Source organism: Hyalella azteca, unplaced genomic scaffold (genome assembly GCF_000764305.2).
Source record: "Hyalella azteca isolate HAZT.00-mixed unplaced genomic scaffold, Hazt_2.0.2 contig8191, whole genome shotgun sequence".
NCBI classification, from domain to species: domain Eukaryota; kingdom Metazoa; phylum Arthropoda; class Malacostraca; order Amphipoda; family Hyalellidae; genus Hyalella; species Hyalella azteca.
Genome location: NW_025938290.1, coordinates 25,007 through 133,703, shown reverse-complemented (window position 1 = coordinate 133,703; position 108,697 = coordinate 25,007). Strand labels below are relative to the sequence as shown.

Here is a 108,697-nt window from a genome sequence, read left to right as displayed (position 1 = left end):
TCAGTTTTTTCGTTGCTTCACGAGCATTTCAGTAAGCGTTTAGTTATTGTTTTGATTTAAATGGTGTCAAGTTTTATGTTAACTCTAAAGAGATGAGAGAAAGTGTATTCGTATGTAGTTATTGTTTTATTTTATTTTTAAATACTGTGAATATTTGACATTCATGTTACTTATAATTTAGTTTTGGTTAATCCTGGTTCTCACCTGTTCGTTTCATGAATTTGTAAGCGGCGAAATGCGCTCTAGGATCGAAGGGATAAGGTCCTTTACGGAACGACTGGATGGGCCAGTCCACATCGTAGTTGTGAGGAGGTGAGTAGCGAGCTGATGCGATCGCTACGAGTGCCAGTGCCTAGGGTGAAGCATTTTTGAGTCACATGACACTTCTTAACTCATCAGAGAATTTTATTTTCCTATTTTTAATCCAAAGGTATAAGCTGCCGACAGATCATGATTCTTTATAGTTATTCGTTGGTCTGATGCCGATGAAAATTTATTTTTTAAATGATAAACTGATAACCAATTCAGTGAGTTGCACGGAAATTGAATCACAAACTTGGAACAAAACGATAACTTCTGATCATGTCTAGCAGGTTATTCCTATAACATTTTTTCTGTTGTGTTATGGGGTGGTCTAGCGGTCAAGATTATCTAGATACGAGCAGTGAGTAGCGTGATTGGAAGGAGAATTTAGGTGTGAAATATTCAAGTATTTTGCCACATAATTTTTTTTACTGAACCTCGTTGACGTATTAAATTTCAGGTCGCTTAATTCAACCAGTCCCTAGAACGCCATCAAATTTTTTGAACTAATGTTTTCTTTCCTAATCGAATCTCATGATGAAATGCAGCCAATTCAAGTGTAATTTACCCGTCTCGAAATTTTTGAAAGCGAATAACGGCTTTAATGCGTCTACAATTTTTAACTGACTTTAGGAGTACATTGTCCGAGTAAAATAATTATATACTTAAAAAAATTACTTTTTAAAGACAACACTTCTAAAGAATCTAGTGTCTCCAATTTTATAGATGTACAATGAATTTCTCATTTTATTATCGCATATTAAAAAAATTAATTTTCACTATTTTTAATGTATAAAATTTTGTTTCAAAATTACTTATTTTGTCAATTGATTCATGCATTGCCTCCGACTTCACACTAGTGTGCAAAATTTCAGATCCATTGGACAGGTGAAAGTGTGTCAAATGTCAGTTATTAGATTAGTAGCTGACAAAATTATATTTTCAATTTCTTTAATATTGAAAAAATTAGTTTTTTAAATAATTTATTTTATTATTTGATTCATGCATTGTCTTTTTATCATTGTTTTGATAAAATTCATTTTTTATCATTGTTTTGCACACTTTACGCAAGGATGCAAAATTCCAGATTGATAGGATAAGTAGCAGTGTGTTAAATTTCGATTATAAGATTTGTATTAGACAGACAACCAAGAAGTGAAGTTAAAGAGAAGTGTTGTAATAAAAACTGGCATTGAACGCGATCGTGTCCATTTGCAGATGTGAATCAATCAACATAAGCTTAATTTACACATTTTCTGGTGAAAATTGGATTTTTCTAATGTTTTTACGTCGACTTAATCACATATTTTCAATTGAAACAAAATTGACATTTGAGGCAAACCTTTTGTTATTAATCCAGAAAATGATCGCCAGTTTCTGACACAAAAATATGCCGTTATGCGTTTCGTATAGCTACCGCAAATCGGCAATGACGCATCAACGAACTTTGATGGCCTAGGATCCGCACTTGCACATCAACGCACGTTCATGTATCATTTCTAATAACTATATTATCTAAGGGGACGATAGAGCTACTGTTGAGTACCGCACCGGGTCTTCTGTGATGGAAAGATGCAGCCTCAAATGTTTGGTTGTGGCAGTTGGCTCGGCTTCTACTTAGAAATCCTGGTAAAGCTTAGACGCAGCACGCGCTTAAAGTTTCAGTTCGATAAATTTATTCGGGATCTTGAAGTAGCACCTCGAAAGTAGCACTTTAATTGGCTGCTCTTGTACCTAGAATTCACGTCATCGGTTACGGTTCAATCATTGTTGATCCTCTTCTTCGGAGTTTGACAATTGGACGGTTATAAATAGCTGCGGTGAATAGATTAGAAGCATACTATCGTGGTGAAACTTTTATAGCGATAGCTACCCGTGGTACTCTTACCTTCTTTAAACCATGACGTCACCTGAGTAAACGATGTTGTGAGTTCGTATCCAGTTGACACCGTTGAAACCTATGCAATAGGTTTTGCATTCCTTAGGCAATTTGTAGGTCTTATTTTGGTCAAAATCGTATTAATGAAGTTTTTGTACTGAAGATGGAGCTGGACTCCGATAAGTTTTCACTGCAGACAAAATGCGTTTTTTTTTTTGGCGTTTACATTGATTTCAATGCTTAGTTCATATGACAAGTTGCAGCAAATCCGTCATTTGCTAATCTAAAGGAGAATTGACTTTGCATATAAATTTTAAAACAACACGCACTTTATACTATGACAATTTGGAATTTATGCAGAATTTGTCACAAATTTTTATAAAACATCGAACGAGTATAAATTCATTGACCAAACCTTCATTACTGCATTTCTTCTAACAATATAATTAATGCTCTGTGAGTCCGACTGAGGAAAGTCTAATTCTCAACTCGAATTTTTTGTAGAAGGCCGTAGACTGATTTTCAGATAGATAAAACAAAGAATAAATTTTCATCTAAATGCATTACCTAAATATTAATCGAAAAGAGGTCTAAATAGTTTCCACGTTGATTAAAATGATTGGATGTGCTATACTGATTTTTTAAATTGTGCTCTAAATTCATGTTAAGAAAAGAGCACTTTTTGCTGTGATGGTGCCCTCATTTTGATGGTGACTTCGAATCTTAATTCCGCACCAAAGGATGGGCAACTCAGACGTCGTCCACCGCGGGAGCGCAGCCGTGGGTAACAAAATTGACTCGTAAACAGGCCCCGGGTCTAACGCCAACCATCAGCATGCAATGTCTACACATAGCCTCAGATCAATGAGCTGTGGGTAACTCCGGCTAACAGTAAATCCGCTTTGCACAAAACAGCCACTGCTTCACAGCGCCGGAACACAACTGGCCGGGGCGCAACAGGCCCTACCGCAACAGAGGCGCAGCCTCGTAGGTTAGGTTCGGTTCGGTTACGTTAGGAGTAGCCTGTTGCGGTAGGGCCTGTTGCGCTCCGGCCTGTGACTGAACTGCGCTGTTGTGGTGGGCGCTTTGTGTCAAAAGCCGTGAAAATGCCCGGCTGCCTTACGCTCGGGAAGATATATGAATCGCACTGTGGACTTGGGCTATGCTGACCTCTAGCGATCCACCCGTCCACCGCATGTCTCTATAAATAGAATTAGCGGAGCCTCACATACACGACATTCACCAGACACAAACGTTCAGTCACATGCAGGCTATATCAATCATGCAGGTCATTTTTTCGTCACAAGAAAACTATCATTGATTCGCCACATGCGACCGATCACTTGTTCGCCAGATGCAACCGATCACTTATTCACCACATGTACACGATTAATTATTCGCCATCACATACGATCAATTATTCGCCACGGACAAGCGATCACTTATTCGCCACATGCACACGATTAATTATTCGCCATACACATAAGATCAATTATTCGCCACGCGCGAGTGATCACTTATTCGCCACATGCACATGATTAGTTATTCGCCACATATATACGATCGACTATTCGCCTCCTGCAAACGATCAATTATTCGCCGCAATCGATCAATCATTCAACTATTCGCCAATCAATCAACTATTCGCCATATACAAACGTACACGTATAACTCTCATTAAATGTGCTATACTGATTTTTAAAAATGTGTTCTAAATTCATGTAAAGAAAAGAGCACTTTTTGCCCTCATGTGATGTGCCCTCATTTTGATGGTGACTTCGAATCTTAATTCCGCACCAAAGGATGGGCAACTCAGACGTCGTCCACCGCATGTAGATTGGGTCTCTACAAACAAAATTAGCGGAGCCACACATACACGACATACATACGACAATCACCAGATGCAAACGATCAGTCACATGCAGGTTATATCAATCATACAGGTCATTTTTTTCGTCACAAGAAAGCGATCGCTTATCCGCCACATGCGATCGATCATTTATTCGCCACATGCAACCGATAACTTATTCGCCACATGCACACGATCAATCTTTCGCCATACACATACGATCAATTATTCGCCACGTTTGAGTGATCAATTATTCGCCACGTGCACATGATTAGTTATTCGCCATTTATATAAGATCGACTATTCGCCTCCTGCAAACGATCAATTATTCGCCGCAATCGATCAATTCGTCAACTATTCGCCACATACAAACGTACACGTATAACGATCATTTATCCGTCACTCAGGAACGACCGCAAAAATGCCCCGGGAAAACTGATAACCCAGTCTGCTTTTCTTACAAGTTTAACTATGATTACACGAGTCTGAAAATTGTTTTTATTTCTGAAAGGGCGACTGTTTTTTTTTCACTGATTTCATTTTGGGTCAGGGAATTAATGCATTAATTTGAATTGAACTCTCATTTTACATTTTATTAAATGTCTATAGCACCTCACTTCCCACCACAATGTCGCTGAATTTTTTTTTATAATTTTTAACGACGTCAATATTTTAAGCTTTCCGTTTCCATGTTATGCGATTTATAAAGCGTGGAAGTGCACATCCAGCACTAGTATTAGTGGGTATCAAAATTTGTTAGAAACAAGAAAATAGCTAAATATTTTTAATCATAAAGTGTTAGACAATAATTTACTATCGACGTTCATGAAATAAAATCACGCAGGAAAACAGCGAATAACATCACCATTGCCTGCCTATTATTTGTTAGCGTGAAGTTTTTACTAGAAAATTATAGCAGAAGTATTTCAGTTATTTTGATTTTGCCGCTGTTGAAATGCATTTTTTCGAACGATATTGCCAATCATTATTCATTAAAATTGAGTCCCAGCAATCATTAGACGTCGACTCAACGTCATTAGACATTACGACGTAATCAACCAGCAATCGACGATGTTACAGCGTTAGTGGCGCGGTGGAGCGGATCTGCCTAACTGGAGCGCTCCTCTTGTACAGACCGAGGAAGAATATTGTAAATATATATAATATAATACATTGGGAGCTTCAAATTAACGAATTTAGCAAGGCAAATTTGATACCGGTGACATTTTAATTGCTATTTTTGGCTTAGAATATTAAACTGATAAAATATGAGCCATTAAATTAATATTAAAATACGAGTCTGCAAAATTTCAGATAGATTGGACAGCTAGAAGGGTGTTAAATATTGATTATAAGATTTGTAGCAGACAAAATTATTTTTTCAGTTTTTTTAATATTAAAAAAAATTCTATTTATAAAATTATTTATTTTGTCATTTGATTCATGCATTGTCTCCAACTTTAAACAACTGTGCAAAATTTTAGATCGATGGGATAAGTAGAAGTGTGCTAAATTTTGATTAGAAGATTTGTAGCAGACAGACAGACAAACAAGAAGTGAAGTTAAAGAGACGTGTTGTAAAAACCACCTTAATTTCTACCATAAGTTTTGTTGTGACTGCGTGACGCATTCTATGTCGCAACGAAATCAACATTTAATGATGTGTTCAAATTGGTATATTGTGTTCTTGCTGAAAACTTACCAACAAAATAAGCAGTGGGGTGGTCAATGCTTGATCGTTGCGATGGATGATCATGACGCCTCTTGCAGCTTCCTTTTTCCAACGTCCCAATGCACTCGCCGCTGGGGAGAGGAAATTCTTTCGACCTCTTTGCAAGGGCGATAGATTAGAACTGAAGCTAGTACGTTGCTCCAGCAGAATTTTGAGCTCAAAATAAAATCGAAATTCATAACGAATCCTCAATCTTTATCAATAGGTCGGTCGCAAATCCGGCTAGCATAATCCGGATAAAGTTGTTTGCTGGCCTGGAGCCTGCCGAGCGCAGGATTTGAACTTCGCCAAATTTTGCACCAACGCAGTCATTCATTTTGGTCGTTTGCTTTACAAATTATTTCTTAAAGTTTACCCAGTTAATTATTGCGACTGAGCTTGAAGCATCTCGTTAATGACAACTATAGGACATCTTTAACTGTTGGCAGGAGCTTGTTCAAGTAAAAAACTGTTTTGCCTCAATTCTGGCCCATTGAAATAAATTAGCACTTGTTGCGTTATATCGCGTATCAGATCATCTGTTAAAGACTATATTAAAAGACGCTCGTAATCCGCTGCGGCTACTCTTCATTACTTAGGCAAACATCTTTGAAAGTAAAACAAATTTGTCAGGGCATTTATTGAAAGATGTGAAATATTTATTTCCAAATGCATTCGGTAGGAAATTGGTCTCGAAAACTCTGGAGATCATTCACTTCATCAAATTTATTTCATAGCCCGCACTATAAACCGTACTGTAAATAAATATATTTTCATTTAAATATTAACAACATTAATCACGGTATCTACTTGAGGCCAATTTACATCCCATGAAGCCAGCCCATGACAATTTTTATTACTAAAAGATACCAAAATTTTTCGGGGCAAAGTTTTCAAGCACTCTGCAAACAGCAGTTACATAGAAGCACCTCAATCAATCGTCGTAAGAGCTACTTAGGCACTATATTTAATCTATCTTATATACGGAAACGTTTCAGACGCATTAAAAGTATGGATAATGGAGTTATACTTAATCCAAGAAAGTTTAAATTTCCCCCACTAGAATTGGACGCATTAATGGAATATGTATTTGTGTTCGTTTATACGTTACAAAGTGTAGATACAACACAAGAAACTAAAATTGTAAACTTATATTAGCATCGGCGCTCATTAGTCAAATCACATGCAAGAAAATACGTTCGATACATGGAAATAATTTGGTAAAGTGTGCAAGGCAGACATTTTACTTCAACCCAAATTTTCCTATCAGAACTCAAAATAGAGGAAGACTACATATTAGGATGCGTCATTGTACAAAATCTGAGCATCAAACCGCACTGTGAAGAATTCACAATAGTACAATAGGATGACAATAGTCGAGAATATATTGACAAAACGTAAAAATTGACTTGTGCTCGTTAATTCAACCCGAAGAAATTAAAAACGGAGAAACTATCAAAAGGAAAGGTCATGGGGTATTGGTTAAGTACAAGATTTTATTCCCTCACCCCATGGAATGTGAATATTTAAGATGAAAAGCTGACGCGATGACCTCCTCCAATTATCAGTTCCTACGATATGGCATCTTTACTGTGTCAACGTCAATTCCTCTTGGCGAGAAGAACTCACATTTCATGCAGCTATAAAAGTATAAAGGATATTCAGCTGTGAGCAGACGTTGAGAAGGCAAGGAGGAGACAGCACATCAAGTAAAATCGGTACAAAAATATCTTCTATGGTGAAATCCAGGCTGCGGTTAGATTTTCCAGACCTCAACACCCAGTAACACCAGATGGAAGAACAATCACTAAGAATCTAGAACACTAACAAGCAAATGGGATAACTTTAAAACCTTAGGCCGTGTAGAACAAATATTTTGGAACATATAAATCCAAACTTCATCAACTTTATATGTTAATTTGATTTCAATAGTTACTTAAAAAACTCATCTCCTAAGAAGAATCCAATGACTAAATAACATCCGAGTTCATCTTCAAAAAAAAAAAATAATAATAATAATAATAATAAAAATAATAATAATTTCCGCAGTTTTCCAGTCTCCATACGTTGTGTTTCTGAAATAATATCCGATGAACCATGCAATATCTGACAACTAAGACACTTCTATCGCAGCCGTGCATCATCTGACGTCTAGAACGCAGAGTTTTGTGAAGACACATCACTTGGTGGCCTCCTCCTCGATATCGACGGAGTCGTCCGCGTTCTGGGAGTCATCGCTGGCCGTAGCCACGCTACCACGCTTCACTCCAAGGAAGTCAAGGCGCGAGCTCAGCCCTCCACCACCCCTTCTGTCGCAAAAGACAAGCAATTCAGAAATACTGAGATCATATTCCAAGACTAAACTTTATCCTTGCCAACAGAATGAATTAGTGTTGATATAATTTATACATCAAATTTTTATCGAGATATTTGCAATTCACTTTAGTTACGGTTAGTTTACACTCGGTTAGAGCACTAGCACGATGGACAAAGTTCCACGTGTTCAAAAACGTGGTATGATTTTAATCAGAATCATTGCGATCTTGGATTAGAATCAGCGAGCGTTGGGAAAACGCAATTACGGTGAACATTAGTCTGGGACTACCAGCCGATAAATTCATTCTTAACATTAATAAAAAAAATAGCAAGCAAGTAAATATATACGGTTACTACATACTAAAAAAGGTGTACTTGTCAAAGGATGCGTAAACGATAGATTAAAAACGAAATAATTCCTAAGAAATTAGTTGTTATAGGAGTACTAATAAAAAAGACGTGAACGGTCAGACTCTTGGATGACAATTTCAAATGAAAGTTTGACAAGTTTTCAAGTTAACCAAAGTTTCGTGAAACAATGAGGCAGATTGATAAGTATAATTTCAAACTACCTGACACTATTTACTGAAAAAAAAAAGAAATTCCTCAATAAATTTAGGAATTGGTGCAAGCAAAAAAGAATTAAGCAGGAAAATGTGGAATCTAAAAAGTAGATTATAGAGAACCAAGAGATAAATATAATCTATAATAACGCGTATAAGGTCGCTGATGGAAATTAATACAGCAAACAATTGTCTTTCACAGAATTGTGATAAAAAATTAGAATCAATTATTTTAGCAGACAGAAAAGCAGTGGATACGAGACTACAAATAAATAAATGGAAGAAAGCTGCATCTAAATAGTTGTTCAAGGACAGGTTTAAGGCGAATTTGACTAAAATATAATTACACAACAGCACTCGTAATATTTAAGGAGTTGGTAAATAAAATAAGGAATCGAAGGAGATAGGATACAATAAGAAATGGCATGAGTGACCCACAGTGTTCATTAGCCACAACAAAATTAGATAAACAGCAAACGGTACTAACGATGGACATTTCCGTGAGCACCGACTGTGAAAGACAAACCAAACGTTAACAAAGTATAATTGAGAGTTAGATATTGTACTCTCTTCAATGTTTTCAGCAAAGTCATCAATTCCTTTGTTGGATAGCTAAGGGATTAGTAGATTGCGTATCTTCGACTTTTAAGTTATTTAATATCGATCAATTATTATTTAATATCGAAAGAACATATATATATATATATATATATATATATATGTGATATATAAGAAGAACAGCGAAAGGCGAAAATCCGGACAGCGGAGCATTTAGTTGTAGTTTGTTGCACTTTATGTGAAGTTAAATTTAGCTATTCGGTGAAATTAGGAAGTTCGTGTTACATAAGGGTAACCGAGGCATTATCTGTTCGCGGTCCTTAACTCTATCCCGCCGTATGTCACTCTCCGGGAACATAACTTTAAACTTGAGTTATACGTAAACTATTGCGTGTAGCAACCTGAGGACATTTGTACGCAACAGAGAACATTTTAAAGTTGTCGTACGTGGGGCCGACATTAGTACAAGTAATTTTGCGCTCACTAGAACGTATCCTTTTTGGGATATAGGCTTGCGACAATATTGCTCCGGTTACTCATGTCAGGCGGTAGAGGGATAAAATTGCCCAGCTCCATATGTTCTCTTGCAAAAATAAACGAAATCGATGAAAATCAACCAACAAATTAAAAACGAAGTAATTGTGTTAGTCAAACAGTGCACAAACGAGTTGCTGCCCTAAATGAGTAATATGTCAATACAATGTTCTAAGAAAATTTTAACAACTGTCAAGATAACATTTTCGCACTAAAATGCATACATTATTTTTCAAACTAGAAAATTTACGCAGAGCACATAAAGTCCACATGTTGTTAAAAAAGCACATTCCTCTGTGAAACACAACGGTACACAACGCAACGAAGTACCGCTACTGCAGCTGAGACGGTCCGGCGTCCTCGGAAGTGTCCGAAACAGAAGCCAGGTCCAGGGGATCTGAATCTAAGATATTGGACGCGGAAGCGTTGCGGGAAAGCTTCCCTAAACCTCGGTTGGTCCTCCGACTCAATTGATTGAGTAGCTTCTCTGCCTCCGCTTGACTGAAGAGGCAAAGATGAAGTGAAAAATGAATATGAATGAGGGTGGAAATGTTGAGAAAATAAACACTAAGAGCGTGTGAATCGACTTGGAGTAGGATGCAGAATTTTCAATCAGAAAATAAAGTAAGGAAAAACTACGGTCAGATGTCGAAGAGAGATATAAAATAGAAGTAATATCTATCAAAGTTCAAAGAAAAAGTCACAGAAAGATTATGGATTAAAACGGCAGAAGTAGAAGATGAAAATGGTGCAAATGGTGAAAAAAAGTTGAAAGTTTCATGAAGCACCAACATAAGGTGTTCTCCACATTGATGCAAAGCATGAAAAAACTATTCACAATGCGCGTGCAGATGCTGAAGTGAGGAAAGGAGCCCACACGGCGCACACTACAAGCGGGGCTGTAGGAAAAAATTATTACCGGCCATAGAATATCATGCGTGGTTACTGTTGTTGGTAGTATTGTTGCTGGTGACATTTTGAGGATCCTCTGCAGCAACATCCTTAGAGGCATTTCCATCGGCTACTTCTTCGCCATCGCTCGTATCGGTACTGTCGCCGGCGGCACCGGCTGCCTTCAATACCCGGCTCACGGATGAGGTTGAGTACTTACTGAACTTAGTATTTCTGCGGAGTGATTGGCAATACAACGAGTCTATTCGTACTCTGGGCAGGTTTCAACATCGATCAGGCATAAACTACTTGTACTCGCGAAAGCCATGCATTAGTTAGTAAGTGGTAAGCGAGGTGTGAAATTTGTGATGGTGAACCATTCAGTATTATGGCGAAGGCAGCATCTTTGTTATCGAAATATGATTCGTTCGAGATAAGGCAACAAAAATGAGCGCAAGTACAGACAATGTCGATGCGCAGACCACAGGCTTACTTTGCTGTCACTTCCAAGTAAAGGAAAACGTATTACAGAAAATTCCACAATGTACGTTAACACGTAGTTTGTACCTACAGTAAATTTTCTCGTATTATTGAACAAAGTTAGAACTTTTGAATTGTCGTTATACTATTGTAGAAGTAATAACGATTAAGTAACTAAGAATTGAAAAGCGTGAAGGTGTAAGTATTATTCCCATGAGTGATTCTGAATTTGTGAACACCGTAGTCCTTCAAAATGATTTTAGCGACAAAAAATAGAATACAAACTCTCGATAAAAAAGAGCACCCCCAATTTAACAAGAGGACTTTCGATGATCACTTCTTCCATCGGTATAAAAAATAATAATGGACATTGAATGGCGAACACATCTGTTGATGCCAATATACTGGCGCACAGCGTTCCAGGTAATTTCCAGCTTTAATTACGGTAAAAGAAATTTTCTCGGGAAAAAATGACTGATTAACAGAGCAGCTGAAACGAATTTGTGCTAGCTTTAGCTTGAGACTGCATCGCCAAGAAAGCCTTTAGCACTTATGTTAGTACAGACTTACAAGAACAGCGCCGTCTGCAAACTTGTTATATTTAAAACATGTTTAAATAAATTTCCAAATACAATTTAAACAATAACTCACCTTAGTTTGGTCTTGAGAGTGGAGATCTCGCGATTTTGGCTTTCTTGAGCCTCCATCATATCTTCAACTTCTCTCTGTGCCTTACGACGCTGCATTTTCTCCTTGCTCAGCTCATCCTCAGTCTCTTCCATCTGGCGCTTGAGTTGCTTGACGCGGGAATTCGACTGCAAATTAATAGTGATTAATGATCAGCGTCTCTGATGATGCGTCTTCCAACCAAAGTACCGAATATGAGGCAATTTTGAACAAGTGAACTCATATGACAATTGGCATGAGAAGAATTTATTGACAGTTTTAGAATACTGGAAAATTTTTCTACCACAGTCGTATCGAGTAGTAAGAATTTGGTTGTATTTTTCGAAATGATCTCCGTAACTACATATTTTTTCTTCAAGCATATTTGATAATTTTCTTATTTCTACAACTGAAAAGTTGAAAGAGGTAACTCGGTGACTTGACAAGAAAATATTTGCAAGAACCCCATTGTCTGCAATATGTTAAGAACGTTTATCATGCAAACAAAAATGTGGCGCTATTTGGAATGAAGCAACTGTAAATATTAAATATTGGTGAATGATTATATTTTAAATATTCCCACTTTGAAACGAGGAATAATTGGCAAAGTTTTACCTTATCCAGTTGCTCCTTGTACTGGTCGGCGTGTCGTCGCTCGTCCTCGACTTGCATGAGCAATTCTTTGAGTTTCTTCTCAAGTTTGCGGTTGCCTTTAGCTTGCGCGAGGCGCTCTCTTGACTCAACCTCCAATTGTTCCTCAAGATTGGCCATCTGCGACGGGACATTCATATATGAACATCGAATTTGTTGTGCATGAGTAAAGAATATCTGAACATGAAAAGGGATTAGATTTTTTATAACATCGTGGAATTTTGATTGGACTTTACTATCAATTTTTTAAGTTTCAGTATATACCTTGGACTCTAGGGCAGCAATCGTGGATTTAGTTTTGCTTCTGATCTCTCCCTCGAGCTCGGCGAGTTTGGACTTGTGTTCCTTGTTCTGGCGCTCGAGCATGGCACGATGGCCCTCCAGCTTGACCACAACGGATTTCTCAGCGTTCAGGTCCGTCTGCAGTTGTTCGTTGCTCAGCTGAATCTTGCGCATGCGATCTGCCATTTCCTGTACACAAATTATAACAGATGGTGAAAAATTTATGCAATAAAGATACAAAGAAACGTATTTACACTGAATGGAAAAAGAAAATGTCTCGTCATTTTATTCTCGCCAATCATAATTTGGAAATAACTACATTTAACAATGATTAACAAATAACATTTTGCCTAATTTTAATAAAATTTGAAATTAGGCAGGGCAATTTAAAATGAGGCAAAGTTATTCTGAAACGGTGAGCTAGAGAGAATAGAGAATAACAACCTATTCGTTAACTCTTCTCATATGATGAATAATGATACTCACGGCAACGTTGCTCTGCTCGTCTTCAAGTTCCTCTTCAAGTCCAGCGATCCTGGCTTCCAGTCTCTTCTTCTCATCAGCACCAAGAGTCATCTTGCTGGTGTATTGGTTCAGCTCCTCTTGAATCTCATCGCGCTCACCTTCGGCATTCTGTCCCGAGGAACATATTAAAATATGAAATAAGATAGAACAAATTAGCTACTATTTTAAAATTTCAACTCATTTATGAAGTAAATTCAAAATTAAAAAACAACAATATCAACTACCAGCGTACACATGCTTCATGGCAATGAACTACCACCACACGCGTAACATTTTCAACCAACCTTCTTGGCCCTCTCGGCGCTGGCCAGATCTTCTTGGTACTGAATGAGCTCAGCTTCCATAGCCTTAATTTTCCTCTCAAGTTCCTTGTACTGGGCTGACAGCTCTTCGCGAGATGCACGTGATTCATCAGCCTCTCGCTGGTACTCCTTGAGTTGACCGCTAACTCGCTTGATCTGCTTGAGAGCGTCCTCCTTCACTTTGCTGCTCATCTCGAGCTGAGCTTCCAAGTCCTTCAAGTCACCTTCGAGCTTCTTCCTGCCAGTAACAGCCATAGTTCGCTGCTTGCGCTCTTCCTCAAGCTCGGCTTCGAGTTCACGCAGTTGCTTGATGAGAGCTCTCCTCTTCTCCTCGCCTTGCTCCTCCCGCGCCGTCAGGTCGCGCTCAAATTGGGCCTTCATCGCCTGCATGTTGACTTCCAAGCGCAGTTTAGCGTCCTCTGTGAGTTGTAGCTCGTCCTCCAGCTCCTCTATCTGTTTGTACAAATCAGAAAGTAAACACTAACATGAGAAAAAATAACAGAAAGTCAAGAAGCATGGACACAAAACTATTTTCACTAATTTGTAATAAACTTGCATCAAAATATGTAAAAATTAGATGTCAATATTATAAGAAAGAATATTATCTAGATGCCTACTTTCAACTAGGATGGTTTTCATGGAAGCTGGCATATGAGATAATTCGGAGTGAAAATTTTAAGAATTGAAATGAACCATCACCTGAGTCTTCTGTTCAGCGAGCTGCGACTCAAGAGATCGTTTAGCCTTCTCGAGCTCGTGCACGTTCTTGTCAGCGGTGCCGCGTGTGGAGACCAGATCGTCAAGCTCCACCTGCAGCCTCTTGCGGGACATGTCCACCTCTTCCAGACGCTCCTGCATCTCCTCCACCGATCTGTTCAAACTCTCTTAACTTAGAAACACGGCATTCTAACCCAAACACTTTCCAAGCAGTAGGAAATGTTAATTGATCATCTAGATATATTTTAGCCATTATGAGAAATGTTGATTGTTGAAGTAGATATATTTCAACAATTATAGGTAAGTATCAACAACGAAGTTTTATACGTACAAAAGCTTCCGTCTAGAGGCAGAACACAAACATACAGACTATATCTAATATTTCAACAAATTATATCGGTTCTAACCGGTTGAGAGAAAGAATCTTCGTTTCCTTCTCACGAGCTTCTCGCTCGGCCATTTCTTTCTCTTGAAGGCAGCGCTCGTAGTTGGCCTTCTCTTCATTAAGCAGCTTGTCGAAATTGCGTTGCTTCTTTTCCAGCTCCACTACCTTGCCACGGTTGGTGTCAATGTCGACCTGAGGAGTAAAAATTTTACATGAAAGCAAAAAATATCAATAAATAAAATAAATAGAAAATATGAAGGTAAGAATGGTAAAACTAGCTGAGATAAGAATGTTATTCAGTCATACGAAAAATATAAAAAAATAGGGAAATGGAATTAAAAAGAAAATACAGAGAAGCAACTAAATTAAACTACCTACTCATTTTAAAGCTCACTAAAATGTCGAAAGAGATTAACAAAATACACGAGCTATGCGCCAGGCAAAATTTTGTAAAACGGTCAAGAAGAAACCTTTAGAACTCAATTATAATACACAATAATATACGCCATGGGTTACTGAACGAGATAATTTTTCGCTAAAAATATACACTTACTTGAGCATCTTCAAGCTCAGCCTGAAGCTTCCTTCTGCTCTTGTCTAGTTTCTCATTGAGTGCTTGGAGTTCAGCAAGACGGGCTCGGAGTTCCTCAAGCTCCTTACTCTGTCGTTTTTTGGTCTCCTCGAGCTGCAGCGAGTTGTTGGACTCTTCCTCGGCACGCTTCTTAGCCTCATTCAATTGAACCTGAAAATCGAGAACCTCTTCACAGATTTCCGTAATAATGTACAGAAAACTATATGGATAGTATCATAATAACACATCATAATAAACAAAGGAATGCCGAAAAATATTGTTTCGCTTATAAAAAATACAATCAAGAACGGTAATGGGTTCATTAAATATACAATATTCTATGGACTTTAAATGCAGCACTGAGAATAAGCCAATCGACAGAAAGCTTTCTTCGACTGCGCACCTGGAGGGTGGCGACTTGCTTCTCTAGGTTTCTTTTGCTGCCTTCTTCCTCTTCAAGAACCTCTTGAAGGTGTGCTTTCTCTTGCTCAATGTTCCTCAGTTTGGTGTTGAGAGCGAGCTTATTGCGGGTTTCCTCTTCAAGCAGGCCTTGTGATTCGGCAAACTGAGCTTCTAAATTCTTGAGTTGATTAGCGGCAGCCAGGGCTCTAGACTCAGCCTCCTCCATCTGCAAAGAAGCTGCGCTGAACTCTTGTTCAATCTTGGCAAGTCGTTCCTGGAGTTCCAGGCGTTGGCGTTCGCTATCGCCAGATTTGCCTTGAAGCTCAGCGATTTGGTTTTCCAGCGCTTTACGTTTTTTGTCACTTTCGAGCCGCGCACTCTGAAGAGCCTTCAAGTCATTAGCAAGGTCCGCGTTCTCTGCTTCAAGCTGTGCTTTACTCTTATCGAGACTAGCTTTAGTTTTCTTGAGCTGATCGATCTCCTGATTGAGGTTGGCAGTCATGTTGGCGTGTTTATGACGCAATTCGGCAATCACTTGTTCATGAGAAGCTACTTCTTCTTCAAGGGATCGTTTCAGCCCAGCCAATTCTTCTTCACGCTTAGTCCTGAGCTCCTGCTGTGCTGCAGTCGTATCAAGGGAATCCAAAAGTTCATTCTTTAGAGCCTCGAGTTCCTCGTTCAAATCGCGCTTTTGTTTTTCAGCTTTACTTCTGAGGCCGCGCTCCGATTCCAAATCTTCTTGAAGTTCATTGAGTTGTGACTCGACTTCGCGAAGATGCTTCTGCAGCTGGGACTTCGATGCGACTTCTTCATCGACTCTCATCATGGCCTGCGCAAGTTCCTCCTCACGTTTGGCCAGCTGTATTTGAACCTCATGTGTATGATTTTTCTTTTCGTTTATCTGTTCTTTAAGATCATTGAGGTCAGTTTCGAGCTTTCTCTTGGTGCGCTCCAATTCAGTCTTGCTGTCGAGTTCTTTCTTGATGCGTTCTTCCAATTCTCCAATCGTAGATTCGTGTTTAGCTTTAAGTTTCATCAAGTGTTTGGCTTTCTCTTCTTCTTCCACCATGGTGCCAGACACATCAGCAATACGTTCCTCTAACATTTTCTTCTCTTTCAGAAGTTTTTGATTAGCGTCATCAATGACTGCAAATTCTTCTTCTATCTTTTTGATTTTAGCATCACACTGAACTTTCTCCAGCTGCAACTTCTGGCGAGCAGCTTCTTCTTCTTCTAGCTGTTCCTCCAAATCTTGAATCTGGGTCTGGAGTTTTTTCTTGTCTGCGTTCAGAGTTGAACTTCTCTCCTCTTCTTCTTCGAGGCGCGTTTCCATGTCATGTAGAATCTCCTCCAGTTCCTGTTTACGTGCAAGTAGCCGAGCGCGCATTTCTTCAGCTTCAGCGCACAGCTCAGTTTCAGCCTGCAGTTGTTCAGCCAAAACGTTCTTGTCTTGCAATGCCTGGTTGAATTTCCTCTGCACTTCTTCCACGACCTTCTTTTGACTTTCCAGGTCATTCATGATCTGCTTCAGTTCATCTTCCTTCTGCGTGAGCTTTTCTTCCTGCTTGGTGACCTGCAGCAGAGGTTTCACTTTGGTGTACAAGCGCCACCACTGCCAGTTTCGCAGCTTCAGGTAAGCAGCACAGTTTCGCTGGATGATGCGGATCGCGTTGAGCTGCTGCAAGCGCTTCTGATAATTGCGCCGTGCCAACATACCGCGGCAGAATGCTTGGAACTGAACAATTAGGTCCGTCATTTTGATGTCTCTCTCCTCTTCCAAGGATGCCAGGACACCTGCTCGCAAGAATATCTTGCTTTGACCTATGCGGTAGAGATTTGGCTCCAGCTCAATTGCCTGAATCATCATCTCGCATGCTTTTTTGCCGTCCATGAAGCCCTTCGGGATGACGTTGGGCGTCAGAAGTTCATACCGTTGTCGGAATTCTTGGAAGGGGATGCGGTTCGGGAAACCTTGACGACAGATACGGATACCTTCCAGCACACCATTGCACCTGAGAATATATAGATTACGTAAAATTGAATAAAATTGATAAAGAGAGCAGAGCATAAGTCATCAGCAAAAAAAAAACATCCGAAACCAGCAATATAAGTCAATGTTCGTTAACAGCGTTAAAAACAGCAAGGAACTCGATGAAAATTCTCATTTTGGTTTACCGAAGTTGATCCAGGACGAGTGCAGCATCTATCTTGCCGGCACGCTTCTCGTGGTTGGGGATGATGCAACGGACGAAGTTGGGGTTGGTGTTGCGCAGCGTGCCCATGAGTTTGGTAAGCTGTTCCTTGTACAGCTGGCTAACTGTGCGGAACATTCCCTTGCGAGTGCGGGTTCCAAACTGGCTGTCGCCCATAGCTTGTTGAGCCATGCCCACGATCTCGGCTGAAAATAATACAATAATATTCGTTGTAATTAGATAGCAAAAACAATAGTACGGTTTCAAGTGCATTTCAGAGCAATGAATCGTCTGAAACATATAATTAAAAAATATTTCGAATTGCCTTTATTCATGAACGTGATTGAGGCGTTGCCGGTAGAAACAGATGAAATTATTTGACACGTATAGGGTTAATCCTATTACATAAGAAATGTACAAATTACTAACATTTTACTTCACCCAGCGCGTATCTCATAGTAATAAGGGCATGGATGTACGCCTGAAATATTTTTGAGACTATTTCTCACCATCCTTCCAGATCTGGACGATGTACGGGTCACTGGACGTCTGCATGAGCAACACAACGTGATCGTTGAGAGGGTCCATGTTCTTCATAAGCCACTGGTGGCCGGAGTAGTCGACACGGCCAGCGTAGTGCACAATGGCGAAGTCTGCTTTGTCACGGAACTCGGATTTGCAATACTTGGGGTGCACAGAATGTGACGTGTTCAGTTTCTCGATGAAAGTTTTGTCCGTAGCTTTTGGGAAGAAACACTCCTCGTCCAGAAGCGCCAAGATTCCCATGGGCTGGTGGGGAATGAGAGTTGATGAGTATGACAGCACGATAGCATGCTAAAAAATATCGTTGGAAAAATCCAAGGAGGGAAAAACAAAGTCCACTGAAACTATAATGATTATGAGTAAAGAACGATGTATAAGTTGAGAGATATTAATTTTAGATGCGTGTGTTTAAATTAATATTTTAACTTTAGTAATTTAAAGGTCTTTAAATAGAGGCTCAGGCTAAACAAATCCATATGCACGTAAAATAGGTTAGGTTATTAGGCAAAAAATATACACATATATAAAAAAAAGTGGACGTGGAGGCAACCTTTTCGATAAGATCGATGGTAGGCTGGAGATCGAGGCCGAAATCAATGAACTTCCATTCGATGCCTTCGCGCTGATATTCTTCCTGCTCCAAGATGAACATGGTGTGGTTGAAAAGCTGTTGCAGTTTCTCGTTGGTGTAGTTGATGCACAGCTGCTCGAAACTGCAACACAAAACTTGGTCAATTATGTTACTAAAGTTACTATTTAATGTAGTTAATAAAAATCCTTTCAAAATAAATTTACTGTCTGTAATGAATGTTATCAAAGAAATATGACAGAAAAAGTAATAGAAACTAAATAGAAATTGCAAGACCTGTTCATGGCGAAGATTTCGAAACCAGCGATGTCGAGGATGCCGATGAAGGAAGCTCCCTGGCGCTTGGTTCTGTCTAGGGACCTGTTGATCCTCATCACAATCCACTTGAAGAGGCGTTCGTACAGAGCCTTGCCGATGGCCTCCACGGCAAACTCGCACTTCACAAGGCCAAGAAATCATGATATAAATGAATTGAAAACATGCAGTAGGGGCAAAAAAAAACGTGTAAAATAAAATGCTCCTAGAAAAACTTGATCTTTTCAGACGGCGAGAAATTGTCAATACACGTGTTTAAACTTCAACCCTCGTCAGACAACGATACTTAAACTTGGTACGATTATAACGTTGGAGAATTATGCAGCCTGACAAGGGTTGAATAAACTTTCTGAAGATTATGGTATATGAAAATAGAAAAAATTTGTGCACATAAGACGACATCTAACCTGCTCCTTGTTCTGGGCCTTGGTGACGGTCTCACGACCGACTTTGATGCGAGGTTTGATGAAGCCTCTCACGAAGTCTGTCACATTCACGCCCAGCAAATGAGCCAACTGAAAAACCAGATGACGTCAGCAACCGAAATACGTAACAATAACTTTGTTTTGCAACACAGGTATGAATTTTTCCTTCATCATATATTACTAATTTTCTGGAATGAAATTTCTCATGATTTCGGACCCAAAAAATGTATATGCAAACCCATCAGCACGAATATTTTATATACAGTAATACTGGAGATTAACATGAATAAGCCAGAAAATATTTCTGCAAACCCCACTTCTGAAGACAGATAATTAAGTTTTTAATAAGATCCATAAAACACTAATGATTGAAATTAATGACCTGTTGAAACAATTATGTTAATATAATACTATTAATTGATATATAAGACCTGCTGAGCGACGGTGTTGTCAGGCAGCGTGGCCTGATCAGAGTTGCGCTCCTGCTTGAACTGCATGTTGCCGAACAGCAAACAAGCGGACACAGTGCGGAACACAGCTGAAAAATTTACCATCATTCTTAAACCTTGATTTGTTTTATAACACGTTTGGGTACAGACGAGATTTCTTTACATTTAATTGCTTCAGGGTCCTCCTACATTTTTTGTATGAAAATGTTCAAAAAAAAATTACACAAATGACGGAAAACCTTAAATAGATGTTCAAAGCTCGAGTTGACGCTGCCATTGTCCAGAAACTAGAACAGAGTTACTTTGTCAATAATATCCATCACCTTAAATAATTGCGTGCGATCGTCGAAATAATAATAAATTAAAAACACTCGTACCTAAGGCCACAATGAATATTGCACTGCCCAATCAGTCAACAACATTCCATAATATTGTCACTAATGATATGCGTTTCAATTTATACACATTAGCAGAGAATACGTAGTAATGCTTACTAGGAATACGTCAACTTAACCATGAAACCGATCTTTACTTCAAAATTTTCAACAATTATTTTATTGGAGTTCAAGATGAGAGGAGTTATCTACAAATTATCATACGCTATCATTCGATTTAACCCTCTACCGCCGTATGTTACTCTTCGAGAACATAACTTTCAACTTAAATTGAATGTAAACTATTGAGTGTAGGTAGCAACCTGAGGACGTTTGTATGCAACAGAGAACATTTTAAAGTTGTCGTACGTGGCGGCAACCATCAGTGCAAGTCATTTGGCGCTCACCAGAACGTATCCTTTTTGGGAAGTAGGCTTGTGACAATATTGCATCGGTTACTCATGTCAGGCGGTAAAGGGTTAAGCATTAAATAAAAAGTATTTGTGAATCATCAGATGAAAATATAAAAAAGTCTACATGATATAGAGAATTTAACTAAAGGCTTTAAGATAAACGTACAGCTAATGTCCTCCTCGCCCATGCCCATGATCTGCATGGCGTTCACGGTGGACTGGAACTCCTGGACGTCGTCCATGGACGGCACGACGACCTTGCCCGCCGTCAGGAAGGTGTACTTCTTGGCGTCCTCCAGCAGGAACTCCTCTGCAACAAGAAATTCGTGAGGTTTGTAAGAATTTTGCAGGATTCGTGGGAATTATATGTGAAAACAACTCTTCCAGACAGAAGTAATCATTGAAATCATACAAATTACAATCATACAATAAATCTTTCAGGGTGTACTTCTAGAGTTCTCCAGCAGAAACTACTCTGCAAGATGGTAATTCGTGAGATTTCTTAAATCTCCCCGGCACAATTAGTCGTTAGAACAGACTTTGCCATCCTAGAAATACAACTAATCACGAATTGGTTGTTTTCATAGAACAGAATTACAAACAAAATAGAGCAAATAAACACATATGTTCAAAGAAGGTAATAGAAATCCTTACTCTTCATGGCGGGTGTAGCGCCGGAGAGGAGCTGGTAGAAGATATGGAAGGTGCGTTCATCGCTGGTTTGTCGGATGGCGCGACTTTTCTCCAGCAAGTAGGTCTCGATGTTGGCTCCAGCGATGAATCCAGAGTTATCGAAGTTGATGCGGATGAACTTGCCCTATTATTAGGGTTAAAAGTTTGTTAAAAAGTTACGGATGAGGACGCTGAAATCTCAGTGGATCATTTAAGGTCCATTTTGGGCGACTAAAACTTTTTTGACAACTTAATAAGTATCAAAATAAAAATAATAAGATTTAGAAAAATATCGAATGAAACTTACAAATCTGGAGGAGTTGTCATTCTTGACTGTCTTGGCGTTACCGAAGGCCTCCAAGATTGGGTTGGCTTGCAGCAGCTGCGCCTCCAACTCTCCCTGTCATGAAACATGGAATTAATGTAGTCAACAACGAAGGAAACCACGCACGAAACATGCAAATAACTACATGTACAATAACTAACAATTTCCAAGCATCATACGACTAAGCCAGATAAACTGAAATCTAAATCGATATCCGGGTGCAAATTTGTTTGCAGTTATTGCAGGTTTATTAGCAATTATTACAATAAGACTTTGAAGTTCAGTATTCATCATTCAACAACATATTGCGGAATATGCATCGCCAATAAACTAACTCGTTTCTATTTATTAATCAAATCAACTCAGTTTGATTTTGAGCAAGTCTGCAGACATACAGTGAAAAATTGTTTAAATGATCACATCCACATGAAAAAAAAACCATAAATGAACATGTAGGTGAAGCTTATTACACGAACAACACAACCTAACATGAACAACACAACATACATCACAGTACACAAAAACTCCACACATAGTCAGATTATTTACAATACAAGTCAAATGCTAAAAAGTGACATCCGAGGTTGAAACAGATAGATCACAAATTATGGTGGCTAGATAAAACTTGTAAGAAATATCAAATGTTAAGCAATTACACGGAAAAAATGATATTTTAGTTGTTTTCCCCAATCCCACACAACAATAAGCGATCTCCACTGCCAAGATGAACAGCAGTGATAAGATCGATATAATTAAAACCAGTAAAATTAAATATCCAATATACTAACAACTAAACAAGACTTTCAAACCGAATTCGTATTCTAGCAACGTAAGAATTGAAGTGTTAGACTACAGGAGTCATTTTGCAGTGCAGCCAACAGAATACCGGCACGAGGCCTCCACGACACGAGCTAATAAAGTAGCCGGCCAGGTGAGGTCATAACACGTAGATGCGGCTATTGTGTTTGGAAGTGGCACTCCTCGCAAATCAAAGCAATTTTGCAAGCAGTTAACAGCACTGCAAGTATTCTTGCGTCTACGCAACTAAATTGCGTTCAAAAAGTTGTCTGCTTGCGATTGAATGGAGAGAGTTGCTGATTGAGTTCCTTCAAATGTAGAGAAATTACACGTTTTTTCACACATGAAATCGAGGTAATCTCGACAATTTCAAGAAGCGACAACTTTCTAGGATTTTTATAATCGTTCAAAATCGGACAATGCCAATTGATAAATAAGAAGAAAATGATCGAAATTAAAGCATTTTACGCCCATGAGGATTAAAAATACCAAAAGATTAAAAGAATGAGCATTACTAGTGATGTCTACAGTGCTATCATGCAACGATGCCGAATACACTGAATATTTCGAACAGAAAACGCGATCGATTTTCATTTACAATCAACAAAATATTACCTTACAAGCTAAGACCACCAACAATTCCATCAACAACCCGAAACGTCTATCCGTCATCAACTGAATTCAAAAACAATCTATGCTTGATAATGGGAGCGCGTGTGAATTTTTCCAGATACGGCGACCGATCTAGAAAAATTATCTGTGCCGATGCTACAATCAACAATTCATAATCGGTTAAATGAAATGTACGTGCAATTAAAAACTACACTGATTACTCGATACAACAGATTATTCTCCCCTTCAAGTTTTGGTCTCCAGCTAGGAAATTATTTACGCTAAAGCAACATCTAGAATTTTCCAACTTGAGTCGACGATTACGTAAAGTAGCCAAAAAATGTGGAAGTTGCACACACGGTGGCGAAGAAGGCGTGATGCAGTGCCACGGGATGTAAATTTTCCAGGTTGAAGTGCGTAGACCATCGCGCAGAGAGCGGCAGCGGAGACAACAATCGAGGTGACAAACAACATTCGCTCTCCAACGAATTCGCTCGATTTCGCTGCTTGAGTTTAAGTGAATAAAGAGCACAAGAAATTATAACCCTGCTAATGAGTTTACATCAATGTACTTTAAAATTGAGAGACCAACTCATATTAAAGTCCTGTCTCCATTATCAAATATAGGATTTCCGACTGACTTTGGAACCTATTTGATCAGGAAACGCTGCAAAATGCGATTTAACTTAGGTAGGAGCTGCGAGTACCATTTCCGAGTGTGCTGTCAGGGCGTGAATCAAGTGCGCACAAGTTAAGAACCAATTCTGGGCCCATACTTTCAAAAAAAAGTTAAGAGATCGTAAGTTTATCAGCCAATCATTGACGGCCTTTCAAGCAAAATCCACCAATCATAGACAAGAAAATAGAGCGTAAGTACTTACGTTCACTTAGCGAGCTTTGAAAGTATGGCCCCTGGTTGACGAGCATACAATATGAACAGTAATATTAGTGTAAATTGACGCGCAAAGAAAGAATTTTTTAATCAATAAACTTATTACGAAGCCGCCACAGTTTTGTGATGCGCAGACGCCAATTCAAGGTAATATATTCGATGCCTACTCTTCCCAGAAAGACGATATTTTCAGTGAAATGAATCAACGATCAGATATTCCCCTCCATTTCGAGCTGTTTTCTCCAGCTTGATTAGAACAAAAAGTCGCTGGTTAAAGAATGCTGCAAGAAGAGGACATCGTCGGCTGCGAGGTCCAGAGGTTATGACCAAACAAAAGAACGGCAAGAGAAGGTGTAGAGTGCACAGTCACGGAGCTCTGCACGGCTCTGCATAAAATAGAAGATGCGATGCGAACCCAACTTGCCTTGTACGTAACTTCATCAGCAGTGCCTTCGAGCAATGAAGTGATAAAAACTCAGACATGTTAAATCAGACATTGCAAAGAAGGCTCAACTACAACCATCAAAATCTGAGAATAATTACCTCGGAACGTCATGCTGCAACTCTCAACGTACTTCACGGTACGTAACTAGAATTACTCGAACGCGAATGATTTACTTTAAACGCGTTCAAAGCTGCCAGAAGACAACACGCTTACAAAAACAAGAGAGACAAAACTGTACTGTTTTTGGAGAGAAAAAGAGTACGATCCTGCAACATCTGTACGCTAGAACAATTTTCCTCACAATTCGTGATTCGGCTGTCAGGTAAAAGCTGAATTCTAGATTGGACGCAGTTAATAAGATTATTAACGAAATCAATGAGGCAGGAGCTCCAAACATCCAGTTGACATTCCGGGTGAGAAGGAAAAAGTTAAAATCACACTAAATTGCTAATCAATCACACAATACACAAAAAGCTCTAGCATATCAACAAGGAAAGCAGATCATGAATATTTTGCATAAAAAAATTCTTTTCAAGCAATGTTATAAAGTGAACAAAAATCATATGCAGATACAGAATATACAGCAAAATGGCCGGTATTAGCTCTGAAAGACGAGAAATGTACCGCGAAAAATGTAAATGTTGTAATTTTAAACAGTTGTAGTAATCTTAAGTGCGCAAATAAAATTTGACCCTTCTTAACACGTGCAATATATTATTTTACATGAATACAAGTACTAATGCGCGAAAAAACTGGGACACTTGACGTTCTATGGGCTTTGTTTGTATAGGAAAATGCGAATCCAAAAGAACAACACCCGCGAACTAACGTAATTAATTATGAGTGTGTGGGTTAGACACTGTAGTACAAACGTCCCTGCATTGGCTAAAGTAAAACAAGACACACGTGCATGAATTTTTAACAGACGACAAAAAAACGACCATGACCGTACATATAACAATGAACACATGTTATGATAGCGGTGATATACAACACGTATGATGACTTGTACATCTGCGCAAAAACGGACGGACGAGGAAAACGTCAGAATATGAAAATTTTTAGTGTCACAAAAAGAAATTCTACGAAAATATTCAAGGAAATATACTATGTACTGGAACACAATAATTTTAAGGAACAGTAGACGGTAGTTATCGAGGCACATAGAAAATACAGAACGACGGAGAATATTGATATCTTGAAGACACGGTACAGTGTCTTCACGGTACAGAAGACACGGTACGTGTACGGTACAGTTCTCGAGTCACACGAAGAAACAAAGAAGCCGATAGTTAATTACGGACACAGCATCTAACACACGACGCTAGTTCACTAGTCACACAGAGAACACAGGATGCTGTAGTTCACTAGTCACACAGAGAACACGTACACACGACGCCGCCAGTTCACTAAGCACACATAAACACGACGCCGTAGTAGATTAGTCACACAGATAACACAAGAGGAGCTGGATCTCGGTGATGCAGAGGACCCACCGCGCTGGTGATGTGCTAATGGTCAGCACCGGCGACCAGCGACCAAATGGTTCGTCATGCGTCGCGTGCCCAGGACCGTGCGCAGCCCACGTCCATAACGATCATTCATATCACCAGAAAGCCAAGGGACATTGAACAACTTATTTAAACATTCTGCCTAGTACCAAGGCATCAACTTTAAATTTCATTACAAACAGAAAATGTGAAGGCAGAGAAGAAAAGTCTGAAAAGATTAGTTCAGAGCAAGATCAATCGCAAGCTAAAATTCTTCGTACATCGCTAAGGTTCGTACCCGCTATTTTACGTACAGGTATATTAGTTTAATTGCACATGATCCTATTCTTATCAGAGTTTTTGAAATAAAGCAAGTACGTGAGGGTAAGAAGCAGATATTGTTAACTGATGCCTTTCAAGTGAAATTAACGCAGGCAGAAGTTAACAGACCAGGCAATGGCTCGCCCCCTTCGTGGGCTGGGACGGTCACGGGAAATTTTGCCATAAGACGGGAAAGACGAACGACCGCCGGCAGGGGTGAAAGTAAAGGTCATTGGGAAGGTGAGGCGCCATACATTGTCAATGGGGGCTTAATCGCAGCCTCCCTCCCCAGCATCTCCTACTTATATCCTCGACGGTGGCCGACCACAGGACTTGCAGAATCAACATAGCTTACGACGGCTCCAAAAAAAAGATCAAAAGTGAATACTTGGCTGTGTAATATTTATAACGAATTTTATCGAAGACGACGCATCTATCATACATATACGTCTCGCCAAGGATCGAGGAAGGTTGGTGGGCATCTGTAGGGTCAGTGTCGGTCATGAACCGTCACTGCATCTCCATTTCTATAGTAGTTTAATACATGTTTATTATTTGAAAAACTTATTAGACGACACCTGTGAAGTGTCCGAGGTTTCCACTGTCATCGTCAAATTATGCCGAATACATATATAAATTGAATACTTTTTCACAGTTTAATGAATCAAAAGGTGCTTTACGAGAAGAACCCGCACTAGGAAGGAATAAACCGATAGGAGTACTGGAATAAACCAAGTGAATAGTTTCAAATTATATTTTAGTACTTGAAAATCTGTTAAAAGCGGTGAACTATTCTGAGCAATAAAACGGGGGAATTAGAGCGATACTGAAGCATAAAGTCACGCTCATCTATGAGGGGGAACTAGTTTTAAAACTCTAACCGGGAAGATATCAGTTGGCATTGAATCAGTTTCCCTAGCATTCATGTGCAAACAAGATTAACCAAGATTTCATAATAGATGAGACACTTTCAGCCTCCATCGCATAATTTGATGTATTGCGTGAGACAAGGGAAGAGAAAGGAAGATAAAGGAAGTTATTGGAACACGACCGCTGTCGCCGGAGCGCTTCAATAAAGAACAAACGTGACGATAACTCGCACACACGCGTCAGTTTCATCACAGCAATGGAGATTAATAGCGCGTATTTTAGATACCCTGAGTACGATTATTCCTTGTGAAAAAGAGTCGATGCTCTCTACATTCGGCGGAGAAAATGAATCACTGGTTGCTACAAGTAAATGACATTTCAAATTGAAGGTGGTGTTGAGAATTTATATTGAAATCACTAACGAATCAGGGCACTTTTCAAAATTGGAAGCAAAACTTTTATGACGACATACATGGAGGCTGAACAGAAGAACAGAAAATCGATACAACTGTGTTAAAGTACGAGGAGAATATTGAATTAATAAGCCACGTGGCACGGTCATGCAAGGCTGTGAGGGGCGGCAGAAAGGTAGTGGTCACGCCAGCCAGCCACCCCCGCATGATAAGATCAGCAATAGTCGTAAGGGCGGCTGGGACTGATTCCAGCTGTGTCATTCCACGATTGAGTGGATCACAAGAACTTAGTTTATTTATTAATCACTTACAACATCGATTTTAATGTGTTTTTGGGCTGCGTAAATGCAATAACCAGTTCATTTGAGCAGGTCGGTATGGCTGCCAGCAGCACGGATCATGGGGCACGCGAGTAGCAGGTTGCTTGCTTTCTCCGCAAGTTACTAGAAAGAGAGGAGGGGTGACCGACAGCGCTGGAGGGGTGCAAGTGAGCGAGCAAGAGAGAATTGTCATTAAGAACACCTGGTGCCAAATACAACTCTTACTGAAACAACAATGTCACGTGCCAGTCCAAGCACACGCTGCTGTACACTCAAGACCGCAAACGTTGTGTCACGAGGCCGTCAAAAGCAACAAACATTGATACACGTCACACATGTGGCACATATGGCGCAGTAACTGGTGATATGTGGCTGATTTTGAACTCCACCAGCACCCACATTCACTACCACCACCACGCAGCTAGCCACCCACTATATCAGGAATGCCGTCTATCTGGCGTCTTCTTTCTTCTGATTTGAAACCCGCTTCCTTGAAGTTAGCCCGTGACTGGAGTCAAGTACTCATTACAGAGAACAACGAGCCGTCCAAATTTGATATGCAGCTTCATAAATTATTAGAAATTAACAGTTTCAATTTATGGAATTATGTGCGAGTTGATCACCTCATTGAGAGCAATTATCGGGCACTTCATACAAATTATACTTGAATGCAGTTTATAAAATAACCGGTTATTGAAAATGATCGCGGAGACGTCGAACTAACCACTGTACAGTGGATGAAGACAGCATTTACAACAAATTCTAATTTTTAAATGAAGCGGAAAGCTCAAAAGTATGTGCAAGTCAGGAGCAGATCAAGTTAATAAGATTAGCTTTAGAAATTTCACGGCACCATGGCAGGTACTGCGAGCGTGTTAAGCTGACACTGAGTCTGACGCATCTTACGATCAGCGAATAATTAAGCTTCTATAGCAATGTCCATCGCGTTCTGATCCGGGAAGGAAGCAAACGGCAGGACCAACCATGTAAATTGACTTAGTAGGCGGATGCCAGAATTGTCGATAGATAGCACCGCGCTACAAGTACCGTTTTTATATGGGATCATAACATGTGAGCAAAGTGTGGCAGTGATGGGAAAAGAAAGTCAAATTTGAAAGAAAGCATTCTGGTAAAAATCGAAATGAAGGTTCAACATAACTGATGAAACTTACAGCATAAATATTCAAGCTCGTTAATTTATATGTCCAATTCAAGACAATGTATAAAAGGTGGACACTGCAGCGTGGCGTATTTACAGTATACCTAATAGGGGTGTAACTAAGTCTTGTGTCGCAGGCTGTGATAGCATCACCGCTTTGCCGCCTACATTGAAAGCAGAGCCGGTGATGCCGGTGCTGTATGATTTTTTGCTACAAGAATAGGCGAGTAAGGACGTTGTAAGTATCGCTGGTACAGACATGAACAGTATCAGCGAACAAGCAGACACAATATAGCATCATGTCTATGGTCACTCACAAGTCCAACTGCTTTCAAATTACCTCTTATCGCGATTGAATCGAAAAGAAGTAACCTAAAACCTGTCTAATATACACGCTACAAGTCGATCTATCTTTGTTACAAAAGATAACAAATTCATACATGTCTGCTTCGATTTAAGAAGCAATATAAACATGTGTCTGATCAATATGCCTGTAATCCCGAGAACCCAAACAGCGTATTGAAAAAAAGCAGCCTAGGCAATGGATCAAAAATTAAAGCGAAGAAATTGCGAAAAATGCTTGAGTTCGATATGGATATCGTACGTGGTTCATAAGAAATGTATAGACACAAATGACGTTCAACACAATATCATAAAATTGTCTAGCATCAAATGAATACAAACATCAGAGCAATACGACGCTCGTAACAGTTATGTTGGAGCATTACACGCTAAGGCTGGCTCACACACGTATGCATTATACACGTGAGCCATGAGGCAACGACTGTTCAGAGATAACGCGTTCATATAAGGATAAAGCTAAACTGTGCTCTGAGTGCCGCTTGACTTGTATATTAGCTCAGACGTATAATTGTATGCAAGGATCACATTCCTACTTTCATCATACACCTAGAAACGCAAACTTTGATCAACAACCATCCGATGCATAAATAAATTGAATGTTAGGCAAACACCATATCAATGATTGTTCAGTAATGCTGACGAAGAAAATTCTTTTGTCTCCAACAAATAACGCGGACGCAAAAAGTACTCCAGTGACGCTGGTTTCAACAAACGAGGCAATAAAACCAGAAATTCGATTACATTAATTGTTATAAATGAAGCTTTTAAAGGTCTGCGTGAGACAGCACCTCTACACTTGCTACAGAACGTAACTGAACGAAAATGAAGAACCAAATATACTAACATCCACTTAATATTGTTACTATATATAACAATGATACAATATCAGTAATATTGTTCTCAGTTGATAATTATAATTTAATTTGCCAATTCAAGATTATAAACTTTACAAACCAAGTCTGTCCGCAAAAAGGTGTGACAGTTTAAAATAGGTACTCATAAATTCGCCGAGTGAAAGCAGGAATCAAAGCGAGGATTTTTTATATTAGATGAAACGATAAGCAACGCTGTATATTCATAAATAAGTTAGGGACAATATACAGCACCTACGCATGCCCAGGACCAGCAGCGGCTACAAGCAGCTGTGCCAAGAGGATGTAGCGACACCTTCTCTTGGCTAGAGCCGGCGATTACCTTATCACTTCCGGTCGCGGTTAACAGCTCATACTTTCAAAGCTCTTTTAACTTTAACTTTTTCAAAGCCCTTGGATATATTAAGAAGTTTAATATGAAAGAAGAATAAATAGCTGGTAAATTCATCGTCAAACAAGGGATTAGCTGGCTTTTTTCAAACATTTTTTACATCATATACAAATTGAGTTGAACAATGCCAGTTATAATTAAGTTTTAAGCGAGAGAAAGGTCATTACTTGTAAACAGAATCAAGATTTAATGCGTAATAAAATCATATTTTTTCCAATGCTAACAATTTAGCTGCAATATTGGACTACAGATAAGGTTAGGCTATGCCAAGTTGGCGACGATTAACGGAGATTATGCGAACGAAGGGCGATCGATGCTCGTTGTGGAACGCGTGACAATCTTGGAGCTGACAAAGCATTATCTTTATTATTGTTGTCCATCCAAGCGCAAATATTATTAAAGGGGAAAAACAGTGCATATTTCATCTGGCGACTCGAGTTAAAATACCGATTTGCATACCAAAGAAAAACTTTTTAATGAGAAACAATTGCCTACACGGCGTCGACAGGTTCCGATGAATTAATACTCTGCAACGACGACGACGATCGCACGCAATGATTATCACAAGGAGCTGAATCAGCACAATCAAGACCACAAGCAATCATGTGTGGTAAAATACGTGGACGTTATTGAAAAACCATCTCACACGGAGATGATAACATGAATGAGAGAACACAATAGCTGACACGATTCTATGGAAACTTACTCTGCCTTACGAAGTAATCTGAAAATAGTCTATATCCTGAAAAATAAGCGTACGCATTGTGCTGTAATCAGAATTCCCTAGGCTTCAGCAATCATATTATTGGCTGAATATAATAACTTTTAAGAAAATTTTTGATTTGCACTTGAGTTAAGACGGTAATAAGTAATGTGACAAATTTTGAGTCTTACGTACCGACTTGAAGACGCTGCCAGTGTTCTCAACCTCGTCCTGTAGAGGTCAGGGTACTCGGTGGGGAGAGAGGCGTGCGGGGGGCCGGGTAGACATCATGCCAAGAACAGGGGGATGCAATGTCCAGAGGATAGGGAAGGTAGGATGCAAGGATTAAAGTCCCGAGGATAGGGAAGGTAGGATGCAAGGATTAAAGTCCAGAGGATAGGGAAGGTAGGATGCAAGGATTAAAGTCCAGAGGATAGGGAAGGTAGGATGCAAGGATTAAAGTCCAGAGGATAGGGAAGGTAGGATGCAAGGATTAAAGTCCCGAGGATAGGGAAGGGAGGATGCAAGGATTAAAGTCCCGAGGATAGGGAAGGGAGGATGCAAGGATTAAAGTCCCGAGGATAGGGAAGGGAGGATGCAAGGATGCAAGGTCCCGAGTATGGAAAGAAGGGACAGGAGGATGCAAGGTCCAGAAAGGAGGAAGGCAGAACAAGATGCGAAGTCTCAGAGCGAAGGAAAGGAGAATACGGGGATGCAAAAAAGTACGAGTGAGAAAAAAATGCAGTTTGCTGCGCAGAAAATGATATGAAATAGTAGAAAGACGTTAAAAAAATAAGTTACAGGCATGATATAGAGAAAAAAGAAACAGAACAAAAGCGGAACAAGATACCGAAATAAAAGGCGACGCTTATCAAGAATTATCAGAAATGAAGTGTTGCAAAGACAACAGAGAGAACACAGAATGAACGTGAAGAATAAGGTGAAGTCAGAAGCAGCCATGTGGAAAGGAAAAAATTTAGGTTAGTATCCATATTGCATACAAGCAAAATTAGTCACGAAATCGTACGTACTGTAGTTTTCTAATACTTGCATCTAGGATTCTACGAGTTACTTTCATGAATGAAACATGCGATTAGAAAGAAATTTAGTCAAAATGTAGATGTAATAGCAAAAATACCTGAAGTATACCAGCAAATCAAGTACTAAGTAACACAGTACACGGGGATCATGCAGATAAAAATGTTACGCATAGCTCAGTTACATTGCACACCTGAAAAATAAGGGTTTACACAGTACAAAAACATGCACAGAACTGCTTTAACAACATGCACGAAACATTAATCTACAAAAATACCTCAAATTGAAGAATAATGCAGGCTCCCCTAATTGTCCAAATATAAAAGGCGTATTCTGAGGAACAAACCGCGGGCATAGTTAGTTTAACAACCTCAAGCAACAGTGAAGTGAAATAGTTTAACAGATTAGGATAAAAATGAGTGCTACTGCTACGGTAAATTTTCTAGCCTGGAACATGTGTGGTAGATTGAATTCCATACCTCAAAATTAACCAATGTAGTATAATAGGGCACAGGGGCGAAAGAAGAAATATCTGATCATCTATCTTTGTACTAAAACTTAGCCTCTATATAAACGAAGCTTTATGTACTGAAGATATGCAACATATGAGAGAATTGATCCCATCTCTTTGGCCAAACAATCCGGCAATAAATCACTGATCGATGAGCAACAAATCAAGGTTTCTCTCGTGCAGGACAAAAACTGTTTGAGTCGGTCAGTACAGTGTAAGCAAGAGACGCAGGGTAATAATTCACTAGATCAGTCAATGAAAAAGTTGAGAATTATTCTGCCACGATGAGCTAGAATGTAGATGCTAGTCTTTGGCTTTATTAAATGGCTTTGGCAAGATAACCCGGTTGCAAATGTGCGTCGTTTAGAGCAAATAATGAGCATTATGAAGAAATGGTGATAGAATGCAGAGTGACGTATAAGAAGTGGAGAGAAATTAAAGTTTTTTAATGAGAATTTAGAGTAAAAATTTAGATTTTATTATTATTTAGGCAAGGAATTACCCGTGCCAAAATATCTCAAATGATGCATGGTTAGAAGTTAGATTTTATCAAAGCACGACCACGTTAAAAACTACAGAAAATAAGCGATCACTGCTTCTCACTACCTTACAAGAGGCAGGTAAATTTTGACATTCAATAATGAAATTGCGCTTATAATTGGCTCATTTTTTTCAGATATTCTGAAATAGATGACGCGTATGATTTTACATAAAGCATCTTTTTAACATAATTAAATACAAAATCCCACTGAAAGTTATACAGACTTAACAAAAATTGCCCGCTCACAAAATTTCACTGATACAACAAGCGACAGGTTGCTAGGAGAAAATTCTTTCTGGAAAAGCCATTTAGTAGCCTTTTTCCCATTCAAGAGACGTTTCCACATCTTTTTACAATAGACAAACGCGATTGAAGCTAAGCCTCTGAGGGCATTCTAACATTTTAAGTCGCCCGCTTACAACTACCTGCCTCCATTATAGGGTTAAAAAGTTCAACATAAGAATTCAGAGGCTTATCAGACATGCACTGCTACTCACCTTCATGATGTACGAAACATGGAAATAGCCATAAGGCAAATAATTATCAATTACTAAAATATTAACGATGAGAACTAGAATGAGAGATGCAGGACAGAGAACAGAATTTCACCGCAACATACTTACAAGGCTGCCAAACTCTTGGACACGATCTTGAAACCTCGACAGAGTTTCGAGTCCATAAAAACGTGCAGGTTTTTGCGCGACTTGAAGCAATTGGTTGTCGTTAGTCAACTCTCGAAAGGTAGCATTCTATGCAAATATGCAGTCACTTCTTTGACGCGGAAAGAGACTAGCTGGATTCCTGAGCACTTACGGTAGCGAAGATATGATAACATGATCGCCAGGAGTGTTTGTGTGTTGAATGTTGTCCAACACGATGTAACGCAAGGGATGACAACGATTGTCATACCAAATGCGCTCAGTACAGCAGGAAATTGATCATCAGTTTATAAGAATAATTAAGTAAACGCAAATCAATTTCGAATTTGGCAATCGAAACGCATTTTTTTTGCAAATCAATTTCAGCATAAATAAACACCATGGTAGTAACAATAATCACTATCGTTCTTCGGTACAAAGAATAGCAAGATTGTATTATTCCTAGCAAGAATGAGAATTGACAAAGAACAAGGAACCACAGGGCTAATAGGCGTAACTTAAGTGGCGCTTAATCTTATCGTGATCATCAGACATGAACTGACCAAAGCTACTTCACGAAGCAAAGGTATACCTCTCACTCCTGGTTTTATATAGACTGACACTCGAGAGTTTAGAGACTATTAGAATGAGAGCACAACTTCAACAAGGATACGTAGTGAAGCCAGTCAGACAGATAAATCTTGAGGCCCAGCACTACAACAGCAGAGCTTTCTGACAGATTGAAAATGATGAAAAGTGAATGTACAATTTTTTGTAACTTATGAACTTAACAAGATGCTAAAAGCTATTTTCTCGAATACAAACCAAGTCAATTCATTTCAATGTCAATTCATTTCAAGTCATTCATTTTTCAATGAAAAATAAAACTCTGAGCTACTTTTGAATTATACACGCGAAAAAGTTTCTGTTTTAATTAATGACAATTGTCAGTGCTAATTTTCTGGTGAGTAAATATCGACATAGCTTCAAAACGATAATGAAATCGATCAAATCCTTAGAAAAAAAATCTGAAAATTGTGACCTAACCCATGAGACGCTACAATTAGTTCTCGTGTCAGCGTACTATCAAGCTGAGCTTATGATAATGCAAGAGAAAAAAGTACGTCGACGCAGTATGCTGGCAATCAGTAGCCAGGAATGTTAATGAATATCCGAGCGTCACATCGCACACAGATTATCATCAATGAATGGACGGCGGGTAGCGGCGGTCTCCGCACCCTTGATACCGATGCTCCAGAATGCCAACGAAGGTAAAAACAACACTCGACTTGACCGACCCTCACCTGATGTATACAAGGCCTTTGGCTGTGTCTTGTGTGATGTTATGAGTGATTGCAATTTATGAGCATGCACAACAAACGAAACAGATTTTCTTCTGCTCTATTTATTCTCATTTGGATATTGTCGAAACAACCTTTCGAGATGCCAAGCAATTAGGCCCCTTTATTAAATAGAAGCTTGAACCTGAAAAATGAAACATCGGCATTTTTCAAAGCAAGCAACAAAAAAAATTAGGGAAATAAAAGCTTCACATTTTTGCAGCATTTAAGCCTTTTAAGTACAATCTTAGTATAATTAAAATGATTAGGGATCATAGAAAAACCTAATTGAAAAAACCATATTAGTTACTAGAGAAAGTAAGACGGCAACAGCGAGTGGGTTGCTCAACGATATATGCATCGCGAGACCAACGATTAACATAGTTCTGCGATACAAGCATTGTTCCACTAATAATCCTAATAATGAGCTTCTTTACATGGCGCAAGAAGATAGTTCTTAAAGAGCTGATCATCACACGAGCATGTTAATGGCTCAGGTCTAATTAAGACATCGTAATCGTTAATTTGATATTATATTTGAAGATCTTAACACGCCGATGTTTTTGGGTCAGCGAGCAGCACAAAGAAACGAGCCAGTCCCAGAGTGGAAAATGCAAAACAATCATACAACAACATGAATATATAATAATATTTATAAAAGGAGATGCGAGCAAGACGGCTACGTAATTTCATCAAGAAAATGAAACCAATCCCAAGCAGACTTCATCCAACGACCAGGCACAGTGGACATAGCTTCGTCCTCTAAATATACTACCCAATTTCTTTAAAAAAACATTAGCTGGGACTCGAGTATCAAGTATAGTAGTAACCTCACTGCAACCGGGAAAACTTAATTGATATTTAGATGGGAACAAACTTCAACAAAGTCAAATTTAGAAGGAACTTTTATGCAGAATAAATGTAAGTAATTCTCAGTTCTTGACTCAAGTTGTTATGTTAATAAGTGTCCAGGAGAAACCGAGGAAATGCTTCTGAAGTGACGGTTGGAAATAACGTCAACAATTCCACACGGGAAGGCGCGCGTCGCTAGAAGTTTTAGGAGGTTAAGTAAGATCGTCCTGACGCAATGATAAAAAATAATTCTATCAGGTCGGGATAGTTGTGCCTGATTTTTTTCTCGCAATGAAGAATTGCTTCGAAACGGAAGGCCTGGGTAGCAGCAACAAAATTAGGAAAGTACTAATTCGGGATACATCAATAATTCTTCATGGATTACATAATGTTAACGAATGCAAGTAATTAGGAAACCTGATACCGACAAAGCCACCATGATGGAAGATATACCAAGTAAGGTCTGCAAATGTCGGGGTCTTAGATCATCAGTCATGCATAGCAGCCTGACCAGCACAGAGCTGCAGCTCCAGACACAGAGCAGCGTACCTCCATACGAGGTGAACACGAGTGATACGCACAATATGGACATGCAGGCTGACTCTGCATAAGCCAACCCTATTAATGCAGTGGGGTTGCAAATAGAGCGAGACTGGGGCCACGATATCAGCCACACACACCAGCCAACAACTTGTGCATTGTTGTCCTAATACAAGCTATTAGGTCCCCGTACACCAGCGACTAGCGATAGTCGTATTAACTGGTTTCCCCATTTTCTTTCCGAAAGATTAGTAAATAACGTTAACAATTTTCACAAATCATAGATCTGCGATGAAAAAGTGCTTTTTAATTATTTTGTCAGGTTTTGAGTTGATTTGACCACTCGTTCAATAGCTAAATCAAGTGCCTATAAAGTACCGTACTGTAATTTTTACGGAACAGTACAAGTGGAGGTAGTATAAATAATTTGTAACACTCACAAAAATATTATGAAAAGATCGTGCTCGGGAAAATTTAACAATGTAATTTCGGATGGAGGGTGTGATCGGTTTTAGCGTGATTCGTGTTCGTACCGCAAAACAAAGCACGAATTGAATACTAATTCGCTAATAAGCGACGTATACTCGTGTATACGTGTTTTCGGCCCAAAATTGCTGGTACAAAAAATGGAGTATCATTAGTACAGCCAGGCTACATCATCTGATACTGCGAATGGACTCAAAACGGGCGGTAATTAACGTCCGATCCAAGACTGCGGGCAAAATACGCAAGGCACACCGGCCGCTATCAGAGAACGAGAATGGAGCTCCGGGAGGCCATCCTAAACGACGGACGTGGCTAGACAAGCCAGGGAATAATTTCTGAGAAATCAGAGGCTGTATGCTGGTGCTTTCAACTCAAGAAGAACCGATCGACGCAAGTAATGAACCGCTCCCAGAATCGGCTACCGCACGAAGAACTTGATGTGGTCACCGAACATGGCAGGCGATTGTGTCGGAATGTAGGCCACAAATTGGCACTCCAGACGATGATAATGAAAAGATGACCACAAATTCTACAACATTAGTCGCAGATTTTTTGTTATATTTTTATTCTTCGAAAGTAATTGCGAATTGAGTATAGATCTCGAGTTAAATCTACATCTAGACATGACGAAGTTCGATAATCGCGACGAAAATAATTACAATGCATATGTAAATCATTAAGCATGGGAGCAAAGTGGGAGTACCTGTAGCAAACTTTGCAAAATCATTGAGCAAAGTGGGAGTACCTGTAAAAAAAAAAACGGAGAACGAGGCCCATCTTAATTCCAGCAACCTGAAAGATCGCTGATATCCGACGCGATGAAAAGTGGATGCATCGAATATTCGTCCAGGAAGCAGAACATTAATACAGAATTACCTGCTTGAGATTATTGGTAAAAGAAACATCAAAGTATTAACACATTAAGTGATGCACGACCCACCGGTGCGTAGTACCACTGGTATGAAATACGCCCTAAATACGACATAGCCGCACTTGAAGTGTTAATATTTAGAGAATAAAAAAGAGCAAAACTCACCGTGGATCCGCCCTTTGCTTTGGATGCAGCGACGTACGCGAGATACTGGATGACTTTCTTGGTGTTCTCGGTCTTACCGGCACCAGATTCACCGGTGCACAAGATGCTCTGGTCCTCACGGTCTGTAACAACCAAACGTTATTTGCTGGTTAATATATTTTGCTATGTAAACAATGTTTACATTACATACATTACAAGCCTTGATGTCCCTCAAAGGATCGGTACCGATGACCTACCTACGTTCACCGGAGTTATACGAGCAACAACGCACAATCAATTGTATATTTCACTTTCTGTCACATCTCGAATCTTTTTAAATTGTGTTTAAATTGGAAAGGATGGAATATACTCATGACAATACATGAAAATGAATCTCGTGCATTGAAAACAAAACTAGATATTAACATGACACGTACAGACGTAACTGCAGCTAAACTCAAGAGATACTAAATATCAGAATGGAGTGGATGTGGCCAATTTTTATATAGTGCACAGATGGAAAAAGTTAGATGATGCTTCCTCGGTAAATATAGTGGAAAATTAATACATACTACAACCAAATTACAAAATTCTTTAAACAGTTATACAAATTTGTAGATTTTCTTAGAATAAGCGCAGCAGATACGAGAGGTTCAGATAAGATTAGAAGCTGAGAGATAAGGAACTCGGTAAGCTGTATGTGTTGGTTATCATATAACGAAGATTCGGTCTGCAACATATAACTGATTGCAGGCTCAACGGTTCGTCCTGAGGTTCGTCATAGTGTTAGGACGTTGACGTCCAAGCTGTACGTTAAATGCCTGCAACTAAATACAAAAATGTTGATGAAAAATTCAATCGACTAATATCTCGTACAGCAATAATGCACATGCTGTTCTTCAGCGAGAGCTTTGACGGCAATAATGCACGAACCCATGTATATACCAAAGAGTACAATTAATTTCATTTTATCATGCAAAACTGGTTTAATCAAGTAGCAAATAATTGAATAGGAACAACCTTTGATATTGAGATTAAGCCGAAAAAGTTGATGAAACCTCATTTAAGAAGAACGTGACATTTGGCTATAGAGGCCTTATATACTCAAATATGCAAGAAGATGAACAAAGAATGGTAGATAGGAGATATACCATTGAAATTATCCAGATTAAACGGCAAAGTTGATACAAGACACAAGCAAGCGGCTGAGCTCATAACAAGACAAGGAGTGGTGACGGAAATTTTTCTAGATGATAAGAGTAGAAGTTTCTTGTATCGCACCGTTGTGTAGGCGCGTCCCGCCAGTATTGTTCACCACAGAGTGTCAGCAAACCAACACGACCCAACTTCCTGACTTTCTCGGGTGTTGGTGCAAAATCAAACATTATCGAGAGTCAACGTTACTTTATTAAAGGTCGCAGGAAATCTAGTTTGCATTGATTGTTATTCATGGACTTCTGTAAACATTAATATCTTAGTTGCTATAGTCGCAAGAAACGTCAGAGCTTCAAGGACCAACTGATCCATAACGATTTTTTGGTTGCATGAAACACTCACGGAATCGTCGTGCTAAGCCCGGCAGGCTTCATTAACTGGGGAATTCAAGCGGCCTCATTATATAGTAATAATCCATGAGAAGTATACAGGACGAAGCAAATGCATTAAGATAAGAGTCTGAATAGCGGCTCTGACACAGAGGATTCTTTGTCGAGACTGCGATGACGTTAGTGTAGTGCTGGTGCGACAGGGCGCATGTTTCTCGCACATTGAACTATAGCAAGAAATAGACTATAGCGATCTTAAACTTGAACATTTACGTAAATTCTTCTGTACCCCGGGACCGCTGCTCACCTTTCATCTAACATCCGAAAACGTTGGTGAAAATGAGTAACCGAAGCACAATATCATTGTAATTGAAAACCAATAAATGGAGATTTGCAATAGATTGCAATACAATTATGTTACGACAAGTGTCATACAATCATGAGAAACAAGAGGCACTCAACGTCATTTGTAGAAGTTTGAACAGTGTAGCCTTTGTCATTGCTCAAGGGAGAAAGCTGGGCACTGTGCAACGCCTAATTAGGCAAGAAGTAGCAGCAGCAGCAGCTGTAAAAGCTGGCTCCACTTAGAGTTGCAACTCAACTCATAAACAATGAAAGTTAGCAGTGGTCGATTATGGTAGATCTTCATGAATGAAAAATTAATTACTGCATGCTCGATTTTGGTCTGCTCATCACGTTCAAGTTATTTTGAAAAGCAAATGCTCGAGTTCACGTCTAACTGGAGCCCAGGGTAAAGAGCGAGGCGCAAGCATAGTATATACAGATAAACACCAAGATAGAGCCCAAGATAAGATGATAAGACACAGCGCAGTTTGCAAACTAAGCCTTCCAACATGATATTCGGCTAGTTTTTTGATCTATTGACAAAAAATTCCTATTTTTCAATCATTTTCATGATTAAAATACAGAGGAAAACTCAAATATGAAACTTAAAGGCTATCACTATTTTATCTATTTGCTTAGACACAAAATCTATATGTAAAACAAATAAAATTGAAGCTGCACAAAATTGACACGAGAGTTGAGGTTCAAATAGAAGCAGTCACTAGAAGAATTGCGTAACTGGGATAGATAATTAGAGCTTTCAAAACTGAGAAGGGCCGGAAAATAAGAGAGCCCGTATGCAAAAAGCGACTGAAGTTTTGACTCCATCACACTCGGAAAAATATATGGATCATATTGTCTAAAATAGTGACACACTTGCTGAGTGTAGCACAGACACGTAAAATTTCCGGGCCAAACTGTGTCAAGATGACCCACATAAGGGAAAAAGTGCATCGCTGTTTAGACTAAGTGTCGTGGATTTCACAGAAGTAGTTGCAGCGGACGGGTCGCACGGCATGAGCGTGTGATGACATGCCTGGCAGAGACATAATTGCTGCGCTTGCAACTCTCGTTTGCTTTACGAGCTCAACTCAAGCAAACCATTAGGGGGCGAACTGCATGAGAGTGGGCAACATTACCGCAGGGAATGCTTATGCTCATAGTAACATTTCTCGCACGCAATTAGCACCTGATTACATACACCAAGTAAGGTATTCGAGAAAGTTGCAGCAAGGAAAATGCACAGCTTTAAGAGCGAGCTAAAATATATTTAAAAAGGAAACGACGACCTAGAAATTCATTCAAATGTAACTCAACAGTAAAATTCACAGTATATTTTTTGTTAAGAGTATTAAAATACCTAATACATAAAACAACATTGATGAAAATCGTCAAGATTGGAAAAAAAGTCGAGATCACGACAGCAAAGCGAAATAAATTAATTCAAGTACATAAAAGGTTACGTCTTTTCAGGTTACGTCTTTTCGATAGTCTGTTTGAAACTAATGGCGATTTCTTAGCCGAATCCACGATTTAGTGATCGTGATCTGGCAAGCGGCCAGCGAAGGCTAGACGACCTAAAAGAGAATGAATATGATTAAGAGCACAAATTCGAGCGTGCCGAATAACAGGACGGGTCGAATCTTCACCTTCTAAGGCGAAACTTTGCATACGCAACTAGCCGAGTCCAGCTGCCAAACCGAGTCAGCGCGAGGCTCGACTATTGCAGGGAGGCTTTTGGTTTACAAAAGCACACAAACTTCAGCAACACGTCGCCTTCATCAACTCAATGTGCCAGTTTATCCATACTTGACTCGAGTGGTAACAGTCACGCCTGCCAGACGCCTCCCGATCAGGACGAAGCAACTAACGCCAATCTAACATAGCTCGTACTAATAGTGAAGTGAACTCAACTGACCTGCACAAATGAAATTTAAATGAAAGCCATAAATGACGGCTGATATTTTGTTGAATATAGTGAGCGCTATCCCTAATAATAAAATCAAGAAATAACAAGTACTTATATTATCAGTCTGCTTATATCGCAAGTTCACAAGGAATATAAAAGTAAAGAAAACACCAAGCAAACTCACCATATCGATATTGAAAACGTTTCGGAGTCCGGCTCCATCATCAGTTCGAAAAACTAAAAATGAATAAAATCATATTCTTATAACAAAATTCTAAGACAGACATAAAACCTAAACAAGATCTAACATTATATAAAAAAACAGGACTCGATTGGAACAACTTAGTCTTAGGGTTCACGAAAATAATATAATAATTATAATAATTATAATAATATAATTAATAATAATTATTTATAATAAATAATTCTTTTCGTGAACCCTAAGACTAAGTTGTTCCAATCGAGTCCTGTTTTTTTTTCGATATAATGTTAGGTCTCGTTTAGGGTTAATGTCTGTCTTAGAATTTTGATATAATAATAGGATTTTATTTATTTTTAGTTTTTCGAACTGATGATGGAGCTAGACTCCGAAACGTTTTCAATATCGATATGTTGAGTTTGCTTGGTGTTTTCTTTGCTTTTAAATTCCTTAAAAAATAACAAACTATACCGAGTAATTTGAATATTCTTGTCTACAATAAAAGATGACATTTGACGTGTAGCTTCATAATTAGAAAGTAAACATAAGACGGAGATTCAATCGTGGAGAATTGTAACTATTGAAACTGCAAAGCAAAATGTCAAGGCAAAGCAAGAATAATTACCTCCGAAGATGAGAACGCATGCTTAACACACGATTACCAAGTTAAAAAACACGAAATTGGCAGCTAGACATACGAGATAATAAACATTCATTGGAACTAGGCGAGAAGACAGGACAGCTCATTAGTGATAACATCGCGTCTTGCTGCAGCAGCAAGGTAAATTACTGTAGTGCATGAAGACAATGTGACCTCAACGACATACGCGAATCTACAAGCAGAGCGTGCGGGAGAACTGCGTAAGTTATCGTCCATCTTGAATACAATGAATTTGTGTGCGGTTTATTTCATATCAGGATAGTAACCATATTTAGACAGAGCCCCTGGACGGAAGACTGACCCTTTTTACTAGGTACAGCTAAAGCGTTCCATTCAACCTTTACTGGGTTGTTTTTATCGTGGCCCTCAGTTTGGTCACCAACAAATGCATTAGTGGCACATATCTTTCCTAACAATTTATAGCCTTAGCCTCGGACTAAGACAACCACAACTGGAAAACATCTGTTGATTTACAACTAGCGAAACACGATCACAGAAATTCGGTCTTGCAAATATTGAAAGAAAATTTTTCGCATCAGTATCACTCGCATATTTATGCAAGGAAGACTACGTCATTGCTGAAATAATACACAGTGTGCAAGGTAAATAAGGAAACCTCAATGCAGCAGAACGAATGAGAACGAGAATAGATGGATGTGATAGGTACCCATTTACGACTCATGTTCATGAACGCCGACTGGAATATCTTTACGAAACGTGGAACAAACGTGTAAATTGACTGCCACTGAGCGTGACAAATCAAGAAAAACCGAGGTTTGAAATCTGCGTAAAGATTACGAGTTTGATTGACGATTATTCAAGGGAAAACGAGTCACGAATCACAAAAAATGTCAAGAAAGCTTTAAAAGCGCAACCAGCGTGTGGTGATGGGCCATCTATGGATGAAGGCGCGACGAGCAAATTACAAGAGCCTCGTGAAGACGGAAGCTGCTGCACTTCAGACGAGGTCGTAGCCAATATACGAAGAGCGGCCAAGGATGCCGGAGGTATAGCACGCAACCAAACCGTCATGCGGAACAACTTCAAAATCTATTTCAGAACTTGTTTATGCGTTTGAAGACTTCCCCTAACTAATAGGCTTATGTAAGGGGGTTTTGTTGCGCGTCTATACAAAACCAACAGCAAAAGGATATTAATAGGATCCAGAATTGTATTTTGCACGGTGAATGTAAATGTCGCGAAGTTCTTCATTCGTTGATTTTATAGGAACTAAGAGAATAAATTTTGTGAGATTCAAATGTCACTCAAAAATGCCGCAAATTTTAAAGTGTAGATTCTCCAAGACTTTATGAGCAGGTTTAGAATTATAATTGGATTAGTTTTGAACAGTCTTAATGATGAGCACTCGAAGATAAGCCAAAAATTTGCTTGCATGATGCTAAGCAACCAAATAGGACCTACACATCGAGGCTGCTGTCACAATAATTTTGCTCTCTAAACTACCGAATCGAACAGATTTCAAAGAGGTGCAATAAATTTAAATGGCCAGACAAAATAAGGGAAACGCCTTGTGAACTCACAAAGCATATATTAGCATGATGTATGTCCATCATTTGCGACATTTACAGCCTCAATTCTCCAAGGCATTGACTCTTACAAATTTTGAATAATTTCCTAAGATTTGTTTACAAATTGATATGTAGAGCGACAGCCCCTCTCGGACAACTACGACCTTCAGCAAAACTTGTGACCAATAACAATAAACAGCAACAACAATAAACAATAAAAACATCAAAATATATATAATTTTTATTGTTTATAACATGTTCAATAACAATAATCTAAAAATATTAGGCGTTTCCCTTATTTTGTTCAGCACCTGTAGTTATATAAAGTAACACGACTCTCTTCTATGCAATACTCGGTAAACCTGTAATAGAAGTTTCCTCCATAAACAATCAATAGTAACAAGGAAGTTTGCTTCGACTGGATTCGAAAAAAACTATTTCAATTCAATAACACTCAGAAACTTTTCTATTCATTATAGACGGCACAAGAAAGCCGTCGCAGGGCTATCGTCTTCAGTGGCAGCTCGTTTCCCATCGGAACGCGACACACAATACCGTAAGGCGGCCTGGTATACACTCACATTAAAAAGATGGGTCATGTTGTCCGGATAGCGACACACTTTCTTGCCTACAGTACATGTAGAAAACCGAAGTAGCACTGATACGTCCTTTAATCTGGCCAAAATTGATCAGTGTGATCTTCGCAAGTACATCGATATTTAGTCCTATCTCATTGATTTCTATGAGTATATACGAGAGTATAATTTCAAAACCTGCATCGTCAAGTCCAGCACACAGAGCACATATCCATTGGTTTCTAATCTTACAAACTTTTGCAATTAAATGAGATGTAATAAAAAGTAGTGGCAATTAGAAAATTAAATCACAAGTTTGTTCATGAAGTATCCAAGTCCTTACATGATATTAAATCCATTTCCTTACACTTACAGACAAATTTGGGTTCTAATATTTTCTGACCCGACACATGTTATTTTTTAATAGCTTCTGAACGCAAAAGTAACGCAAATCCATGCAACTTCTTATCTCATTAATTTTCTTTCTCGTAATAAGGAGAAATACCAGAACTAAAAGCGCATATTTGCATATCATTTTTCCACCAAGAAAAAGGGCGAAAAAATGCAAGGCGTGCCAATTAATGCGCAACTGAGAAAGATAAACCAGAGATGCCTGCCAATAAAGTGCCTTGGTAGAGTCGTTAAATGTTGCACCATATGTTGAACAGCTGGACTGTGGTTACCTGCGCTGTGATATTCGAGCTTTTGTCTGCAGGCATCAAACAATGGAGTTTTAGTTTCTTCCGCGCACATGCAAGCCGTTCCTCAAATTTCAAAGAGACCGATGGCATTAACAACCATCATTATATTGGCTAAGCACCCATAGTAGGAAAACAATCGAAGTATCAATGCATCGAATGCAAAATTACGTACCGCGTAAAGTGCGCAAATGCCCACCTTGCTGAGCGCGCTTGCGGCACAGCTGTTTCTGACAACTTCGACCTTTCGCAATCTTCTCCAATATTAAATTCTCTGGAATTAAATTTACGTGGGGTCACCAAACAGATTATTACTAAACATTATCTATACTTGAGAATCAATATAAGACTAGAATTTTCGTATAACAAATCACTATAAATCTCAATAAATAAACAGCCTTTAGTGTTTGATTTCAGTCCGTCAGCAGTCCTCACCTAAATTCATAAGAAATCGACGCAGAACGCACAACGCTCGTGAAGAAAACCTGCAACTTTCAACAATCACCACAGCTAATTCTAGTGAGACTGTGCCGTTTCTCACACTAAGTTTATAGCGCAATTTTTTTTATCGTCACTTCAGCAAAACTCGTTTAATCAACAATGATAATTTGAACAAAAATTTGATGTGGCGTCGAAATAAGCTCACACTACATAAATAACTGATGCAAATTGAACGACAGCTAAGATTCTTACATCAAAACTCGAGTCGTAAGAATCTCCATGCAATCGAACAAATGATGCGACCGGCAATGTGCGAAAAATTAAACAGGTGATCAACAAATTAATTAGTAAAACGCAGACGAAACTTATTAGTCTGCAACTTTTCGTTCATCTGCTGCAAGGGATCGGGCAACGGGCGGCCGAGCACAAAATGAAAATGTAACTGGAAGAAAAATCAAAAACAGATTATGTAAGAAGAATTCATATTAGGTACTACCAGAATGGGAAATGAAATGGCTAAGTGAAAGCTGCAGCTATCGGCTGCGTCCGAATGTAGTGATTGCGTCACTCACCACCCACTCCTGGCCTCTGACTCATGCCGCGCACACAGAAAATCAATGCGTCATATTCTCCAAATATTAACACACTTTCTTCACGTACCACTGATAGGCAATTTAGCCGGGAAACTGGGTCAGGATGACCCACACAAGAACAAAAGGTGTATCGATATTTCTACAAAGTTTCTCGTTTATCTGAGTGAAAGATCTGCGCATGCATGCTGCCATTTGCTGCGCCAAAAAATAGCGACAAGTCGAGAATTTCTCTTGCTCCTGCACCACCAAGTGCAGATAACGACACGTGCATATGGAAAATATTAAGTCTCTTTAATGCATGATTTCTTATAATATTATTGACCCAGGTGCCTCAGAGCTAAGATGAAACAAGAAAGTTGAACATGACGATTTTAAAACTGATGCAAAAGACATGGTTTTACTTGATATGTGCAGCGAACTCATGGCCCAAGTCAATTTCCAAACATATTTCAGTTCAATGGCGTCAAACACTGGCAACATAGTATTAGTTTAAGCTTCACACGTGTTTGTGAGAAGCACTGACCTCCAAAGTCAAGATGTTTAAGCCATCTGTTCTAAAAAAAAACTATAATATAGGGAACAAAATTGAGGTTTCATCAGCAGAAAGCAGACACGCACAAAAAAAAAATTCTAGCGAAAACAGCTGTGCTGCCTAATAAAAGTCGGTAACAACCTCCGGTAAGGAGAAAATAGCTGTGAAACCATTATATGGTATTTTTTGAACAAGTATAGCGCTAACTGATACCAATCAAGAGTGTCGTCACAATGTTTAAAGAATAACCTGAAATGAAATTGTAAACTAGGGTATAACGCTATACAATACACGAGGCATTAACCGCACTTCTAGTGCCAAATTTCAATTATTCTTGGAACACAGTTAAATCAATTTTAGTTCCTAAGAATACAACAAGAGAACTTTTCCTACTTATAAATGGCAAATTGAAATGAAATAAAGGCAGACTGATGAGGTTGGCTTATGCATCAGTTCGGCGATGGCGTGAAGCTTGCAATGGCAATTTGAAGATAATTGACACAAGAGGAAACTTTGGGAGATAGAAGCTGATCTCTGGCATAAAATGTGCCAACGCGGAGAGAATAAATCGGAATAATGAATGAATATATATTTAAATTATTCATATCTCTCACAGAACTAAATGCTACGTTGTAACCTATACAGTCAAACCATTTAATTTTTCTTATAGCTCAAAAGCTTTAAAATGTTTAATTATAGGTACCGTAACTACAAACATATCAGCTAGAGAGAAGCTGACATGTTTCTAATCAATGTACAATCATAAACATGGTCATTGTAGAGCAGCAGTAGAAGAAATGCTCAGGGAGAAGCACTCGGGATTTTTTTTTACGGAATAGGGGCAACGCTATGGCTTGTCCTCCCAAGAGTTCAGTGCGTACAGATTTGTCCTGTTATAGAGTGCAGGTGCGTACAGATTTGTCCTGTTATAGAGTGCAGTGCGTACAGATTTGTCCTGTTACAGATTGCAGGTGCGTACAGATTTGTCCTGTTATAGAGTGCAGGTGCGTACACACGTCAGCGTCCGCCGGCCACTCGAGCCTTATTTCAATGCAACGTGAGCGCTGGCCAATCTCGGTTTGCCTTCTTTTGGATACACTGACGGATCAATTATAATAAAGCTTCCATAATGGCATTCACCTTCACGCCATGCACGGCTAAAATGATGCATAAAAGGTTTCGAACGGCTATCTTTATGCTTTTTATTTGCCGTTAAAAGATCTAGCAGTAAATTTATACGAGATTAAAGGACGAAAGACTTAAAAATGAAGATCCTGCCAAAAACATAATAAGCGTATACAGAATAAGTATGAACAGGTGAGCATTCTTCAGGGTTAGCACATATTCCAATCATTTATGGCAATGAAAAATACCTCATAAAACAACTCGGCCAGGTGACAACGAAGATAAGATTTATTGAGTAGTAAAAATGAATCCCAGTTTGTAATTTACTACGTTAAATCTATTGCTTTCTTTCCACAGTAAATTTGCGTTTGGAATCACGAGTTTCTTCACAAATTATATTACTTTCTTAACAAGAAAAGCAAATGAAAAAACGTCTACTTACCAAGAGTGCAGAAGAGAGCATGCCTTTATCAGAGAGCTTGAATTGCATGTAAATAGACGGAGCAAGAAGGCATATGGCACGTCACACACTGAGAGTCTTTGTACTGTGGTATGCCTATGTCTTTGTACTTTTGTATGCCGCACTTGCTGCAGGGATTGACAACAGCTCCTTGTCTCTCATGCAATGACTCGCCATGACGTCCAAGACTTTTCCTGCGGTTGTGTAATTTCACGGCAATTGTTTATTTGTTACACATCAAGAACCTTGTGATGAATCTATATTACAGGATTCATTGTCTGCGATCTAGAAAATGGTTTGAAATTTTAATACAAATTACTTGCACACACGTTGATCAGGATCTATAGCACATAAGATTTGAGAACCACTTACCGGTTATTAAGTCATAATAATAAGATATACAGATATCATTCATTTCTATCGTAAAAATTTTATATCTCCTGTATTCTGATGCCGCAGGGATTACCTTCCTCCGCAAAAAAAAAACAGGCTTTACGAAAATCTTGGCATGATAAAAATTGCAGATATACGCGCTTCAATGGTCCCTATTTATCCATGGTATAAATATATTCATGGCTCAAAACATAAACTTTCATAAATATATATTAATTTTAAACGATTCAACGTTTTTTTCGTTCACATGACACGTGTGCATACCAGAACAAAATAATAGCCGTTAACTTGAGAATTGAGAGTATCCAATCTGTTGGCTTAATAAGCGTTCCTGGTTAGTCAATATTGATAAAGTATCAATTTAGTGGCCGAATAATCAAGTGAAGACTTGATACAGGAAACGGGCAGGAACGAGAGCAAATGTGGCCTAGGGAGCGACCACACGAGTCTTGCGACGACCTTGATTAGCCTTGAGACTGCCCAGCTTTATTGACTTCTCTTTTGAAAATATAGCCTGAATTGAGGATTCATGCTAGGCTTTTTTGAACAATTCATCTTCACAAGACCATGCCTTATTCTTGATCACTCCAAACTGTGATATGAAAACACGATGCCTAGAGTTTGATCTAAGGTATTTTCAAATATTATTTACCTCTTATTTATGATCAAACAAATTTTCGCAAAAAAATGAACTCAAATTCAGTATCAGAGAGTATTTCTGCCTATCCTACTAGTAATATGACGGTAATAACTGGAAACATAGATGGTGCGAGGAAACATTGATAAATTCGTAGAAGGCGGCAGTGAGGATGAAGAGAGATCTGGGGAATGAAACCGGCGAAAAAAACGTCGTAGTAAGACTGAAAAAGATAGTGTAACACATGGTTGATAAAGAGAGGTGGGGAAGTTAAATGAATATTGGATCGAAGATGACACAGAAAAAATATAGTAATAATAACAGAGGGATGGATTGGAAAAAACTCTACCAAGCAAGGGAACAATCTACTCAGGGAGAAAGTGACCCTGAGAGCGGGGCCTCCCTGATGTTCCCCACGCTCACCCTCCCCTCATGTCACCTGTGCATGCGTGTGCGCACCTGTTCAGCATGTACTTCACTAACAACATTACTATGCTAAACAAACAAGAGATGCTGTAACATGTGTTAACTTAGAAGCGTAAACTGCAGGCGAATCATGATGCAGAGCCCGAGCTGCAAGCAGCTGTTTCGACTCAAGTGCATTACCGCCAAGTTGAGCGAGCAGCTTTTTTTCCAAGCCAAAACAACTGAAATGTTATGAGCGATGCTGACGCGCTCTCGTCCATGTGGCAGTCAGCTCGAGACATCAGAGAAACAACGCAACATAAGTTTATAAACTGAAAAAGAAGAGACGCATAAAACGAGTGAGCTGCCTTTCTGACTTTAAAGCTCAGAATTTAATTACCTTATTCATCAAGTCAGAATTAATTTCTCACTTTAAAGCTCAGAAAGATAGATGGAAGGGGTAAATTTAAATATTCTTCAAAGTTATTAATTTCAGCATCCGGGTTGCGGTTTAAAACAGCACCAGTCGATACTAAATGATTAAGATCAAGGGAATCACACGAAAAAAAAGTTAAGAGATAGGCCTGTAAGAAGAAAGCCTTTTGAAAATAAGTCATGCGGGATAACTGGTGGAAACTTAACTACTCAACAATATGAAAATATAGGGAATCGGCAATAAAAGTGTTTATCGCACATTGATTACAAATTCATGGTTGGCCCAGCTACTTCAACGGAATCAGAAGTAAAATAAACACGCGAACAAACAGGAACTGGTGGAGCTGAAGTCGAATCGTGGCCTATCAACAATCGTTCAAATCAAAATTAAAGTAAATTGGGAGCGTAGGCATAATTACTGCGCAACATGAGTGGACATCAGTTGTGAAGCACTTTACAGCCGCCGAAATGACACAGCAACTTGCCAATTTCTAGCAATTAGTTGGCTAAGGAGAAGTGGCGAGACTAATTGCAGCACTGACGAAGATGAATTCAAGTCCAAGCAAGGCGGAGCGCATACCTCCAGATATCAATTAGCCAGAATTGAAACAGGACCTCACCCAAGTTAAAGGTTAACTGCAGCCTCGATCAGGTCGATGCTTACGAGCGACATCATGTTCACCTCAGGCCGAAACGAATGGCAGCTAAATTTGATGGGCATTTTTTGCATTAGCTTTTGCTCATTGCACTTTTGCTCGCTATCAGACAGGACGAGCTACCAAAATTTACACCGCAGGTTGCGTGTCAAGTGATTGCGTGCGGCCGTCTTTTTTTTTAATAACGAATTAGTACGGGCCTTTGAAAAGACTGATGTTTGACTCCAGAAGCGGCGTTGGCCAGCAAGCAAGTCGACATTTGCAGATCGCTGTCGTCTAAATGAACTGGCAAAAGATAGCAATCAGTAAACCGTCCCCAGCGAAGCTAACATACTCCCTGGATGGTAAAGGTGAGCTTGCAATCAAGTCCAGCAACGAAGAAGTACAATAATACAAAATATTCCATGGGAATCATCCATGCATGCAGCGCGCGAGGATTGTGTGCAGAATGGGAGATTCAGCCAACGACGCAACACGGTGCCAATACTGAACAAATTTTCAGCATCCCCTATACGGTGTCGGCAGGTGCTGCAACTCTCGTAATGTTAAGCTCCCTAGTGTGACGACTATGAACCAAATATTTGCCGTGAGCCTCTGTTGCACAGATGCCCTCACCTACCGTACGCACATCGTATGCTCTATTAACAGGAGAATGAAATCGTACGAGGGGCACGAATCGTCTCGCCACTTTCATGTATTAGAAATAGAAAAAACCCATGTGATCATCAAGTAACGATGTCAGAGGAGAAATAATCAAATTAAAAATTTTAAAAGGCCCAGTCTCGCGGATACCAATTATCATAAAATGTTGATGAAATTCAGGGGCAGTAAGTGGTAAATGGTCACGTGATTCATCTGTAGAAAATTTACTAATAATTAGCCAATTTATATTTTTTCAACTCTTTGAAAGTGAAGTTTATGATTGACCCAAAGAATGCTTGCTTAGATTAAGAATTACGTCAACATTCGCCAAATTGTCAGATATGAATGTCGGCAAACTGGCCACCAAGATGTTTAAGAAGAGTAAAATCATTCAAAGAAAAGCCGATTTTTATTATAGAAAGCATAGAGTCATGTTTATGTAATGCATGTAAGCAAATATCCAACAATTTAAAAGTGGCATTCAAACAAGATTGTTATCAGCAGACTGTTGCGATTCTGCACAAACGAGAAACACTCGCACAGAGTATTAAAAAGCGGCCCAAAGTTTCCTCGCTAGAAGGCACCCGCAGCACCCGCTATAATAACGTGAGTCTCGCTCGCATTGTACGAGCGCTAGCTTCAACTGGACCTTCAAACGGAGACTGATGGGCTCCATATGATTCATGACTTAATGTTCTCTGTGACCGACGCACTTTTGCATGCTATATGGTCACCTGAAAGGTCATACGCGGGAGAGCAACAAGGATAGCAAATGATTCCGCAAAAGGAATAAAAAATTAAATAATTTTTGTGTGTAATCTACTGCAGGCTGCTTAACGAAAGAAAGCTATCTTGACACAAAATACGTGAGCTTTAATGCTTAAAAAGGCGTTCAAGGAGAACTTACTTACCGTCGGTGAAATTTCATAAAAACTTAATTCCGTCGGGCCAATATTAGATTGAACAACGAGCTGCTACATGTTCGGAGTATACGAGTCACTCAAAAATGGTTTAACTGCTCTTGCCATAACCCAAAAATGAAGCTTTTTAACTTCCAATTCGAAAATTTCAGTTTAAATCGGATTCATCATAATTACAAAATTTACTAGTGACATTCAGGTGTTCCTCTCATATAAATGATGTCAACACGCAAAACGTTTTTTCATGTGACAAATCGATGAACAGGAAAGTCGCATGCAAACGCATTATCCCGAAAATCGATAATGGATATGTAACAAAGGCATGACTTATCACGTCAGTAACATGACGAAAGCAAGCTATCTTGATCGGTCCAAGCAATGGACACCGAGTAATCAAAATCCTAGAAGCGCAAAACGCTTGCATTTGATAAGGTAAGAAAAAATTCTTCAAATTGAGACTGACCACTTACAGGTAACCGCCAAAACTTGCCAGCTACATATCAGGTCGATACCTTTCAAAGCTTTAACATCAAAAACAAAGAAGGATTACAATCTATTATCATGTTATATATTATCAATCTATACTGTAAAAATGCTACGAATGTTATTGGAATAGAATAGAAAGAATGTACAAAAAATAGTATAAAAAGACCGACAAATAGCGACAGTTAGGTGCAGAATAGTTACTCTTTCAACACATACGGAAAAGAATATATGAAGAGCACCACGAGTTGCATCATTGGCGCGGCAACGAAAATGCTATTGCGCGACCAGCTCAGCGCAGTGATATCGCTGTCGCACTAATTAAATACAAAGATAGGCCACACGGCCTGGAATATCATTAGCGACAAGCTGTGTGGTCTGGTCGAGCTACCTACTGAAGTGTGTCAAAAAGTCGGCGCGAGCAAGAAACATGCATAAGATGTCGACCATCAAGACTATCGAATTAACAAAAAAGTCGAGCCACGAAGTGACAGAATCGTCGTATACATACATACAGATAGTGGAGAATTTAGCACCATAGTTTGATTGTTTTACTCTCAGACAAATAAAATCCAATTTAGAAACTAGAAAATTTGTCAAGAAAGATTGAAGACGCCATTTATAAAATTCACAATAGTGTTAATGTGACGAATTCTTTTGGTATGATTAATCTATGATGAAAATTTGAGCAGTAAAACCAATTAAGCTAATCTGCACGAGGAACCGCGGTATATTCACCGTTTACAACGTCGAATAAATTTTTGTTGACATGATTAATTTTGCGCAAGTTTAACAATATCTAGGCATAGCAATTTTACTTGAAATCACACGAATTAATTGTCTTGAGAAGAGACGTTCATATTACGTACGAAGAACTCGAGGCATCTAGACGGTATCCTCGGCCATAATTCCAGATGTTCCAGTGCTTTGCTTCTTCTAAACTGACAAATGAAGCTCGTTAAAAAAAACATTGAACGAGCAAGCCTGAAATGATAAGAATGAGAGATCTCTGTTCAGCAGCGCAGCCTCCTCGTCTCCAGTGAAACGTTCTATTCACAACACGGCCACTAACACTGCTTAAGGATTCCATTCTTTACTACTGGTTGATTATCGGGCCAGCAGTGGCATCGTGAATGCCTAGTTGTGCTCCAAGCCTCTTACATTGCATCTTAAATTGGGACTTAATTAAAGAATGACAGCCTTTCGCATTCAGATACCCTTGTTGGCCTACGCAAGTGGGCATTACCTCCAGGTGGCAGTGAGAGAACGCACGGAACTTGGAACACATCAGGAGATTGTCATGTGCTCTAGCGACTAAGAAACGTTAATAGAGGCAAGTTTTCGTTGCTTCAAGATGGATTTGCTTGGAAGCTTTCTATAGTCCTCGTAACTTTCACGTGCTTCGGAAAGTTTCAATAAATTAACCATCGACATTTGCAAATTGCAATAAAGTATCAAAGCTGTAATCCCTCTAACTTGGCAAAAATCGCACATAGAACTGAACATACAATTGGGAATAATTGGTAACGTAAAACGGGTATTGAACCGTTTTGACTTTAAGAAAAGAAAACTATAAAACTCGAAAATTCTTACCTTAGAAAAATTGCGTTGAATGCTTTTGAAGTACAAATGTAATATTAAGATATATTTTATTAATTATGTCACTATAACAAAAATAGCAGCGCTAAAAATGGTCCAAGTATTACTGTATTCAAAAGATGGATATCATCCTCAGCTGACTTAACGACAATTTTAAACGAACTATTATGCATTAACTAAGCGTTCATTCCTCGGAGGCTGACAGAAGAGTAGATGTGCGAAGCAAGTGGGCAGCCATAATATCGGTGGCATCCTAAAGCTACACGAGGCTATTAGCATGTTAATATGCAGATGGAAAGTAAACGTTGAGCATTGCGACCCGGACACCTGTTACACAGAACAACGCATGAATGCTTTGGATGAGCCGCTCGCTGCTCTTTACACCAGAACCATATGGCCGAGTGCACATGTGCTGCGACAGTCTTCGTCTGCAGCTTTTGCAAGTTTGATGAAACATAAAAAATCGAGAAAATACAATTTTGCATCATTAAATGTATACTTTCAAGCTCGATTTGGGCAAAAACCAAAGAATTCGTTGCGAAGGAAAACTCCGAGTTCAGCTGCATCGAACTAACATTCGGACATTGAACAATTTTAAGGGTAATAGGTATACTTAATAACTTCAACAACGGAGACTTCATATGTAAATTTCATACGTCAGATAATCATATATATTTTGAAGCCGAAATATCGAATAACATCAGCATCAAATCAATAAATTGCTTGTTTGCACAACTACTGCGAGACCCGAGATGTATTCATAGTCTTTTACCAAATAATGAAGTTAAGTCCATGACACAAGGCTATAATTTGATCATTGAGTGACACACACGAGCTCACGTGGTTGACTTGAAGGCAGTTAAGTGGCTGAGCATATTTTGATAATTTTGTATAACTAATTAAATCAAGGTTTCTTTCTGATTAAGCGCGAGTCAGAAATTGAGTACGTGATTAATCACGAGTCAGAAATCGTGTGTGTAACCAAGTATTAGTGAGGAAGTAAGCATGAGTCGGAAAACCAGCATGTGATCAAGCATGAGTAAGAAAGTGAGTGTGAGATGAAGCAAAGTCAAAAGTGCCAGAAGATATCGTACGAGATGGGAGGAGGAGCGAGATGGCATACATCAAGGCTGATGGTACTTTGAACAGCTGTGTCCTCCTTCTTTTGACCGCTTGTCTTCACAATCACTATAGCTCAACTTCAATAAAAACAAAGCTCGTAAAATCAGAAACCTTCAAATTAGTCATAAAGCGCCATGCCGCGGTCACACACATCCAGCACTTGCCTCCATGATCAAGACTTGGCGATAACGCCGACGACCAAGCATCATTATTTATTATTGGCAAACGCAGCAATGATTTCTTTTCCCATTGTTGTGTGTGGAACGTCGAAATAAAGTTTATGGTTACTTTCCGATCAACTAAGAATTTGGTCATCTTTCAGAGAGAGAAGCTAAGCAATGGATAATTTGGTTGGGGCACTGAAAGTTCACAAAGCATAATCAAGATGCAAGATTTGTCTCCGAGAAAATACCAGACAACAAAACCGAAATAATCAAGAATTCAAGTCTAAAAAAAAATAGCGAAAATCCGAAAGAATGCCATGTATCGCAACCCTTAATTTTCAACTCCTCAAAAAAAAAAATAATAAAAAATAACAGGGGGGGGAAAGAGAAGTCAACCTTCTACCTCGCTAATGCATTTTTCAATGCATGAACCGTCCTAAAACGCTTTAAATTTCTTAAATTATAATTACCTTGTAGCATAGAGCGGTAAGCGGTGTCGGTGATGGCGTAGACATGAGGGGGCATTTCGTGGCGCTTCTTCCCCTTGTACATGTCGATGACTTTCTCAGTGTAGATCGGCAGTTTGCGGTACGGGTTCACCACCACGCAGAAAAGGCCGGAATATGTCTGCGAATAAAGATGAGAAATATGTATCAGTATTTATTATTGTAGTTTTCTGTAAAGTATTCATCCCATTCAAGTCCACCTATTAAGAGGTGTGAAGGAAATACAAATGATCACTACGTTGACTGATGCGAACAGTCAAGCTAAGGAAGGCATTGGCATAAGGTGATACAGTTATGCGATTTATGCTACCTACTATTAAGTTTAGTAATCATGCTTGGGCAGAAGCTAATATTTTGATAATATCACTCAACAATTACCTCAAGTTCAACAGGATCACAATGTAACTGTAATATTAATTATTTATAACAGTGAACAGCATGAAATGTCTCACCTTTTCTAATAAAAGGATAAACACAATAATGATAGCGCTCCAACGTTCTCAATCGGCTCATTAGTGGTGAAGTCATTTTCGTGAAAATATTTAGAAAGACAATATGACTCTGCAAGACTGCAACACCCAAAATTAATAGCACAATTTGACAAGAGAAGGGATGACCTCTGGCTAAGCTAGTTTTCACGTAAGTTTATTGGATACGGTACTCGTTTTTACTATCGTGGCTAAAGGGTTGTAAAATCGATCGTTTTAATGCTATTTGTATATACATACGATCACATGAGCTACTGAGCTTTGCGATGCTAGGAATAGAGCGCGACAAAATATGCCATTAAATGATGTATTTACAACTAAGAATCTACTTAGCTGATAAGTAATTATTTCCTGATATTCTGGATGTTTTGTTATAAAACGACGTTGTAGGCAACCAGCGGGACAGATCCGAATGCTACTACGGACGGTTTCTTTAAATGCAGTAGCAACTAGCACAATTGCACCATAGAAATAAGATTATAAATAACATAACAGCGTACGGTAAAGGACATGATAAGCGAGAAGACTAACTTATCACCAACTCTACGAGAACTTTGGAAAGTAAATACAGTCGACCAAGATTTTTGCTTTAGAAGTTGGAATATGTTGACTGGTATGAGTGGCTATTTCCTCACGACAGAAGCCACTATCATGCGACTAAGGCTTCAATAAAACCATAAAGAAGTTATAGAACTCGCAAAAATCATCACGCACCGAGATGGCTCCCCGGGAAAAAATAATAATAATAAACAAATAATAATCTGCACTCTGCGAGGCATTGTCAATGGGACTGGCATGATATGAACTGTGAGAGGATCCTCGATCAGAACGCTTCAAATAAACAAATATCGGACAATAAACTGTCTGGTCCTATTTATTAGCGCTCCTAATGAATATTAGAGTGAAGTATGAGACTACGCTAATACTTTCATCTCTTATAAGGAACTGTGGCAGTTAATTCGATTAAATGGCAGCTACCAGATATATGCTGCGCCCAGTTCGAAGAGATATAATAATGTACGACCGTCTTGCGAAGTCCATCATAAAACGTATAAGATTTTAAATCCAAGATTTGAAGGAAGATGTTGAATTAACAATTTTCATCAACTATTGCTGTGTGAGATTTTGTGTGCACGAAATTAGGTAACAAGGTAAAATATCAGCCAGCATATGATTAAAGTTAATTTTATAATTGATTGGCATTTATTCAATCAATCATATTAACTTAATTGATGCATACTCAAAAATCGAGTAGAATGACAATGAGAAACTGTGGTGCGTTGATAATTTCCACGCTTCGGGCAAGTTTAAGAAATCACCCACTAATTTCAATGCTATTACTGCCGGAACAACAAGAACAATGAACGAATGAGCAGGTATGACATTGTTGGTGCGCAAAAGCAAGCTGCCTATATGCCGGAAAGCTAGCAAGTGTTTACTCAACTACAGCGGTTGACCCAGCAAACAACGCGTCCGGTACTTACTAAACTAACACAAACAATATATTCCTGCCTCATATCATGACGACCGACTTGTAGTGCGGGTAAAATTTGGCGACATTTAAAAGCACAACTTGATTATGGAGCAACGATGTAACTTTCATACAGGGTAACTTGATGTAGATCCATATACGAGTCATTAACAAAGTGGGTGAGGACGAAAGTACTGGAAAATTTCTCCAGTGAAATGCCTGCCATAGATTTAATTTTTTTTGAAATTCGTCACTGCTCTCAATAATGCGGAACAATAAGAGGTGTGAATTTCAGGTATTCATTCCTGTCATAAACAACTCTCGAGGATAGCGAGAGAAATCCTGAGATTTGACACACGATTCGAACAACGTCAAGGAGGGTAAAAAACTGAAATGCCACCAATAAAATTTTCAAGGAGATATAGCAGAAAAAGTAGTCAATGTTAGCTGAAACTTCGTCATGCCTGAAATACTGCCGAGAATCTAATGCAGTAGAATTTCAACATGGAAGTCGTAGCGAAAGAACATTCAACCTTGAGACGTCATATAACAGATACTTGGCTAACATTTATAGCAGGTAGCAGCAGATGGCGGCAGACTTGTCATAATTTGTCAACAAGTTAGGAGAAATGCAGCAAGGTTACACCTAAGTTCATCAGATGCTTGAGCTCAATGCGTCCTCTATAGCAGAAAGTTGTTCAGCGATCACTGTTTTGCAGCAATTTTACGTGGCATAGGAATATTTGTGGATTGCTTAGAACTACGATCAACTCTTCGTAACATTGCATACGTGCTCCTACAATTTTCGACTCAAACTTGTCAAGTAACCAGTGTAAAAGAAACAGTTCCGATATTCTTGCAGAGAGGCCGCAATTTTCAACTTTTCCTCGTTTTCACACCAATTATGGTATTAGTGAACAAACAATTTCTCAAAAATAAAAGAAACAAAATAATTACAATATTGGTAACTTTTCCTAACATTTTGAAGGAACGTTTTGTGGCTTTCATAAAAATAGCGATAACGGACCAACAAAAAATACCTGATCTCAGCGGAAATAAGAAAGATAAAATTAAATCTAGAAAGTTACACCGAACTCACAAGCGTGATATTTCAATCAAATGGACTTAACGAACAAGATCCACATAACAAAAGACAAACATGTAGATTGCAGAAGTTGAAAAAGTTCACAATTAACTCAGAATTCACTCATGGAATACTGCAGCATAAATTAATATCCATCCCAGATGTTGAGAAATATACCTACATAGGCTTTTAGAGGAGAAGAGTTAGTGCATAAAGTGAAGCCCCGTGGTATCAGTGATAAGACAAGTGCCCTTATCACCAGCATAAATGACACATTCGTTTATTTGCTCGTCTGAACATACAGAGAAGAGGCGGCGGAAAAGTCTGCATGCCGATGAAAAATGAGTGTTTTTTTTTTGCATGGATTGAAAGAACTGAAACTTAGGTAGGTTAGATAGAAAAACAAAGTAATATGTTATGCACTATTTATTATGACTCAAGAGCGAGTGTTTTTAGAGCCAATAAAAGGTAGTATAACAAATGGTATCTCACGGACAAACAAGTCACATCATTTATGATGCAATTCTTCTTAAAAGTGTAATGTGCGAGATTCGTAGGATTGTATACAAATTAAATTCATTTAAGCAAGCAATATTTTGAAGCCTTTTGCGATGTTGAAATTAAATAATCAGTTTTATTAGTAGACACTTTGCAATTATTTTTTAATGCTTTTGTATATTTGATTGTGAAATGTACCCCAAATTATCCATATGGACTAGTTTGCTAACATATCAGAAGCGTTATTACAATGGCTTTAATAATTATTTTTTTTCGTGAATTGCCGATGTCTATCAGGACATTTCAGGAGCTGATGTAGCGCAGCGAATAGCTCTGAAATTCTATAAAGCTAAAAATAAGTTATGAAACATAAGCGCGAAATGCATGCGAGAGGTTTTTGCGCCCAGCACGCGCGTGTTAGGCGCATTGAACGAACATGTGTTTCGGCCCGAGCGAAGGCCGCCGCGGCAGACGGAGCAGTCGGGCATATAACTACGTATGTGTGGGGACCAGCTGTGTAGAGTACGGCGGCCTCGACCCCCATCTCTTGCAACACTATGCACTCATGCAAGAAATTATGCTCGCTAACCACCACCACCCCTTCTCCTGGCCATGCCACACGTTCATCAATTAGATGCGCCATCACCACGCACACACACATACCTCATCTCGACACAGGTCTCGTATCACCCGCTTGCATACTCATTCCCACGATCTATGGACAACTTTCTCCATTTTGCCAAAAATTAATGCTAATTCTGAGTGTCTAATGGTTGTCATCCAACTGTTCTCAAAATGTATACGGTGATAAGCTCGCAAAATCGCAAAGATTAATTTTATTCAAGACTGATTAGCTTTATGGTATTGTAGTAAGTGAAATTTTAGGATCCATCTACAAAACGTTTCACAAAATAGCGAGTATATACGGTAAGAGAGAATATTGCCACTGCAACTTTTGAACTTTCTCATACGTAAATATCACAAAATAAAGATGAAATTAAAATTTCAGCAAAGCTCATTACCGAAGCCGGTGTGTGAAATAGGAAAGCAAAGCAAGACAATTATACTGTTTATAATTGGTCGCGAGGTGCTAACACAAATAACCCATTTGTTAAGTACACCCGCGATGCCTGATTGCAAGCTAGGCACAGCACTGCGGAACTTCGTTTCAGTGAACAACTCGAATAAAGAGGCTCGTCGAAGCGCAACTTGGTGCCCAGGAACTGAGTCGTGGAACAAAAAGCTTGAGCTGAAAAGCATCTCAGGCATGACATGTTCGGGTCACAGAGTCGGAGGACGCGTTTCATTTCTTCCCAGAAAATGGAGCCAAATTCAGGCTCGCTGCAAACGAAGGACTGCTGATTGTATGGCAGCGTGCGCACCAATTCAGGGAAATTCGCAGCGTTGAAATGAAAAGCCATTTAAAAGAGTCACGAACTTCGCTGAGCAAAATGAAAGTCAAGCAATGAAATTTCATCGATAGAACGAATAAGTGGGTGGTATATTACAGGAAAAAATACTGTCTAAAAATAATATTGATTTTAAAAATTCACCACATACGTTAAACCTAAACAAAAATCCATGATGCATAGAATAATTGCGAGGCAAAACTTAGAACTCGATTACGCTTCTTTGATCGTCGGTTTGATAAAATAAAGTTCACATTGAAAATTCTCGCATTGTAACTTAGGAATTGAAGTTCAAAATAGAATACTGCTAAAAAATGTCTACTTGAGTCGTATTTACACGCTGAAAGTAGTCCGCAATTCTGAATTAAGTATTACCACGGTGAAGAGTACTACTGCAAGTTGCTGAGCTTTTTAACGCATCAGACTCCTCGGGAATTTAAAGCACGAAACAACCTCGCTTTAAACTACTTCCCCACATGTAAAGGTCAAAGACCATATACCCTCTAAGTGCCTAGATACGCTACACATGCAAGCTTCTTTATACCGTGCTAATTTTTATCATATTCACACATCATTTTAATCGACTTGGATGTATTACGACTCTAATTGTCTCGGGACCAAGCAGCGCGACGCTAACATGCAACAGCGATAAAAAAAATATTCATATGCAATACTAGGGCTATATTGTTCGACAACCTTCCCGCACTATTAAATGGAGACCACGATTCGTTCTCGGCCGAACAACATCAAGACAGAAGAATACAAGTCTATGGCGTTTACAAGTGAAATTTCAGTGAGAATTATGTAGGAGTGTTGGCAAATTTCGATGAGTTAACTTAAATTCGATTAGCTGTTAACATTTGATAACGTGTTTACAGCTACTCAGCATTTAAATTAATAGACAGTAACATGGAAGACACGGGGATGATACAAGACAATCCACGGTCTAGCAGGACCTCGATATTGATATGAACTTGATAGGAGAAGAAGGCAAAAAATATCAGTAGACAAAACAGTGTTGGACCTTCGAACGAACACAGTCTGAAGCTAACAAAATATAGAATTTCCAGGTATCAGGTAAAATCATTGCCGCGCTATTCCTGAAAGTAAAAGCTTTATGACGGGCGCGTTTTACCGCACATGGATCCTGGAAGTTTCATGTTCCAGACAGGACTCATACTTCCTTAATTATGAAAAAAATAGCATGAAGATCATTGGCAAAGTGGACATTGCAAACAATGGATGGAGTCGCACAAGCGATGCGACAATAAATTTGCATTAAAATGAAGCAAGTTAGAAAAATTCAGGTTTTTGATTTGATTTTTGATTTGTAATTAAAAGAAACAGAACCCAGATAATAGTAAATTAGCCCAGGCATACTGTTAAAGAGTTCAAAATCTATAAATGATTAACTCGAGAACATAATAAAAATGTGAGCTTCCGAGATCATAACATACAAAAATTTTAGAGCGTCCAAAAACAGAATTGAAAAAAAATTGTATCGCCCTCAGCATAAAACCATCTGGTCAGACCAGTGGAAAAATTCTCTGAAGTCTTGTTCAAGTTGGATGATTTGTGGAATGAATGACCGGGAATCTCTAAGCACCAACTATTCTGGCAGTTCCCTTGGGGAAGATGAGCATGAACTAAAGTAACTTATCATAGCTGGTTCAATTGGGTGCAAATTGTCTAAATTACAAGGAAATAAGCAAATTTTAATCCAAGGTAAACATTAATAGTCCGTCTTTCTGAAAACTAGAAGCATCAAAAGCTTGTATAACACAATATTTGAGGGTTCAACGAGGCCAAACTCAGTAAAGACATTCAGTCTCTGAAGGATGGCAGCTATTGCAAGACCTGCATTGAATATAACCAGAACAGCTGCTCGGAGAAGTTGTTGCAGCTGTTAATCGGACGGCGATCAGCACAGCAGTTGCAGACAATATACGCAGCAACACGTTTAGTTTGCCCCTTAACCTCATCGCTCTATCTTCCGTTCATCTGGACAAGCGATGCTAATCCCGCTTTAGACACGGCCGCGGCTTAGAGGTAAAATAAGAGAAGCGATGAATTAATGATGGCTTGTCAGTACACGATACTTGGATTTTCAATATTTAGGAGACAAACTAAAACTTGACGCCTCTTGCAGGATCTGGAGGCTGTTTTGTACTCGCCCTAATTTCGCAAACAATGTGGACAAACGATACTGGAGCTATAACGAAAAATGAGCAAACAGAGACATGCACGTTTGTTTAGTTGCAAGCCTGAAGATAAATTTCGTCTTGAGTCTTGACCAGCCTGGCAGCCAAAATGCAAAAAAAAGTTATTGAAATACTTTACATTCAGTTTTGAAGTGTCTGTGCACGCCGATTTAAATAAACACTTGAGCAACTTTCACGCAAAGCAGTCATTCCCAAGTGCAGTTTAGTTCTGGTTCATAAAAAATCATCCACATGAAGCTCATTTATGCAAAGTAATTGCAACGAAGAGCCTGACAAAAAACACTTCATGGATAAGCCTATCCTCAGACGCAACATCTAAACCAAAGCCGAACAAAAGAGGCTCTAATTTGTGGGAGTTTTTATCGTGCTTGAACATGCGGCAAGGCATATTTTCTCTTTGCATAAAGCGCAAAGAGAAAATCCACCGCAAAACATGCGCGTCTTCGCGCAAAATTAACACTCGACGCGATCCTTTCAACTTGTGCGTCGCGGTGATTTTACGGCATAAGAACACCTGTTGAATATTGGCTGGATGGAGGATCTAAAACCATATAAATAAGATAAAAAAATACCGAGTAAAACATAGATCAATTTATGAGTAAATGACGGTTAAATGGAATTAATTTTGATAAGCTCGTATACCAGGATTAAAATGTGTATGACTATGAGAAGATAAAGACACGAAACGCAGGTCAGAGTTCAGTTCCAAGGTGTCGCAAAGAGAGACCTTCATGGCACGAGAAACATCTGGACTATCTTTCTTCACAGCTGATTTGATCTAACAAATTGCACGTGTTATGACATGAACGACATTGAGGCTACGATTATAATATAAATTATTCAAACTCGATTCCAAGGTACAAGTAAATCGTTAAAGTGTCAGCGTAAATTATCAAAGGGAGACAAATTATTCAAATATCAACAAATAACTGGAAACTCAAACCCTAGGTAATTATGGAAAATTGCAAAAGTTAAAGTTGAGAACGCCAATGAGGTAGTATCCAGTATACAAAAATCCAGCATTTAGAAAGCACGTTTGAAAAGTTGTCACCACACACACGCTCGTAGACTTAAAGTCAAGTGTGGCACTCTTGTATATGCAATAAAAAAAAAGTACGATTGCACGGCGAGGAAATATTAAATTCTACTATAAACCATAACTCATGCGTCTCGAGTGTATGTGATAAATAGATCACAAGATCTTAACACTCGAGATATGAATGCTTTTAAGCACACCGCTCCCCAACTGCGAAGCTCTTTCGATAAAATATAGGTACCTCCCTCGAAAAAAAGGGAATCGGTACACAATACAAAGAAGTAAAATAAAATTCTACTAAATGATCGTCTGATAAACTGCGAGTTTGTATGTTTTATTGTCCTAAACTGAACGCTTAAGATCAACTTTCGTAAAGCAAAGGCACAAAGCGATTTGCATACTGAGAAGAAATTCAAGGCAATGTAAGGCGAAGCAGACTCGTAACCTAAGTTCGGCACACAAAGCTCAATAACAGATTTGAAGATTAGGAATACCTTCAACGAACAAAATAACTATCGGAACTCATATAAACAAGCTTAAAAACAAGTTTCTCAATCATTACTAAATAAAATCTATTCAAAAATCGTCACAAACGAAACGACGGTTTGTCCGTTTTGTCTCATGACTTTGGATCGCGTAACATTGCCAAGTTTGAAAAGCTAACCATGATCAATGACAATAACCCGTACACAAATACTGATGTTTTGGGAAGCATCATTCAGGAGGCACGTGTTCAAAATTAATCACCTCCAGACACTAAGTCATTGTACAGAGAGCTTGTTTTTTTATTTTAATGACGAACAGTTAAGATTTCCGAACAAATTATTCCCTCTATTCGATACGAATTAAACTCAACACACAGTACAAACTTGAAATTTGACCTAAATATCGGCGAAAATCAAGCCTGGTAATCACTTTCTTCGGAGATTTGAGCGATTACTGGCCGCTAAACAGACCAGAAAAATATGTCGCTATCTTAACTGTCTTCACTATATGAAGACCAACACTCGTTAAACGGAAATAGATCGGATTTTTATCAACCTTAGTTGTTACAAAGCGTTTAAACCTCATAAAAAAAGTTTCGTCAGAACCCAGTCAAGAAAATGAGTGACGGCAACTTGGAAAAAAGACTAGTCTAACTCGTCTTTGATGCGCATCAATACTGGCTAGGCAGGAATCAGAGAACAAAGTAAGCCAAGGGAAAATATCGAAATTTAAGCTGTCCTACTCAACACATTAAAATCCGAAGTAAACGTATAGGATTTTGCTCATCCAGGATGTCAATGTCGTTAAAGCCACCAAACAGCTCTCGAGCCCACATCAGCTTAATCAATCTCTTGCACGCCCAATAATTCTACTATAGAGGCTGGTCATAAAATTGAATAGGAGGTCACATTCTTTTAGCACCAACACGACCACGTGGCTGCAAGTGATTGCAATGTACAGCAACTTCAACTTGCAAATGAAGCAAAGCAAAACTGAAAGTCTTCAACACGCAAAATTCAAAAGTCTTCCTGAAAGTAAGTCCAAGGCACTCCGAAAGTACCGCGGCTTCTAGAAAACGGACTAACGCCGACCTGATGTGGTTCCTCTTCAGCTGCCAGCGGCTCAAGCAGGTTTAATAGCACAGTTTGAACACGCTGAATTGGAAAACATCTCGTGCAACATCTCATGATTCTAATTACTAAGCACATTTTCACTTTCGAAATTCAGCTGTTTCTTAGAGGTGTCTTGATAATTAAAAAGCATTCTCATTAAATTTCAATAACAAGAAATCTTAGTCAAAGATGCAGCAGCTCTAGAAAATATTAGCATATTATACACGAATCTCAGTTGATATAACGTCGATTGCTCCCTTAAAGTTGGTAGCGATCTGATCAATATTAATACACAATACTATTGTAATGATGACTCGATGCTAAAAACCTTCAGGCACACTGCAAAGGAAGTACTATAGAAATATTTAAAATACAGATTTCGAAAATTTGTTATCAGCGGAAAAAAACATACACGAACGATACTAATAATAGTAATCCACAAACGGGCATATAAATAAAAGTTTAATCCAAGGTAAATTTTCATCACAATAAACGTTAATAATGAATCCCCCAACAAAATGATGAGTTGCTTGGTATGTCTCTAGATAACGCATCGTCGATACCTGGCATAAAAAACTGGTCCCGGTGCACCTGTGTAAAAACAAGACGAGAGCGTGCACATGTACGCAAGACTCCCGTCATAGGAGCGCGCGATCAGTTAGCTCAGAAGCGCCTGTCAGGTCGGTATTTCAACGACGATATTTACTACAAGCCAGTCGAGGAGAAGAGAGCGGTTTCGGAGGCCTCAGACCAGTAGAAAAAAATGCAAACCGTACGCAGAATAGCTTTCTAACTGGGCCATTTAACTACAACAATGCAGCCCATGATTCCGATGAACACAGGAGTCTTCTGGAGAGCAAACCGAGAGTGCGAGGCGTAAGGGTATCAGTTCAAACCGCGCATAATTGTATTATCGCATGACTTAAATAAGTGAAGACTGATACGAACGAGTTAAAAACTGATAAAAAGCCATTGTGAACTTTTTTAATACTGGCATCAATTCGCTTCCAACTTGCTTGAAAAAAAAAATGAAAGACAAGGATTATAATAAAATAATATACGTTTAAAAATTACTTTTTAAAGACAACACTTCCAAAGAATCCAGTGTCTCCAATCTTAAAGATGTACCATGAATTTCTCATTTAATTTTCGAATATTAAAAAAAATTAATTTTTCAATTTTTTAATATATAACTTTTTTTTAATATATAATTTTTTTTTCAAAATTTTTTATTCTGTTAATTGATTCGTGCATTGCCTCTGACTTCACACAAGTGTGCAAAATTTCAGATCAATTAGACAGGTAAAAGTGTGTCAAATATCAGTTATAAGATTTGTAACTGACAAAAATATTTTTTCAATTTTTGTAATATTAAAAAAAAATTTTACTTTTTAAAATCATTTATTTTGACATTTGATTCATGCATTGTCTCCAACTTTAAACAAGTATGCAAAATTTCAGATCGATAGGATAAGTAGAAGTGTGTTAAATTTCGATTACAAGATTTGTAGCAGACAGACAGACAGACAGACAAACAAGAAGTGAACTTAAAGAGAAGTGTTGTAATAAAAATAGACGAAAATGAGTTGTGACCTCAGCTCGTTCGAGGCCAAACGGTTCGAAACAATGCTGTCAAACTGTACAAAACATTGCTAACCAAGGAATTGTTAACTATTTATCATCATGCGAATTGTACTTTTTGATCGTTAATACGTTATTCCTGCCCGGGGAAAGTTTGATTTATCGAAACCAAATATTTAAATAGCATCTCCAGAAGGCGGCCGCAGTAGCGACGTCTGGGATCTGGTAGCAAAATAGCACACTCCCGCACTCGCTGGAACCTTCAGCTCTCATGTTATTTGTGCGGCCCACAGAAGTGACCTCTCATCAGAAAGCAGAGACCTAATTATTTTAACATGGTTCGGTCACTGTTGCTAATTAATCCCGTGGTTCACTCGTAAGAGTTCTATGCAACATGCCTGCAAAAATCAGTACTCCTGGTAGCAGCATTTCTATCATGTTTAGAAGGTACAACCATGGAGTAAACTTCATATAAAACACGCCACAATGGCATGGAGAAAACAGAAATAATTCGAATACAACTTTATTCGTATTAAAAGATTACTTCTTCAGAGTTTTTACTAAACAATTATTTTTACTAAACAATTATTAATGATGAACATTCATTGAAGAGTAAATGCTCATTTAGAAAGATCAGGGGTAGGGTAATTGATACTTCCTATATGAGAAGCGCAACAGCCAATCACAATTGTCACGAAATGTCTACGTGAAACATTCTAAATGCAGTAGAAGCAAGAATTAAGTTCGATTTTACAAAACGCTTTGAAATACAGGTATACTTTGAAGTTCCGATATCAAAACAAATTGAAACATTAATAAAGCATCGCGAATTTAAACGCAAACCAACTTGAAAACGCACAACACACAACGAATTTAAATGTTTAGAACACACAACGAATTCAAACGTTCACAACACACTGAGAATTCAAGCGTTCGCAACACACAGCGAATTCAAACGTTCACAGCGCACAGCGAGTTCAAACGTTCACAGCGCATTTCGAATTATAACGTTCACGACGCAGAACGAATTGAAACATCGCATGCAACGCATTGCGAATTCAAACGTTTGCGCCGCATATCGAATTATAACGCTCACAACACACAGCGAATTCAAACGTTCACACCGTAGAACGAATTTAAACACGTGGAACGCATAGCAAATTTAAACGTTCACAACGCACAGCGAATGCAAACGTTTACAGTCCATGACTGAAACCTTTATACGTAAAAATGAATTTAGAGGTTCGCAACTGGCAATAAATGTTGGAGCGAATTATCCGAAGTGCGGAGCGAGGCGACCTGACGGTTGTCACGAAGCAAGGAGTGTCACCGTAACATACGAAGCTCGCGCCAAAACTCAAGCAGCTGCGCCGACCAATGACACGACTTCCCGCGCACGACACTGCCGCACCCACGTGCTTCTAAACTCTCACATAAGCAACACTAAGACAAGTCAACTGATGGATTATGAGGCATGCACAAACGCTCATTGATGCGGACCAAAAAGTACTCCTGTCAACAAACACGTTTATATATATATGCTGGACTCTGGAGGGCACGGTTTAGAAAATAAATTGTAAATTGTGAAAATTATTAAAATTTTACAATAAAATTCAAAGCTACCACATGATGATCTTTCTTTACTATTATGCTAAATCATGATGTCGCAGGTGAGAATCCAAAAGCCGTTCTTTTGTATGACCAAGAAAAAATACCTACAACTAAACCCCATTCATCGTGTGTCAAGCCGTAATTAGTGTTCAAATAACTAGCCAAAAATAAAAATACAACATCAAGACAGTAAAAAAAGTGGACACGATAAATGTCATCAGCGTGCACGAGAAGAAGACCGAGGCTAACTAACAAAAATGAACGAACCTCATAACCTCGCAGCTTGACTAAGAGACGACAATAGTGAATCCGTCATTGTGGCAGCACAGTTAAGTATTACTTGCCTCTGTGCACATTCAAATGTGCTGGCAGTAATGCAGTCACGTCGAACAATGCCTGTCCTCAACAGCTGCGCGGCCTTCACTCAACAACCGGATCTCATGTTCGATTTCAACGAGAATAACCGCATCGTATTGCACAATACAAAAATGTCAAGACAATGAGAATGCGTAGACTGTCGGAGTACCAGATGAAGCACTATGTTATTTTCAAATGAGAGAAAATTCGCTTTAATTCATGCAACATAAAAACGTTGATAATATATGTAGGTCCATGTCCCTGAATAACCGGCACCGAGGTACAATATGTGATTCTCATTTTGCCAGTTGCAAACCTCTAAACTTTAAATAAATTAAACCTCTTTTTTTTTGCTTTTTGTTAATCTCTAAATTCGTTTTTACGTTTCGAAGGTTTGAATCATGAACTGTGAACGTTTCAATTCGCTGGGCGTGAATCACATTTTGTGTGTCACATCACAAATCGACCATGTAGCATCGATTTGAAGATTTCACGTTTGTAGTTAATTCAAGTATAATACTTTTAACAGGAGTCTCTTGAAAACAATTGAATGCCAATAAGCATCATACATACTCTTATCCTGAATACACACAATATTGTGAAATAATTTGACAATTAACCCCACAGATGAATATGCTTAAATAGAAACGGGAAATTATACCAACAAAGTGAAAATTCCAAGATCTCGATATTATTCAAAATTAGCGCTGTTTTGCATGTGATGCAAATGCTATATAGCAGGGATGCATAGAGTGTAGAGTGAGTGCATCGTAGAGTGTAGAGTGAGTACAATAGAGTGTAGAGTGAGTGCATCGTAGAGTGTAGAGTGAGTACAATAGAGTGTAGAGTGAGTGCATTATAGAGTGTACAGTGAGTGCATAGTAGACTCCTGCGTTTGCCATTTTGTTTATTCCGAGACGAGACGAGACGAGACAACAGGCTCTGTCCCGGTTCGCAATAAAAACCGGGACAATTTTTACAAGTTTTAAAGTCCGGGACAGAAGTCTTGTCTCGGTTCATACGTTTATTCCGGGACAAATTTTACCCCCTGTCCCGTTATTTTTTTCCCGGAATTTTCTCGTCTCGTTTCGTCTGTCCCGGTTCATTTCGAGAAAATTATTTCGAGACGCAGGAGTCTAGTGCATAGAGTGTAGAGTGAGTACAATGGAGTGTAGAGTGAGTGCAGCATAGCAGGTGAGCGGGTTGGTGGCGATGAGTCACGCGCCAGCCACCGGACACCACGACAGCTTGTGTGAGCGCGACGCCCGTACAGCCTGGTCGCAGCGGGCACGGTAGGAGGGAGTGCTAACGGCAAACCGACCTTGCAAATGACCACGTTAAAGTAACGTTAATTTAAACGAGCTGCTTAATTTAACGTTGCTCCAACGCCAGATGTCTGGTGGGACAGGCACTGCTAGCAATGCAAGAAGCAGGACGTTACGAGTAAGAATCTATCGTAATGTCAAGTTTTCAGTCTGTTACGGCTGAAATCTACTATCAATATAACACGTTACATTAAATGCATTTACTTATTTTTGCTGATTCAATTGCGCACGTAGTCATCTTAGCGTGACTGGCTACATTTCTATTCTCGGGGTTTATTTCAATCTAGTGAAGATTAAGGATCGTAAAAATGAATTTCGAACATCGAACTAACAGCCGAGATGAGAGCTAAAAGATGAAAGGAGTAAGAAGATTACGTAACCATTATATCTGATTATTTATTCAATTTTTCATAAGCGGAAAAAATTAAATAGCAGGGTGTACAAGCCACATAGAGATGAAAGTTGAAAAAATTACTGGTTTTATTCCAAGGGAAACATCAGATGCCGACAACCAAACGAAGCGACGAATAACACGTATCGCTGTGTTAACACCAAAGAGATGCAAACCCTGCCTGCATACAAGGCTGAACATTTGATTACCGTGGCCAAATAAATTTGTAGAGATACAGAGGCCTTACAAGGACAAGTTGAGGTTCGTAGATGACTCGCTAAACTCTCAAACTTAGTGCTGGAAATGAACACTTCTGAGCGGCGATGGAGAACCCGAAAACGGATGTGATGAATGCACATGAAGTGCATTGCAACGACGTTCAATTGCATTCACTTGCAATACTAAATCTAGTCAAGAGGGGAGGGTGAGGCAGCAGGTTCTACCAACAAAATTGAGCGCAAGGGCATTAACAAGTTAGATACTAAAACTAATACAAACAAAGCCGATTTGTAGAATTTCATGCGTTGAATTTGAAATTGCAAGGAACAAATAATTCCTACTGTCAAGCCTTCTGGCTAAATAGAAGAACTTTGCGAACTAATGAACAGAATTTAAAATCACTGCTTAAATGATTTCACAATTCTAATTGTTTTCTTTCAAATAAATATAAATGAAATACAGCTCAAACTAAAATGAAATAATAGGGAAATCCAAATAATGTTCTGCGTACTGAAGCCAAAGATGGGGAGATATTCTATAATCTTTGACGGGAACTGGATAGTAATATAAATCGTAATTTAAACATATTAACGATAATAACTTGACCATTATTCTAAATAAATGAATGATTAAGCGAGAGTAGCGGCAGGCTGCGACGGTGGCATGGATTTGAGTGCGCGACGGAAATGCACGGAGAGTCAGACGGGAAAAGAAGGAGCTTCCCAGCCTGCATGACACACATGTTTGGTTAGAAGGGTGCGTGGGGTGATACATGCGGGGGGTGCATGGGGTGATACATGCGGGGGGTGCATGGGGTGATACATGCGGGGGCAAACTCCCCCTGGCACGAACGCAAACAAGGGGGGCGGCTAAATCGCGTGGTTACCGTACAGTAACACTCACGTCATACAAGACTCTTAAAACAAACAATATCTACAAGTCAAGTCTACGTGCCTAGACAATAGCCAAGATAACATACACAATGAAAGCACTCGTCTCATATTTTTCGTCATGGATGAACAAACTTACGCAAAAGAAATCGGTGAAGTTCAAATGGAAATTTGCAATGAGAGCGGCATCTATGAACGATTTCTTCAACATAAATTCCAACCTTCAAGGAACTAATAGTATTCCGTTAAAAGCAAGCAATTTACATACCGTAAACTGGGGTTACTTTGACCGGCGGGGTAACTTTGACCACTTTTCGTTTTTTCAACAAAAACCCCCAAAACTCAAAAACAATTTGACATAGAAAAATTTTGTCAATGGCCATCAAAGGCCTAATACTGAGGCTATGTAACACAATAGAAAGATTTAAAAAGTTTGCATATCTAATAGGTTAAAAAATTAATAATGTGACCCACAAAAAAGAGCTATTATTTAAAGCCTGTCAGAGTACCCCCTCCAATTTTTTTATTTTTTGGTAAAATAACTCCAGGTTTTGATGCATTGTAGTAGAACTCTTCTAGTTACATATGCAAAAGACAAATTTTAGGAAAGTGTCATAGTTTGCAAATGGGGGGCGCCGCCCCCCAACGGGGTAACTTTGACCACCTAATGGCAGCCGTGATGGGGTAACATTGACCGGCTTGGAAATCAAGTTAAAATTACCATAGGTACCTATATAACATATTTTATGTTTGATACACCTATTAATGTTTTTTTCTTTATGTTTTAGACTCTACAGAGTCTTATATATGGTAATTTTAACTTAATTTCCAAACCGGTCAATGTTACCCCATCACAGCTGCCATTAGGAGGTCACATTTTGCCCATTGCCCCCCATTTGCAAACTATGACACTTTCCTACAATTTGTCTTTTGCATATGTAACTAGAAGAGTTCTACTGCAATGCACCACAACCTGGAGTTATTTGGAGTTATTTTACCAAAAAAATAAAATTGATTCTACCACCCGGTCAAAGAAACCCCAAGAGCTGGGGTAACAAAGACCATCACTTTTTTTGAAATGCCATCAAAACTATGAGAGGCAGGAGCCAGCAATTTATGGTGAGTAAAGCTAGAGTATAGACCTGTATTTTGCATGTTTCAATTTAAGTTTAACTTATCTAGTAAAAAAATGGCATCATTAAGAAAAAAAAAAGTGGTCAAAGTTACCCCATTTTACGGTACAAGCCACGATGTTTAAATAAAACATTGCCTTAAAAAATCGTCGTTCTTGGAACAGATCTGTTTTAAACATGAGTCACAGACAAGGTAGAATTCCGGAGGTGTATATTAGGAACATACACATGTCGTATCGTTGAACAAAAATTCTAAAACTGGACCTTGCATACTTTTGATATGCAAGTTATGCTTTGACACTGAACCTGATGTTACCAGCTGACCAGGTTGCATTATCGTGAATAAATGAACTATAATTTGGGCGTTCCTGGGATATAATTCCATTCTGGTCACTAAGTATGAAGTAACACTGAAGTGTGTTAAACTACGAGAAAAATGGAGAGAAAAAAGAATAAGCTTAAAAATAAGGGTTTGAATCCTATCAAACCGCAGCGAAGACTAAGCCTAAAGCCAGAGATCGCAGCAGCACAGAGTTGACCCGTCTCGGCGTGCCATGCAGTAAATATAGTGCTTGAGCTATCAAAGGTCCCATAGAGGAAGGCTCTTAGTGGTCAGATGCAATCTAAAGGCATCCACGCGAGCTCACTCCGCGCAGGAGGCATGCGCTGCTAAGAATAGGCGAGACGGCAGCTCAGGCCTCCGCACCGAGGCTAAAAATGGCAATATTTACAAGCGGTAAACAATCTGTCACCGAAGCCCTTCCGATACAGAACAGACTCGCCAGACTTACCACGCTCCTAACTGCAAGTCGTAAACAAGAGCGCCTCCTTGGATATTTCAATGATAAGTTTCTCCTTGCGTGCTTCGTGACCTCTGAGATGCCAAAATTTATTCAGCCGTTCCCAGGTTTGCCTATCGCGTAACCGCGAATATCCGTACTTCAACCATTGAGTTTTTTTTACGGTAGTTACTCCAATGAATTGAGATATTTAGATAATACAAGCATTAAATTTATCTAGAGGAACACAGGTACAACGGAGAAGTAAGTTGGCAACTGCATGGGAACGCGTAGATAATAAATATAACAAATTCGAAATAAATATCACATTCATAAATATACGAATTATCGTTCAGAGTCCCCACTTGGTAAAATTGTACAATTTCGATTAGAAGAAACGGGTTCAACCATACAAATTAAAGCATCGGGTTACGACTGATTAAAAAAAAGCTCCTCAAAACAAGGGCAAGGATCAGGAATAAAGAGCCCAGGCCTAACTTCCTGTTTCCCGCGCAAAAGCAAATGCACGGCAAGATGGCAGCCAGACGAGTGGTCGGTTGGTGTGAGGAAACGAGACGCGCTCAACCACCAAGTGACGTCACGTCATCCCATCCACTGACCACACCTCTTGCGTGCATTGTTTGCGTACAGCTTCATGTAGGCAGCCTAAATGACCCCCAGTTGGTTCATTGAAGAATTCAATGAGCGTTCTTTAACAATCTATTTTTACCCAACAAAACCCTAACTTGCATGTCAGCTTTACGACAGCGCTCGATACGTCCTTCCTATTTTATTATGAACAAACTTGAGCTAATAATTCACACCACTTGCTGGTATTGGGCTCCGCACTCATGTCATTCACCCACATTGCGTTTGGCTCGCACTTCCTGTTGATATAGATATGCCACTAAGGGTTTATTTTATCAGGTTTTATGACTGAGACTTAAACGAAACACGTGTAAGTTGTGTGTTAAAATTTGTTGTGTTAGTGTTAAAAATTGCATTGATCACTTCATGCACAATCATTCACTTTTACTACTTTTCCAAATGTAAAAATTAATAAACTATCGTTGCAACCTTAACCCATTGAAAAAAGTAAAAGTTCGCTGGTTCGTTAAAACATTTTTGGTGTCTCATGGGGACGGTGATAGTGCCTCCCAAGAGACAACACATGAGGGAGAGAGAGGAGAGAGGAGGAGGTTATGTCCCCCAATAGACAACACATCGGAGAGAGGATATCGAAATTCATTCTCCACATTATTCGTGGCTTTGAACCAATTAAAGTGTTTACGATAGAATAATCGAAAAAGTATCACAGTTGAGAAATTGTCTGAAGCGATCAATACAATTCTAAACACCAACACTACAGCTTCACGGAACGTGTTAAGGGCAATTTTCATTGTCAAAAAACCTTGAGAGGATGAGTAAATGCCTTATATAAGATTGTTGCAAGCTATAACTCAACGTGGAGAAAGACGCAGGTGCCAGCGCATATATACCGGTGGACTGGAACGCACTGCTGGTACGAGTAACACAATAAGATAGAAAGGATGGGTATTGAGCCAGCGCTGCTCCATAAGCAAATATGAAGGTTTAGATGGAATTCCCACATGCGTCGTGAGATGTTTTGATAAATGCGCCAACCGTATAAAAAGAACAATTGGTTGAACACAACATTGCTCTTTATCTTAATAGGAAAACAACGAGTTTCTTGACTGCAAGCAAGAAGAAAGGTACAAGTTTGTCACCAGCGATCCGGAGGAGGGGGAGGGACAGCAGCAGCGAGAGGTTGGTGGCTGTTGGCCTCCCTCAAGGTCACGCGAGCGGCTCGAGTCGGAGCCAAAGGAACTTCCCGACAGTCGCTGCTAGTCCCAAGGAACGTGAGGAATGTTGCTTCACTTCATGCCCTTAATAACCTCCTACTGCCACGTACGTCGCAACACATCACACACCTAGCAACAACACAGAGTGATATGCCTCGGTTATGCGAGTGAACAATACATGGGGGTTCAAAAATTAAGTTCATCAAGCAGACGAAGCAGAAGGTGCTTGCTTCGATTAAAAACAAGGATACGAAAGGGAGTCAGAAGCCGGATTATTAAACTATCCCAGTTGTCTTTTAACGAGAGAAGAGAGATTTAAACCAAATTTTAATCTGTTATAAAACCATTCACACAGAGAACAATCAATTGGAATAACAATCAGAAATGAAGAACGCCAATGAACTCAAAAACAGCAGTGCATCTGAGGATAAAAATTCAAGGCTCATATTTGAAGAAAAAAATCCCGACGCACTAGCAACATAGGTAATCACTTTTCGGATATGAAATAGACGCAAACTGTGCGTCGGCCTTCGCGAAATTCATCCCGACATATTTCGTCAAGCGCGACAAATAACATTGTCAATTGGCAATGGGAAGTTCAGCGGTTGAGTTGTCGTCGTACGAGACGTCGGTGGCAAGAAAGCGCCATAGTTCATCAATTGCAGAATCAGTAAATAATAGAGAGGTACTGGAACAGCCAACTAGCTGGGGGCGAGTTCTAATGAGCCTGTCACACATGATGAATGGCGAGCCAGTATCTCATACCTAGCAAACAGTGAATTAGTTCAGAACACAGCGCCATATGCATGAGCTAATGTCGATAAGTTTAGGCACTCAAGCTTCTGAGACGCAATATGTCATACCTAATCTATGGCATGAAAAAAACTATAAATACGAGCAAATAGTTTAGTTCGAACAGAAGCTACTAATCTTCAACATCCTGGATTAGTTTCATTGTAATTAATGGTCTAAATATTGTTCTGAATCCTACATAAATTTAATTTTCAAATGTAATGAGATGTTTGCGACGAGTTGTTCATCAAATGTTCATGAGCACCAAGTTCATCAGAAACCATTAGGTATAGCAGCCACTGTGAAGCCCTGAGAACACGTAACGCTGAGCTGGCAATAAATAATGATCCTAATTAACTGAATATACCCGCTGGTGATTCAACAATCGCAATTGTTTATGCTCGACAAGCGACTTGTAAATCAAGCTTATAAATTGATATCGTTTAATGCTATTCCATCACTGCAGCAGACAGACATTGAATACAAAAGTAAACCTGTCAAACAATTCTCAATGCTTAACCTAAATTCTAGAAGAATACATGGACAAATGAGGACGAGAAGTGAACGAAATAAGTTGATTCAAGTGTAATATAAACATCATTCGAAGGAAAGTACAAACTAAAAAGGAACTTTCCACATAAACAAATAGGTATTTAGAAGAAGAAATAAGAGTGGAAACGATGTTGTGATGCTGCCGTGGCAAAACCTACATGCATGTGAGCATGCCAAGTCAGTTATCAAGAGAGGATATCCGCAGTGGCATCTGTGGGCCAAAACAAGGGACAACGAACGATATGTTTCATCGTCCACGAAAAAAATGCTACTAACGAAGTCCTAAATGTAAATTTTCGGAAGCAATTGTAATTGTAAAAAGAATATTTCCCTAGGGATGAGAGGTTTTTATTTTTAATAATACCACCCGGGCCCAATATGTTTTTTGCGTCTGATGTAACAAAGGCAGCAAAATCAGCCACAAAACTTTGATTTCAACGAGGAATTACAAACGCGATACAAATATATCGAGTCGATACAAATAAGTCTATATATATCTTTGATTAGTGATCAGTTGTTGCAGTGCTCGCGACGATTTGATGGCAAACTATATGCGTGAAAGCATCGCATGCCAGAGCCCAGCGCCACGTGAGCAGAGCTCCGTTTATGGGAACGAGGAGAAAGTGAAACACCGCGCCCATTTGCCGGTACTTCTACAGCGCTTTCCTGGGAATAGGCATCCTGACGACGACGAACTTTGTGGTGACGCACCAGCGATTAACAGGATGTTCCCGCGCGAATAATTGATGATAAACTGGATAATTAGCAATATCATAAGAATTATTTATAAGCGGGTATTGATGTCTTGCTCTCGCAACGTAAAGCGAACGGCTTTATTTAATGATCAATTATCGTGCTGGAATATTGAATGTTAAGTACGGAATGTCATTTCTTCAAACCAACGCAATGCTTGTCCTGGACTGAACAGTTCCTTGATATTGCCAGCAATGCGTAAGGGTATTTTTGGAGGCGTGGGTCTCCGCAGTCCAGGAGAGCGGTGAGTCAGAGTCCAGTGCCAGTCATGAGTCAGAGCATGACTCACGTACGTTCAATGACAGTTATTTACTGTGAGATCGATACAACGTTAATGGCAAGGTCGTGCATTGTAGCCTTCATAAAATTATCAGAGCTGGGCTGGTACGGTAGAATGATTTCAATAGTAGTTAAAGAAAATGATTCCAGAACCATGGTGCAGCTCACACAAATTTTATACAGAATATTGGTCACCTAATGTACTGTCATGCAAATCTTGCACGCAAAAAAATTAAAAATCTGTTATCTAATAATCCGTTATTTATTATGGGCAGCTGATTAAAGCTAATCTTACTATATTTGCTAGAAAAATGCTTTTGTCAAGTATTTGAAGCAGGGGCACTTTTAAAATACTTTTATCTTCCCTAAATAAATGTACATGACATATGAAATTAAAAGCAAATAATTGGAAAATTATGGGATATAAAAACTCAAGTTTCAGTTTAGAACTAGGAATGGAAACAATAAATCTGCTACAATAAATACTGAAAACAATAAATCTGCTACAAATTTAGGATTAAATTCCATCAGACAAGATGCAAGTCAAATAATTTTCAGATAGTATAATTAATTTTTATTAAACTTTATTTTTTTTAGACTTTTCAAAGAAATTCCTTCACTGTCTCTATAGAAGGAGGAGGATGAGTCAAGAGGTGCATGGGGAATAATACATACATGCATATTATTTATACAGCTGAGTAATGGAAAAATATTTCCATTACTCAGATGATTAAACATTCCTCTTGATACCATGTGTGAGTTTGTGATATTCAAAATGCATGATCAATGTCTTTGTATGAATACAGTACAAACAAATGAGTAGAGTAGTAGAAACCATTACTTCTTCCAGCATTGATGGCTAGTAACATTCAACATCTAAAAATTATTCAATGAATTTTAAATCTAAGCTGAATTCTTGAAATACCAAAGAGATGAATAAGTTGACTTTGTTTTAGCATGAAATCTGCCAAAAAACCATGTAAATTAATCCTGTTAATTAATTAATAAGTCTGCTGATTAAATATGCAAATGAATGAGCTATTACTCAGAGCTCTTGACATCTTGTACAGCAGCAATGGGGAGTTTGGGGACCAACCTCAAAGTAAATTATGTATATCTATTTATGTACTGCATTCAATTTATTAATAATTTGATAAAGAGTATGTTATTGAAGTCTTCATTGAAAACAGGTAACCTAATGGGATGCCAGGGAGGGTATCTATATACCTACATGGTTAATAATAATAATTCCAATTAAATCCAGGCCAAAAGTCAATGTGGAAAATTGAACAGAAACCTTTTGTGAATTAAACAAAATGCCCATGTATCTGGCCAATTACACCCATTCCTATGGCATTTCACAATTTTTTCACTAAAAATGAGTAAATGGGCTATTCTTACCTGGGGTTAACAGAAATCACCTGCAAAACAACTTTAATAAGCTTCAGCCTGAGCCTATCATTCCAAATTGTAATCCAGGACTTATTTATTGACATGGGGCATTTGAATGATTTGAATTTGATTAAGTTAATCAAGTATCTTGAATACAAACATGAACCATTTATGAACATTTTCTATCAATAGAATCATATAGAAGCCAAAAAAGAAATTGAGATCTTGCAGGATAACAATCCCAGTCTGGTTCTGGAATCTGGACCATCTAACAAGTTAACAACCTCAAGGCTCAAATCAGCCAAGAGGTGGAAGACGAAGGCAGATGTAATAGGGTCATACTCATAGACTCATAGTCATAGGCCAAGGCCAGAGAAACAAGTGTCACATATCATAAATCATAATGTATGGTGTGCACTATAAATAAAAAGATGAAGTAAATGAAATGGTGACCATGGGGTCTAATCTGCAATGGTAAATTTGGCCAAACCAGTCGACAGCCAGTCTAATCTTGAATAATCTTGATTTTTTACTCAAGTTACAGAAGTAGGCCTAGGCCCATTAGTCTGAGTTGGCTTAGTAAAAGATTAGGTATTACAAGATACTTACATAAATCAGTCCTGAGAAATAACGCTCTTTGAGGTTGTGCAGCACAGATGCTTCGTTCAAGCAGGTTAGTTCGGCCATATCCTCGACCTTGTTGAATTTCGGCGGGTTCATTTTTTGAATGTCGTCTTTGACAACTCGGACCTTCTTTCCAGTGTCGGCGATTTCGACCTCGACCTCATCTCCCACTTCACCCTTGATGCTGGCTGCCACGAATCCATGTTCATTGTGAGGGATCCAAACAAGTCGCCTCTGCGTCCACTCGGCTTGAGAGGCAGGATCTTCAAGACCATCTTTAGTCACCATCAAATACTTCAACTCGGGATCGTTCATATCTATATCTGCGGCCATCTTGGTAAGATTTTATTCAATGCACAATAAATGAATAAATTAAAAAAAAGGGTCACAACCCTTCTTTAACGTAAGTGAAGAGACGATCAGTTCAACTACAATGTTCGTATGCCATAAATTCCATGAAAACAGATTGCACGATAGAACAGAAACCCAACGCAGGAAGACACAAACGTAACTTCACCTGCGAGAGCAACTCCCGTACTGGTTACTTCTCTCGCTTCTACCGGTATAAAAGCATGTGAACATTCAAACATTTTAAGGAAAAGAGATGGAATTAAAAAAATCTATCCTAACTTAGTTACAATACTCTTTGAAAGTATTAAAAATTCAAGTTTCTAGCATTTTAAATCTTCAGTTTCCATTCTCAATAGAATTTAAATTAAATTTATCCCTACTTGGCAACTAGCTTCGGTGGGATGCCAGAGAGAAAATTGTATCGTCTGTCATGCTTCCATGATAAGTTCCATGAACAATACTTGAGCTCGGCTAAAGAGAATTAAGAATTAAAAAAAAGAAGAACAATGAAAAAAATTGATTCTTATATTAGAATAATTTTAAAAAATAATTGCTGATATATATTCTGCAGTGATTAAATTGGAATAATTTTTCAAGTCATTTGCTTAAATATTAAAATTTTTAGATTGAAACTAATACTGTTTCATATGTAGCCTAGTACTTGTTTGTGATGATATTTAGATGAGAATTTGCATCTCTGTTTAGACGACATCTAATCCTTCGAAGAACTTGAAACTAACAACGCTTTAGCAATGCTTGAATTTAGACAATAAATGGGTATTGGGTAATATCATCTTTCATTGATATTCAACATTTTTCATACTGAAACTTCATATGTTGATGATTATAGGACGAGCTCAGTGGGCACATTGCGCCAAGACGAATTGATGCCTTTATAGCTGCGGTCATAGTTCGTTCATACATGCCGCTTCTGTCATATTCATAACCTGGCTCAAAAATTATTTGAAAATGATTACTTGAAACCGCCTTGCCCTCAATGGCTATTTTCTTACCTGAACTCGGTTCAGAAAAGTTAAAAAAAAATGTTAGAATACTTTATATAAGATAATTTATTTAAATTTAATTAATGTCTTTTGATCATTATCATGGTTGAATCTAAATGATCTTGAACACAGAGAGTTGTACAGTAGTTACCGATAATTAACCGAATATACGAAAATAGGAGAAGTATTCACCAAACTTTGACTGTCATGAAAGTTTATGTGAGAACATCAATGTAATCTAGAAGCTACAATATTAGTACGTACTGTTAAGAGACGTTCAACTGAAATCACAATCAGCGTCTAAATGGTGCACAGCATTCACTTCCTTAGGACCAATGGTGCCGAAAATGTATTTCACAAGACTTGCGCTTTACAGTATGAAATAACAATAGAAATGCCAGCGTTAATTAGGCTGGCTTATGGATGATTCTAAACATCGCAGAACATTCACAGCTTGTTGAGGTGTCGAATCCACAACTCACTGCTCCAATTTAGCTGACCTTTTAATCAGGCCGGCTACCGCGAAATTTTTAGCCAGAACTGTCACAGGTAACTGGGAACAGACCCGCAACTCACTGCTTAAAACTTGGTACTCAGAACTGTATAACTAATTTGCCACCCTGCCTAGTGGTTGTTTGGCAAAGTAGACCGGAATGGAATGAAACCATTAGATAATTTCACTTTCCTTTTAGTCCAAGTCAGCTGGAATAAAACTTTTTTTTTTCACCCAAGTGAGAAGATTGAAAAAATTAATAAAAAAATATTTTCCAGAGAAGCAGTTTAACTCTGATTGGATTGAAGATAGTCACACTGAAAACTGGCATTTGTAATAGTAATAGCGGCGGTTTCAGCGTTAATTAGGCCGTAGGCCTGCTGCACATTCTTAACATCGCAGAACATTCACTGCTTGTTGCGGTCTCGAACACGCAACTCGCTGCTCCAGTATTCACGGTGTTTAACCGCCCGGCCTCCTCGCCGATTCTGACCAGAAACTGGCGCACAGTGCAGCGATGGAACCCGCACCTCTCGGCCCTAATTTTGGAACTCTGAACTGTAACAACTGGGCCACCCTGCCAATGTGCCCAATAAATCCAGTACTAGATGTTCAATGCAATGATGTATCCAATCGACGTTCGTATTTTTAGCAAACCCTTCAACTTCTATAAGTGTAATTCGAATGCGAGACACAAATTTTTATAACTGCAGGTATTTTCAGGCAACCATAAACAGAGGAGGGCAGGGTGGCCTAGTGGTTACAGTTCAGAGTACCAAGATTGGAACAGAGAGGCACGGGTTCGATCCCAGCTCTGTGCGCCAGTTTCTGGTCAGAATCGACGAGGAGGCCGGGCGGTTAAGCACAGCAGAATTGAAGCAGTGAGTTGCGAGTTCGAGACCGCAAAATGCTGTGAATGTTCTGCGATGTTAAGAACCGGCGACAGGCCAGCGGCCTACTAAACGCTGAAACCGCTATTTCATTTCATATTTCAGAGGAGTGCATTTGTGAATTTTTTACCGAGAGATTAACTTTTAAATTGAAATGAATAGCACAACCAACCCTGCTTTTTACAGTCGCTCATGAAACTACAACAGCAGTCCTCAGACTACGCAATTCTAGCATAAGCAGAGTAATGAAACTGTTTTAAGATTCATCGAAAAGACGGGACGCCTGTGACCTGTCGGAGACCACCACTGCCGTGCTTCGAATGGACTATCAGCCGTGCTTCGAATGGACCTTCCCTGAAGAACGTAGCCTACTACACATCTTGACTGTAACATTATCAGCCGCACGCCACCAGACAGATCACATCCATTGAATTAGATCAATCAGCCTACAGGAAAATAAGCCTGGCGTCGTATGGCCCAGCGTTGTCTGCCAACACGCGAAAAAATTTCATACCACCGGGACGGAGCGCACCGTAGCCGTCTGTCCCTTGTGTCGAATCAGCCCACGGTCGAACGGCCACGCGTCGTACGACGATAAATTTTGGAACAGAACTATGCTATCTGGAACCTAACACCAGATGCAGTGAGCTAAAAGTTACGTAATTTAGCGAAGCTGCGGAAGTCACTCGCTGGCGGACGATAGAGTTTGGAACAGAACGATGCTTTATGAAACCTAACCCCGGATGTTGAGCAAAAAGTGACGGTCTGGTGGTGCACGGCAGGATGCATGCAGTTCCACTGGCGACCTGGGCTGGTTGGTCACTGTCTCTTATACACATCTAGATGTGTATAAGAGACAGGCTCTATGTTACATCTGCAGGAGAAAACGTCAATAGATTTGATCAATTAAATATCCCAATGATTTCTAACTGCAATGATGAGTATCTTATCGGTGCCTCGTAAAAATCTATGTTATATTAAAGATTGATGAAACTCTTCTTAGTTAGAGCATAACANATCACATTCGCTGCAAGGCTCCGGCGCGCTACGTCCGAGTGGTGTACAATTTTTTCGCGGTACGGCGGACGACGCTAGGCCATTCGATCGCCGGCTGTTTCTCCTGAGGGCTGATTGGTCTAATTCAATTGATTCGTTCTGTCTGGTGGCTTTCGGCTGCCTATATGATTTTTTGAAGTGTTGAAGGCTACGTTCCGGAGGGCAGGAATCATGATAGTCCATTACATCCAGGGCAGTGGTGGTCTTCGGCAGGCTTACCGAAATGCCTAACACCATATCGAACCCAGTGAAAGTCTAGTAGCTATTTCAAACTATCGTCAGTCATGAAAATATCCTGTCATATGACACGATTTTAGATCTTCAGTGAACAAGTCACGAAAAGTTCAGGAATCGGCGACAGGCCACATCAGGCCTACTCATCAGCGCCGACTTCACTATGTAATGTTATAAGAACGGATCCTTATGGAAAATTTTAAAACAATCACAGAGACAGAAAGAAAATGTCAACACAATCATATCATAGAGCTGTCGGCGCTGAAGAATATGCCTTGCCTGATGTGGCTGTCGCCGAATCTTGCACTTTACGCGACTTGTTCTCAGGAGTCTGAAAACTGGTCCGTTGACAAGACAAGAACTTTTTAAAAACTGGTGTTGTTTCGAAATAGCTACTAAAATTTCACTAGGTTCGATATGGTGCTAGGAATTTCAAGTTTGAACATATATTTCTCCATAGCTTTATTTAGTCTGCTCTTGAACGCGTTCATACTTGAAGCGACAACGATGTAAAAACGAGGAGCCTAGGCTGTTCCACGTGTCGGTGACTCGAAGCGAGAAGAAATGTTGTCGCGTGGATGAGTTTCAACGCAGTTTTTTTAGCTCATAGCCGTGGCCCCTGGTGTTGGTTCTTGTTTCAAATTCTAATAATCATTCTAGGACCTTGTATAAACCATGAGTCGATAAGAGGCTTGGAAGCTTCATAATCTTTTTTCGTAATACTTGCCCTTCAAGCGTGGAATTATCATACTTGCACGTCTTTGAACATTCTCGACTAAATTTCTGTCCTTTTCAAGTTTCGGTGGCCACAAGTCGTGTCACAATCACATTCGTTCAATGGCGGAACTAATGCCAATTTGCCAAAATCAAAAATTAGAACGACTGGTACGAGTGCTACAAGCATTTACGATTATGATTATAAGGAGTGTCAAGAATTACAATAGTACGGTCCCTTCTAAGAGCGATGTAGCAGGGCTTTGGTTTGGATTAAACTTGAAGTGTTTCTAGTGTGTAGTTATGTAGGTTGCTAACATTTTGCAAATAAAATTTTGAAAATGAGGGAATCAGGAACTGATATAGGTACAACCTTAATCGTATGGTTCAAGGTGGAAAAAAGTTATATACTTATTGACAAACAAGCAAGAACCTAATATATCACAAGTGCCTGACGCGCATCGATGTGATCAGAGCCGACATGAATTCCCACAATTACAACAGACGTCAGAGCGCTCTGTACACTAGACTACAGTCGACTTTTGATACCTAGAATGTTATTTTCTAATAGGTTTATTGATATGAGGATTCAATATTAGTGATATAATTTCTCAGATCAGGACTTAAATGTTAAATATCCAGGAAGGAAGAGCCAATAGAACTTTAAAGAAACTGCATTTAATACAGGAAGCTTTTCGTCCGTCTCGTTATAAAACAAGACAGCAGTAACCACATTAAACAAAATTACCTGCAAATAAATTCCATTTCAGTGGCGAGATTAATAATAAGAGATGCTGAGAGCAAGTAGGGTGCAAGAATTTTGACGAAAGGCAAAAATTTCGTTCAAAATTTTAGCTCCAAATTTGCGGCCATGATACAGGACACGGTATATTAACATACGAGAGGGGACCCAAGAAAAAAACAGGTTTTTTAGGTATACATTCATTTATCCAAAATTGTTTAAAATTTGCTGGAGTGAACTCCAAGTCACTTGTTACAGTTCCGCAAGTTCGTCAATGCCTCTACGTTGATCTTCAGGGATTTGGTCCCTAATTTTCACATTTTGTTCAGTGCGGTAAGTGGAAGGACGACCTGAGCGAAGTTGGAGGTCAATTGACATTTACCTTTTTTTGAAGATGGAAAACTACTAAAAGAAACTTGCAATCTCCCCATAGCCATTTTCCTTGTAGGCTATCAATAGCATTTATATTTCTCATCTGTTATGTATTTTTGATACAAGAAAGCAAAATTTGACAGCACGTTGCTCACGAAAACGAGCAATTAGAAAAAAAAACGACCAGCGCGCAACAGAAGCGTCACAAAAAAAATGTGTTAGGGTGGAACACGGCCTTCTAGGGCAGCAATGCTTAGCACACCAACTGATGACTGTCAGTAGCATATACAAATACTTGGAGGATGCGGTGATACCAAAAATTCACCCACTACACAGGCAGTCCGGTTTTTTGGGTCACCCCTCGTAACTTAGGAGCGCAAGCGCATTCAGTGCGAAAAGTAACAGGGAAAATCAAAAGATCTTCAACCAAACAAAGAATAGAAAACGTAGTCATCTAATTAAGATTGGTAAAATCTTAATAATACATCAATATGGTCAATCCGTTGCTAAAATAAGCAAGCCTAGTGTGTTACAATTTTATCAAGATAGCATTAACAGAGTTCACATATTTATAAAAAAGGAGGTGATTTCCAACTAATAAATTAAGAGGAAGAATTGTTCGTCAGCATCAATCAAGATGAAGAGCATTTCGCTACTAAGATTCCAGTTCATTAACCAGTTTAGGCCAATTGAAATAGGAAAAAATCCTTCCTAGGATACTACAAAGGAACCTTAAAAAACAAAACTTCAACAAATATCGGACCATCAATAAAGATCGCTGACAATGAATGGAGACATTATATACTAGTCTTAAAATTTAATATTCATGGTATTTTCCTTAATAAATAATTGAAATACTAATAAGTATTTCATGACGAAACAAAGACAAGGGTGGATGCAGTCTCTGGTTTAGAGCAGTGCTGCATTGCTCGCTTTATGACCGGCGCGATCCACAGCTTTGATAAGGCGAATACCTGCAAGTATAAGGACAAGTTAGCGAACACTTCAACTAATTACAAAATACCACAGATATATTAAGTGGAAATAAAGTAAATTTTCAGCCTAGTAAAGATTTGGATGGGAATGTAAGGTAAATTTAAAGAGTTAATAATCAGTAAATCAAATTGGTAGAACACTTGCATACTGCAAGAGGGATCAAAATAAAAAATCAACAGAAAACATGTTTTCGATATTGGAAAAGTACTTCCAATTTATTTTAAAAGACGGAAATAGAAAAACGGCAGATGAGAGGATCCAGAGCATCGCTGTGGCGTTGAGAACGGACAATCGTTCGTAACAAATGTTGAATCCCATTCAATATATATATTTGAGACTTTCAAATGTGAAATTTAAAATCAAATCAGAGTACGCAATAAATTGATTGAATTAAGTCAGAAGTCAACGGATTTACCGCAGTCTGAGGAAATATGGGATAACTTGAGTGAATGTTACAGCCAAATCGTTACACAAAAAGCACAGAATATTGCAAGAGTTGCCTCTAGTTACCAGAGAGACTAAAGGTGCCCCTTTAGTTCCCTGCAATTTTTTTACCAGGAGTCAGGAAATGTCAGGTCCAGAAAAATCTTGATATTTTCAAGCGACGTACAAACAAGAGAATTATTTAGTCCACGATAAATAAAAAAAAAGTTCCTCTTGAATATCAATTGGAAAACTTAATTTAAGATCTAAGAAGCCCAAGTAAATTTGGGAACTAAATGCATGGCGGCCATAAAGAGCTCCTAAGAAAGGCGTTAAGAACCAGGTAAAATACGGTATATAAAATCAACCGACACAAAATAAAAGGTTAGCTGTATATATTGTAAGCACTAATTCATTCACGTCCATCTCGTAAAGAGAAGGAAAAGTTCGTTAATCAGTCACAGGGAGACTCTCGTCAGTTATTCTAACAGAGTTATAATACTTCGATAGTAAATGTCGAACAGAAATTTATTCGTTCGTAGTCTTTTGTGAAGAATATTCACAGATTCGTTAATCGATGCCACGGAGAGACGTCACAGTTTGCAGCCAAGTATAAATAGATTCATTATATAATAATAGCGAAGTCAACCCCAGTTTAACAACATAGAATAAACGTAATGACACTTTACCGCAACGTGGACTCAAGAGACCGAAGTCTATCAACGTGCAGTCCTGGTCAAACCAGTTTTAAAGCATGCACTGTCTTCTTCAGCTGTAAAATTTTCGTGGTTAAAGAAAGGTGGTCAAAGCTTGATAAAGAAGAAAAAATACATTACAGTATATTGAAAATAAATCATTCTTTCTTTAAAAGTCAGAGAACCATTGTAATGCATAGAGCATCAAGAACGCAAGCTGTTGAATTAAAATTGAAAATTCTGGCGAGCAAGTTAATGAAAGATTGTAACGCAAGGAGTGTTCTCGATAAAGAGTTTCTTCTAAGAATATAGATCTCAGAGTCGAAGTCAGGCGTGGTCAATGGTCGGCTGTCCAACATATAAGCGGTACGGCAGTCGATGTCGGTGAAGTCGTCAGTCGAAGTCGAAGAAGAAGATGAATTTCTTGATTAACTTCCATCTGCAGGGTTTTACAGGCGTCTCATACCGATGGTCCTTGATAGGGACGGTGTAAGCGCGTTTCTGTAGCAGCACAGGGAGGCCGGTCAGAGGCAGGTGTGACCGAACCACCTTCAGCAGCGCCAGCGTCTCTAGTCGAGGCTCTGAACAAAAACTCAATAAGGAGTCTTAGAAATTCAGGAGTTTTACAACTGGATAGGATCTCAATGAAGATTAAAAAATATTTCAATAACGCAGTAAACGAGGGAACAAAAACTTGTTGAAGCTTACGTTTGAAAAAGATCTTTATTGGCATGGGCAAGACCGAGCACAATGCCATGCTAATCTACTAAAAAAACACGGTGAAATCCATGAACTGAACGTTGGCATCTTGACACAGATGAATTCTATCACGCCCAAAGTTCAAGACTTACTTACTCAAATCCGGGCCTCATTCTCCATCTTACACTCTCCTCATCCACACCCCATTTCCTCATCGACGCCACTGAGCTCCCCTCCAAAACCCTCTCCCTCACCAAGGTCCAGGATCCAGAGGTCCTCGAGCTCCTCGAGGCTCTCTTTCTCCTCGTCCTCGCTGTCGTAGGGCTCGCTGTCGGTGTTGTTGGGGTTTGAGGTGTCGGGGTGCGTGCCTCCAAACATGTACACCAGCGAGCCCATCCTGCACATGGCTTGCCGGCGACGCGGGGACGGACGAACGTCAGGGTGGCTGTGACACACCCACGACGACGTGCCTTTGCGACGATATTCACGTGAATGGTGAAGCTTGAAATGCCTCATAATTCACGATAGCCTTATTGTTTAGGGCCTATACTACAATAAAAGGGTAATTACACACTTACTTTGTACATAACTTCTAAGGTACAAAAGAAGTTAAGAAAGGAAGTGAGTGAAGAATTAGGCAAGGAAGTATTTTTAAATACTTTATTGAGAGTGAAAGGGAAGAAACCAAAATCTAAAACTTTGCTGAGATAACAATTGAGGCGATTTTGAAAAATCTTGAACTAATAAAAATTACAGGCTTTCACTGCTGAAACAGAATAGAAAAACGATATATGAAATGTACCAAAATTCTGCAGGAGCACTCACGCATATCAAAAGAGAAGATGTCGTTCATGTGCATTGCCGTTTGACTGTTGAAACCAGCAAATACGAACAACTTGTCCTTGTAGAAAACTGTAAAAAGTATTGAATAATACGGTACTGTCTGCCAAAAAGGAATTTGATTAATGAAATCTAGCACGCTCAAGAATGGCGTGCTTTTTATGACTTAGTTACACATAAATTGCTCATCAGTACTCTAGTAAAGTAAGATATCACCGACTGTTTTATGTATTTAATTTGAATCAATTGCTTCATAAAACCACTATTGATATAATAAAGCTTGAATAACTGCAAATTCTGATATCTTACTGGAATAAATGTTGACTAAATGAGATAGCCCCATCAGACAGTAATTTTCAACTAAATTGAATTGAAGTCTTTCAAAAAATGAGATACGTTAATAAAAAGAGCAACTAGAAGTTCATTATTAGAAAAATAAAGAAAAAGGAGAAGTCATCCATTTCTAACACAAGAAATAGTGAAATTAGTCAGAACGCTTAGAAACTTGCATGAAGAATGTGAGCGGCGACCAGAAGGCGTGTGGTCAGTATTGGCATACGAGACTGCTCTCCAGAGCTGCTTCTCAACCATGTAAATGTGCAGGTTGTTGGGGTAGGTCTCCTTATCAGGGCCGCCATACACAGAATTAGGCATCTCACGCCCGCCATACACAAGAAGATTGCCATCACCATCGCAGCACATAGTGTGGAAGTCCCGGAATAAAGGGTACTGACCCTGTAAACAGATCAGAGTTATGAACCACAAGTACAAAAATATTTTATGTACATTTTTCTAATTGTATAGCTTTCAAGGAAAACATGTTCAGTAAGAATTATTAGCTACTTATTCCCACGTCTAAACCCAAGCTATTGAATACACTGACAATTAAGAGGAATAAGCACACATTTAATTTAAATGATATATGTGGAAAGAAAAAAAAAATCAAATCACTGTGCTAAAAATACTACATTGAAAAAATAATTATTAGCAAACATATGGCATTTCTTCTGGAACAAAAAAAAAAAAAAAAAAAAATTCTTAATAATTCAATGCTCAGATCAGTGCATGTATTCATACCTATATATACCTACTTTAACGTCTATAGAAAATTTTTTAATAGAACCTGCAGGCATGTATAAGGCTGAAACAAAACATGCCAATCAGGGAAATACCCACAGCACAAGCCCCTACCTATATATATGTAAATTTATAGAGTGGAATTAGATGTTACCTTCAAGGGCATTTCGGTCCAAACCAGAGTGCAGAGGTTGAGAGCATGCAGGGAAAGAGTGAACTGGCTGATCTGTTCAATGTAGCCGCCATGGATGTACATTGTGTCCTTGTGGATACAGGCTGCATGTCCATCTGATGCCAGAGGCACAATTCCACTCACTTTGGGTTGTGACCAACTACGGGAAACTGTGTAGAAGAAGTTGTACTTGTAAAATGGTCAATGGTCATTATTACCCAAGTTTGATCAAAGAATAATTTGTTTAATGAAATATATAGTTGTGAAGAATAAATAAAACAGGGGTCTAAAAAATCATTAAACTTCATAAAATAATAACAAGACTACTTTTTCAATATATAAGTAGGTGATTTGCATGCAATAGTGACAAGATAAATTACAAGTTTTGTTTTGAGGTGATGGCATAGTGGCAAAGCAGAGAGTTTTTTAGACTCTCTCTCAAGTTAGTGATGGTTTACCTGTATCAAAGCAATATAGAATTCCATCACAGTACTCGTCATTGCGGCCACCCCAGAGGTAGACATTTCTACCGTGAGCAACAACAGTGTGACCGTAGCGTCTGTAGGGGGCATTTTTGCTGTCTACAATCAGCGTTTGCCATTTGTATGTGCCTGAAAATGAAAATTAATTGTTAGCCGTTAGGACCTTAATTTTGCCTTAAATATATTATGACTTTAAATGCTGATAGTACTAACAGACCAGAGCAATTCTATAATTATAGCAATTTAATGAAAAATTTTCTAGTGATAATTAATAAAATTAAATGAATAAGCTTTACTATCACAACTACATAATAACAAATGACATGAAATAACAATGCGAAGAATATGAAGATAGGAGTTACAAAAAGAAATCAAAAGGTTAATCTATCACTTACGTGTATTGAGGACAAAAATTTCGATTGGAATTGTTCGGTCTGAGAAATCATGGTTGGAGACATATCCGCCAAAGGAATATATGCAGTCATCCACAACAACTGCTGCATGGTTCACTCTTTTAGGAGCTCTGTGAAGCATTAGTGACCACTCCATGGTTGTTTGATTGTTAAAGAAGTTAGAAAGCAATTTCAATACCTATAAACTTGGAGTGCCCTGGGGAAAAAACTATTATTCATGCCTACCATTATTATTATTGGTATTTTTAAAAAACTTAATAAATAAAAAATATTATTACAGTTCACAGATCACAGGTATATATCAAAAGCACTGGACTGAACATTTGGTTCAATTTTCTACAATAATTCAAAGTTTCAATTGTCAAAATTCTTCAAAATTTATTGTACAAAATGAGACAAAAGACTAAATTTAAGATATATAAAAATTTTAATTTGAAATGATGGTACAAATTTGAATGGTTGCCAAGATCGCAACCTGTCCTTTCATTGAAATTTGTACCCAGAGCTTTTTAATGTCTGAAACTGATCCTTGAGCAACATTCCATACTGTAAAGCAGGAGTCACCAAACTACGGTCCGCGGGCCGAATCCGGCCCGCGACGTCAGTTCATCAGGTACTTTAATTTGCTCGACGGTACTTTAATTTGCTTGATAAAATGGTTAGAACACGAGATGTTGTGATACAATTCAAATTTTATGCTTATAATACTAGGAAATCTTCGGGTGAGCGAGGACCTCCTGATTGCTATGTGCCTTAAATTTACTAGTTTCAATTACTTTATCTAAGTATTCTTGTTTTGTATTTCTTCTTGGAAGCAGAAAACTTCACTCATTTTTACTGCAGCCCTTAAAAATATCAAATTTTGAGTTACTTGCAGCAAAGGCAGTCAAAAAATCTTCAACTTCAGCCATATATGTCAATAAAATATCTTCTATATAAATTTTTTGGAGTTTACAAGTTTATAGCAAAATATTTTGATTGTCTAATCACCATGTTGCATTGCAGCCCTGGGGAGGGTGTTGGTAATCAAAGTATTTTATTGGAAAACCAAGCCTGTTACTGTTACACTTCAAATCTTATATCTATATTTCAGAATAAAAACATCACTCCTTGAGGCACAGGAAATTTCCACTATTTTTTCATTAAAAGCTTGCATTATGGAAAGTTGGCAGCAATGTCACCAGCAGGTAGATTAGCTTGAATGTGCTAAGGAGGGCTGCAGAGGCGGACTGAGAGGCTTAGAAATATTTTTCATACATTGATTTCTTAAAGATCATGTCAGCAGCCATATAGCATTTCTTCTGTATCTGCAAGCTTACAGGACTGGGCTTTTAATTTCATTCAATTTTAATTGGGTCAAGTGAATTCACTACACAAAAAAAGAACATTGTGAAATAACATACCTGAAACATAAAGGAATATTTTAGTGACAACCATCATATTTTTTGGAGAAATAAATCATAGCTTAGGTTAATTACTTTTCATTCAGTGTTGCCCAGTGCACAATTCTATCTATGATATTTTATGCACAATTTTGTGATGGTCGATGATGTATTTATTTTTAATCAAGAGACTTTTTTTGCTAAGTGAGGTAAATGTAATCAAAATTCTTTGTTGTTAATCAATTTTTTTGTGAAATGGAGCCTTTGCTAAGCAAGGTTGTACTGTAAATGTGTTTTTAGGGGTGTCCCTTATTGCCCTGGGGGGTGTCCCTTAATACCCTATCATGTGGAAATGGCCACCATTTTGTTTTTGATTGATGTACAAAACTTCAGTCCATGAAGTTTCAAAGCCAAAACCTGTCTGCAACTTTTATTTTTCTCTAAAGCAAAATTTTTTAATACAGCAAAGATTTTTCACTACACTAAGCAGAAGTACTTCTTCAGAATATAACTTTTCAACATTTTTTCAGGGATTTTTCAGAGCTAGTAAATGTATGATTTGTTAACTTCCTTTGTGCTACAAGAGGCCAAAAAAAGATCTGAAAACTCTTAAGCAGCAGGCTAAAGGATTAGCTGCAGAGAAGTCAATGTATGACAAGAAGACTACATACATAGGAAAAATGTTGAAGTTTATGCCAAAATTTTTAGTTTGGCAATATTTCAATTTGTTTTGCTGCTGAAATATTTTTATGCAGTGGCAAAGGACTGTCCAGATTTACCCTGCCTGTCCCTTATTACCCCGTTTGCTGGTAGGTACTAGAATCTGCAGAGTCCACAGAGAGCTCTTAGCAAATATTTTCTTATCATTAGTGGTAGTTTAACAATCATGCCTGACATTTGTTGCCCATCCTCTTGCTAATCTTGCTTTTTTATTGTTACAATCTTTATTTTGCATCATTAAACCATGTTGTGTCCCCAGGCATTTGAATAACTTTACCTCCAGCAAACATTTGTCCCTCTAGGCTGTAAAGAATTGCACAACTTATATTGATAATACTGAATTTATGTCCTCAAAGATGCCAATGTATGATCAAGGATGCTTCTCCATGAATCCGAATTTACAATTGATATGGCCATTGCGCAATTGTTGACATTGACATATGCATATTACAATTGAAATGGCCAATGCACAGTAATTGGAATGCCATCTGTAAATCGATCGATCAAAATGGCAGATGCCCAATGATTGGCAACATCACACATGCATCACAATCACTGCGGGTGACATATACAAGAAATAAAAAATATGGAGATACCGTCAATCGGGGCTACTCGGGACACTTTTGAACGTTTTTCATTCATAACTTCTTAACATGAAACATTTCATAAACAAATTTAGGCTCATTTTATAGCTCTTTGCGAGGGCTATCGAATGGCATCTTCAAAAAAATTCCATATGCTAATTGTAAGGTGCAAGAAGCAAAAACAGAGAGTCCCGAGTAGCCCCGTTGAACCCAGTTATTCCCAGTGTCCCCACTTGGGACACAGGGAATAAAACTTCGTTTTAAAATATTTGAAGCATGCAGAGCGTACTCATCCATTACTAACAGTACTCTGAAGTCCTCCTCTTTCATTGTAGATGATGTAGAGGTAGAATAAATGACATTTTCTGTGATTTTTACTTGTTTTTCTTTTATTGATATGATATTGCCATATACATTAATTACCGTATTATTGATGTGACATTATTTTTAGGTCAATTACTTTTCATTCTATGATGCCTGGTGCACAATTCTATATATGACATTCCTTGCACAATTTTGTGATGACCGATGATGCACTAATTTATCGATGAGTGAAATTTTTTCGCCGAGCGAGGTAAATGTAATAAATATTCTTTGTTTCTAATCAATTTGTTTCTTAACTGGAGTCTTTGCTAACTTAGGTTCTACTGTTGATGCGTTTTTGGGGGTGTCCCGAATAGCCCCGGGGGGTGTCCCGAGTAGCCCCACCGTGCGGAAATGGCTGCCATTTTTTTTTTTGGATTGAGGTATGTAAATTCCACAAATAAAATTTTCATGCTGACACTTGTCTGCCACTTTTCTCTAAGCAAAATTTTTTAATACGGCAAATATTTTTTTAATACAGACCTTAGCAGAAGTAACTTTTCAAAATATTGTTATATGGGTGGCCCGAGTAGACCTGTCGTGCGGAAAGGGCCGCCATTTTTTTGAGAATGAGATAGGACAATTCGGTCAATTAAAGCTAGTAAATGTAGTATTTTTTGACTTTCTTTGTACTACATAGATAGGAAAAATGTTGATATTTACGCCACTATATTTAGTTTTGCAGTATTCCAATTAGTTTTGCTACTACCTTATAACAGTTTTATGCCGTGTCTGAGGACTGTCCTGAGTTACCCCGCCAGTCCCGAGTAGCCCCGGTTGATGGTACACTTGGTGAGGGTGGTGTTCCTAGCTTGATCCATAGTTTTTGATTGAGTTAAGATGTCAATTTTTTAAGGTCAAGATGGCTAATGGAGAGATGACTTTGTGTGTTACCAAATAATTTTGAGCATCCTCCACATGTAAAATGCACAGGAATTTTTCTCATAAGCATATTTATTTTACTTTATGAGCTGCCAATAATGAGTTGCAGTCCTCTTGACAATGTTATATCCCAGACCTTGGCTTTTAGTTACAAAGAAAAAAAATTAAGAATGGCTGCTGAGTAGGCTTCGATTCAAACACAAGCTACCCATGACTCGGATAAAAATGACCATGAACCAGGACAATGTCACACATACTTTTAGACTTTTCAAAATTTCTTTGAAAAAATAATAAAATGGCCTCTTTATATCCACAATTGTTAAAAATACCCATGAAACGAACATTTGTACCAGCAATTTTAGGAAACTTCTGCCTAAAAATCAAAGTTTGCTTCCAATCATGCATATCTGCTGTGGCATGTATCCAGCTCTCACAATTCTGGATTTGAGATATAGTTGATTCAGGTACGTAATGTTCATATTTAAGGAGTGATATTACTTTGTTAGAGTTGGACATATCAGTTGATGATTTAGTTAGGTTTGCTTTTCTTGTCCATGGGCATTTTTACTCCTTGCACATCTAAAGAAGATGGCAGGAACAGAAAGGGCTGCAGAGTCTGGGATACCTAACCCGGTGGCACCCAACTTCTCAGAAGTGCAAAAAAAATTTTACATGCATTTTTTGTGGGGCATATTTTCAATCACATTAAAGAATTAATTTCTACTGTGAAAATATTTGATTGTGAAAAATTTTTTTTGAAAGAGAACAAATGCATAATATCTTAGTAAAAAAGCTGTTAGAATATTAGCATAATGAACACTAGAATGAAAATGTGTTCAAATGCAATACTGAAGATATTGTTTGTCTGAAACAATATTTGAGCTCATTGAATAATATAAGTCAATCGTTAACATCATGTCATGGGAAGACATTTTATATTCTTCTAGTCAAATAGTTGCTTCAGGAACAGCATTTTTTGCAAGTTCTTCTTTGTCCATTTTCATTTATTCTGGCCTGACATTTTCTGAAAAACAAATGAACCAGGGTTTTTGCAATGTCCTTGTTTGCACACAATGCAACATGGTTACTGTTTGAATTCACTGAGTGAATTCCGCTCTCTGTAAGACATGAAAGCTCTTCACTTTACTGCCCTGTTAATCAGATCCTTCCCTGAAGTGTAGGATTGCTACACACTAGTACACGACAAGCAGTGTAGGACTGCTGTGACACCCAAGACATGCAGTGTAGGACAGCATGCCATTGCATGTTGTGTAGGATTGAATGCATGCTCTGGTTTGCAGTGTAGGACTGTGCATTCCTGATGGCCGGTGTATGCCGGCTATGGCTGCCCTGGCATGCAATGTAGAACAACATGCCCCTGCAGGTTGTGTAGGACTGCACACATGCCCTGGCATGCAGGGTAGGACTCTGTGTGCCCCCTGGTTGTTGTTCGTTGCGACCGTCACGCTCGCCGGGGGGGAGGCTCCAGTGGTGGGCAGGGGGCAGGCACCGGAAGAGGAAGGTGATGGGCGAAGGCAGGGAGGGTGGCCAGGAAAGCCGCTGCATCCACGGGGTTGTCCCGCAGTGAGAAGACGCCGAGAGACGTGGGGAAGGTGGGGCAGGCAAATGGGCGCTGGATGGACTGGAGGGGATCACCGCAATCTGGGCAAGTGGAGCTAGGGGAGCGTCCGATTCTGGCGGAATAGGATGCTTGGGAGCTGCAGTATCCCGAGCAGAGCTGGGATAGCGCTGAGCAGTAGATGCAAGGGAGTGAGGCATCCACTGATGAAATTGGCGGTGGCAGGGCTGCGAGTACAGCGTTTATGGTATCAGTCACCGCGATGCGGGAGGCGATCTCCCTGCGGAGGGACCGCTTGGCCTCTCTGTAGGCACCGACAGGCATCATGCCATTATCCAAGAATGGTGTGAGCAGGTGACCAAACCTCAACTGGATGGAGGCTTTCATGGGGCGGTCCCTCAGGGGGGCAGAAATGATGCGGAATGAGGTATGGGAGGGCTGGAGGGCGCTGGCAAGGAACTGGGCACAAGCCAGATCCAGATGTACAGCTAGTGGGAGGATGCCAGTCTCCTGGTGAAGATGGGAGATCAAGGCCATTTTGAGGCAGTTGGTGGCTAGTCTCAATGCAGCGTTTTGTAATATCTGCAGGCTGGCAACTGCTGTATGTGGGGCAACAGGGTACCAGATGGGGGCAGTGTAGTTGAGGATTGGGCGCATGATGGCTTTGTAGGTGGCAATAATGTCCTTACCCTTGGTAAGGACACTGGCTACCCCTTGGTAGCCAGTGTTGGACTGTTGGGCATGACCTTCCCTGCAGTGTTTGATTTAATTATTGGGCACAACTTTTTTTAGCAGTGTAGGACTATTTGGCACAAACTTCACTGCAGTCTTCAATTGTTGGACATGCCCTTCCCTGCAATGTATGACTATTACATACAACCTTGCATCCTTATGCAAGGTTGTACAGTGGGGGATGGAAACTCATTAAGTGGATCTTCTTAAAAAAATTTAAACTCAGAGGTACTTGACCACAACCAGTAATAGTTCATTTTTGATATATTAATGACTTTATGTTCAATTTACAGGTGAAAGTCTCTCAAATAGATCAAAAGGTCCTAAATAGGAACAATGTCATCATCAAATCCATTGTCTTTAGAGTCACTGGGAGAGTCAGTAGAGATGCTTTACTCAAGTTTGCTTAGAAGTATTCTCCCTGAGAGGAAAAATTTGATTGGACTCCAATAAACGATTTTATAGAACACAAAAGATGTCAATATGTACATGCGGCTAACACTCACCCACTCACAGAACAATTATAAGATAAGTATATAAGATTGAGTAGTCTCAAAAGCATAGTTAGCTTCACCTAGTTAAGTTTAGTTCAGTCTATATTTCACTGAAGCATTTCAAAATGTAAATGAAACTGAGAAGTGAACCTATAACCTTATTGATATTATGAGGCTATAAAATATCACTTGAGGTATAACTATGCTGAATTGCACTATATTAAACAAAAATGTTCATTTCTCCAGTTGTGTATTGGTGTAGTACAAGTATGACCAACTGCCAGGGTAGAGAGTTTGATGAATGTGTTGTCAATTTTTGCATTTGTAGACCAAAAATGTTGCCAACAGTACCCAAGATGTCCATGATGCCGGCAGTCTTCAAGATGCATTACAAAATAATCTTTATTAAAATTCTTACAAAACCAACTTTGATGAGTGTACCGTCAGCTGGGGCTACTCGGGACAATTTCAAAGGTTTTTCATTCATAACTTCTTACCATGAAACATTTCATAAACAAGTTTAGGCTCATTTCAAAGTTCTTTGCAAGGGCTATCACACGGCTTCTCCAAAAAAATTCCATATGCTATTTGTGAGGTGCCAGAAGCAAGAAAATAGTGTCCCAAGTAGCCCTATTGAACAGGGCTACTCGGGACACTTGGAATAAAACTTCATTTTAAAACATTTGAAGCATGCAGAGTGTACTCATCCATTACTAACAGTACTCTGAAGTCCTCCTCTTTTGTTGTAGATGATGTAGAGGTAGAATAAATGACATTTTCTGTGATTTTTACTCGTTTTTCCTTTATTGATATGATATTACCATATACATTAATTACTGTATAATTGATGCAATATTGCCATATCCATGAACATGCCATTGAGCATTTACAACAACCTTGTCCACTGCAAGCTTCATATCAGCAGCCTCATAGCATTTTTTCTGTATCTGTAAGCTTACAGGCCTGCTTGTAATTTCACACCATTTTAATTGGGTTAAGTGGATTTACTATAAAAAAAGATCATGAAAACATACCTGAAACAGAAAGGAATGTTTTAGTGACAACCATCATATGTTTTGGAGAAATAAATCATAGTTTAGGTCAATTACTTTTCATTCTATGATGCCTGGTGCACGATTCTATATATGACATTCTATGCACAATTTTGTGATGACCGATGATGTACTAATTTTTCGAGAAGTGAAATTTTTTTCGCTGAGTGGGGTAAATGTAATCAATATTCTTTGTTTTCAATCAATTTTGTTTCTTAACTGGAGCCTTTACAAACTAAGGTTCCACTGTAAATGCGTTTTTGGGGGTGTCCCGAATAGCCCCCGGGGGGTGTCCCGAGTAGCCCCACCGTGCGGAAATGGCCGCCATTTTTTTTTGGATTGAGGTATGTAAATTCCACAAATAAAATTTTCATGCTGACACTTGTCTGCCACTTTTCTCTAAGCGAAATTTTTTAATACGGCAAATATTTTTTTAATACAGACCTTAGCAGAAGTAACTTTTAAAAATATTGTTTTTCACCATTTTTTTCAGGAATTTTTCAAAGCTAGTAAATGTAGTATTTTTGAACTTCCTTCATACTACATAGATAGGAAAAATGTTGACGTTTATGCCACTATATTCAGTTTTGCAATATTCTAATTAGTTTTGCTACTAGAACCATTTTACGTTGTGTCGGAGGACTGTCCCAAGTTACCCCGCCTGTCCCAAGTAGCCCGGTTAACGGTATGTCAATTACAAAAAATCCCTCAACGAAGAGTTCACTCTTAATTAGGAATTGAAAACAAAATCCAGAGTACGGTAGAGCAGATGCAGATAGGAAAGGAATGAACATCTCCTCTATGACAAACAAGAGCATCTATTTGGAAAGGATAGAACAAACTCAACTTCTAAATCAGATCTTTGAAGGTGAAGTTTTGAACAAGTGTTGTTGTTGCCAGTAATAGGTTTTTAACTGGCGCCATGTGTGGTTGTCGATGCCTGCGCAGCCAGTACCAAACTTGCATTGTCATCTGAGCAGAGCAGAACCTACTACTAACATTGGAGACAGAGATATGTAAAAACTAATTTTATAAAATGTAAATTTATTTGTAAACCGAGTTATATTTTGACTCTTTACCATCGGCATTCATAAAATTGTGAAGCAATGCATATGCTTAATTTGCTTTCAGAAATTGTATGTTGACCCTAGAAAAAAAATATGTTCTCAATTGCCACTATGTGTTCACATAAGATTTTTTTCTCAAGCTCTATGACAAGCATGAACATCATTCCAGCCACCCAGGGTGCAGAGAGTGCAAGCAGCATTGCCAAGATACAAGTTTTAAGCCAAAAACGTTGCCAACATTACTCAATATCTGTTGCCGTTGCTGCCAGAAGTCTTCAGGATGTGTTGCTGTTGCCAGGAGGCATCTACCTATATTTTTCACCCAACCCCCTGCTCTCTATTATTGGAGTGCTATTCTTCTTTTGACTTTCCCAACCAATCAGCCGCGGAGCGCCGAACGGTTGCAGCCTGCAGCACGCAGCAGCCCGCAGTGGTTAACTAGAATTTGTGGTGGAAGGTGTAGTGACCTTGACGCTCCAATTATGACAGAGCGCTCCAATTTCCCAAAAGCTCATGTTCTTTTATTTATACTATAGAATGCCACCATGCAGGGTTGGCGATTTTTTTATTTAAAAAAAAAATCAAAAAAATAAAAAATCGATGATTTTCTTGATTTTTTCATGATTTTTTTTTTATTTATTTGATTTTTTTTATTTTTTCAGCTTTTTTGTCTTTTTAGAGGTGTCATTTTTTATGTTGCAATTAGCCTACTAACAATAACAGTATATGGATCATAATGGATGGCTAAAAAGGGCACTTATTGCCTTCAATAATGGCCAACATGTTGGTTGTCACTAAAATATTCCTTTCTGTTTCAGGTATGTTTTTCACGATCTTTTTTACTATAGTAAATTCACTTAACCCAATTAAAATGATGTGAAATTACGAGCTGTCCTGTAAGCTTACAGATACGAAAAAAATGCTATAAGGCTGCTGATACCAAGCTTGCAGTGGACAAGGTTGTTGTAAATGCTCAATGGCATGTTCATGGATACGGTAATATTGCATCAATAATACGATAATTGCACATCAATAATACGGTAATTAATGTATATGGCAATATCATATCAATAAAGGAAAAACAAGTAAAAATCACAGAAAATGTCATTTATTCTACCTCTACATCATCTACAATGAAAGAGGCAGACTTCAGAGTATTGTTAGTAATGGATGAGTATGCTCTGCATGCTTCAAGTGTTTTAAAATGAAGTTTCATTCCCAGTGTCCCGAGTAGCCCCGTTCGACGGGGCTACTCGGGACACTTTTTTTGCTTCTGGCACCTTACGAATAGCATATGGAATTTTTTTCAAGATGCCATTCGATAGCCCTCGCAAAGAGCTATAAAATGAGCCTAAACTTGTTTATGAAATGTTTCATCGTAAGAAGTTATTAACAAACCGTCCCTAGTAGCCCCGGTTGACGGTACCAATTTGTCATTCATAGTACAATTATACTAAACCATGAATAACACTACCTCAATATAAATTAAAGACTAACACTCAATATTTTTAAATACCTATATGAAAAAATAAAAAAAATAAAAAAAAATCACGATTTTTTTATAAAAAAATCAAGTGATTTAATCACATGATTTAATCATTTTGATTTAATCATTGCCAACCCTGCCACAATGTATAATAATACTGAGCTCATGGAGAGTTCACACAAGTCACTTTTGCCATGAAAACCTTCAAAGTTGCTGTTTCTGGAAAATTCAGGGTTGGCAATGATTAAATCAAAATGATTAAATCATGTGATTAAATCACTTGATTTTTTTTATAAAAAAATCATGATTTTTTTGATTTTTTCGATTTTTTTGATTTTTTCATATATTTAAAAATATTGAGTGGCAGTCTTTAATTTATATTGAGGTATTGTTATTCATGCTTCAGTATAAATGTATTATGAATGACAAATTGGTATATAAACTGGTTGCCTTTAGTGTGTATTGGGTTCCAATAAATTGAATGTTTTTGGTACAAAGGCATCAAGTTGAAATACATTGTACGTAACTAGCAGCTTAGCTAATTCTTATAAGGCTATAAGTAGTCTAACTATTTGACTATTTGTTATATATTGATTACAATATACAATTTAAATGTGTTAGCTAGCTTATACACGGTGGGGTAGAACTGATTGAACAGTTTTGAGGCAAAATAAAAGAGTAATGGAGGTACATAAAGAAGAAAGTTTATTTTCCTCATGATTAGCATAACATACCATTTAAAATAATTATGTTTTGAAAATAATATCAGGAAGATGGGGTTTGTTAGCTGCATCAGACTGTTGGAGTTGTTCTCGGAAATTTCCTACAGCACGTTCACACATATGGCGAGGTATGGCCATAACCTCTGCTGCAATAATCCGTTCCCTTAGCTGTGGTAGGGTGTGAGGGCGACTTCTGAACCCCTTTCTTTTAGATGTCCCCAAAGAAAGAAATTGCAAATGCTCAAATCAGGTGACCTCGCATGCCACTGTAAATCACCCCTCAGAGACACCAGACCTATGGGAAACATGCTATTCAAAACATTGAGTGACATTCGAGCTGTGTGAGCTGTAGCCCCATCCTGCTGGAATCACATTTCTCTCAATGCTTCATTTTCAACAATGTTTCCATTATGGGCTGTAAGAAATTTTGCAGCATAGCGATTGGAATTCACTGTTACGGTTACTCCCTCCTCTGAGAACGACTCCAACAGTGTGTTGCAGCTAACGGCCTCCATCTTCCTGATATTGTTTTCAAAACATAAGTATTCTAAATGGTATGTTATGCTAACCTCTAGGAAAATAAACTTTCTTCTTTATGTAATACCTCCATTACTCTTTTATTTTACCTCAAAACTGCTCAATCGGTTCTGCCCCACACTGTATATTGAGAGGTTGAGATTGTATTGACCTTTTAGGCAATTAGAAAGATTTTCCACCCTAATACGAGTATTCTAATTAAAATATTTAATTTCAATTTTTGAATATGTGAATTTGAAACTAGAAACAAAACAATTACAATTATATGACTATATATAAAATAATTAAATGCAGTGAATGGATATAAAATATTTGAATTGTGCACATGTTTATTTCAAACAGTGTTAGATTTTAAGTCTCGTTTCAAGTCGTATGAGGTTTGTTTGGTTATCGTTCAGTTTATGTTTAGTATTGGTTTATTGGTTTGAATTAAATGGGAACAGTGCAGTCAGTCACTCAGTCACTACTAGTCGGTGTATATAGAGGGTAGAGTCTGGTAGATTTATAGGATATAAAACTAGTAGATCTATTGATAGTGCTGTGCACTGTGCTATCAGCTACGTAGCTATCTGTTATGTGACTCTTCAGTGTTTAGATCTGCATTCCCGAAGTGTTTTTGTATATTGAAGCCAGTTAAATGGTCAATATTTAGCTCATTACCTTGCTCCATACAAACTTTACAAAACTAATGAATAGACTTATCAATAATTGTTACCCAAAAATCCCTAAGTGGTGAACACCACCTTGGCCTGTTGGCCATTATTGAAGGCAATAAGTGCCCTTTTTAGCCAACCATTATGATCCATATACTGTTATTGTTAGTAGGCTAATTGCAAAATAAAAAATAACACCTCAAAAATACAAAAAAGCTGAGAAAATCAAAAAAATCAAATAAATCAAAAAAATCATGAAAAAATCAAATAAATCATTGATTTTTGATTTTTTTGATTTTTTTAAAAAAATCGCCAACCCTGCTGGAAATACCAGCAGTCAGCACTGGTGACTGGACCCACCAGCAGTGTGGAATTCCAGAGGGGTAATATATTAACTGGTAAACATAACAAATCGGAACCCGGACCCAAAAATCTGGAATGTCCAGCACACTTCCACTTTCAGTCCATCATCATCACTGATGAGTCTCTGCAAGATGCCACACCTGTTTCATTGAAAAAAACAGCGCTTGCATCATCACAGTAACAAGAATCCAATCAACGCTTGAACGCATCCGACGCAACAGTCACAAGAATCCAATCAACGCTTGAACGCGTCCAACGTACTGTCACAGGGATCCAATCATTGCTAGAATGTGTGCAACATCACAGCCACTGGAATCCAATCAGCGATAGAAAGCTAGAAGGGACCGCCTCAAATGCACACAATGTTAATGCACTGATGCTAACTTGATGCGTAATGCTACAATTCTTATTTCAAGAGCGTAATACAATAGTGTAGTTATGTCATTATTGATGGAAATTGCAAAGAATAACATCTTCACTATGTACACTCACTCACAAATACATGAAAAACTGCCTATGATTCAATCCACAAATACAAAACTGACCATCGATGCAATCAGCTGAGACATAATATCTCCTTTTGTCTGAACATTTGGCAATCAGCCGAACAAAAAACGTATACAAAGAAGGTAGCAGGGATACCAACCGCACCGGCAACCAATGTGAAACCAACATCAATATAGTCATGTGACAAAATGAAAGATACAAAATCTTCTATATTAAAAATTAATCAGTAACCGACATTCAACAGAAATCAGAATGGTTCAATAACCTTCGTAAATATTATACATGCATGCAGAATCAATTTTGTGCAAGAGTGGCGGGAATCTAATGATGGTTAGTGGTTAGTTCTCAACTTCTCATTACGCAATCGGTGGCACGGTGGGTGAGGTAACTACAGAACATTACTGCTGATAAAGCTACCAAACTTCAAGACGATAATTGAATGAAAACTTTACGTGATATATTGTGAGCCTTCTAAAGTTTTAATAATGAAGAAATCAAAAGGTTCACAGAATCTAAAGGTTTGAATGCTAAATTTTTGACTTTCAAGTACTCTATTGACTATTGAGTCTATTCTAGTCAGTCAGCTGTGAAGTGTCATGTTGTTTGTTGTGCATTGCCTTTTTTTCGAGAAGTTTCCCCAACTGCCGATGAGTTTCTCCTCAATTTGAAAGCTGAGGTAACGAATAGGTGCCATAAATGTTTTTTATAATTAATTTGAAACTATTATGTAGGGAGTAAATAGTATTTCCTTCTGTAGATCCATCCCTCTTGCTCATCTGTGAGTGACACGCGCAATTCACAATCTTGCATGGGACCTTCTCTGTGTTGCCTGACTTGACGTTCATACAATCATAGCTACCGTAACCAAAGCAGATTTCTGACAGCCAGCAAACCTGTTTCTAGTTGCCTGGAACATTTTTATAAGGCGGAACGCTTTTGTATGTGAACCACGAATTTTAGAATTCCAGCCTGCCCACCGGTTCTACGGTTCTGCCGATAATACTTTAGATTAAATGCATAAAAAAAGATTGTTTTTTGTAATTATATGTTTTTTGGGACGTAGATTAAGAATCTGAAATCCATGTTTGGCAGTCAGCATCAGAAATTTTTAATGGAACCTGTTCCAAACTGGACCTAGGGTAAACGCGGTATATTCTGCCACATTAAGGACGCATCGAGAAATGAAAAACTATAAAAAAATAACCGTATGCGTTACTCAAGTTCTGTTTGCTTTATGTGACTCTCAAAACACCGCACTACGTGTCAGCAACAACGAAACGTCACAAAATGTTGCCATATTTATTTAAATCTAAATCAGAACTGTGTCGGACGGCTCCGCGGCCCGCGCCGAGTGCTACGCCGCGTGGAATCGATGACCGTGATTTACGCGAACGCGTGCGCGAACGAAATATAAAAAGCTATATATACGCGAGAAAATTCCCCGTTTATATACATCTTCCTGAGTGTGGGCAAGGTCAACTGTCAAATTTGACACATTTTTCGAAGATCTCACTGGGTAGCGTGCATTGTCTCTCTTTGGATCTCAATATTTTCCCGCTAGATGGCCAAGACCTAGTGTTTTGGCAGTAGTTTGACACGCAAATGTATGATGTCACCATTTCAACCATCAACGAACGCATGGAACTAAAACAAAGCTTAATATAAAGAAAAAACTAAAGAGGTGACGGAATTACCCACGATGTTGGAATATACCGCATTTACCCTAACCATAGTTTATAGTGACAAATCAGAAATTTTTTAGAATCAGTTCATTTTTAATTTCCTCATTTACTCAAGATTTTAACCAATTTTTTAAGTATGATAATGCTGGTATGCATGATACTTTAATGGTCTACTTATAGGACTCAAAAATGAACTTGAGACAGAGTCTAAAATACTCTCTGCTTTGCCACTATGCCATAGTGGCAAAAAAGAGAGATTTTTAGACTCTCCCTCAAGTTCATTTGTGAGTCCTATAAGTAGACCAGTAAAGTATCCTGGATACCAGTAATATCATACATAAGGAATTGATATAAATCTTGGGTACTAAATGAGGAAATTAAAAATGAAATGATTCTAAAAAAGCTCTGGTTTGCCACTATGCCCCATAGTGGCAAAGCAGAGTGTTTTTTAGACTCTCCCTCAAGTTCATTTGTGAGTCCTATAAGCAGACCAGTAAAGTATCCTGGATACCAGCATTATCATACTTAAGAAATTGGTTGAAATCTTGAGTTTTGGGAAAATTAAAAATGAACTGATTCCAAAAAAGCTCTGGTTTGCCACTATGCAATTAACTCACCAATCACCGGCGGATTTTCAAAATTCACACGCCAATCACTGGCGGGTTTTATGCCCTAACCTACAAGGTTTTTGTTGATTGGCTAGATTTTTCCAGCCGCCATACGCAGACGGACACAAAACATAGAAAAAAACCTATTGGCTAGGTTTTTGCGGCCGCCGGACTGACTCCAAACATAGAAAAAACCTAGGTAGCCGATCAACGTAAACCTTGCAGGTTAGGTCCAATTAGGAACAGGTTCCATTAAAAA

The 108,697-nt window shown here is 38.7% G+C and overlaps 2 protein-coding genes across 11 annotated transcripts; both read right to left on the bottom strand.

The window, feature by feature from the left end:
* Positions 1–6,367: 6,367 nt before the first annotated feature.
* On the bottom strand, positions 6,368–81,920 carry LOC108679695 (myosin heavy chain, non-muscle). Of its 10 annotated transcripts, XM_047881522.1 has the most exons (25): positions 81,358–81,920; positions 57,030–57,186; positions 38,514–38,635; positions 31,727–31,762; positions 26,126–26,140; positions 21,865–21,957; positions 21,540–21,702; positions 21,052–21,195; positions 20,081–20,187; positions 19,632–19,739; positions 19,186–19,346; positions 18,871–19,033; positions 18,287–18,566; positions 17,761–17,983; positions 15,587–17,597; positions 15,166–15,354; positions 14,635–14,804; positions 14,210–14,381; positions 13,493–13,963; positions 13,170–13,316; positions 12,666–12,872; positions 12,366–12,521; positions 11,736–11,899; positions 10,660–10,838; positions 7,965–8,051 (listed from the first exon to the last, which is right to left on the bottom strand). In XM_047881522.1, exons 1-25 carry the CDS (start codon positions 81,703–81,705, stop codon positions 8,032–8,034), a joined length of 6,006 nt encoding a protein of 2,001 aa, XP_047737478.1. In that variant the 5' UTR covers positions 81,706–81,920; the 3' UTR covers positions 7,965–8,031. The 10 variants fall into 10 exon arrangements, with proteins under 10 accessions (XP_047737476.1, XP_047737477.1, XP_047737478.1 ...); XM_047881523.1 differs by lacking the exon at positions 26,126–26,140; XM_047881524.1 differs by lacking the exon at positions 31,727–31,762.
* Positions 81,921–86,702: 4,782 nt separating this feature from the next.
* Positions 86,703–93,264, bottom strand: LOC108679700 (kelch domain-containing protein 3). The gene is made up of 8 exons (XM_018168411.2): positions 93,008–93,264; positions 92,589–92,741; positions 92,113–92,300; positions 91,391–91,616; positions 90,867–90,953; positions 90,296–90,511; positions 89,809–89,923; positions 86,703–88,202 (listed from the first exon to the last, which is right to left on the bottom strand). Exons 1-8 carry the CDS (start codon positions 93,159–93,161, stop codon positions 88,163–88,165), a joined length of 1,179 nt encoding a protein of 392 aa, XP_018023900.1. The 5' UTR covers positions 93,162–93,264; the 3' UTR covers positions 86,703–88,162.
* Between the last annotated feature and the right edge of the window lie 15,433 nt (positions 93,265–108,697).

Bases quoted from the DNA above. Each gene is read 5' to 3' on its own strand.
- LOC108679695 (XM_047881516.1), bottom strand. From the start codon at position 81,705: ATGGCCGCAGATATAGATATGAACGATCCCGAGTTGAAGTATTTGATG. The intron at 21,958-23,651 runs GTGTGTGCAACT...GTTTCATGACAG, and splicing joins ATCACGCCTTCTTCGCCACC to GGAGAGTTGGAGGCGCAGCT. The intron at 19,034-19,185 runs GTCTTGCAATTT...TTTGTGTTGCAG, and splicing joins GAAATCTTCGCCATGAACAG to TTTCGAGCAGCTGTGCATCA.
- LOC108679700 (XM_018168411.2), bottom strand. From the start codon at position 93,161: ATGGAGTGGTCACTAATGCTTCACAGAGCTCCTAAAAGAGTGAACCAT. The intron at 91,617-92,112 runs GTAACATCTAAT...ATCTGTTTACAG, and splicing joins GGACCGAAATGCCCTTGAAG to GGTCAGTACCCTTTATTCCG. The intron at 90,954-91,390 runs GCAAGTTTCTAA...TACTTTTTACAG, and splicing joins TCGCCGCTCACATTCTTCAT to TTTTCTACAAGGACAAGTTG.